Consider the following 144,179-nt stretch of genomic DNA (forward strand, 5'->3'; position numbering starts at 1 on the left):
CGGAGGGCTGCCGGTCGCCCGTTTTCCCTGGACCGCGCGGCTGAGGAAGGTCCCGGCGCCTCCGCCAATTTCCTCCCATTCGCGCCCGCGGCGACGCGACGGACCCCGAGCAGATGACGTCGCCGCCAACGTCCCGCCTCCTCACAGCAAGAGCCAATCAGCCCGCGAACCCACCCATCAATCCAACCCGACCCCAGCGTCTCATCCAATAGCGGCCTCACCGAATCAACCCTTGACTCGCGCAACTACTTGTCCTGGTGAATGTCTATTGCTGCTGGGTTTTGGGGTCCTTTGGGCTCATAACACCATAGTCTGGTGACGTACACGGACCTCCTTCCCACTCCATCCATTTTGGATCCCCACATGAAGAGGGAAACTGCTCTGGTAACTGCCAGGGCAGAGGTGTGTGAGATGGGCCTGGTGGGAGATGGGGGTTTGGAGATGGGCCTGGTGGGTGACAGGGGACAGTATTGGGGATGAACCCAGAGGATGGAGACCACCCCCGGAGCTCCTGTTCACCAATGGGTCACTCACCTTGGCCCACGGTCGTGCGTTGATCTGCGGGAATGTGAATTAGATGCAGTTGAGGTTCATCTCCCGGCTCTGCTCCCTGGTTGAGGTCCCCAACACCTGTTGGGACAGAAACCACTTTCACCACTGGCTCGGGGTGGAGCAACAGGAGGGTGACAAGGGGAGGGGATGCAATGTATGCGTACCAGGTCAGGGACATGGGACGAGCCCAAGAACTGGAGTGGTGGTGAAGGCTGAAATCTTAGGGGCATTTAAAAGGCTCACCAAGTGTCACAATTTCCCAATAACCGATCGGCTGCTTAGACTTTAAGAAAAGTCTTCAATGAAAATGAAATATCCTTGGAATTCTCTACCCTATTGAATGTGACTGTGCACCTGGCTGGAGGTATTTGGACATACTATATAAACCTTGCTAAGTACCAGTGCAGGTTGGAAACGTTCGACTTCCTTGGGGGTCAAATCAACAGGCACGGAACTAAACCCTGCTTGAAAAGGTAGAGGTTGTTCAGTGCTTCCCCAAACCCCACATAATGAAGGGGCTGCAAGAATTCACTGGTACCATTAATTTTTATCACCGATTGATACCGGTAGTGGCCCACATCATGCGGAGAAAGGTAAAAACATTACCTGGGACAATGAGGATTTGGAGGCATTCCAGAAGGCCAAGGACGCACTGGCCAACACAACCCTTGTGGTACACGCCAGGCCAGAGACACCCACCACTCTCACAGTAGATGCTTCCAGCACAGCAGTAGGGGGTGCACTGGAGCAATTCATCGAAGGGGAATGGCAGCCTCTGTCCTTCTTTAGCAGACATGAACTGAACTCAAATGCGGTGTCTTTGACTGAGAGCAATTGGTGCTGTACCTGGCAGTCAGGCACTTAAAGTATTTTTGGAAGGTAGACAATTCAGTGTCTTCATGGACTAGAAGCCATTAACTTTTGCCTTCCATAAAGTGTTGGACCTGTGGTCGGCCAAGCAGCAGCGACTCCTCTCATATGAGTCTGAGTTCACTACAGACATTCAACACATCGTGGGTGATGCACTGCCCCACCCCCGCAATCAAGTCTGACCAGGCCCTGTCCCAGTGAAAAGACTATTTAGCCCTCGGCAGGGGACAGCAGGATGACCCTGATATTCTTGCAAGCAAGACAGCAGTGTCCAGGCTCAGGCTGGAGGATGTTAACATCGACCCTGGTAAGTAGACGCTCCTCTGCGGCATTCCAATGGCAAATCCCACCTCATTGTGCCGACAGCATGGAGATGGCAGTTTTATGATGAGGTGCACAACCTGACGCACCCGGCCATCAGTACTGTCAAAATGGTGGTCAATAGGTTTGTCTTGCTGAGCCTTCAGAAACAGGTTGTCAGTGGGCCAAGGCCTGTACACTCTGTCAGATGACCAAAATGCAGACATACGTGAAGGCACCACCCCAGACATTCGAGCCAGCATCACATAGGTTCAGCCACATCTACAATGACATTGTGGGGTCACTTCCGGCCTCCCGCGGGATGAGTTACCTTCTCACCATGATTGACTGCTCCATGAGGTTCCCCGAGGCGGTCCAGCTGGCTGACACAACCACTTGTGTCCTCCATTAAATTGGAAGCGGTAATAAATATGAAGGAAAGTTTGATAATAAATAGTCTCCCTTGCAGTTGGGGTACAATGTATTTCTTAAGATCAGAGGAATCCTGGAGCCAAGACAAAGTGATCCTGTGTTTCCCAAGGATTTGATTGAGTTGTTGGGGTAGTTGAAAGTGAAAGGTCCGAAAGGTCTCCTGCTCCTTCCACTGCCTTTGTGTTCTGTCTTGCGATGCTGATTGGGTTCACCTGTGTGTTCGCTCAATCGCTCGCTGATTGGTTGCTTCAGTTGCGCGAGCCAATGGGCTGATTCGGTGAGGCTGCTATTTGATTGGACGCTGAAGTCGGGTTGGATTGATGGGCGGATTCGCAGGCTGATTGGCTTGTGCTGTGGGGAGGCGGGACGTTTGCGGCGGCATCGTCTGCTCAGGTTCCGTCGTGTCTCCGCTGGCCCAACGGGAAGAAGTTGGCGGCGGCGCCGGGATCCACAGCCGCGTGGTCCAGGGAAAACGGGCAACCAGCAGCCCGCTGGGCCATACCCGGGAGCGGCCGGTATCAGCGGGGTGTTTGGGTGAAACTGAGGCGTCGGTGCGAGGCCTGATGGTGTCGATAGGGCGAGGCTGGAGGCCGCGGTGTTACTTGCAGCGGGAGGGGGCGCGGAACGTGATTGGCAAGTCTAGTTGGCGCATGCTTGATGAGTTTGCGCATATCTTGCAGATACGCATGTGCCGATTGAGGGCCACGAAGTGAACTGTTTGCGCAAGCGCCAACTGACGTCTGGCGCATGCGTACAGATATTAAGATGGCTGCCCCAGCCAATGGACCCTGAGTCACAAAGTCAATCCGTACATTTTGGGTCTTTTGTGCCCTGTGTCTCTGTTCTCGTTTGTCAAATCATTTGATTTTAAAAATAGGCTCTAAGACTTCAGGGGTCCTCACACGCGGTCAAAACCCCAACTTGCGACCATCGTGGGCACCCTCCCAGGACGCGACCATTGTGGTACTACGGTCGCAGGTCGGTGAGGACCTGTCGGGGTCATTGGGTCGCTTTGGAAGAGATGGAAAACCAATTCGTTTTTCTTTGCTTCCCAATGCTCATAGAATGTGTCTGATTCCACCCGTTTTTCCTGTTGTTGTATCACATTCTTCATAAAGTTAGATGTTATTTTTTAAAGTTGTGTCACTTGAACAATAATGCTCCAATCCTTCTGATCTTGACGTACCATGTGTCTAAAATGTAATTTTTCTCAGTTACTTGTCCAAATGCCTTGAAAAATATAGGGACTTTGGTGTTATTTTGGCCACATTTCGAGTGTTTTCTGCAATTCTAGTTGCTGCATGACAAAAGGAGTTTATCAGGGGGTTGCTTGGGATAGAGCATTGGGTCTGAGGAGAGGATAGTTTGGATAGTTTTCTCTGGAGCATTGGAAGCTGAGTGATGACCTGGTTGAAATTTATCCAATTATTGTAGTCCTGGAGAAGGTAGATTTCTTCTTCCCCCTCCCCTGTGGGAGATGTAAAAATACTACGATGCCTATATTGAACATGAGAAGGGAAAAGGAGAGAAGTGAGGCAGGTTTTTGCACAGTGCGGTGGGAGTCTGGTCCACGCTGCCAGGATAGTGGTGAAATCACCACGATTTAAGAGGGTTTTGGTTGGGCACATGAACAATAGGGAATGGGTGATGTGTATGGACCATGTGCTGACAGATGGGATTAATTTAAATGAGCATCATGGTCACCACAGACATTGTTCACCAAATGTCCTATTCCTGGGCTGCTCTGTTGGGTGATGATTCATCTCTTTTCAAGGATTGTTGTCGATGGGCAGTAAACATTTCACAGAGGTCTATCTCCAATGAATGTATTTAGAACATTTCCATGAGTTAATTCCCTGTAGAAACAGCAGTTTATCATTCAAGCTGTGTAGCCACAGCAATAATGCAAAGTTGAAGGCCATCATTACTGAATCCATTTTAATCGGCCTTCACCTTGTACAATGTTCAGTTGAGACAACAAAATCAAAATGCAACTTTTAACCTCTAGGAAAGATGAGTAATCCTCTGTACCACAGAATTATTGCTGAAAAAATATTTGGAAAATTTTGTGAATTCAGCTTCCAAAAAGGTGATGAAAAGGAACCACAACATAATTTAAAAAAATTAAACCCAGAACATTTATTCGAAGATGTTAATGACCAGGTGAAATTAGTAATGAAGAAAGCGAATGCTATGTTGGCATTCATTTCAAGAGAAATATGTACAAGAGTAAAGAGGTGTTAATGAGGCTCTATGGGGCACAGGTGAGACCTCATTTTGAGTCTTGGTGCAGTTTTGGGCCCCCTATCTGAGAAAGGATGTAATGTTGTTGGGGAGGGTGCAGAGGAGAATGACGAGAATGATTCCCAGAATGCAAAATATAATGTATGAGGAGTGTTTGACAGCTCTTGGGTTATATTCATTGGGATATCGGAAATTAAAGAAGAAATCTCATGGAGACATTTTTTATTTTGAAAGGTTTAGATAGGGTGGATGCGGGTAAGATGTTTCCCTTGGTGGGTGAATCGATGACAAGAAAATTAGAGGTTATCCATCCAAAACAGAGATTGGGAAGAACTTCTTTTGCCAGAGGGTCATGGAGCTGTGGAACTTAATGCCTCATACAGTAGTGGAAGCCAGATCACTGGGAGTATTCAAACAAGAAATAGACAAGTATCTCGTTAGTGAGGGCATGAAGGGATATGGGGAAAAGGGTGGAAATTGGAAGGAGTGTAGAGTAGCTCAGTGTGTATTTATGGAGCAGGCTCAATGGGCCTGGTGGCATGGTTCTCCTCCTTTGTTTTGGGATCTTGTTCTCATTTGAGAGAGATTATCGAAGGCAACTGATAAAAATGGAAACATTCGAGGCAATTGTTGGAGTAGGTTATTTGTTTGCCATCTCTATGTAAAAGTTCAAAATTTTCTGTCAGTTTCGATCGGTGCCGGTCCCTCCAATCCTTGATGAACATAGTCTTTCTAATATGTCATGTGTTCTTTCAGCTACAAATGATTCTCTTATTCAAACATGGCCAGAGGTTACTCATGCTTCATTTTAGTCTTGCCATCTTTTTGGGTAGTTTTTCAGTTGTAAATGTGGCAAATTCCATTTTGGGAGTGAATTTCTTGTCACATTTTTCCATGATGTATTTGAAAAAACGTTGTGTGGACTGCAGCTCTTGAATGCAAGTGAGCTGCATTTGTTGTCCTTCCAATGCCACCTGCTGCCTGACAAACCTTCAACCTGATTCCTGCCCTTTCCAAGCCTTACTCGTGTTTTCCTTGCCTCATGACCCCATCGTAACGGTGTACAGACATGCAATAAGCCACCATATAAAGGCAGGGTCTGAGACGCAGGCTTCTAATACCCCCAGATTATCTTAAAATCGCAAGATTGGATTGGCAAGAGTTGGGCATATTCCACAGATCTGACAGCTGCTGGGCTTCACGGTTGCATATGGTTCTGAAAAAAACTAGGGATTGGCGGCCTTGCAGAGATGATCGTACCCTGAACAATTCCACCGTGCCTGACTGATACAATATTCCAAATTTACAAGACTTCTCAGCAAACCTCCACAGCAAATATGCATTTGCTAAAATAGATCTAGTACCTACTTACTATTAGATTCAATTTGAGTCTCCGGATGTCACGAAGACAGCAGTGATGCTCCCATTCAGCATTCAGTCTATGAAATGCAGCTCAGACATTCCAGTGGTTTATGGACCACTAATTCAATGGCCTTGGGTTTTTTTGGTGCTTGTGTTGATCGATCAGATCCTGGTTGTAAGTGTGGATGAAGAGGAGCACAAGAGCCACCTTATCTCATTGTTTTCAAGACCTGAGGAATGTGGCATCGTGATCAATCCCAGGAAAATGTTTCTGGTGCTTCTGATCTTGTATTTTTGGGACCTAGAGTTATGCAACATGGTATTTTGCCTGATGAATGGGAAATGCGTGAATTTTGAGAATTTCTTCCCGCCATTAAGGTTGGCCAGTTGTGATGGTTTTTAAGTTGGAGGAATTTTTATTGCTGTTCCCTGGTGAATGCCACAGCATCTCTATTACCTCTTGCTGAATGACTCAAAGGATCTGATGCCTGTTTCAAAAAGACCTTAACTTTGAAAGACGATGCCGTGTATGCTTTCCATGATGTGAACACTGTTCTTACAAAGGCCACTAAGCTTGTACATCAAATGCCCAAGGCCTTGCTCTCTTACCACAGATGCATCTGTCAGTGCTGTGGGACCAGTGTTCGAACAACGAGTCTGTGGGCAATTGGAAACTTTGACATTTTTTTTCCAGCCAAGTGGTCACCAGCTCAGGAAAATATAGTACATTTCAGCAAGAACTCTTAGCTATCTATCTCGCAGTGAAATATTTCAGTTTTTAAAAAAAATATATGTATAGTTTTGTATACAGTTCAATATAATTATAGAATCGTATCCAAATGAAACTTACAATTATGAAAATAGAATAAAAAAAATAAATGGTTGAACTGTATAGAAAAGTGAGAAGAGAAAAAAGTATAAAAGATAAAAAATACAGATCTAGGTGCAAAGCTACTGTGATAACTATTCCCTCCCAAAAGGAAAGGCAGGATATTAATAAAATAGTAGAATGAAACCAACATGATAAGTTTCAACCATTAAGATTAAAGAAAAGTGGTGGTGGGGTGGAGAAGTGAATACATTAGATATCCAAACCCATATCTAAATATGGTTTCCAAACTTTGAAGTATGTATCATACCCAGTTCGAATATTATAAGTCACCTTTGCTAAGGGAATACAATTTTGCATTTCCCCACAATCAATTTTAAGATGGGATTCAGATTTCCATGGAATTGTTATACAAATCCTGGTAACTGCCAATGCGACATAAAAATAATTAATTGTTCTTTGAGAAATTGAATTAGGCTTCCAAATCATATACATTTCCCAAAAGTAAAAGCTCAGGTGTTAATGGTAAACATTATGATAATTTGTTCCAAATACTTGCCCACATTTTTCCAAAATGATGTCACCTTGAGATATCTCCAGATATAATGTATAAATGTACCAGTTTATGTGCCAATCTAAAATATGAATTTGAAAAATTAGGAATAAATTAATTGTTGTAGCTTTAAATATAATTGATGAATAAAGTTATAATTAACTAATCTATCAAAAACAATAATTATTGTCCCAACAAACGTCAGACCAGCAAAAAGAGTCAATTTCAGTTCCCAAATCCAATTCCCATCCTTCTTTTGATTTATTCAAGTTTGGATTTGGAGATTCCTCTTGAAATAGTAGATACAATTTTGAAATAAATTTCTTTGTAATTCTCTCATGAATCCCATTTTCTAATTCGATATTTCAGTTTTTTATTGGAAGGTCATTCTTTGACCATTTGTACAGACCACCAGCCTCTTCTGCATACTGCAAGTAGAAGCACACATCTCTATTTGCCCAGAGAGATTCGGCATTTGGACTTCATCCTACAATTTTCATTGGACACACAGCACATCTGAGGAAAAGTGAATGCTGTGGCTGGTGCCCTATTCAGGCTTGACATTACATAAAACTACTGCCATCGATTTCAGTGCCATGGCTCATGCACGGCACACTGATGCCGATTTCATCCAGTGAAACCAGATCAACTCTGGTCTCCATTTTCAAGATGTGATGCTGGATGAATCAGGTGAAAAGTTGGTTTGTGATTTTTTTCCCCCAACAGAAAGGACGAGGCTGTTTGTGTGGGTGGCTATGAGGCAGGAGATTTTCTCTTCACAATCTATCTCTTCCTGGTAGAAGAGCATCAATCAAACTGGTTAAGGAACATCTTACCTGGCTTCGTGTTAAACAGAATGTTGGATTATGGGCAAGGACTTGCTTGCTAAGTCAACGCCCTAAAGTCTCCAGGCACATGAAATTCAAGCTGGGGGATTTTGTTGTTTTGGATTCCCATTTCCAGCACATGCACCTTGTGGCTTGGAAGGTCCACTTCCGCCATCTCGGCAATGTACTTCTCTGCTCACGGGTGAGGACAGGACTACCAGGTGGAAGGACGAAATTCCTATCATCGGCATCTCTGCAGAGACAATTGCTTGGGCTTTTGTGGATCATTGGATTCCATCTTTTGGTGTTCTGGGCACAATTACAACAGATCGAGGGTCTCAGTTCGAGTCAGCATTGGTCTGAGCTCTCACTGATCCTCTGGTCACTACCTGAATTACGGCTAAGCATTTCAGGCCAACAGCTTCTTTGAGCATTTTCATTGACGATCGAAAGCACCATTGACAGCAGGTGGCAAATCATCTACATGAAGCGAACGTTTGCCCATGGTTCTTCTTTGCGTGACTACAGCTCTGAGGGCAGATCATAGATGTTTAGTGGTAGAGCTAGTCTATGACTGTATGCTGACCTTGCCAGGTGAGTTTGTGAATCTGAGTCCAAACACAGTGCTCCATGAACAGGTCAGTTTTCTTGATTTTCTTTGAGAAAATGAGATAACTCTGATGTTCTCCTATGTGGCAGCATCTTCTGCAGTGGATGTGCCAAATGATTGTCAAGACTGTACTCGTGTGTTTCTTTGACATGATGTTGTTCGTAAACCACTTTAGCTCATTTACGATGGTTCTTTCCAGGTCTTATGACACCATTCATAGTGTTTTGTTATTGACAGGAATGGAAAAGGTAACACTGTTTCCAACAACAGGTTGAAGCCAGTGTATTTCGAATGTCCACATTCTGCATCAGGGCCAGAGCAAAAGGACCAGTCGTACCCCTGCATCGCCTGTCTTCCAGTATCATACGAGATCAGGTGAACTGTCAACCCTCCAGACCATTAGACTGGGGACAGTTCCATTCAGTCGCCTCCTTGCATGGCTCGGAGGCTGGAGGTGGTGGGGGGAAGGGGGCTGTCACGGTGATGCATCTGCCTGCTTTGGGAACGGTGCCATTTGCCGCTGATGATGTATTTGAAGCATCGCGCTGGAGGAATAGCCCATGTGTCCGAGTGTGTTAAACATCAGTGTATGGATGATGGATCTCCGATGCAGGAGGAGTAGAGAGAGAGGGTCAGGATTACAATGTGGCAATGAGCCAATGAGAAGGTCAAAGGGGTTTGGCTGGGTGGTCTTTCGGGAGTTGAAGAATGCAATGTTGTGTCTGAGGAGGATAAAGAAGGTCGACTCCATTGTCTTCTGGAAGAAACGAGTGAGGGTATTCTTTAATTGTTTGTATACGATGGTATATCAGTGCCATTACAAATCTAACCCTTCCCTACCTCACACTCATTACCCTCTTTTATTTTTCCATCCATGTATCTTAGAGTGTTTTGAATGTCCTTATTGTACCAGCCCCCACCTCCACCCCAGCAATGCATCCCAGACCCTCACTGCTCTGTAATTTTTTTAAAACTTGTTTAGATGATAAAATCAAAAGATGAATGAAGTTCTACTGCTTCATCTCGTGATCTCATCATCATTTCTTTGCAGATTATGTTTGTCTTAAATAGACACTATGAAGGAGAGGGGGAAGGGTGGATCCCTTATTATATCTGCTGTGCAAATACTGCGAGCTGCATTGTTACACCTCATAGCAACACATGTAACACCTCATCATCAGATTTTTAAGAATACCGGGGAATATTAATGATCTAAAATGCCCAAACTGGGGAAATAAGTCGAGATAAATGCCTCGTATTCCCAAATCGGAATGCACTTTGGAAGGCATCATTGGGTTTTTGTGACTTGCTCGTGAACCAGAACTTCTCTTACATGGGTTCTTGCTCCTAAGACCATTCTCTTGCTTCCATTTCAATGAAGTGGCTACTTTCCCTTCCTGGCTCCCATGTAAGCTCGCTCTGGCTTCTTTTGTACTGACTGTCATTATGTTGTTGCAAAGTATTGTCCATCCATCTTTTCTCAAAATCTGAACTAATCCGTACCAATTCACGAAATATTGATGCTCTCCATTTATTGACTTTCTTGATTTGAGTTTCTTCCTGTCCAACATGGTTCGACAGTGGATGGCACAATCGCAACTCTGTTGCGCTGCCAGTGATAGGGATGGGGTTCAAATCCTGCTCTCTCTATGAGGAGTTTCTATGTTCTCCCTGTGTGTGCATAGGTTTTCCCCAGGGTGGGGGAGGGGCCTCCAAATTTTTCCCACTGTTCAAAAAGTATGGGGGTGTTGAAGGTCAACTGGGAAGCACAGGCTTGTGGGCCTAAAGGGTCTGTTACTGTGTTGTATCTAATCTTAAAGTATCGCATTGACTCTGATATGTCACCAATGTAAATCTTGGTAGTAATGGTGTTCATGATTCTGCTTTGTCTTGATCTCTGCGGCTATTGGCCTCGTCTCTCATGTGAAACCCTATAACTTGGATGATTTTGAATTACCTAGTTGTAAGCAGTATATTTGAATGAATAGCTTTGCTAATTCCTCACCATGTTCATGTTTAAAGTCTATCTATCCTTGTCTGCCCAGGCTGGACTGGAAAATTGTAAATGTTACTCCACTCTTTAAGAAAGAAGAGGCAAAAGACTGTAAATTTTAGACCACATCTTCACATAAAAAAAATAATTATCACATAAATTATGTTATCTCTTCCAAACAAATACAAGTTTTCATTTTGCCAACGATTCATATTTAAATCCACATCATTTTTCCACGAAATAACAATACATTCCCCAACCAATGCTAATGCGAACCGAATAAACTCAATTTGAGATTTATCCATTCTTAAACCCATTGTTAAAGTTGTAATATACCCCATTTTTAAAAAAAGCAGTGGATCTAACATTAAAGTAGTCTCTAATAAATCCGCCTTAAACTCTTTAATTTTTATCCAAAAAGACTTATTTATCACACAACCAGACAGAATTGGAAAAAAAAAGTACCAATTTGAGTCCCACAATTAAAACATAAATCTGAATGACTAAATCCATATCTTTTTAACTTTTCTGGTGTTTAATTCAACTGATGTTGAAAATTGTAGTTCACCAAATTTAGTCACACTCTCTTCACACATAGTAGTCCATCCTTCTTGGGATAATTCTAAGGATAAATCTTTCTCCCATTTAAGCTTTGATTTATCTCAATCTAGATTACCCATTTTCTCTTGCAAAAAATAATACATTTCTGAAATAAATCAATTTCTGCCTCATTTACAATTAAATTTTAAATTTAGTTAACTTAGGCATGTTCGATTCCCGCCCAAAACTCTTCACTACTGGAGCATGTACTTGAAAATATGCAAGTAAAGAATTTAACGGTACCTCAATATTTTCCTGAAGCCAAACATAAGAAAAAATATCCCATCTTCAAAACAATCTGCTAACACTTGAACACCTTTCATCTGGCAAATCTTTAAATACTGAGATTACCCATAGAGAAGGATATGTATTTATCCTGATGTAATGGAATTTGTAATGAAACCTTATCTCCAGTTGCTATTGACAGATTTCTTTTATACCAAGTATCACATAAATGTCATCATACTGCCACATTATAATAATGCAAAAGACGAGGAGTCCATCTAAATATACATTGATGTATAATAGAATGAGAAATCTGTGCTAATAACACTTTAACCCAGTGTGGAGGTTGATTAACATCGAACATCCTATTAATAAATTTTAACTGATAATAAACTAATAATTTAATGAATAATTCTGAAAATGAGGCCATTGTCATCCCTAATGCATATTGCCATGTTAAATTTTGCAACAATACTCTAGCCAATGAACCTTTCTATAAAAATATTCTGATTGCTACATAACTCTTTAAAAAATATGTTTGGACACAAACATGGAATTGATTGAAAAAGATATTGAATTCAAGGAAAAATATTCATTTTTAATACAATTCACATGTGCCATTCATGTCAAAGGAAGATCTTTCCATTTAATTAAATCAGCTTGAATTTTATCAATAGAGAAACATAGTTAAACTTACACATAATCCACATCAACCATTACCTTTAAATATTTAATTTTCTTAGTCCATCTAAGCTGTGTAATCTGTTTACAAGCAGGATAATCTTCCTGTGTAATTGGTAATATGTTCCTCTTATCCCGATTAACCTTATAACCAGACATTTTTCCATATTGAACCAAACAGGTTTGTCGATGTCATAATGATTACTGAGGATTTGTTAAATATATTTGTACGTCATCTGCAAACAAATTAATCTTACGTTCCTCTTCATTTATTTTAATCCCACTAATTTTATCATTTTGTCTTATAGCTTGGGCTAGTGGTTCTATCACCAATGGTGACAAAGGACAACCTTGGCTTGTGGAGTGTGTTAAATTAAACGTATCTGAAATTTGTCCATTTGTCACCATACTCACCAAAGGCCTTTTATACAAGGCTTTAAAACAACAAGGTAAAAAAGTTCCAAACTTAAATCTTTCAAGTATTTTAAATAAAAAGTACCTTTCAACACGATCAAAGGCTCGATTAAACGTGTTAAATACTTCGCAAGTCTATTGGCCAATACCTTAGTTACTAACTTATAAACTACATTTAATAAAGATATTGGTCGATATGAGGCAACTTTCAATGGGGCTCTTTCTTTTTTGCAATAACTAAGTCTAGGTCTACAAAAGGATTCTGGAAATGCTTTTGCTCTTCTGTAGCTTATTTAAGAACATCCACCAAAACAGGAGACAAGACTTCATAAAATTCTTTATAAAACCCTCCTGTAAACCCATCTTCTCCAGGTGATATTCAATATCGCTTCTTCAATTTCTAAATCACTGAAAGGAACTTCCAATTCTGTCCTATCTTTATCGTCCAAAACTGATACGTTCAAACTACCTAAAAAAGACTCAACACGTTCCTCATCCTGACTTACTTCAAAAGGATATAAATTCTGGTAAAATGAGTGAAATTCATCATTCATTTCCTGAGGTTTAAAAGTAACTCCTGATTTATTTCTTATCACATTTATTGTCCTTGATGCCTGTTCAGTCTTTAATTGCCGAGCGAAAACCTTATGTTCTCTTTCTCCTAACTCATAATAACGCTATTTGGATCATTGTATTAATTTTTCATATTTATATGTTTGCATTATATTATAACAGATTCAACTGAATCAAAAAAGTCTTTTTATCCACAGTCGAATTTCGTTGGAATTCCTTCTCTCAAATTGTTATTTCCTTCTCCAAATTTTGCCTCTCTGCCAAATGCTGTGTCTTAATTCTTGCAGTATAATTGATTATCAGACTTCTTAAATAACCTTTTAAAACATCCCACAAAACAAATTTACTTTGTACTGAATATGTATTAATTTGCAAATAAGACTGAATATGGTCTTTGATATAACTTAGAAATTTTGGTTGCTTCAATAACATCCCATTAAACATTCACCGATAAGGGGTGTGTACATTATGCAAACCAGAACATGTGCAGGTGCACAATCCTTTATCCAGAACCCTTGGGGGGGGGGGGTCACTGTGTTCTGAATTTCAGATTTTTCTAGATTTCAGAAACCCAGATTTAAGCCCACCCAAATTGTGTTGCTGTATCCACCCCCAATCACTTCCAGTCATGCTGCCATTTTCCCCCCACCCCTCTCCCTCCTGCCTCGCACTGCCGTCTCTCTCCCTACTTGCTGGTGTTTGGAACTTTCCGGATTTTAGATGTCCAGATAAAGGATTGTGTACTTCTACTTAACAATGAGGAATGATCAGACAAAATCCTACTCTTATTCTCTGCATGTATAAATCTACCCTGTAATTGTACTAACATTAAGCAAAAGTCAATTCTCAAAAAAGGATAATGTCTGGGTGAATAAAGAGAAAAGTTATTCTGTCAGATTTAATTTCCTCCATATTTCTACCAAATTCAAATCTTTCATTGAGTCTAACATCCATTTTGCCATTTTGGTTCTTTGTACAGTTTTGGAAATTTATCGAACACACAATTAAAATCCCCACCAACCAAAATATTTTCATTAGCTTGACCCAGATTCAAAAAAGTTTCAGAAATAGCGTCTTCATCATTTTCATTGGGTGGATAAACATTCATCAAAGTCCATGCTTCAGCAACAAATTTACAATTCACCAACAGCTCTAGACCCAATGTGGCAGAGAATGATTCCAACTGAAACGGTATCTTCTTATGAACCAAAGTAGCAACACCTCGAGCTTTCAAATTAAATGAAGATGAAAAACATGTCCGACCCAATCTCTCTTCAATTTCATATGTTCTTTCTCAGACAAATGAGTTTCTTGCAAAAAGGCAACATCAACCTTCATTTTCTTTATTTATGCCAATATTCCCTTCCTTTTCATTGGATTATTAAGTCCTTTAACATTGAAGGTCACAAAATTTAAATGAGCCATAACTTAATTTCCTCCTGAGATTGACACTTCACACAGCAATTACAATTAGATATAAATTTTTTAAAAACCCAAACCCCCTTTCAAACAATAAGAAACCACTGTAAAAAAATGTAAACACCTAAGAGCCAAAGAGTCGGACCCCCCCTCTGTGGACCAGGTGCAGTCAATACCACAAGTGGCAGATGACTTTAGAAGTAGTAGAGTCAACCACCACCCCCCAACTGACCATTAAAACCCATCAGTCATCCCAGTGATAACACCCACATTGAGCTTGAGCTTCATCTTCAACATCATTCACCGATTCCTATTCCCTTCCCAATCTTATCCTCGGGCATTTTCCCCATCAATTCCTTCAAATCTGGGAAGGAATTTGCAAAAGATAATGCACCATAAGGACTCTCAAAACATTGAGACTGATCTCGCCCATAAATCACCTTAAATATAATCGGATACCAAAAAGTAAACTTATACCCTTTCTTCCACAGCACTGCTTTGACCAGATTAAACTCTTTCCATCACTTAATAATCTCCTGACTTAAATCAGCTTAAAATAAAACCCTATTGCCTTGATACATCGTAGGGCTTTGATCAAGGCGACTTTCTGATCCGCAAGCCACAATATAATTTCTCTATCCTGATATCACAAACATCTTAAAAGAACCGCTCTTGACATTTGACCCAGAAAAGGTTTTCTCCTTCACGCCCTATGAGCCCGATCTCAAAAGACTCGACTCCAAACATCTCTGGAATCCATTTCCAAAAATAATTTTACAGGATCTGAACCTTCAATATCTTCCGGCAGACCTCGCACTCCTCCTGACCCGCCGCCAGGCCAAACAACTTGAGGACATCTTGCATCACTGGATGCGCAGAGGATGTGGATGTTTCTTCCAGCTTCTCCCGAGTTCCACGTTGAGGATTCGGATCTATCTCTAACTGCTCCCGAGGTTCCTTCTGGAAGGTCAGCCTTGCTTCTTCTGCACTTTTTACAGGTTGAAAACCTAGGTTTTTTCTAAGTTGCTGGTAATGAAATGGTATTGTATGTACTTACCAGTACAGGCATGGGATGGCCCACCCTCCTGATGTCATCCTCTCCTCGACTCCTCCCTAAACTCCTCCACTGTGACCCGGCCATAAAGGTCGAGCCACCTCTTCCATCCCTTCACTTCCCTCATTTGGACCCGGGCCTGCAGTCTTGTGATTAATAAAGCCTATCGTTCCCCTCATTCTTTGTCTCTGTGATTATAGGGGCAACTGGCAGTGCCCAACACTGCTTTTTTCCTTTCTTCATTTCCAGAATCCTACTGTAGTAAATTACTGTTCAAAACATTGATAAAAATCAAAAAAGTCACTACAGTTCGAGTATTGAACAGTTTAGTCAGGGAGAGGTGTCTTCTCACGTCATTTTCCGATGCCATTCTTCCACGACAATCCCCTCTCCCCTCAGCTGACCCCTTGAACACCATCAAATCCGTGGACTCTAGGCAGCCCTGCAGCTGTCTTCCCTCCCGTGACCACCTTCTTGTTGTCCTGATCTAATAAGTGTTGTGAGCAATTTTAGCACCCATTTCTAAGAGAGGATGTGATGGCCCAGAGGTGATTTACAAAAATGATCCTGGGGATGAGAGGAATAATGTTGGAGGAGCATTTGATGGTTCTGGGTCTGGACTCGCCTGAGTTTAGAAGGATGAGGCAGGACCTTATTGAAATCTGATGAATAGTGAAAGGGCTGGATAGAGAGGATTTTGCCAGTCGTGGGACAGTTTAGGACCAGTGGGCACAACCTCAGAATAAAAGGATGTCTGCTTAAAACGGAGATGGAGAAACATTTTCATCAAGAAACTCCTCCTCCACACCCCCCCCCCCACCCCCCGGATCATATTCCACTTAATCCCTGTGCCAGAAGTGCTCTGTTAGTAAGGGATTACTTAATGTGGTATGTGATTGGAAAGAAAAAGTTTGAAAACCACTGTTTTAATTTTCTATTTACGTCATTGACTTGTTCTGTGCGTGGTTTCATAACTCCAGAGGAAATGGGCCACTGACAGTTTTTCTAAAGCAAAATATTTCCTTCACAATTGGGTCCACTGCAGTCTTTCTCAGCCTTTTTTCCCATTCATGTGCCACTTGAAGAAATCTCTTACTCATTTTTCGACACTCCAAGGAATAAAGTCCCAACCTGTTCAACCTTTCCCTGTAGATCAACTCCTGAAGAACTGGCAGCGTCTTAGTAAATCTTCTCTGCACTCTTTCAATCTTACTAATACCCTTCCTGTAGCTAGGTGACCAGAACTGCACACAATACTCCAAATGTGGCCTCACCAACATCTTATCCAACCTCACCATAACTTCCCAACTCTTATTTTCAATATGTTAATTAATGAAGGCCAAGATGACAAAAGCTGTCTTTAGAACCCTGTCGTCCTGTGACACCACTTTCATGGAATTATGTAACTATGTTTTATCTCTTGTTGCAGATTTGTATAACTTCTCTGTTCAATTTCATAATGTTGACTTCTGGACTATTTTATTGTGCCCCTTGATCTAGAAAGTTCTGGCAGAGCAAAACAATTTTGTTTTCTTTTCTCAAGTCAAATTTTGTCACATTGATCCAAAAACAAGTATTTTTACCATTCCTTCATTTCAGATTCTCTGCAGCTGTCGTATTGAACCTCACAGTGACGGCATTGTGTTTGTCTTGTTTATCCTTTCCCCCTCCATGCAGACAGATGTGTTGATCAAAGAGTGGACTCCACTCATCCAGCACCACTGCCATTTCTGCTGCTCGGGCTTTTCATCCCACGTATTCAATTTGTTATTTCCCCTCTTCTTTTTCTCAGCAAAGAGAATCAGGTTTATTTGATCATCTTTCTGAATCCCAGTGAAAGATTATCGACCTGAAGGTTTTAACTCCGATTATTTTTTCCAGTAGATGATCTGCTGAGTATTCTCAGCATCGAGTTTTTATTTTACTGCCTTGGTGTATTACTGAGTGCTTTGAATGGGAGAAGAAATATGGGTTGGGTTAAGTGGATATGTCAAGATCATGGAATGGGTTTAGAAAAATAGACGTAAAAGGGGAGGGCTCATGGAAATAGTTAATTCATCTTTTCGATTTTTGGAGTCTCCTGCCGGGAAGCTTGGGATACTCACGGGACTTAAATCAAATCCACTGGCAGCAAACTCTTAATGATGTCCCACCTTGTCCTGTGGAGCCCAGCACATATAACCATATGACAGTTTACAGCACGTAAACAGGCCATATCGGCCCTTCAAGTATATGCCAGTTCACATGAACAACTGCACTAGTTTTCCCCTCCAATACTCTGGCCATATCCCTCCAACCCCCTCATATCCATGTACACATCCAACCTCTTAAATGACAGAAAAGACCCTGCCGCAATTATCTCTTCTGGAAGATCATTCCATTCTGCCACCACTCTCTGAGTGAAGAAGCATCCTCTCACATTCCTCCTAAAATTTGCCCCTTACTTTGAAATCAGGCCCTCTTGTTCCAACCACCACTGCCCTCAGGGGAAAGAGTCTACTCACATCCAGTCTATCTATTCCTTTCATAATTTTGAATACCTCTATCATAACCCCCTTCATCCGTCTACGTTCCAATGAATAAAGTCGCTGTCTCCTTAATCTTTCTCTGTACTCTAGATGTTGTAAGCCACGTAACATTTTTGTAAATCTTTTCTGCACCCTCTCCACCTTATCTATTTCATTCCTATATTTGAAGAACAGAACTGAAAACAATTCTCCAAACCTGGCCTCACCAATGCCTTAAACAGTTGCAGCATCACTTTCCAGCTATACTCTAGTCTATGCTATGATTTATGAAGGCCAACAGACCATATCTCAGGTTAAGACCCACTGTCTTAACGTCCCTCATATGCAAGATTTTGCCTCCCATCTGCACAATTTCTGGGCTTTCTCCAAGGTTGATCTTGTCATGAGAAACCATCAGATCCCATCCATAAGGAAGATATTCCTAAAATGGTGATTATTATCCCTTCTGGGCTTTTTGAATGTCTTTGGATGCCTCTTGAGTTGCAGAATGCTGTTCAAACTTGCCAGCGGGTTATAGACACTTTGGGCAGAGATTTAGAGTTCCCTTACATCTACTTGGATAACATCTGGTAAAAACAATGGCATCACGAATATTCTGTCCAGACCGACTGAATATCATATTCAGTGTTACATTGATATTCCTGAATTAGCCTGTGTCCAGGCAATGGACCCCGATATTCAGGCAAACAGTACGGCCATTACTAACCTGGACATACAGCAGGGGGCAGCACAACTGGGTGGCCAACCTTACTTTGTGACATGTTTTTGGGCTACATTAGACCAATGTTTCCTGCATTTTGGAGGAAACACCTCATTGACCAGATACACAGCTTATCTCATCTGTCTATCAGAACATCTGTCATGCACATGTCAAATAAATATGTATAGCATGGACTGAGAAAAGGCATCATGCAATGGATTTGTACGACTATCTCCTGCCTCACTGCCAAAATTCAGTGCCACACTAAGGCACCTCTTCAACATTTACTGACAGTATGCAGGCAGTTGGAACATGTGCATGTGGACCTGCTTGGACCATTGCCAGAATCTCACAACATGAGATACATTCTAACAGTTGTAGAACATTTCACGTGCTGGCCAGAGGCCGTCCCGTTGCCATCCAGTGACACTGACAAAAGGGCCAGAGCAATCATCGTCAACTGGATGGCCAGATTTGGTTTTCCCACGTTAACTCAGTCCATGGAACACAATTCACCCACGTTCCCACCGGCAACTGAAGTCCACTTTTAAGGCCCGACTCACTGGTCCCAATTAGGTTGATGAGTTGCCATGCATTCTTTTGGGAATGCGCACAGCTTCAAAGCAAGATATATCTGCATTGTCCGCAGAGATGGTTTATGGTCTGGTCCTTACAGTTTCATGGGACATTCATTTTTCAACCAACTCTGATCTGAACATCCTTCAGCAGCTCGACATGGTATCGTGATCAGCAAAGCTCTTCCTACCAATTGGCTTGGATCCCCTTAACAGAATGTGCCCCACCACTCCTGGACGCTGATTTTATATTTGTGCGCAGACAGGACCCAGAGGTGCTGTTACAATGACCGTATGAGGGCTTTTTCTGCGTGGTGAAGAAGGATAGGTTTGAGTATACTTTGGACATTAGGGAACATTCACAGCTGTTTAGTTTGGACAGACACAACCCTGCCCATGTGGATCCCGCTTCACCCATTCAGTGCCACCAGCCCAGACAATGAGGGTGTCCACCTAAGGTGCATGCAGCTGGTGTTTTACTTTCTGGCGACGGTTCTGGGGGGGTGTAGCAGCTGTGTAGCGGGCCGAGAGGGCAAGGTTCTTTGGCGGGCACATGAAATCATAAGGCAGACAGCTGGGAACTCATCCATTTAATTGACCGCATGCACGTGGTGCTGCGTGCCGAGAAAGGGCACGTTGATCTGTGATTTCCCCTGCCGCAAGGTACGGGACACTCACAGGACTTAATTTAAACCTGTGGTCCCGTGGATCTGCAGCAAACTCTTAAATGATGTCGCACCTTGACCCATGGAGCCCGGGACACGCTGTAAATAGAAGAAACCTGTAAAGAATTAATAAAGCAGTCTTGTGTTGACTAACCTGGTATGTGTGTGTGTGTGTGTGTGTGTGTTGCTTTAGTAGCTCTATTGAAGTAGCTGCTACATATATAAATATTTGGGAGATTCTCGCACTTACAGGATACTTTTCAACCATCTCACAGCCTGTGGGAAGAAGCTATACCCCAGCTTATAAGTCCTGATTTTGATGATTGACGTGGTTAAAGATGCTGTTCACTAGTTCAAAATGATCTTTGCACTATTCCTTGAGTCCGATTTGAACAACACTCCTAGTGAATGTCATCTACAGAAAAAGGGAGACCCCAGTGATCCTCACCACTCTGCATTATTGCTGTCTGATGCTTTACAGCAACTAGATCATCCAATGGTGCAGCCAGACAGGAGACTCAACAGCGCTCCTGTAAAATCTCAGGATGAGAGCCATTGGCCTTGACCTCCTCAGCCTCCTTGGGAAGTGTAGACACTTCCTGACCGATAAGGAGGTGTGATTGTTTTGTGTATTAATACATGTGCTGTATCGATGGGAATTTTATGTGATTGTATTGTCTATTCTTGCTCTTTAACAATATTTACTGGATAGAAGTAGTCATTGTACTTTAGGATGTACAATCATGTACAGATTGTCCTTAAATAGCCATTTGGCCCAGATGTCTATTCAGTCCAAGAATACTTTCGATCTCTGGAATATTTTGAACAATAACACCATTCATTCTTAAACAAACATTGTTTTTAATTTTCTTTAAACAAAAAAAAACAGGATCAAACTTTAACTTATCACTATTAACAGCCTTCCATTACCGCCTTCTAATTTTAAGCGCAGGTGCATTTAATGTGCATAAAATTCTTTGACACAACTCCAAGTTCACCAGTGTCTATCAATTCTTATACTGTGCACAGAATTCAACATTTATGAATTTTTACCAAGCTCTGGTGCTTAAAAGTAAATATTTACCCTCCAGGAAGGTTCTTCTTGGTTTCAGAGAGGGATTTCCTGCTCATTGGACACACATAAACTGATTCCCTCTGATCAGCCACTTTGGTGTCTTGCCAAAGAAACTTGACCAATCAGGATATTCCAAATGATAACCTCTTCTGCAGGGCACCATTGATCTCCTTTTGTTTCCCTTATTTCAGGTAAAACATAATTTCTCGCCAGCCATTTCCTCTTGTATGGACAACAAAGTTTTTCAACAGGCTGAACTGAGAACTCACAACCCATCTTCAAAACAAGATGCCAGCTTGCCATCTCTATCTCTCTCTCTCTTTCTCTCTCTCTCATTCTTTTTAGAAAAAGCCTATTTGGTCTCTCCTCTCTGCTTGCAAAACCTTCTTAGAACAGCAAACTGGTACCAGCCAGATGACTGCACTGGACCCAAACTTCTGAGTCCATTCATCTGTTGCTTTAAAAACAATAATCCATTTACACCTGCTTTTGAAATTCTTTAGTAAAACAGTCTCCTTGTTTTGTCTTTGCAAAGGCTCTTGGTGCCAGAATGACTCACTCTCAGCAAAGCTCTTGCATTTTAAATAAGAGCTGTTTTGTGCAGTGTATGTGTTTGCTTGTGACCTAAACGACTCCTCCAATCCATCTCTTTCAAAAACATCTCTATATACAATGTAAAATATATAATCTGTCACAGGAGAGATGCAGCAGAGGAGTTGTGATAAAATCAATGGTGTCCTTCCAAAAAAAAAGTGGGAAGATGTATAATCTGGTGAGTGGAGTTTGTAATAGTTTGAAACTTGAACCTCTATCTCTATTTCAGGAGACAATTTACTGTCATGTAATTAAAAAGTGCCAGAAAAGTGAAAATTGCTTTTTTCCTGCTATAAGGCAGACAGACTCACCTCTGGCAGAAATTGCCTGAAAAGCCTCTTGCAGTCAGAGAAAGACTGAGTGCTTTCCCCCCCCCCCACCACCTCAAACCCTGGGCCAAGTCACTGAGGGTCTGTGGATTCTCTTTCAATGCTCACAGACCATCCAAGTCATTGGCAATGTGAGCTCCAGTTTTGAACCTCTGACATAATTAGGAACCATTTAGCACTCACTCGTATCCCAGGACTGATACCTGACACCCTTTTAGCCAGTTTAGACCCAGTCTCTAGCATTCCACAGCCTGGTGTGAGTTCCTTGACTGCTATGTCCAGAAGCCCGCAGCCTGCGTGGGTTCCTCTCTTGAAGTCACCAACAGGAGACTTCTTAGTTACAAATTAACTAAGAGGAGAATCTCACATGTCTAGAGGGATGGAAAGGGCATTATTACAAATTGAAGCCTTATATTTGAATATTCAGGTGCCAAATTTGCAAATGCATAGAATATATATTTCTCAAGCTATTTGTAATCTTTTTCCAAAGGAATACAACCTTGAATATTTGCATGTCATCTTGGAATCCCTAAAAATATATGTATATCTTATTTCCAAGTAAGTGCAATACATGTCCTCATCACCGCTAACGTTAATTTAACAAATTTCAATTGATATATTAATAGATTTAATTTGGGCCTTGTTCCTTCAATATTTCCTAATAAAAATAAGGTCAGATTCTGCGGAAAAACATCTCCTATAACTTGTTCCATTAATATTGTAATTCTCCCCAAAAAGATCTTGCATTAGGACAAAAATAAGTTTAATGCAAGAAAGTTGCGACATCTTCTCCACACCTAAAACATTGATCTGATAATTCTGATTTTATTCTATTCAATTTCACTGGTGAAAGAAGTAACTGAAGAAGAAAAACTAGTCGTGAATTCCTTCCTCACTGCTGCAGTGTGGAACTCTGGTCAATAGATCCAAAATGCTGTGTTGAAGTGAATTAATACAATTCCCCTGGATCACGTGATCTCTATTGCCAAATCAGCTTCCTGAGGAGCTTTTCAAATCCAACAGCCTGAGTCACCTGACTCCAGGTGCAGCTTTCAGATAAATTCCTTGCTGAAAACTGCTACATGACTGATGTAAAAACAATTATACTGAACTTATTTATATCTTGCATTGAGATCCTTATATGGATATATATATTTGCCAATCAATTACAATATTCAGATCCATTTCCCACCTTTGTCTCAACTTATGAACTTCTCATTTAAAAGTTCCTACTTGTAATAAAGAGGACATCATCAAATAATTTTTTTTTAACACTTCCTCATATAAGGAGTTCTATTTCAGTACAACATGGTTGGTCCTAACTTATCCTTCAAATATGCTCTTAGTTGGAAATAGCAAAAGAAATTGCGATAAGTTATATGATATTTATTTCTCAGTTGGTCAAATGACATTAATTGACCTCTTTCATAACAATCTTCAACATCTATAATCCCCTTACAAAACCAACTATCCAGAAATTGATGATCCTTTGAAAAAGATACGAGGAATTTGAATCAAAGCAATTCTGGGTGATATACATCCACTTGTCCGTGAACTACTCTTTGCAGATGATGCCGCTTTAATTGCCCATTCAGAGCCAGCTCTTCAGCACTTGACGTCCTGTTTTGTGGAAACTGCCAAAATGTTTGGCCTGGAAGTCAGCCTGAAGAAAACTGAGGTCCTCCATCAGCCAGCACCCCACCATGACTACCAGCCCCCCCCCACATCTCCATCGGGCACACAAAACTCAAAACGGTCAACCAGTTTACCTATCTCGGCTGCACCATTTCATCGAATGCAAGGATCAACAACGAGATAGACAACAGACTCACCAAGGCAAATAGCGCCTTTGGAAGACTACACAAAAGAGTCTGGAAAAACAACCAACTGAAAAACTTCACAAAGATTAGCGTATACAGAGCCGTTGTCATACCCACACTCCTGTTCGGCTCCGAATCATGGGTCCTCTAGCGGCATCACCTACGGCTCCTAGAACGCTTCTACCAGCGTTGTCTCCGCTCCATCCTTAACATTCATTGGAGCGACTTCATCCCTAACATCGAGGAACTCGAGATGGCAGAGGCCGACAGCATCGAATCCACGCTGTTGATGATCCAACTGCGCTGGGTAGGTCACGTCTCCAGAATGGAGGACCATCGCCTTCCAAAGATCGTGTTATATGGCGAGCTCTCCACTGGCCACCATGACAGAGGTGCACCAAAGAAGAGGTACAAGGACTGCCTAAAGAAATCTCTTGGTGCCTGCCACATTGACCACTGCCAGTGGGCTGATATCGCCGCAAAATGTGCATCTTGGCGCCTCACAGTTTGGCGGGCAGCAACCTCCTTTGAAGAAGACCGCAGAGCCCACCTTACTGACAAAACACAAAGGAGGAAAAACCCAACACCCAACCCCAACGAACCAATTTTCCCCTGCAACCGCTGCAACCATGTCTGCCTGTCCCGCATCGGACTTGTCAGCCACAAACGAGCCTGCAGCTGACGTGGACATTTACCCCTCCATAAATCTTTGTCCGCGAAGCCAAGCCAAAGAAAGAAAGACATCCACTTACACCAATTTCATAATTTATTTTATTCCATATATTAATCAAATGTTTCAAAAATTGTGTATCTTTATCACCAACCATTAATTTTGATTCCCACTTGTACATAAATTCTTCTGCTTTTCCCTCTCCTATTTTATTTGATTCTATTTTAACCCTTTCAAAAAAAGAAGCAAGAAATCTCATTTGAGCTGCTCCATAACAATTTTTAAAATGAGGAAGCTGCAGTCCTCTCAATGCGGAATTTGCATTGGGTTATTTGTAACATGGAATTCAATCGGAAATGGGTTCACGTGACATAAAACCACGATGCAGAATGTTTTCTAAGAATGGAATACAAGAGGAGGGTTCACTAGGTCTCCAGCAGGATATAGATCACAAGATATAGGAGCAGAAGTAGGCCCGTTGAGTCTGTTCCACCATTCTTCCACTCACCCCCACTGCCCAGCACTCTCCCCGTTACCCTTAATTCCTTGATGTATCAAATATCTGTTAATCTCTGGGTTTCACGACCCACTGACAAAATCAATTTTTCCACATTTGTTTTAAATTGACACCCTTTTATCCTGAAATTATGCTCTCCTGTCCTAGAATCCCCAACCATGGGAAACATCTTTGCCATATGTACTCTGTCCAAGCCTTCCAGCATTTGAAATGCCTCTGAGGTCCCCCTTACCTTTCTGTACTCCAACTAGTAGTCAAAGAGTCGACAATTCACTAACCCTTTCATTCCTGATATCATTCCAGTAAATCATCTCTGACCTTCTCCAACACCAGCACATCTTTTCTCAAATATGGCACCCAAAACTCTAATTCTGATTGAATGGAAAGGGAATTCTCCAATGACACAAACACAACGGTTACATGATATTATGTCTTGTTGATATTTACCACTCGGGAAGGTTCTTGTTGGTTTTCAGATAGAGGTGTGTTGTTCAGGGAAGCATTAGTGTTTTGGTGACTCAACGTACCAGCATCTGAAGTCTGTTATCTCTTCAGAAAAGCTTGATAGCTTACCCCACTTCTAATTCTAAGTGCACGTGTGTGTAATGTGTGTGTAAGTTCAGAAAGGTTTTTTGGTTCACAGTCCAATCTCACTTCTCATTCCTCCAAGTTCACTAGTTGCAGGCCATTCTTATACTGTGCACAGAATTCAACATATATAAAGTTCACCAGATTTGGTGCTAGAAAGGTAAATAATTACTGTTCAGGATGGTTCTTGTTGGTTTTCAGAGAGTGGTGTATTGTTCATGGAAGTATTAGGGTGTGTTTGACTCGACATACCAGCATCTGAAGTCTGTTATCTCTTCAGGAAAGCTCTGATAGCTTTAGCATGGAGCAGAGCTGAGCCACAACTTTGCAGGTATTTAAGGGAGTGTGTGGGCAGGGTTTGTTCTGGACCAACAATCTCACAAAATTACTCTGCTTGAAATCAAGATTCAAACCATATTGAGGAATACAACAGGAATTGTTCAACAAGAGCCTTGTGTTCCCTGAGGAGTTTTCTTTCAATAGTGGAAATTATTTTTTTTTAAAGGCCCATTAATCTTCCTGATACAGATCTTTGTATTTAACTTTCAGGTTGCTATCTGTTGTTAACTTGGAGGCCTTTAATGGGGTGTCTGGGTGGAATCTGCTTTAACCAAGCAGTTCGCTGGCAATTTTCCAGCTGTAGAATGCAGTGCAGTTGCTTGAAAGTTTAGCAAGTGGGATTATGATGTGAAACTGCAAGTCACAGCGTCATTTTTGTTTTTGAAAATGCCAATGTGTAAATTTTAACTGGTCTCCTTGGTTTGTTTAAATTTACAGAGGAGACGTTGGGTCAAGCTGAGAAGACAGAGTTGGATGCCCATTTGGCAAATCGGCTGGGCAAAGGAAAAAGCACAAAATGAGGTACTTAAAAAATAATGAAGGAGACTGAAGTGCCGTTGAACCAAACCCAGGTAAAGAATTTAATTTTGTGCAGCGTACTTAAGAGGCTAAACAATTTGGGCTTTTAGTGGTGACCTATTTAAATGAACAAATCTGATTAGAATTGAAGTTTATGGAATGTTTGGAAGTTGCCACAAAAAAATGGAGCATATAAATTAGATGTTGTAATTAAGATAAATGAACAATACAATGAGCCTGGTGTCACAGTATCTGCCTCGCTCTACCGTACATCACCGTTAAACCTTCTCCCCAATATGAACCTTATGTCAAAATATCTGACTCTGTTAATCGTACATCAACGTTAAACCTTCTCCCCACTGTGAACCTGGTGTCACGGTATATATCTCAATTTACAGTATATCACCGTTAAACCTTTTCCCCAACGTGAACCTGGTGTCACAGTATCTGCCTCAGTATACCGTACATCACCGTTAAACCTTCTCACTACTGTGAACTTGGTGTCACAGTATTGGTCTCAGTCTACCGTACATCACTGATAAACCTCCTACCCACTGTGCACCCGGTGTCACGGTATCCATCTCAATTTACCGTACATCACTGTTAAACGTTCTCCCCAATGTGAACATGGTGTCACAGTATCTAACACAGTTTATAGTAAATCACTGTTAAACCTTCTTACTACTGTGGAATCCATCTCACATTTTCTGCCTCAGTCTACCGTTCATAAACATTAAACCTTTTCCTCCTGTGAACCTAGTTAAAGTATCTGCCTCAGTTTAACGCACATCACCATTAAGCCTTCTTACTGCCCTGAACTCAGTGTCACAGAATATGCCAAATTCTACTGTACTTTACCGTTAAAACATCTCCCCACTCTGAACCTGGTGTCGCAGTATATCACACAGTTTATCGTACATGACTGTTAAACCTTGTTAATGTTGTGAACCCATTGTCTCAGTATCTCTTATCAGTCGACCATACATTATCGTTAAATCTTTACACATCTGTGAATGGGTGTCACTGTATCTGACACAGTTTATCGGACATTACTTTTCAATTTTCTCATTGCTGTGAACCCAGTGTCACAGTAACTGTCTCAGTCTACCGTACATCATCGTTGATCATTCTCCAACTGTAAACCTGGTGGCACAGTATCTGCCTCAGTCTTCCGTATATCACCATTAAACCTCCTCCCCACTGTGAACCTGGTGTCACTGTATCTGCCTCAGTCTACCATACATCCCCGTTAAACATTATCCACATTGTGCACCTGGTATCACTTTATCTACCTCAACATACCGTACATCATCATTAAACCTTATTCTCATGTGAGCCTGGTGTCACAGTATCTGCCGCAGTCTACAGTACATCACCGTTAAACATGATCCCCACTTTATTCCTGGTGTTAAATTATCTACCTCAACATACCATACATCACTGTTAAACCTTCTCCCTCTGTGATCCTGGTGCCACAGTATCTTACACAGTTCATAGTATATCACTGTTAAAACTTCTCACAAATGTGAATCCTACTATAAAATAATACTCCCCTTCTAAGTCTCGCTGTATTCGCATCCCACCTATTTTAAAAATTCCAATAAAAAGAGAAAAATCAATCCCAAAACAAACTAATCAAAAGTAGTAGCCCCCTAAATATCTGGGTGTGGTAAAGTCCACAAGTGGCAGGTGACTAAAGGACTCAGTGTCACCCACCCCCAGTCAGACTTTCACAAAGTACTGAAACAAACACATTCAACCCAATGATTCCAGTCCCACTGATTGTTCCAGATCTTCAATATCGAGAAGACTTTGCGTCAATTCAACTTTTTTCCCATTCTTTGCATATTTTTCAATCTTTCCATTTCCATTCCCATTGACCCTTCCCTTCGGTGACAATGGTGACGATCGCCCATTTCCTCGTACATCTGGCAATGAATTAGCAAATATTAAAGCATCTTGGTCATTTTCAAAAAACTGAGATTGAAAATTCCTGTAAAAATCTTTCAATACTGCCGCATAACGAAAAGCAAATTTATATCCTTTTCGCCACAATACTTCTTAGGCTGAATTAAATTCTCGGTCTCTTCTGATAATTTCTTGACTCAGATCTGCATTAAAAAAACCCTATTATTTTGAACCATCAGTGGATCCTGATTTTGCCGTGTTTTCTGCACCACCAATCGGAGGATCATCTCTCTGTCTTGATATTTAAAACAGCGAATCAAAACTGCTCATGGTAATTGGCCTGGAAACGGTTTCTTCCTTAAAGCTCTGTTCACTCGAGAATCAAAACTGCTCATGGTAATTGGCCTGGAAACGGTTTCTTCCTTAAAGCTCTGTTCACTCGATCTAATTCCAGTCCATCTGGAACGAATTACCTGCCCTAAACTTCTGGGATCCATTTCTTCAAAACCTTCACCGGATCCAAACCTTCCATATCTTCCGGAAGACCTACTATCTTAACATTATTTCTACGACTTTGGTTTTCTAATGAGTCAAACTTCTTCAATAATTCCTTCTTCTGAATCCCCCAATCTACAAAAGGATCTTCCACTATTTCCATTTTATCTCTATTATGCTCCACTTGACTCTTGCATTCAAGAAAGCCTCCTCAATCTTTTTAAAATGATCTTGCACAGTATCCACTGATCGTGTCCATCTCATAACATCACTCTTAACTACATTAATATCTTGCTTCATAAAAGTTATTTCTTCACACACAGTGTTCATTTTAGTTTTCATTTCTGAAAATCCTTGAGTCATATGATGAGTCATCTGCATTGATATATTTGCCATATCTTCCATGAGCTGAGCAATCCCTTCCAGAATTGGAAACACAGAATCCAGTCCAGGATCCATCACCTCCCGTTGAAGCCGACCGTCTTTTGCCTCAGTCCCCAGTTCTTCAAACTCAAATGAAGTTGAGCTCTCTTCTTACTCCAAAGCAGTAGGTCCTCTTCCAGTGCGGCTGCGGGTCTGGACACCCGACAACAGTATGCCTACCTCGTCAGCTGGCCATCACTCGGGCTCCCCCATAGCCCACACCTTCTCCAAAGGTTCGTGGACCCTCGGCGCATGGCGCATGCCTGGTAGGGCCACCCACCGCACAGGTGCGTCTTCCGACGCTACACTGCACACCCCCGGACCACCAGGCAATGCTGCAGGTACGCAGCTGGCCCGCCCTCGCGCCCGAGTTAACAAGCGTATGAGTTGAAACCGGCCGAACACATCGCTGAGCCTGCACCATCTTGTGATTGCACAAGATGGTGCCGGTGTAATACTAAGCCGGGCAGGAGTCTTCTGAGGCTTGGGGACTCCAGTCAATGACTCCGTTGCTTCAACTTGAACTTGGCCTCGATTCTTCAACACTTTTGTAAGGTAATTTCTTCTGTAACTGAGTTTTCGATTTTTTCATATTTGCAGCCATTTCGATCCTCCACTATTCCAAAGTCTATAATCACTTTTACAACTTTTAAAATTGAGCATTTAATAGTCTAACTGGGGAAGGGTGGAACCACACGTCTACCCTCTGTGCCATCTGACACAGTTTATAGTAAATCACTGTTAAACCTTCACATTACTCTGAATCCCGTCTCTTAGTTTCTGCCTCAGTCTACCTTTAATCAACATTAAATATTCTCCCCCTGTTAACTTGGTGTTAAAGTATCAGCCTAAGTTTACCACACATCACCATTAAACCTTCCCCCCAGTGTGAGACTGTTTTTACTGTATCTGCCATAGTTTATCGTAAATCACTATTATACCTTCTCACTACTGTGAACTTGGTGTTACAGAGTCTGCCAAAGACTACCAGACATCATCAGTAAACTTTCTCCCCAATGTGAGCCTGGTGTTATTGTATCTGCCACAATTGATTGTACATCACCGTTAAACATTCTCCCCCATGTGAACCTGGTGTCACTATGTTCACCAAAGGTTATCGTACATCTCTGTTAAACATTTTCCCCGCTATGAACCCAGTGTCACAGTAACTGCCTCAGTTTCCCATACATCACCAATAAAGCTTTTTTTTTCCTACTCTGAGCCCAGTATCAACATATCTACGTAGTCTCCCGTACATCACCATTAACCTCCTCCCCATTGTGTACCAGATTTCACAGTATCTGCCACAGTTTATTGTACATCATTTTAAAACCTTCTCACTACTGTAAACCAGGAGTCATATAATCTGCCTTATTCTACCGCACATCTCTGTTAACCCTTCTCAATACTATGAACACGGTGTCACAGTATCTGCCAAAGTCGACTATACATCACCGTTAAACATTCTCCCCACGTTGACCCATTTTTCACTGTTTTTCTCACCATTTATCGTACATCACAGTTCAACTTTCTCCCCACTGTAAACTTGGAGTCACAGTATATTCCTTCTCTGATATACCTTCTCCTCATTGTGAAAGCGGTGTCACCGTATCTGCGTCAGTCTTCCGTACATCACCATAAACTTCTCCCCAATGTGAACTTGGTGTCACTTTATCTGACACAGTTAATATGACATCACCATAAAACCTTGTTCCAACTGTGTACCTGGTATCACGGTATCTACCACAGCTTATCATGCATTACTGTTAAACCTTCTCACTACTGTGAACTTGATGTCACAGTATCTGCCAAACTCTACCGTATATCACTGTTAAATAATCTCCCCATTGTGAACCTCGTGTCACAGTATCTGACACAGTTTATTGTACATTACTGTTAAACCTGCCGGATAAGCTCCAGATAGTGAAAGAGGAGTTCTCGCATCTGCAGGAACTGGGGCCTCGCCGCTCCATCTGGTCCACAGCCTCCGGTGGCTGGCGCCCCTGCAGAGATTAGCGATGGCTTAATGACACGACAGTATCTGACCGTTACCCCATTCCTCTCATTTAGGATTTTACAGCCAATCTGCATGGCGCAAGGTTATTCTCCAAGGTTAATCTGGTGTGCGTGTGTCATCAAATCCCATTGTAGCCTGAGGACATCCCCAAAACGGCTATCATCATCCCCTTCGGCTTGTTCGAATTTCTACGCATGCCTTTCGAGCTCAAAAACATCACCCAGACTTTCCAGCACCTCATGAATATGGTGCGCAGGGATTTGAATTTCATGTTCATTTATCTGGATGACATTCTTGTCGCTAGCAGAGACTGGGCACAAATCAAGTCTCACCTGCACTGGCCGAATTTGGCCTAACAATCAACCTGGTCAAATGCCAGTTCCGGAAAGAGTCCATGCAGTTTCTGGCCCACATCATCATGGCCGAAGGAGCTACACCAGCTGCTATAAAGGTCACTGCAATCAGAGATTTTCCATGCCCGGACAACCTCAAGGGGCTACAAGAGTTCGCAGGTATGGTCAACTTCTATAACCGATTCATTCCAGGAGCTGCACACATCATGCAGCCACTCTTCGCCAAGGACAAGATACTCGCCTGGACTCCAGGGCATTCAAAGCCACGAAGGTTGCCCTCGTGAAGGCTACCCTGCTCCTCCACCCACGTACCGACCTTCCTATGGTGCTCTCCATCGATGCCTCTGCCATTGCCATTGGTGCTGTCTTGGAGCAGCAGGTTAATGGACAGTGGAAACCACTGGAATTCTTTAGCCAACTTCTTCATCTGCCAGACCGCAAGTATAATGCTTTCAACTGTGAGTTGCTGGGCATGTACCTTGCTGTGCCTCATTTTCGCTATTTCTTGGAGGGGAGGCCTTTCACAATTTATACTGACCACAAACCCCTCACTCAGGCTCTCGCTATAGCTGGAGATCCCTGGTCGGCCCACTTACACCGTCACCTGTCCTTTGTATCGGAGTTCACCATCCACATTCAGCACAAGGCAGGGAAAGACAATGTGGTCACTGAAGCATTCTCCCAACCGGCCATTTGCTCGCTGATACCCAGCCTAGACTACGACCAGCTTGGCCCGCATCAGAAGTCCGATGAGGAGATGCAGGCCTTCAGGACAGCCATCATGGGCCTACAGTTCCAGATCCTCCTGAATCCTCTCAGTGATGAGCACCCTGCGACCACTGGTTCCACAGCAGTGGCGCAGGCAAGTCTTCACCAGATCCATGACATTTTCCACCCTTCCATCAGGTCCAAGGTTAATATGGTGGCAGAACACTTCGTCTTGCACGGGCTTCGAAAGCAGATTGTGGATTGGGCCAGAACCTGCACCCTTTGCCAGATTTCCAAGATACACAGCCACACCAGAATGCCCATGCAGGATTTTGAACACGTCCGAGAATGTTTCAGCCACATACATGTGGACATTGCCAGCCCCTTACCCGTTTCCTAAAGTAACTGCTACCTTTTCACAGTAGTAGACTGCACCACTCATTGGCCTGAGGTGATCCCAATGCCAGATGCCTCCACGGACTCCTGCTCCCAAGCACTTTTGACCGGTTGGGTTACCTGGTTCGGTGTCCCGGCCCACCTCACCAGCGAATATGGCACGCAGTTCACCTCTGCACTCTGGGCACAGCTCATCAATAGACTGGGAAATGAACTGCATCACACAACGGCCTATCACCAACTTGCGAATGGACTGGTCGAACGATTGCATTGCCACCTTAAGTCGGCACTTATGGCCTGCCTCACCGGCCGCAACTCGGTGGATGAGCTGCCTTGGGTACTCCTGGGAATCCGCTTGACACCCAAAGAAGACCTGAAGATATCATCTGCTGATCTGGTCTACGGTAAACCACTAGCCCTCCCTGGTGAGTTATCAATGCATCTCACAACCTGCAACGGTCACCTCACGGTTTACTTCTCTGCCTCCAGGCCCAGTTGGACTCCTTCACACTCCCACCACTGCCCAGACATGGCACACAAGCCTTTACATCCTCATTGAGCTGTATTTCGCAGAGTATGTTTTTATCAGATGAGGCCCTTCCACAGCACTCCTTCAAAGACCATATGAAGGGCCGTACAGAGTCATCCAGCATTCGGGATCAACCTTCACACCAGACGTCAGTGGTAAGAGGGAACTGTTTACTGTGGACAGATTAAACACAGCACACCTCGACCCCAACGAGCCAGTGGTCGCGGCTCAACCCAAGAAGCGATGCCGCCCGGCAAAAAAGGCCATTGGTGCCGGTTCTGGGGGGGCTGTGTGGCGGCAAGCCAAGAGGCAGGCGATCCAGCCCCTCATGTCACGCACGTGGCGGGGCAGCCAGCCAAAATGGCGCTGTCGGGGTTTTCTCCCTGACCTCGGCATCAGACTCAGAAGCCCGCAACCTGCGTCCTAAGTGACCCCCCAGCGACGTCAGGGCCCCCGGTGTGCTTCTCAGCCAGGTCCGGGCTGGGAGCATAAGACCAGCCAGGCAGACCTGAATAAAGGAGTTTTTGCTCACTGAACTCAACCCGTCTGGTTGTGAGGTCATTCAGTAACAGAGTAGCCGCCGCTACAGTAGTATCTTAGTTTATTTTCCTTTCTTTTCTTTTTTATATGTTATCAACATATATTTGTAAACACTGTAACATTGTGATTTGATATTAATTGTTATAATATTTGATTAAAAGGAGGCTGGTCCAAAAAAGGCATAAAAAAGATTTTAATATGGGGACAGGAATAAAAGAAAAACAGAGGGTACTGGTGTGAGGGAGGGAAGGGTAATATTGTTGTGGGGTAGGTTCAGATGGGTCAGCTGAAGGGACTCGACCAATCGATCCATAATTTGTCCAGCATCTTGCTGCCATGTAGTGGTGAACCAGGGTGTTGCCTGATGGGGACACGGTCCTCTGAGCTCTGCACAGATAGATTGTGCTTTTCTCTAAAACACACTTCTTCAGGTAAAGCAGAAGAAGTGGAAAGGCCCTAGTGTGAAGGGGTAGGGAGGGGGGTGATGGGAAGAGTTGGGACCCTCCAAAATCATTATGATCAGGCCTCGGAGACAGCATCTCTATCACTCGTATTTCTCTTCCCAGGAGAAGGAGCGATCTCAGAGACAAGACACGAGTCCAGAAGAACCTCGCATCCCAGCTGAACAGAGGACGGACAACATCATGATGGCTTGAATCTCTCCCCTTCTTCTCCCTCTGCCCTGCCAACCCCATTCCCTGCATCTTCCATGTCTCTTCACCCACTTGCCCCCCTTCTCCCCTACCCCTCCTCCATCCCAACCCCCTCCTGCTTACCTTCCCCTTCCCTCACACCTATGCCCTAACCCCAGCCCTCCTCCCTTCACCTCCCCTTCCCCCTCCCCCTTTCCCCTTCCTACCCTAACCTAGGGGAAGGAGTGGTAGGGGAAGGGGGTAGGAGAAAGGGGGTAATGGAAGTGGGTTGAGTAAGGGGTAGGCTTGGGGGTGTGGGTATGAGATAGAGGTAAGGGGTATGGTTTGGGGAAGGAGATAGGTGTAGGGGATAGGGGTAGGGTTTAGGCTTGGGTTGGGTGAGAGTCAGGGTTAGGGCCGGGATAGAGGTAACATCATGGTTAGGGTTAGGAGACATGGGCTAGGATTAGGTCTCGGTTTAGGGTTAGGTTTAGAGTTCGGGGAAGTGGGTTTGTATTAGGTTTAGGGGAAGGGGGTAGGAGTAGGAGGTAGAGGAGGGGTGAGGGTTTGGGTTATAGGAAGGTGGGTAGTATTAGGGTTGGGGTTAGGGGATGGGGTAGGGGTAGAGTTAGGGGATGTGGAGTAGTGATGGGGGTATCGGTAGTGTTAAGGTTAGGGTTTGTTAGGGGTTAGAGTTAGGAGTAGGGGTATGGGAAGGGGGAGGGGAACCGGGAGGCGAGCGGGGGAAGGAAATGGGGAGGGGAATGGGCAGGGGAATGGGGAGGGGAATGTAATGGAAGATTTAAACTGTGTTTTTTTTACTTTTGCAACCTTTGCTTCTGCAAGGCTGATAACCTGCTTGTGTTTTAGAATCAGCAGACTTAAGCTAAATTCCACCAAGGGGCCAGAGATGCAGTTATCTGACAAAAGGACATCTGTGTACCAAGAACATTTAATCTTCCTCCTTGTTTTGGAACAGACTGTCAGAGGCCTAGCCTTGATGCAAAATAACCATTGTATTCAAAGTGATAAGCTGAAAATTATGTTATTTGTTAGAAGCCTAACATGCTAGCTTGCTCGCTTATCTTTCTTACTGCGCTGGGAATAGATGCTTGGGTAAGCAGTTTTTGGGTAATATAAGCCATGGTCCCGCTGCTGAAGTTTGAGACTCTCCGAGAGGTGGCAACATCTTTCAGCAAGAAGAACTTCTAGGGTCCAGCTAACGTCCCAGTCGAGGGAGGTCGAGAAGCTGCTACCGGCGCCCGACAACCTAAGTGTGCAGTCATTGCCTTGCTTCGGCAGTTGGGACCAGTCCAGGCGTTGATAAGTATAATTGGGAAGGGCTTGCATAATTTAGTTTGAAATCAGCTTTTGAATTTGTAATAAACATTTGTTTAAACTGAACTACTCTCGGTGTGGGTGTTTATTTTCTTTCGGTAGCTCGAACACTGTGACCAATCTAAAATGAACAAAGTGAGAGGTACAAGTTGACCCAGGACAGGGAACAGGGTGGAGGAAAGGGGAGGTGAATGGAAGAAGGTATCTCTACCCCCTCCCTTCCTCACCCCTTCCCCTACATTATCCCTGCTTCTCCTCTCCTCCTTCTAGCAGAAGTGGGGCCTCATTCCGGCCAGAACCTCCCTGTAGTTTCAGAGCCTCGGTTTCAGGAAGTGCCTTCGATGCTCGCTGCTGGACAGACATCTTGTCTCTTGATTCATTCTGTACCATTATTATTAAATTAAAAAATGGTTGGGTTTTTGTAAGCTTGAACTCAAAAGGTGGTCCAGATAGACAACACAGAAACAAGCCCTTCAGCCCCTCTCTCCTGCTGGCTGAGCTGTTGTAATCAGTCCATATTCCTCTCCCCCTTTTCATTCTTTGCTCCCAGCCAGCTCATGTTGCCTTGTCAATCTCATGGCCTGTGGGAAGAAGCTGCCTGGCTGTCCTGCTTTTATTCCTCCATATCTCCTTCCTGATGGCAGGGGGACAAAGAGGCTATGTGCTCGATATCTATTTACAAATCCCATCCCTGCAAACAATCAGGGGTCCCTTGCCTTGAGGTGGCACCCATGTTGCCTCTCCCTCAGCACTCTCTCCTCAGAACATGACTGCACCCTCCTTCCCCTCCTCTGCCAAGTCTCAGTATCCCGCTGACAATTCCAGTCAGCTGCCATGTCTATACCCTGCCCCACCTAAACCGATGGATCGATCAGCACCTTCTCCCCTCAAGAGTTCGAGGAATCCACTCTCTCGCAATGTCCTGCTAATGAATGTCCTGCATTCTCCTTCCCCCTTGGTTTCCTCCTGTTATCAGGCACCTGGATGGACCCCACCCTGTTGAAACTACCCGTGTTCTCACTGATTTCTCTGCACCTCTGCCCTCCATCCAAAGGTCTTGGTTGTCTTGTGGGGCTGGTGGAGAACAAAGCACCAACTCAAGGAGATGGGGAGCAGTACAGAGACCCCCAGCTCCAGGAGATAGGGAGAACCACAGAGATGCCCAACTCTGTCAATTGAATAAATTCTGATCATCAGTTGCAAGGTGCAAGGAACTCTCGGTACTGCTGCACGTGGGGCAGGTGTGGCCCATCCCCATACCACCACCCTGGCAATTCCTAAAACAGATTTCCTATTCATGTGGGGGTCCAAAATGGATAGAGTCTAGAGAAGGACCATGTACATGTTCAATCAATGGGGGCAAGGGTATAACTAGCTTGGCCATCATTGTGTGTGGCTGTGTGTGGAACCAAAGTGCAAGGGCACCAAATGGCGCTATGTGCTGAGGTTCAGGTATTGCAAAAGAGTGGTCTGGCCCTGGTGCCGTTCAATGACCAGGTCAGCAGGACTTTGCCCCATCACCTTCCTAGGAATGTTTTCATAAACAAACACTTTTGACCACAAGGCTATCAGCCAGTGGTCAGCAGAGAATTGCTGACACAGAGACTCCAGGACTTGATGGGATACTGCGGGGTGGTCCACGGAGCAGAGCATCCAGAGACAGACATCCAGAACTGCTGGAAGACCAGAAACTCAGTAAAAGATGCTCTTCGGTCTGCCTGAAACCCAGATGAGAGTAGCAAACACTAGAAGGCATCTGGCAAAAGCAAACGGAGGAAGGATTAGGGCAATATCAGAGGTATTTCTTTTTACACAGAGTTGTGGGTGCCAGGAATGCCTTGCCAGGAGTGAAGGCCAAAACTTTAGGGGCATTTAAGGGGCTCTTATTCACATTGAGGGGCTGAGACCAAGGAATATATTCTCCAACAGCAGAGGGTGGCAGTAACCACAAGATATCAAGGTGGTGGCAAGGAAGCTAAACAGAGACCACCTAAGGCAACTGTTGGCCCGGCTGCAGGACTTTGGACTTACTATAAACCTTACTTAGTGCCAGTTCAGGCTGGATACGTTTGATTTCCTGGGGCATCAAATCAACAGGCACGGAACTAAGCCCCTGCTTGAAAAGGTAGAGGCTGTTCAGTGCTTACCCAAGCACACCATAATGAAGGGGCTGCAAGAATTCACCAGTACAATTAATTTTATAACCAATTCATACCAGTAGTGGCCCACATCATGCGGAGAAAGTTAAAGACATTACCTGGGACAATGAGGATTTGGAGGTGTTCCAGAGGGCCAAGGATGCACTGGCCAACACAACCCTTGTGGTACACACCAGGCCAGAGGCACCCACCACACTCACAGTAGATGCTTCCAGCACAGCAGTAGGGACAGCACTGGAACAATTCATTGAAGGGCAATGGCAGCCCCTGGCCTTCTTGAGCAGACACCTCTGGCCACCCGAACTCAACTACAGCACCTTTGGCTGAGATCAATCGGTGCTGTACCTGGCAGACTGAGGCAGGTAACCTGACCACAGCTTCACAGTGGGGAGAATGTTTCACGGAGATGTACGAAAAACTGTCACAAACACTGTGACACTGGGTTAACAGCAGTGAGAAGGTTTAACACTAATGTACGATAAACCGTGTAAGATATTGTGAAACCAGGTCCACAGTCGGGAGAAGGTTTAATGATAATGAGATAGATACTGAGACAATGGGTTCACAGCAGTGAAAAGGTTTAACAGTGATGTATCATTGACTGAGATAGATACTGTGAAACTGGGTAAACAGTGGGGAAGGATTTAGCGGTGATATATGGTAGACTGAGGTAAATATTGTGACACCGGGTTCACAGTTGGGAGAAGGTTTATCAGTGATGTAAGATAAACTGGGGCAGATACTGTGACACCAGGTTCACATTGGGGAGAATGTTCAACAGTAATGTACGATAAACTGTGTCAGATACTGTGACACCAGGTTCACATTGAGGAGAATGTTTAACAGTAATGTACGATAAACTGTGTCAGATATTGTGACACCAGGTTCACATTGAGGAGAATGTTTAACAGTAATGTACGATAAACTGTGTCAGATATTGTGACACCAGGTTCACATTGAGGAGAATGTTTAACAGTAATGTACGATAAACTGTGTCAGATACTGTGACACCAGGTTCACATTGAGGAGAATGTTTAACAGTAATGTTCGATAAACTGTGTCATATACTGTGACACCAGGTTCACATTGGGGAGAATGTTCAACAGTAATGTTCGATAAACTGTATCAGATACTGTGACACCAGGTTCACAATGGGAATAAGGTTTAACGGTGATGTAAAATAAAATGTGGCAGATACTGTGACACCAGGATCACAGTGGGGAGAATGTTTAACAGTAATGTACGATAAACTGTGTCAGATACTGTGACACCAGGTTCACAATTTGAATAAGATTTAACAGTAATGTAAAATAAACTGTGGCAGATACTGTGACACCAGGTTCACAGTGGGGAGAATGTTTAACAGTAATGTTCGATAAACTGTGTCATATACTGTGACACCAGGTACACATTGGGGAGAATGTTCAACAGTAATGTTCGATAAACTGTAGCAGATACTGTGACACCAGGTTCACAATTTGAATAAGATTTAACGGTGATGTAAAATAAACTGTGGCAGATACTGTGACACCAGGTTCACAATGGGAATAAGGTTTATCGGTGATATAAAATAAAATGTGGCAGGCAAAGTGACACCAGATTCACAGTGGAGAGAGGTTTAATACTGATGTATGGACGACTGAGATCCTTACTGTGACATTGGCTTCACAGCAGTGAGAAGGTTTAACAGTAATGTACGATAAACTGTGTCAGGTACTGTGACACCAGGTTCACAGTGGGGAGAATGTTTAATGAGATGTACGATAGAGGGAGGCAGATACTGTGACACCAGGCTCATTGTATTGTTCATTTATCTAATTTATATGCTCCATTTTTTTGTGGCAACTTCCAAACATTCCATAAACTTCTATTCTAATCAGATTTTGTTCATTTAAATAGGTCACCATTAAAAGCCCAAATCGTTTGGTCTCTTAAGTACACTGCACAAAATTAAATTTTTTACCTGGGTTTGGTTCAACGTCACTTCAGTCTGCTTCATTATTTTTTCAGCCCCTCGTTTTGTGCTTTCTGCTTTGCCCAGCCGATTCCCCTAATGAGCATCCAACTCTGTCTTCTCAGCTTGACCCAACGACTCCTCTGTAAACTTAAGCAAACCAAGGAGACCAAAGTTAAAATTTTCACATCTGCATTTTCAAAAACAAAAATGACGCTGTGACTTGCAGTTTCACATCATAATCCCACTTGCTAAACTTGCAAGCAACTGCAACACATCCTACAGCTGGAAAATTGCAAGTCAACTGCTTGGTTAAAGCAGGTTCCACCCAGTCACCCCATTAAAGGCCTCCAAGCTAACAACAGATAGCAACCTGAAAGTTAAATACAAAGATCTGTATCAGGAATATTATCGGGCTTTTTTAAAAAAAAATCATTTCCACTATTGAAAGAAAACACCTCAGGGAACACCAGGCTCTTGTTGAACAATTCCTGTTGTATTCCTCAAAATGGTTTGAATCTTGATTTCAAGCAGAGTCATTTGGTGAGATTGTGGGTCCAGAACAAACTCTGCCCACACACTCCCTTAACTACCTGCAAAGTCCTGGTTCAGGTCTGCTCCATGCTAAAGCTATCAGAACTTTTTTGAAGAGATAATGGAATTCAGATGCTGGTGCATTGAGTCAAAAACACCGTAATACTTCCCTGAACAACACACCTCTCTCCGAAAACCAAGAAGAACCTTCCTGAGTGGTAATCATTTACCTTTCGAGCACCAAAGCCTGGTGAACTTAATATACGTTCAATTCTGAGTATAAAATGGCCTGCAACAAGTGGACTTGGAGGAATGAGAAGTGAGATTGGACTGTGAACCAAAGAACTTTTCTGAACTTAAACACACGTGCACTTAGAATTAGAAGTGGGGTAAGTTAAGTAAATTAAGTTAAGTAGTAAAACAATGATAAGTTAAAATGTAAATCCGTGTTCATGTTTAAAAATAATTAAAATCAATTTTTGTTTCAGTAATCATTTGTTTTGGTGAATATCTATTGCTGGTTAGTTTTGGGATCCTCTGGTCTCGTAACACAGCACCAAGCTTCCGGTTATGATAATAGTCCAAAAAAGGGACCCGGCATCTTTTGCAAATTATTAATTGACTCTTCAATAATTTTTTGTAAATATCAACAAAACATAATATCATTTAACTGTTGTGTTTCTGTCGTTGGAGAATTCCCTTTCCATTCAATCAGAATTAGAATTTTGGCTGCCGTATTTGAGAAAAGATGTGTTGGTGTTGGAGAAGGTCAGAGATGATTTACTGGAATGATATCAGGAATGAAAGGGTTAGTGTATGAGGAGCAATTGTCGACTCTTCGACTGTACTAGTTGGAGTACAGAAGGATAAGGGGGACCTCAGAGGCATTTCAAATGCTGGAAGGCCTCGACAATTAAAAACAACATTTGTTAAACTATCGCTTTGTCTTGGTGATTTCCTATTGCTGCTAGGTTTTGGGGTCCTCTGGGCCTGTAAAAGTCCCAAGATGAGGTCTTCTACTCCAGGACACCCAAAATGTCTTATTTCTTCAATAAATGCAGTTTCCCCCATACTGACTTTGATAAAATCTGCACCCGTATCTCCAATTCTCTTTCTGCCCTTACCCCACCTCCTCTCCAGCCGAACAAGGACAGAATCCCTCAGGTTTCTCACTTACCACCCATCAGCTGCCACATCTGACACGTTAACCTTGAACACTTCCAACTTCAGCACCATCCTCTAACCTGCTCCACTCAGATCTTCTTTTCACAGGGGCACATCTTTCTGTGACTCCCTCGACGGCACTTTCCTCTCCACCCACCACCACCTGATGCACTTCCCATTGAAACCGCAGAAATTGCCAAACTTGTCCCTTCCTATCCTCTCACCTCCATCCAAGGCCACAATCAGACCTTCCAGTTGAGGCAGTGTTTCACATGCACCCCATCCAACTTAATCTCCTACATTTGGTTGACTCAGTTGACCTCGATATCAGCAAGACCAAATACAGACTGGGTGGCCATTTTGCTGAACACATGCACTCTGTGGATCTAAACTTGAGCCTCATGTGACCTACCATATCAATTCTCGAACCCTTCCAGCAACATGTCTGTTGGCCCCATCCTTCGCCAGGGTGAGGGTAAAATATCGTAAAGAAAACACATTATATTCCTCCTGGGCAGCCTTAAACTCTATAGCATGAACACGAAAGTTTCTAATTTTAAGCAGCGACTCACCTCTGACTGATTTCACTGTTTCCATCTCTTGATCCACTGCCCATTTGAATATAATCACTCCTTTAAGGTAGAAGAGTCGACATGGTGTTTTCCTCATATAGCTTGCCATTGAACAACTGGCAAAATTAAGCGGCAGTTATTGCAGAATGAATGGGGTTATTGATTAAAATCTGCCTGTGATTGAAAGTATTCTTGGACTGAATAGACATCTGGGACAAATGGCTATTTAAAGATAATCTGTACATGATTGTACATCCTAAAGTACAATGACTACTTCTATCCACTAAAGATTGTTAAAGAGCAAGAATAGACAATACAATCACGTAAAATTCCCATCCATACAGCACACATATTAATACACAAAACAATCACACCTCCTTATTTGTCAGGAAGTGCCTACACTTCCCAAGGAGACTGAGGAAGTCTAGGCCAACAGCTCTCATCTTGAGATTTTACAGGAGCACAGTTGAGTCTCCTGTCTGGCTGCATCATTGGATGGTCCAGTAGCTGTAAAGCATCAGACAGGAATGATGCAAAGTGTTCTGAGGATTACTGGGGTATCCTTTTCTTCTAACGATGACATTAGTGGGAGTGTTGTTCAAATAGGGCTCACGGAATTGTGCAAAGACCATGACCATGCAGTGCACAGCATCTTTAACCATGTCCATCATCAAAATCAGGACTGCCAGGCTGGGGAATAGCTTATTCCCACAGGGTGTGAGACGGATGAGAAGTATCTTGTAAGTGGGATAATCATCCAAAATATTTATATATGTAGCAGCTACTTTGATAGAGCTACTAAAGGAACACACATGCACCAGATTAGTCAACACAAGACTGCTTTATACAGACTTTACAGGCTTGTTTTATTTACAGCTTGTCCTGGGCTCCATGGGTCAAGGTGGGACATCATTATGAGTTTGCTGCCGATCCACGGGACCCTGTGAATGTTCTGCGCCTTCCGGCAGGAGAATCCACAGATCAGCATTCCATTCTTTGGCACGCAGCACCACGCGAGGTTTGTCAATTAAATGGATGTGTACCCAGCTCTCTGCCTTATGATTTCACGCACCCGCCAAAGAACCTTGCCCACTCGGCCCACTAGTAGACAGCTGCTACACCAACCCCCCATCCCCACCCAGAACCGTCGCCAGAAACTAAACCACCAGCTGCATGCACCTTAGGTGGACCCCCTCGCCGTCTGGGCTGGGGGCACTGAAGAGGTGAAGCAGGCTTGAGTCTGTCAACACTAAACAGCTGTGGATGCCCACCAATGTCCAAAGTATAAAGAACCCATCTATCTTCACCACGTGGAAAGGGCCCTCATACGGTCATTGTAACGGGACTCCTGGGATAAAAACAAAATCAGTATCCAGGAGTGGTGGGGGAAACATTCTGTTTAGGGGATCCAAGCCAGTGGTTAGGAAAAGGTTTGCTGATCGCGACACCATGTCGAAGCTACTGAAGGATGTTTGTGAAAGTCCAATGAAACTGTAAGGACCGTTCCATAAACCATCTCTTCGGACAATGCAGACCTATCTTCCTTTTGGAGCCATGCGCACTCCCAATAGAACCCAGGGCAACTCATCAACCTAATTGAGACCGGTGAGTTGGGCCTTAAGTGCGGACTTCAGTTGCCGGTGGAAACATTCCACAAAGCCGTTGGACCGTGGGTGAATTGTGTTCCGCGGTCTGAAGAAATGTGGGTCGGGAAACCAAATCTAGCCATCCAATTGACGATGAATGCTCTGGCCTTTGTCTCAGTGTCACTGGATGTCAAAGGGACGGCCACTGGCCAGCGTGCGAAACGTTCTACGACTGTTAGAATGTTTCTCATGTTGTGAGATACTGGCAATGGTCCAAGCAGGTGCACATGCACGTGTTCCAACCGCCTGCGTACCGCCGGGAAAGGTTGAAGAGGTGCCTTAGTGTGCCGCTGAATTTTGGCAGTCTGGCAGGAGATACATGTGCAGACCCATTGTGTGACACCTTTTTTCAGACCGTGCCATACATATTTATTTGACATGAGCTTGAAAGATGTTCTGATGGATGGATGAGACAAGCTGTGTATCTGGTCAAAAAGACGTTGACTCAAAGATGGTGGAATCACTGGTCGAGTGTAGCCCAAAGACATGTCACAAAGTAAGGTTGGCCACCCAGCTGTGTCGCCCCCTGCTGTATGTCCAGGTTAGTAATGGCCGTACTGTATTCCTGAACATCGGGGTCCATTGCCTGGACACTGGCTAATTCCGGAATATCAATGTCACCCTGAATATGATATACAGTCAATCTGGACAGAATATTCGGGATCCCATTGTTTTTACCAGAAATATAGAGCACATCCGTGGTAAATTCTGAAATATATGATAGTGACCCTGCTGTTTTGCCGACCATGGATCCATTATTTTGCTGAAGGCAAAAACGAGTGTCTGGTGGTCTGTGAACAGAGTGAAATGCCGACCCTCCAAAACTAATCAGAAGTGCCATGTGGCTTGATATAATGCACGATATTTCATCTCCAATGGCCAAAGATGTCAGGAAAAGAACACGAAGAGTTGGCAATGGCCATCGACGTACTACTCAAGAACCACACCCAGGGCCGTACTCGAGGCATCAGGACTAAATGTCAATGAAGTGTTGGAGTTAGGATGGGGGAAGCATTGCTGCATTGACTAAAGCATCTTTGGCATTGCAAACTCAACCTCTGCCTCTGTTGTCCAGGGATCATCCCTGTGCTTTGTAGTGAGGATTGGAAACCATGGTCGAAGAATGTCAGCAGCTGCTGGAATGAATCGGTGACAGAAGTTTTTCATGCCCAAGAATTTCTGCAGGCCCTGAACCGTGGTAGGTGTTGGAAAAGCACAGACTGCCTCTACCTTGATGGTTAAGGGAAAGACACCATTGACCATGATCTTGTGTCCCAGGAAGTCGATGGTGGACTTGCCAAATTGACATTTGCTATGGTTGATTGGAATTCCTGCAGCCATTGGAACAGACAGCCTAAATGCAGTTGGTTATATTCTGTTCAGTTTGACTGGATTTGAGGACGTCATCCAAGTAGATGGAAGTGAACTCTGCCCAAAGCATCTATAAGATGTTGGAAAGTTTGAGCGGCATTCTTCAGCCCAAATGGTATCTTTAAGAAATTCAAAAAGCCTGAAAGGGGTAACAATGTCATCCTTATAGACCAGGATCTGACGGTATCCCTTGACAAGATCAACTTTGGAGAAAACATGGAAAATGTGCAGATGGGCAGCGAAATCTTGCATATGAGGGAGAGGGTAATGGGACACACCCTGGTCTGTTTTGGAGGTGTTGAAATTAGGAGATAATGATGGGAAATTCATTGAGCAGGACAGCATACGCATCTTTGTGCGGGGTATGCATCCCGAGGTAGGAAATTCTCCCTTTGCTGCATACCAGTGGGTATGGTTTCAAAGTGGTGGAACGACCAATTTCCTCCACTTCACGTCTACTGGCAAATCATAGGACCTTCAAAAATTTGCACCCAAAATGACCTGTGCAACGGAAGACAATACGCAATTCCAACGGAATGTCACACCTCCTTTCCAAATCGTGACCTGTCCTTTGCTAAAGCAGGGAATTGTAGCCCCATTTGCTGCTTGAAGAGCCAGGTGTTGTTATTTATGTTTTTTTTTCAAAATAGGTTGGTTGGATATTTGCACTTACTAGCGTCGTCTTGAAGATACAATAGGCCAGTCAGTACTTGTGCCAGATGCTGAGGCCCCGACTGGCAGCCGGCCTTTTCATTTCCTGCCTTTTTTCTCTAATAGGTAAATGGCTTTTTATGGGCTTTTTTCCCCATTGGAGATGGTAAAAACACCATTCTTGGTGCCCATCAGTAGGTTGATCCTTCTTTGACGGAATTGCAGATATAGGAGGCTTGTAGGACACAGTAGATGGATCTACTGATCAAAGAGGCTGTTTGTGAGCAGACACTTGCGTTGGAGAATGATCGAGCCTGTCAGCCTCCCATGCTACATCATGGGGATGGCAGAAATCCATGTTAACGATTGGTATTGCGACACGACCTGGGAGTTTGGACAGGAATAGAGTCTCAAAAAGTAAACAATCAGAATGACCATCTGCTAATACGAGCATCTCATTCATTAGATCAGATGGATCCCTGTCACTCAGGCCCTCCATATTTAAAAGCTCATGTCTAGTCAATTCCAGGAGAAATAGGCAGAACCTGGTTTAACTGCAGCCGTGGTGGCGGCATCTGCTGTCGTTGTGTCCATGATCACTGGAGATTCAAGCTTCGGCTGAATCTTGCATTCGGGGGGTCACCATTTCTGGCAGCAACTTTGGTACAGCTACTAAAGTCATATACATACCCACGTTAGTCAACACAAGACTGCTTTATTCAAACTTTACAGACTTCTTTTATATACCGCATTACTTGTCAGGGAAGATATTACAGCGGTGCTCAGGGAAGAGACTGGAGGTCTCATCGAGGGAGGCAGTGTGGGTAAAACTAAAAAATAAGAAGGGTGAAGTTACTATTATAGGGGTATATTATGGGCCGCCAAATGGGAAGGGAGAACTTGAAGAGCAAATGTGCAAGGAATTAGCTGGAATGTGCAGTAGGAATAGGGTGGTGTTGGTTGGGGATTTCAATTCTCATAACATCAATTGGGAAACACAGTCAGTGGGAGGGCAGGATGGCTTAGAGTTCATACAAAGTGTTCAGGACTGCTTTTTGCAGCAGTATGTGGAGATGCCCATAAGAGGGGGGGCAATGTTCGATCTGTGGTTGGGGAATGAAATGGGGCAGGTGGCTGAGTGAGTGTTGGGGAGAACTTCAGATCTTGTGATCATGGGTCCATTAGCTTTTGTTTAATTATAGAAGGGGATAGGTCAGGTTCAAAGTCGAAGGTCTTCGAGTGGGGGAAGGCCGTATTTGAAGAAATGAGATGAGATTTGCAGAGAATTGTGTGGGCTGATTTTTTTGCCGGAAAGGATGTAGAGGAAAATTGGAGGGTATTAAAAGGTGAGATTTTGAGAGTACAGGATCATTATGTTCCAGTCTGGCCGAAAGGCAAGACCAAAAGTTCAAGGGTTTTCTTCGAGATAGTATGTACAAATATCTGGATAGTCAGGGATTGATCAGTAGCACCCAGCATGGGTTTGTGAAAGGAAATTCACGTTTGACAAACCTTGAGTTTTTTGAAGAGGTGACAAGAAAAATGGATAAAGGTAGGGCGGTTGACGTGATCTCTTTGGATCTTAGTTAGGCTTTTGATAAAGTTCCGCACGCAAGGTTAGTTAGAAAGGTTCAGTCACTAGGGATTAATACAGAGATAGTGAGATGGGTTGAGAGGTGGCTGTAAGATACACAGCAGAGAGTCAGGATGGAAGCCTGTGATGAGAGGTGTGCCTCAGGGATCGGTGCTGGGTCTCGTTGTTTATCATTTATATTCATGATTTGGATGAGGGGATGGTTAATTGGGTAAGCAAATATGCAGATGATACAAAAATAGGGGGAAAAATGGATAGTGAGGAAGGTTTTCTTGGATTACAGGATTTGGTTTGTTTGGAAAAGTGGACTGAAAGATGGCAGATGAAATTTAATGTTGACAAGTGTGAGCTGCTGCATTCCGGAAAAAAATAACCAAAATAAGATATATGCAGTTTAGGGGAGGGCGTTGAGGAATGCAGAGGAACAGAGGGATCTTGGAGTTATGGTACAGAGTTCATTGAAGGTGGATTCCCAGGTAGACAGGGTGGTTAAGAAGGCATATGGCAAACTGGCCTTCATCCATGTGTACATGGATATGAGAGGGTTGGAGGGATATGGATGGAGAGTGGTGGGGGGGAACTAGTGAGTTGTTCAAGTGAACCAGCGCGAACTCAAAGGGCCGATATGGCCTGTTTCCATGCTGTAAACTGTTAAATGGTTAAATGTGCCTGGTTCCATGAGACATGGTGAGACATCATTAAGAGTTTGCTATCGATCCATGGGACCAGCAGGTTTAAATTAAGCCCTGTGAATGTCCTGTATCTACCTGCAGGAAACTCCACAGATCAACATGCCATTCCTCGGCATGCAGCACCATGTGCGTGTGATCCATTAAGTGGGTGAGTACCCAGCTGTCTGTTTTATGGTTTTGCGCGACGTCGGAGAACCGTGTCAGCGACGGTTCACAATGTGGGCTGTGCGCCCTCTTGGCCCACTACATTTATTTATTTAGATTATTCATGTGGTCATTACGTGCTGCATATTGTGTGTTTTTGTGCAGACACCATGGTAGTTTTGTCGGGTTGCAGATGTACGACGAAGTGCATCACTCCATAGATTCACAGAACATTACAGCACCGATACAGGCCCTTTAGCTTTTCTAGTCTGTGCCAAACTCTTATTCTGCCTCGTCCCACTGACAAGCATCCAGTTCATCGCCCTCCATCCCCCTTGTATCCCAAATTCTTCAATGCTAACATTGAGCTCACATTTCCTCATGCAGCTGGCAGCTTGTTCCACTCTCCCACCACCTTGCGTAGAGAAGTTCCCACTCCTGTTTCCCCTAAACTTTTCCCCATTCATCCTTTGCCCATGTATTAACGACTTCTCCAAGAGGTGGAGTCTCAAGAAAACAACCTCTACCCTCAAGGACCCTCACCACCCAGGCCAGGCATTCTTCACCCTGCTATCACTAGGGAAACAGGTCCAGGAGCCTCAAGATGAACGCCCAATTGTACAAACGCAGCTTCTCTCCTTCTGCCATCAGATTTCTGAATGGACAAGGAACCACAGATACTCCCTCACTTACTCTTCATTTTGCACAAATGGATTTCTTTTTTTAAAATGTAATTTAGAACAATATTTGCCCCTATATTGCTGCTACAAAACGACAAATATTGTGACATATTCATCACAATAAATTTTTAATTCTGAACACTGCGCGTACATCAGAAAACAATCATAGCTCAAAAAACAATTTCAAAAGATGAATTAACTATTTCCATGCACCCTTCCCTTTTATGTCTATTTTTCTCAACCCACTCCATGATCGAGACATCTCCACTTAACCCAACCCACATTTCTTCTCCTATTCAAAGCACTCAGTAATACACCAAGGCAATAAAATAAAAACTCAATGCTGAAAATACTCAGCAGGTCATCTACTGTAAAAATAATTGGAGTTAAAACCTTCAGGTCGATAACCTTTCACTGGGATTCAGAAAGATGTTCAAATAAACCTGATTCTCTTTGCTGAGAAAAAGAAGAGGGGAAATAATAAATTGAATACGTGGGATCAAAAGCCCGAGCAGCAGAAATAGCAGTGGTGCTGGATGAGTGGATTCGACTCGTTGATCAACACATCTGTCTGGATGGAGGAGTAAAGGATAAACAAGACGAACATGATGTCGTCACTGTGAGGTACAATACGACAGCTGCAGAGAATCTGAAATGAAGGAATGGTGAAAATACTTGTTTTTGGATCAATGTGACAAAATTTGACCTGATAAAAGAAAACAAAATCGTTTTGCTCTGTCAGAATTCTCTAGATCAAGGGGCACAATAAAATAGTTCAGAAGCCAACATTACGAAATTGAACAGTGAAGTTAAAGAAATCGGCAGCAAGGGATAAAGCAGAGTTACATAATTCCCTGAAAATGGTAATAAATATGAAGGAAAGTTTGATAATAAATAGTCTCCCTTGCAGTTGGGGTACAATGTGTTTCTTGAGATCAGAGGAATCCTGGAGCCAGGACAAAGAGATCTTATGAAACCCAAGGATTTGATTGAGTTGTTGGGCTAGTTGGATGTGGAAGGGCTGAAGGGTCTCCTGCTCCCTCCACTGCCTCTGTTTTCTGTATTGCGATGCTGATTGGGTGCGCCTGTGTGTTTGCTCGCTCGCTGATTGGTTGCTTCAGTTGCGCAAGCCAATGGGTTGATTCGGTGTGTCCGCTATTGGATTGGACGCTGAAGTCAGGTTGGATTGATGGGCGAATTCATGGGCTGATTGGCTCTTGCTGTGAGGAGGCGGGATGTTGGCGGCGGCGTCGTCTGCTCGGAAGGAAGACAGGGTTCTAAAGACATCTTTTGTCATCTTGGCCTTTATTAATTAACATACTGAAAATAGGAGTTGGGAAGTTATGGTGAGGTTGTATAAGATGTTGGTGAGGCCACATTTGGAGTATTGTGTGCAGTTCTGGTCGCCTAGCTACAGGAAGGGTATTAGTAAGATTGAAAGAGTGCAGAGAAGATTTACTAGGAAGCTGCCAGGTCTTCAGGAGTTGAGCTATGGGAAAGGTTGAACAGGCTGGGAATTTATTCCTTGGAGTGTCGAAAAATGAGTAAGAGATTGCTTAAAGTGGAATAAGAATGGAAAAAAAGGCTGAGAAAGACTGCTGGAGACCCAATTGTGAAGGAAATATTTTGCTTGAGAAAAATTGTCATTGGTCTATTTCCTCTGGAGTTATGAAACCACGCACAGAACAAATCAATGAGATACGATTAAAAAAGTGGTTTTCAAACTTTCTTTCTACTCACATCCCACTTTAAATAATCCTTTACTAACAGAGCACTTCTGGCATAGGGATTAAGTAAAATATGAGCGGGGAAGGGAGGGTGGGGGGAGTTTGAAAATCACTTCTCTCGATGAAAAGGTTTCTCCATCTCCGTTCTAAGCAGACATCCTTTTATTCTGAGGTTGTGCCCACTGGTCCTAAACTCTCCCACTACTGGCAAAATCCTCTCTATCAAGCCCTTTCACTATTCGTAAGATTTCAATGAGGTCCTGCCTCATCCTTCTAAACTCGAGCAAGTTCAGGCCCAGAGCCATCAAATGCTTCTCAAACATTATTCCTCTCATCCCCAGGATCATTCTTGTAAACCACCTCTGGGCCATCACATCCTCTCTTAGAAATGGGGCCTAAAATTGATCATAACACTTACGAGACCAGGACAACCAGAAGGTGGTCGCGTGAGGTGAAGACAGCTGCAGGACTGCCTCAAGTCGTGTGTATTGAATGGTGTTTAAGAACTCAGCTGAGGAACTGAATGGCTGCACCAGGACCATTGAAAACTTTATCAAAACAGCTGTGGACGAGGGTGTCCCCACCAAATTGTTCAGGGGATTTTCTCAACCAGAAATCCTGGATGAACAACAATATCTGGAAACTGCTGAGAGCCAGATCACAGGCATTTGAGTTTGGAGATACAGATACACAAGGAGCCAATACGAACCATGGAAAGCCATCTCGCAGGTGGTGGAGATTCAGCATGAGAATGGAAACAACAAAGGATACCCATCAGCTGTGACAGGGGCCTAAATGTCATAAAGTGCTGCAAAAACAAATCTGGTGCAGTGGGAGGCGGCAAAGCCTCACTCCACATGAACTCAATGCCTTCTACACCTGATATGACCACTAGTACAGGGAAGAACCATCACAAATCACCCCTCCCCCACTACATCTCTTGATGATCTGCTGCTATCAGTAACCAAAGATGACAACATGGGTTGCCATCAGGATAGTGAATCAAAGGAAAGGATCAAGCCTGGATGGAGAACCCAGCAGAGGACTGATAACCTGTGTTGACCAACTGGCCATGGATATCTTCAACATCTCACTCCGACAGGGAGTGGCACCCACCTGTTTCAAATCGGCATCAAACATACCAGTTCCAAAGAGTGGGGTAACCTGCCTAAATGATGATTAATGAGTGACACTCACATCCAGTGATGAGGTGGATTGAGGGGATGGTGTTGAAGTACATCAACTCCTGTCCAAGGGGCGACATGGATCGATTCCAATTTACCAGACCTATGGCAGATGCCATCTTCACTGGCTCTGCCAAAACCCTGAAACACCCAGAAGACAAAGGTGAATCCATCAGAATGCTCTTTATTGACTAGAGTCTGGCATTCTATACCATTCTCCCATCAAAGCTGATGAGCAAACTCCAAAGTCCTGGGACTCCATAACATACTGTGCAATTGGATCCAGAATTTCTTCATCTCCAGACCCCAATTAGTGTGGATTGGCAAGAACAACTCTTCCAAAATCTCCATTAGCTCCCAAACTCCAGAGGGTTGCATATTTCACCCCTGCTCGACTTGCTTTACATCTACAGCTGCATGGCTTGGTATGACGACATCATCTACAAATTCTCTGACGATAGCACAGTCATGAGCTGCATGAGGAATGGCAACGAGTCAGCATTCAGGAGGGAGATTGAAAGCGGGGTTCAATCATGGACCAACAACAACCTCGCACTCAATGCCACCAAAACCAAGGAGATGATTGTCGACTGTTGGAAGAAAAAAGGATGGACATTGCCTGAATTGGAATGGTTTTGGTTTTAATACACACACACACACACACACACACACACACACACACACACACACACACACACACACACACACACACACACATATTTGTGCAGAGTGGAGTTAGAGTGAAGTAAAAAGTGTTGTTATTAATCTTTACCAATGAAAATTATTGTTTGAAGATGCCATTGTCCTGTGAATTATCATGGACCATTTTGTGCAAATATTAATCTTTAAAGTTACAATAGTTTATATATATTATCAAGTTATTTTGTGGGTTGGATTCAGGGTCCGCTCACAATCCTTTGAGATGCCAGAAGGCAAGCCATGTACGGAGATGAAACGTCTGCTCATTCTGCATCTGAAACCGAAAGAGGAAAACCTTCATGATGGTCCTTGAGATACTGGAGTGTTTGCTTTATTAAAAACGGAAGAATTTGTGTTGTCAGGAAAGACTGCTGATCAAATCGAGAGACCATCTGTTGATTATCTGTGTTCTTAAAATTGAAACTAAGTCAATAGAGTGCTGAGAGATGGCAGCTGTTCGAATAAGCGAGTTCTTGATTCAAGTACCTGCACAGACAGGCTGGAGTCCATTGGCTCATGATTCATACTTTTGAAGAGGTTGAATGGACTTCAAAGGCAGAAATGATGGCACGTGTCATGGGATGAGCCATTATGGAGAAACATTACAAATGAGAGGCAGAAGATGTTGTCCATGCTGTGGGGAAGAGAGGATTGAAGATACAGTCGTCAGAGAAGGTACAGTTACATCGTCTTCTCCTTTCACCAGGAGTAACAAGTGGATTTTGAAGGAGGAAGACCATTTCTAACCGTCTCTTTGAGATCAAGAGAGCAGCCTCGTTGTGACCATGGAAATGGCCACTTTTGATGAATATAGCCAAAGTAATCTTGCATTTGCAACATAACCATTTTTAAATGGTGACTTAGTTCAGCCCTTGACTGAGTTGATGAAATCTTGGTGGAAGAAAATAGCCACTCCACTGTCTCTTTGAAAGACAACAGATTCATCATGTGGAACAGATTCTGAAATCTCCCTGCAAGAGAGGAAAATAATCTCTCGCAAAGTAAGATTCAGAGCAATGATTTTTCATCCAAGAAATTCAGACGAGTTTGAAAGAGGACCGATGACGAGGTTTTGAAATCCTTCAGTTACTTTTGCCACAATTTAAAGAAATCGACATGGTGTGAAACGACTCAAATCCAGATACAACCCTTCACAAATTGAGCTCTTCCAGCTCCATTGGGTTCAACCAGCGAAAGATGAGGGGGTAAAGCCACAGGGTTAGAGAGAGTCAGCAGGTCAAACAGACATAGAGCAAAGAGAAAGAGACATCAAACACGTTGTGGGTTTGTCCCTTCATCAAGGAAAGATGAGGAAGAGAAGGTCAGAAATGGGACCATTAAATTGTGGGGGTGGAGGGCAGGAGGAAGCCAACACACACAGAGAGGGGACTTGGGTACCTGGGGCAAACAGGGGGGTTCCCTCCCCCGCCGGTCCGGCTCCCCCGCCGGCCCGGCTCCCCCGCCGGCCCGGCTCCCCCTCAGGCCCGGCTCCCCCGCCGGCCCGGCTCCCCCGCCGTCCCGGCTCCCCCGCCGGCCCCTCTCCCCCGCCTGCCCTTCTTCCCCTCCCCTCACCCTCCCCTGGCCCCGTCCCTCCCCTCCTTGACCTGCCCCGCCCCCTCCGGGCTCCGCCCCTCCCATCCCCCTCCCTCTCCCTCATCCCCCTCCCCTCCCCCTGCACCGACTCCTCGGCTCCACCCAAACACCGCGCCGGTACCGGCCACTCCCGGGTGGGGCACGGTGGACTGCGGGTCGCCTGCTTTCCCTGGACCGGGCGGCTGAGGAAGGTCCCGGCGCCGCCCCCAACTTCTTCCCTTTAGGCCCGAGGCGACGGACCCCGAGCAGACGACGCCGCCACCAACGTCCCGCCTCCTCACAGCAAGAGCCAATCAGCCCGCGAATCCGCCCATCAATCCAACCCGACTTCAGCGTCCAATCCAATAGCGGCCTCACCGAATCAACCCATTGGCTCGCGCAACTGAAGCAACCAATCAGCGAGCGAGCGAACACACAGGTGAACCCAATCAGCATCGCAAGACAGAAAACAGAGGCAGTGGAAGGAGCTGGAGACCTTTCGGCCCTTCCACTTTCAACTACCCCAACAACTCAATCAAATCCTTGGGAAACACAGGATCACTTTGTCTTGGCTCCAGGATTCCTCTGATCTCAAGAAATACATTGTACCCCAACTGCAAGGGAGACTATTTATTATCAAACTTTCCTTTATATTTATTATCGCTTCCAATTTAATGGAGGACACAAGTGGTTGTGTCAGACAGCTGGACCGCCTCGGGGAACCTCATGGAGCAGGCAATCATGGTGAGAAGGTAACTCATCCCGTGGGAGGCCGGTAGTGACCCTACAATGTCATTGTAGATGTGGCTGAACCTATGTGGTGCTGGCTCGAATGTCTGGGGTGGTGCCTTCACGTATGTCTGCATTTTGGTCATCTGGCAGAGTGTGCAGGCCTTGGCCCACTGACAACCTGTTTCTGGAGGCTCAGCAAGACCAACCGATTGACCACCATTTTGACAGTACTGATGGCCGGGTGCGTCAGGTTGTGCACCTCATCATAAAACTGCCATCTCCATGCTGTCGGCACGATGAGGTGGGGTTTGCCATTGGAATGTCGCAGAGGAGCGTCTACTTACCAGGGTCGATGTTAACATCCACCAGCCTGAGCCTGGACACTGCTGTCCTGCTTGCAAGGATCTCAGGGTCGTCCTGCTATCCCCTGCCGAGGGCTAAGTAGTCTATTCACTGGGACAGGGCCTTGATAGATTTGATTGCAGGGATGGGGCAGTGCGTCACCCATGATATGTTGAATGTCTGTAGTGAACTCAGACTCATAGGAGAGGAGTCGCTGCTGCTTGGCCGACCACAGGTCCAACACTTTATGGAAGGCAAAAGTTAATGGCTTCTGGTCCAGGAAGACACTGAATTGTCTACCTTCCAAAAATACCTTAAGTGCCTGACTGCCAGATACAGCACCAATTGCTCTCAGTCAAAGACGCTGTATTTGAGTTCAGTAGGCCAGAGGTATCTGCTAAAGAAGGACAGAGGCTGCCATTCCCCTTTGATGAATTGCTCCAGTGCACCCCCTACTGCTGTGCTGGAAGCATCTACTGAGAGAGTGGTGGGTATCTCTGGCCTGGCGTGTACCACAATAGTTGTGTTGGCCAGTGCGTCCTTGGCCTTCTGGAATGCCTCCAAATCCTCATTCTCCCAGGTAATGTCTTTACCTTTCTCCGCATGATGTGGGCCACGGGGGGCGTGGCAAGATGGCGTAAGGATCAGACGTGCCTTCCAGTTCTCTCCTGACTCTATCTTAATATTTTGTCTAGAAATGCCCGTTAAAATTCTTTAAAAGTTTAGATAACTTCAGTGTTGTTAATTTAACTTCTGATGGTACAATTGGTGAAAAAGAGCAAAAAAAACGACAACAGCTCATCAGAAAACTACATTTTCCAAAAGTTCAAGTTTTGGAGCCTACCTGTAGAAAAGACACCGGGACTCAGCGTGAAATGGATCCGAGGAGAGAGGTACAGTGTTCGGATGCAGAGCTCTATGTTACATCGGTAGAGACCCCTAAAGAGGGCGCCAAACAGACTTTAGAACAAAGTTACTCAGGTTTGCACATGCGTAGTAGCATCTGACGGCAATGTTATGAATGAACCGCTTGTAGTATCATCAGCTGAAGTATTACCAGCTGAAACACCGGCTGGGGAAAGGCATCTGTCAACTGTAGCGGTGGCGCTGCAAACTGCACCTTTTGAGATAAAAAGAACCTATGCAACTTGATGTACTGGGAGAAATTAATACATTCAGGACTGGGGAAAACCCCGGCCAGCGTCCTCCAGTCATTGCTGGAGAGGCTGTGGCTGGGGTTTCCACACGCAGCTATACTACAAGGAAGGCAACCAGAATGAAGGACGCAACATAAGAACCTTTGGTTATGCAGAAGAAGCAGGGATCTATTGAGCCAGAATCTCTTCCAATTGAAAAGATTCTTGTGAATCTTGAATCTAAATGATCTTAAACAACGCAGGGATTATCCAAGATTATGACTGAACTTGGTACTAGGTTTAATACTCTGGTGAAAATACATTCTCAACAGATGGATGAGTTTGGAGCTTTTAAGCTTGAAGTGAGAGATAAATTTAATTCGTGTGAAGAAGATAGAGACGAAATACGAGATCATGTTTCAGATGTGACCAAAATGGTCAAAGACTTACAAACTCAAAATAAAAATTTGGTGAAAAAGATTGATTATTTGGAAAACCAATCCAGACAGAACAATATAAAGATTATTGGTTTGCCGGAAGGAATGGAGGGACCAGACCCAAGAAAATTTTTTACTGAATGGATTCCGCAGGTGCTGGGTCAAGAACATTTCCTGGAAGGTATAATACTGGAACATGCTCACAGAGCCTTGCGTAGAAGACCTATTTCAGGTCAAAGTCCAAGACCTGTTTTGGTTTGTTGGTTGAATTATTACGACAGAGAAATAATTTTACGAGTGGCTATTAGAAATGCACAACAGAGAAAATCACCCTTGATGATTCAAAATAATCGAGTTTTCTTCAATGCGGATTTGAGTCAAGAAGTTATGTTCCAATGACGGGAATTCAATCCTGCTAAAGTGTTGTTGTGGAAGAAAGGTTATAAGGCAACCTTTAGATATCCAGCTGTTTTGAAGGTTTTTCAAGATGGTTGCCAACCAAAGTTCTTTGATTCTCCAAAGGAAGCTATAGCATTTGCTCAAGAGCTGCCAATTACTCGGTTTCAACAGAGACGTAGTCCGCCGCGAACTCTAAGGAGACAAGAGATGGAAGAAAAGAGCCGTGCTCCAAGAAGGAATGGTTGTAATGGTGACTCGGCAGTTGGAGCTGATTAAAAGAAGAGTTGTTCTTTTTTTTAATGTTTTTTTTTAAAAAAGGAATATTAAATAATGATGATGTTAGTTTAAGATGAAGTGAGAATTGGGGGAGAGAACTGGATGGGCACTATTTCCTGAAAGTCATCTGCTACGTGTGAGTTATCTCACACCCATTTTTTTTGGGAGTTACCGCATTGCGCGGTTTAGACGGCAGGGGTTATTTTTAACCTCCTACCTGTTTTTTTTTCCTTTTTTTGTATTATTAGATTAAAGAGTTAAGGGTTTTCTTTTGTGTTTAAAAAAAAAGCATAAGAAAGTATTTGATTGTTTAAAAAACTAAAAATTCATGTGGTTTTTTTTGTAAAGTTTATTCAGTAGATAAGGAATATTTGAAATTTAAATGTGAATGGGATGGATAAGTTTTTTTTAATATTTTTTCTTTTAACTTTAAGGTGAAAGGAGTGGTAATTCTGGTGTATATTATTTTGCTATTTTAGTTATAGAACGAAGGGAATAATGGTGAAAGTTATAAATTGAATTGTACAATTCTTAATGAGGCTTGAATTTTGTTTGTGGTTTATGCTCCATTTGTTGAAGATATAGATTTCATTGTAGATGTGTTTTTATTATTTGGATATCTGAATTTTAACGTAATGATTGGGGATATTTAAATGTGGTATTGGAGCTTTTATTGGATAATTATTCAAGGTTAAAATGGAAAAATGGTGGAAGAGTACCAAATTTGAATTGTACAATGTTTAATGAGGTTGGAATTTTGTTTTAAGATGGCGGTTTATGTGACTAATATGATGATAGATGTGAAGTTAGTTGATATTTGGTGAAGGTTTATCTCTATAGAGAAAGTATTTTTTTCATCTTTTTTTTCTCATGCTACAATTTTTTTTAAAGAATTGATTATTGTTTAAGAATTTTTGATAGACAATGTTACTAATTTTACTAAATGTTTATATTAAGTTTGAGTTAATTATATGTTTCATCTTAACTCTGTTAAATATAAGCATTTAAGTTTGATTTAAATATGTTTTTTAAGTCTGATATCTTAGTATTAATTACTTTTCTTTTTGTTAGTATTTTAATCGGTTATGTTTTTGTTTTTTTTTGTAAGTGGGTTTTTTTCTCACATATATTATTAGCTTTATTAATTTTTCACTCTTTATTTTGGGGGGGAAGGGGGGGTTGGACTAATTTGAGTTGGGTTATTAATGTGTAATAATTATTGGGGAGGGTATAGTTTATTTAGATTACTGATACTGTATTGTAATTTTATTATTTTGTTCATAATTTTTTTTAATGTAATTCTATATGTTATTCATGTTATAAAATCTTAAATCAAGTTTAAAAATAAAAAAATAATGTCGGCCACTACCGGTATGAATCGGTGATAAAAATTAATCGTACCAGTGAATTCTTGCAGCCCCTTCATTATGTGGGGTTTGAGGAAGCACTTAACAAACTCTACCTTTTCAAGCAGGGTTTAGTTCCGTGCCTGTTGATTTGACCCCCAAGGAAGGCGAACGTTTCCAACCTGAACTAGCACTTAGCAAGGTTTATATAGTAAGTCCAAATTCCCGCAGGCAGGCGCACAGTCACATTAGATGGTCTCTGTTTAGCTTCATTGCCACCACTTTGACATCTTGTGGTTACTGCCACCCTCTGCTGTTGGAGAATATCCTCCTTGGTCTCAGCCCCTCAATGTAACTAAGAACCCCTAAAATGCCCCTAATGTTTTGGCCTTCATCACTACTCCTGGCAAGGCATTCCTGACACCCACAACTCTGGGTAAAAGAAAATACCCCTGATATCTCCCCTAAATCTTCCTCCCTTTGCTTTGGACAGATGTCTTCTAGTGTTTGCTACTCCCATCTGGGTTTCAGGCAAACTGAAGGGCATCTTTCACCGAGTTTCTGGTTTTCCAGCAGTTCTGGATGTCTATCTCTGGATGCTCTGCTCCGTGGACCACCCCGCAGTATCCCATCTAGTCCTAGAGTCTCTGTGTCAGACATTCTCTGCTGACCACTGCCTGATGGCTTTGTGGTCAAATGTGTTTGTCTATGAAACCATTCCCAGGAAGGTGAAGGGGCAAAGTCCTGCTGACTGGAACATTGTGCAGCACCAGGGCCAGGCCAATCTTTCGCAACACCTGAGCCAGGTAGAACCTCAGCACAGAGCAGCATTTGGTGCCCTTGCACTTTGGTTGCAAGCACAGCCACACACAATTATGGCCATGCTGGTTACACCCTTGTCCCCATTGATTGACGACGTACACGGTCCTTCTCCAGACTCTATCCAGTTTGGACACCCACATAAATAGGAAATTTGTTTTGGGAATTGACAGGGTGGTGTGTGGGGATGGGCCAAACCTGGCCCACGTGCAACAGGACCGAAAGCTCCTTGCACATTGCACCTGATAATCAGGTTTTACCCGAATGACAGAGATGGGCATCTCTGTGGTTCTCCCTGTCTCCTGGACCTAGGGGTCTTTGTACTGCTCCCCATCTCCTTAAGTTGGTGCTTTGTTCTCCACCACCCCCACAAGAAATACAAGACCCCTGGATGGAGGGCAGAGGCGCAGAGAGATCAGTGAGAACACGGGTAGTTTCAACAGGGTGGGGTCCATCCAGGCGCCTGATAACAGGAGGAACCAAGTGGGAAGGAGGATGCAGGGCATTCGATAGCAGGACATTGCGAGAGAGTGGATTCCTCGAACTCTTGAGGGGAGAAGGCGCTGGTCGATCCATCGGTTTAGGTGGGGCAGGGTATAGACATGGCAGCTGACTGGAATTGTCAGCGGGTTACTGAGACCTGGGAAAGGAGGGGAAGGAGTGTGCAGTAGTGTTCTGAGAGTGCTGAGGGAGAGGCAACATGGGTGCCACCTCAAGGCAACGGTCCCCTGATTGTTTGCAGGGATGGGCTCTGTAAATAGACTCATAGATATCCAGCACGGAGCATCTTTGTCCCCCTGCCATCAGGAAGGAGATATGGAGGAATAAAAGCAGAGCAGCCAGGGAGGGAAATAGCTTCTTCCCACAGGCTGTGCGATTGACAAGGCAACATGAACTGGATGGCAGCTAAGAATGAAAAGAGTGAGAGGAATATGGACTGATTACAACAGCTCAGCTAGCAGGGGAGAGGGGCTGAAGGGACTGTTTCTGTTTTGTCTATCTGGACCAGCCTTTTGAGTTCAAGCTTTAAAAAACGCAATCATTTTTAAATTTAATATCAACGGTACAGAATGAATCAAGAGACAAGATGTCTGTCCAGCAGCAAGCGTCAAAGGCACTTCCTGAAACGGAGGCTCTGAAACCACAGGGAGGTTCTGGACGGAAAGAGGCCCAGCTTCTTCTGGAAGGAGGAGAGGAGAGGCACGGGAAATGCGGGGGAAGGGAAGGGGAGGGGAGGGGCTAGGGATGCCGTCCACCATTCACCTCCCCTTTCCTCTACCCCGTTCCCCTCCCCTTACCACTGCCCGTTCCCCTCCCACATCCCCTCCCCCTTCCCTTCCCCAGTTCCCGTCCCCCGCTCGCCTCCCCCATTCCCCTCCCCCTTCCCTTCCTCCTACTCCTAACCCTAACCCCTAACAAAATCCTAAAACTAACCTTAACACTACCGATACCCCCTACCACCACTCCACGTCCCCTAACTCTACCCCCACCCCGTCCACTAACCCTAACTTTATCCCTACGCCTATGCCGCCCCCTAACCCCAACCCTAATGCTACCCACCATCCCCTAACCCCAAACCTCACTCCTCCTCTACCCCCCTGCTCCTACCCCCTTCCCATATACCTAACACAAGCCCACTTCCCCGAACTATAAACCTAACCATAAACCAAGATATAGCCCTACCCCATGTCTCCTAACACTAACCCTAATGCTACCTCTACAATGCTCCTAACCCTAACCCTAACTCTACCCAACTTCCCCAACCCAAAACTAAACCCTACCCCTATCCCTTACAACCTACCCCCTTTCCATAACCCTACCTCCTACCCCTTCCCCATACCCGCACCCCCTACAACTACCCCCCCTAACCCTACCTCCTACCCCTTCCCCATACCCACACCCACTACAACTAGCCCCTACCCTATCCCTTACAACCTACCCACTTCCCCTAACCCTACCTCCTACCCCTTCCCCATATCTGCACCCCCTACCACTATCCCTACCCTATCCCTTACAACCTACCCACTTCCCCTAACCCTACCTCCTACCCCTTCCCCATCCCCGCAACCCCTACCACTACCCCCTACCCTACCCCTTACCACAACCCCTACCCTTACCCCCTTCCACTACCCCCTTTCTCCTACCCCCTTCCCCTCCCCCTCCTTCCCCTAGGTTAGGGGTAGGAAGGGGTAAGGGAAGGGGGAGGGGAAGGGGAGGAGGAGAAGGGGTGGGGAAGGGGGAGGGTTAGGGTAGGGGAAGGGGGAGGGGAAGGGGAGGGGGTAAGGGGAAGGGAAGGGGAGAGGGGAAGGGGGAGGTGAAGGGTGGAGGGCTGGGGTTAGGGCATAGGTGTGAGGGCAGGAGAAGGGGAAGGTGAGCGGGAGGGGGTTGGGATGGAGGAGGGGTAGAGGAGAAGAGGGGAAGTGGGTGAAGGGACATGGAAGAGGCAGGGAATGGGGTTGGCAGGGCCAGAGGGAGAAGAAGGGGAGGGGTTCAGGCCATGATGATGTTGTCCGTCCTCTGTTCAACTGGGATGCGAGGTTCTTCTGGACTTGTGTCTTGTCTCTGAGATCACTCCTTCTCCTGGGAAGAGAAATATGACTGATAGAGATACTGTCTCTGAGGCCTGATCACAATGACTTTGGAGGGTCCCAACTCTTCCCCCATCATCCCCCCTACCCCTGAACACTGGAGCCTTTCCCCTTCCTCTGCTTTACCTGAGGAAGTCTGTTTTTGTGAAAACCACAGTCTCTCTCTGCAGAGCTCAGAGCAACGTGTCTCCATCAGGCAACACCCTGGTTCTCCACGATATGGCAGCAAGATGCTAGACAAATCATGGATGGATCGGTCGAGACCGTTCAGCTGATCCATCTGAACCTACCCCACAACAATGTTACCCTCCGCTCCCTCACACCAGTACCCTCCATTTTTCTTTAATTCCTGTCCATATTGAAATCCTTTTCATGCCTTTTTTGGACCAGCCTCCGCTACTACCCCAGCAATGCATTCCAGCCACCCACTACATTCTGTGTGAATAAAATGTACCCCTCACGTCTTGCCTAAAATTCCCTCAGCTCACCTTATTTAGACGTCCTCTGGTATTCTCGCCCTAGGAATGCACACAATATTCCAAGTGTGGTCTGACTAGAATTTTATACATCTGCAATGTTACTTCTCAGTTCTTGAACTCAATACCCTGACTCCTGAAGGCCAGCACACAATACACCATCTTAAACTCCCTCTCAATTTGCACAGCAACCTTGAGTGATTTATGGAGCAGGATCGAAATATTTCTCTGTCCTGCACACTGTTCATTATCCTGCCATTAACCAAGTGCTCTGCCCACAAATTCTTGTAATCCATATTCAATAAAGATATTGGTCTATAAGAAGCTAATTTTAATGGGTCTCTAACCTTCTTTGGAATAACTGTTATTCGTGCCCTTGAAAATGGCTCTGGAAATAAACCTGGACCAGTTGCTTATTTAAGTACATCTGTATTTACAGGATTGAACTCCATCTGTCATTTCTCTGCAAACTGGATGACCTATGACAACCTTCTGCACTGTCTACAACATCTCTACCTCTGTGTCATCCACTGACGTACCCACCCTTCCACTCCCATCATCATTAATAAAAATCACAAAGAGCAGGGGTCCCAGAGCAGATCCCTTTGGAGATCCACTAGTCATTAATCCATCTACTACTACCGACTGTTTTCTGCAGACAAGCCAATTCTGAATCCACACAGCCAAGGCGCCATGGATCCCATGCCTCCGGACATTCTGAATGAGGCCACTGTGGGGACCTTGTTAAGCATCTTACTAAAATCCTCGTGCAGCACATACAGTCCTTGACCTTCATCTATTTCCTTTGACACCTCCTCGAAAAACTCAATTTGACTCGTGAAGCAGGACCTGGTCCTCACTAAACTATCCATGAGTTTCCCCAGCATGTTTGGGCATTGCCCTCGGCCCCAGCATCTGCAGACTTCCTTACCAGTGCCTCCGTTACCCCTTCCCAGAGCTTCCACATCCATTACAACATCAAGCATTGCTGCCCAGTACAGGCCCTTTGGCCCATAAAGGCTATACTGACCTTTGTCAATGTTCTCCATACCTTTACCTATACCACACCCATAGGAACATAGGAAGTGGGAACAGGAGTAGGACAAAAATGGCCCATCGAGCCTGCTCCACCATTCAATACGATCATGGCTGATCTAATTTATGACCTAACTCCACCTACCTGCCTTCTCGCCATATCCCCAAATTCCTCTATCATGTAAAAATTCTGTTCCCTTACATCCACATGCCCATCTCAGAGACTTTTAAATGTACCTATTCTACCAGCCACTACCACTTTCTCCGGTGACGCATTCAAACCACTCACAACTCTCTGCATAAAAAAAAATCTCCCCTCACCTGAAGCGGATGCTCTCTGGGATTTGCACCTGATACTTTCGGAAAATTTGCTGGCTGTTCATTCCATCTAAGCCCCCCACAATCTTATTTAGAATAAGTTATTAAGCTGTGGAAGGGGCAAGTTGGGAGAGGGAGGAGGGGAGAGAACTGGTGTGGGAGGGGTGAGAGCTGGTGCGGAGGGGACAAGGCCGTGTTGGGGAGAGGGATCAGGACCGCATTGAGGTGGTGAACGGGCAGACACTACCTGCCGAAATAAAGGAGCAATAAGAAGGCTATCTCGGGATCTGCCAGCATCTTCTGGGGCTTGATGTCTTAATGGCAAACCCCCTGAGGATGGATGTAGGCCAGGCTCTGCTACAGCTGGTACATGAACATCTGGCAACACAACGATATAACATGACCCACTCTGCCTCCACACTGGCCGGGTCTGGATCCTAAGGGTAAGGGGAGGTGGGTGAAGGGCCCCTCCCTGCCAATCAACATCCATCCTCATCATCCTCTCCACCCCTCTCCCCTCACTACGCTTTCTTTCCTCACCAATACCCATTGAGACCCTCATGCACCCTTCATCGATATCCAGTCCCCAGTGAGACTCAGCCAGTAAACTCCTTCATATCCTCCAACCCCACCATCCAAGCTTGCCCCAGTGGACAACTTGACCACCCAGACCCACAACCACCTTGATGTAGATCATGGGAATGGGCTGCTTGGCCTTGTTGAAGTGCTGGGCCATGCAGTGAACCGTCTCAGGAACATAGTCCAGACCCAGATTCAAATAAACCTCCTCTTTCTCTTGGACACAATACAAACATGTCAGCTGGATTTACCCTCCAACACCCAGCGCCTCTCCCAACAGGAGTGCCAGCCCCTCCTGCTCTCTGTAGGCCTGATGCCCCCAGTGCTCAACATAACGTGGCATGAATCCAAGGGCTCAGCGAGCAGAGCGTCAACAGGCCGTAGTGGACCCGTCCGCTGCCCCATCATTCGGCTTCTGGTGAGACTGCAGAAAATGGGCAGCTCTGACCGCCCTCCCTCGTGAAGCAAGGATTCGCCGGGAGAGAAAAACCATTGACGTTTCGAGATGAGAAATGTTTGCAGTCGGGTGTTGGCTGGGGTCGAACATGTGGAGGCTGAGTTGTTGGGAAAATTCAGAGCAGGCGTTGATTTGGAAGGGCACCAAAAGGTTCTGGGGAAGTGAGTTATGGGGGAAAATACATTCGTGAAATGATTTGTGGAAACAGACTGGAGGGGCTAAGTGGCCGAATTTGGCGACCTTGTCTTGTGGTCTTGGCTGCTGCTGTCTGGAGTTGAAATGGCAAGAGGTCATGAGTTAATGGGTGAGGAGCAGGGCAGCCAGCGTCAAAGAGTCGGCACTGGTCAGAGGGGCAGGATGGAGGCAACAGAGAGGCTGCAGCAAGACAGATCGATTGAAGGAATGGGGAAGGTAGCAGCAAATGATATGCATCAGAGTGGGGGTGGGGTGGGTGCAGGTGGATCTTACCTTGACTACAGTGGAGTAGAAGTTGAGAAGAGGGACGATGATGGTGTGATCCAACTTTCGCACGATATGCAGTTTGCGGTTCTATGGCGAGAGAGGAACATCAGCAAGGCTGGGCGATGGGTCGGGGCCCTGAGGGGCGACTTGTCCAAGTTGAGGGGGGAGGCGGGGAGGAGATTCGTCAAGAGGTCAGAGGTGGGGAACTCCTAGGGAGGCCGAAGTGGGGGACTTTTCGAGAGTCAGTGGGGGGGACTTTTCGTGTCGCTGGAGTGGGGACTCGTCAGGGGGTTCAATGAAGTATCATTTCAGTTTTTATGATTGTTTTCCCAGCTTCTACTAAACAATGAATTTGCAGAAAATCTCTGATATTTGCCAGGTGTGTGTGTGTGTGTGTGTGTGTGCGTGTGTGTGGGGGGGGGGTGGGGGGTTGTGTGTGGGGATGGGGGGACTGTTGTTGGTTTGTGTGACTTTCTCTGTTTCCAAACCCCATGGCTGCCTTGGTCTCTGTCAGATGCTCCTCTTTCCACCCACCCTTCAAAAATGTGTTTGGGGTGTTGTTTGTCAATTGGGTGTAATTCTGTGAAACGGGCTCATGTGTCGCAAGGGCCTGTGAACGTGATGTAGGCCTAAAGTTAAATATCAGGGTGTTCAATTTCCACACAACTGCTCCTCCCCCTCACCTTGAATCTCTTATCCTGCAAGATCTTCTTGATGGCAATCAGCTCTCCGGAGTCCACCAGCCTTGCCTGGTACACCACACCGAAAGATCCATTGTCGATGATTTTAACATCTGTGCAGGACACCACCTTGGGGACGTTGGGTCCATGACCCGGTGTGGCCACCTCTGTTGTGACCTTATTGCCATGTCCTCTGGGGCAGAAGCAGCAGCATTTACACACCCAGAGGGTACACAACAGGTCATTTATCCCAACCCAGCCTTGCTGTACAAGTTAGTCTCTACCCCTCCCTCTAACTCCCTTCTAAGGGTCACCTAAATGTCAGAATTGATCCTCTGGTGGTTCGTTCCAGCCTCTAAGTAGAAATATTGCCATCCCAGGTCCCTCTTTGATCACTCTCCTCAGACTGAGGCCAGTTCTGCAGACGTTCACTTTGTCTACAACCCTCCCTCCATGAGAGGATCGGGACATCCTTGACCTTCAGCACATCCCGGGGAGATGAACCACTCTGAACCCCACCACGGGTTTAGCAGAAGCCCTCCACATTCCCAGAAGCTCAGCAACACCGTGATCTTCCATGATGCAAGCGAGATCTCATCGCCTGAGGGAGCAGGTGGTGCGGAGAGAGCCTCACTCTTCACCGGTCAACTCTGCTAGGTCCGCCGCAGCAGAAACACTTTCTAGCACCTTGATCCAGGTCCACTGGGGGAAAGAATCCTATCCCGGTTGGGGGGGTGTGGGGGTGTATGCAAGGGTGGAAGGGATCTTGTAACCCGGGGGGGGGGGGGGGCGCGGGTAGAGGTGCGGTCCTGTCTCTCAGTGGACAGATCCCATTCCAGGTGGAGGGGGAGCTCTGTCCCATTTCTGTTGAAAGGTCTACCTTCCATCCCCCTCGCAACTTTTATTCTCAGACACCTCACACTCTCCCCTTCCCCGATTCCTCTACCACACTCTCATCCCCCACCCAACACCACCCCCATGGTTTCCCCAGTGCCTTCCATCCCCTCGCACCCCATCCCCCCAGCTCAACCCTATGTCCCCTACCTCTGATCCAATCTCCCTTGACATTAGCCTGTGGTGCAACCCCGTTCCTTCGTTCTCCCCTCCACTCCTACAGACCCCATCCCTGTATCCCCTCACATGCCATTGTTCTCCCCTCCCCAGTCCCCTCCAGCTGCCTCATAAAGTGCCCTGCACTCAGGATGGGGAGAGGGGATTAAATGCAGCCTCCATTCTCTCCGCCCACTCTGGGTGAAGGATGGTGCCAGAGGAGGCTCTGTCCCAGTAGGGGAGCCTGTAACAGGCTCTTTATCTCACCCATGGGCGCAGGGTGCTTCCAAACACAACCCTGTTGATCAGAGGGTCTCTGAGATGAGACAGTGTCCTACTCCGACATGCAGGCCAGAATCCCCTTCCAGGAGAGTCATCTTTCTCGTGTTGCTGTGCCATGGCACGACTCAGCTATGGCTGCCCCATGCAGTGACATCATCACCCCCTCTGTGTCATCATCTCCCCCCTCTGTGACACCTCCCCTCTCTGTGACACCACTAGTGTAATGGGCAGGGACATCCAACCATTTAAATCCTCCTCAATTTCCCCAAGCAAGGGGAGAATAATTGATCTGGTCTAAATTACTCGTTGTTATCTATTCTAACTCCTAGATATTTGATTCCATTTTGCCTCCACATTTGTTGACTATTTTCTTGACATTGGCTCTAATCCCCCTTCCTAAGTGACATGATTTTGCACATATCCCAAAAGAACTTATACCCAGAGATCTCCCCATAGTCCTCCAGGGTGGAGCACAACTTGGGCAATGAGTGTGTCAGGTCTGTCAGATTTATCAGAACAACTTCTGCAAATAAATTGATTTCATGCTCTTCCTGGCCTATACTGAAACCTTTAATGTCTGGATCCTGGCAAATGGCCGCGGCTAATCGCTCCATGGCCAGTACAAACTCACTCACTGGGGGTGTGGGGGAGGGGGTGTCTCACCTTGATTGGCATGCCTGTTGACTACCTCTGTCCCTCTCATCTCGACATCAGTGGCTCAGGTTGGGGGAGTCTGCGCTGCCTCCTGCAGTGCACAGCAGCACTGCTGGACCACCTTTATCTCCTTATTTTCCTGGGCCCTCTCTAAATCTTTCCTTTCTATGATCTCACATTGGTTTCTCAGGAGAAATACTGGCAGCCAAAAGGCACCCTCTGGTTCCCCTTAGATTTTGGGAACCCCGACTTCTTGAAGTGGGACAACACGTGGTGACCTATTTTCTAAAGATGTGGATCCAGGAGCTTGGACCAGTCTACCAGTTTGCCGTGGTCCGCCAGCATGCTTGCCAAGCTCCCCAACCCTGCACTCTCGTCAGTAGACACGCAGATCTTGTTCTCCCTGCCTGCACTTGATTTCCTGCCCCGATCCAAAGCATCTCCACTGCAGCTGTGTTCAGTCGGAGCTCGAAGGACCCTGCTCACTGCACCAATTATTATGTGTGTGAAACTGATTCAAGGAGTCCCAAGGGTGACGAATTTGAACACAGTTGTCTTTTATTGACACATGTAGTGCAGTCGCATGAGGAGTTAAAGACACACACAGAGAGAAACTCGCCGGGTTAATCGATACACTTGCAACCACTCGTGGATAGAAGACTTGACAATCAACTTGTCACATCTTTCTCTCTCTTTGGCTTGGCTTCACAGACGAAGATTTATGGAGGGGTAAATGTCCATGTCAGCTGCAGGCTCGTTTGTGGCTGACAAGTCCGATGCGGGACAGGCAGACACGGTTGCAGTGGTTGCAGGGGAAAATTGGTTGGTTGGGGTTGGGTGTTGGGTTTTTCCTCCTTTGTCTTTTGTCAGTGAGGTGGGCTCTGGTCTTCTTCAAAGGAGGTTGCTGCCCGCCGAACTGTGAGGCACCAAGATGCACGGTTTGAGGCGATATCAGCCCACTGGCGGTGGTCAATATGGCAGGCACCAAGAGATTTCTTTAGGCAGTCCTTGTACCTCTTCTTTGGTGCACCTCTGTAACGGTGGCCAGTGGAGAGCTCACCATATAACATGATCTTGGGAAGGCGATGGTCCTCCATTCTGGAGACGTGACCTACCCAGCGCAGTTGGATCTTCAGCAGAATGGATTCGATGCTGTCGGCCTCTGCCATCTCGAGTACTTCGATGTTAAGGATGAAGTCACTCCAATGAATGTTGAGGATGGAGCGGAGACAACACTGGTGAAAGCGTCCTAGGAGCCGTAGGTGATGCCGGTAGAGGACCCATGATTCAGAGCCGAACAGGAGTGTGGGTATGACAACGGCTCTCTATACGCTAATCTTTGTGAGGTTTTTCAGTTTGTTGTTTTTCCAGACTCTTTTGTGTAGTCTTCCAAAGGTGTTATTTGCCTTGGCGAGTCTGTTGTCTATCTCGTTGTCGATCCTTGCATCCGATGAAATGGTGCAGCCAAGATAGGTAAACTGGTTGACCGTTTTGAGTTTTGTGTGCCCGATGGAGATGTGGTAGTCATGGTGGGGAGCTGGCTGATGGAGGACCTCAGTTTTCTTCAGGCTGACTTCCAGGCCAAACATTTTGGCAGTTTCCGCAAAACAGGACATCAAGCGCTGAAGAGCTGGCTCTGAATGGGCAACTAAAGCGGCATCATTCCTCAACATGGTTATCCAACTGCACGAAAACCAACAAGGTCGGGTCAGATACAGCAATGAGCTCTCTGAACACTTCTCCGTTAACAATGGCGTGAAGCAAGGCTGCGTTCTCGCACTAACCCTCTTTTCAATCTTCTTCAGCATGATGCTAAACCAAGCCATGAAAGACCTCAACAATGAAGACGCTGTTTACATCCGGTACTGCACGGACGGCAGTCTCTTCAATCTGAGACGCCTGCAAGCTCACACCAAGACACAAGAGCAACTTGTCCATGAACTACTCTTTCCAGACGATGCCGAACTTGTCACATACGATACCTTGAACAGGTCATTCATTCACTCATTCATCTTGGATGCCTGTGGGTGGTAGGGGATATGCAGGTGGCCGCAAATACTTGGTACTACCTATCGGATGTTACCCGTTAGGGTATTCCACATATGGAGCACGCTTAAATGGTGCTTGGTCGGCCCGCTGGCAGGACATCCGAGTATGTGCTGAACATCATGAGAACATATCACTTTTTTTGGCAGGGGAGAGGCCTGATATAGTCAATTTATCAGACTTGGCCAGCACCCGAACCCCGGCGAATGCGGCCCTTGGTTTTACTTGCTGACAAATAGGGCATTTGGCCATCACAGTTCTTGCAACATCATGAGACCCCCAGATCCTCTGTCCATCATAGTGCCCCCATATGCCCACATTTATGATGCACCAATGCTGCCAAGGCTCCGGGGTCACTCTTCTTGGGGAAAATAGTGGCAGAGCATATTTGAGCAGCTCAGTCCACAGAGGCATCACGTCAGCTTCAGCGGTTTTCCTGGAGGTGTGTCCATCCACGTGGTGGACCCTGACTATTCTTTTGTTGTTCCACCTCTCAGAAGATCTGCCAGTGCTGTTGTCCTCAGAGCAGGCAGCCATGGATCTTCCTCCCTGTCTCCTGCCGCCGACCCAGCCCAGAAATCCTGTGGCACTGATTGGAAAAGAGGCTCCTGGGCCCGCCTGGTTGTCCCTTTTCAGATCAGTGCCACAGCTGCTACTTGGACAGTTGGCTCTCCCCTCCATTACATCCTCTTGTGTCAGTACTTTATCTGTGGTGGGCTGGAGCGCTGCCACCATACACCGCTGTTTTCCGCACCTCCACCAGCCGGAGCCGTCAGTAAACCAAGCTTTTTCCTGGTGTCCATCATCGAGGGTGTTGAATGGTTTGTCCCAGGCCATGGTGCCAGGCTCTTCTCTGGGTCATTCAGGTGGGAGGCTGTCACTTTCGGGCAGGAATGATCTGTTCTTGCAAGTGGCTCAGCCCTTTGCCCCGGCCTCTGTGCGGTCTGCCTTGTACCACTTCTTCAGTCTGCTGTGAGTGGCATTCGCAGATTTAACCCATCATATGATGGTGAGGTGTGCCTGGAGTGTGACTGTCTCTGCTGCCATCTGGTTCTCTGTGGTGAGCAGGCGAGCATCTGACACTCAAATGGGGAGTCGTGGGAGGCAGCTTCCAGAAAGCAATTGAACCAGAAGCTGTGTGGGACTCGGCGACCTTGCCTCTTTTGCTCGAGTCTCCACTAGGCCATTGTCTTCATGGCAGAGACGTCATTCAAAGGGTCTTCCAGTCTTGAGGGGTTGGGGGGTGCTTGTGGTCAGTGGCAGTGGTGTTCAACCGTGTTTTGCCATTAAGCCGTTTGTTGTTCAGGTCATCAATGAAACGTAGAGTTGTTTTTTCTGGGCAACAGATGGAGGGGCAGGGTGAGATGGGGAATATGTTGGCACCAGTAACCCAAAACACCCACAAAACTTTGTGCCTCAACTTGTTGGTGGGCACCGCAATGAGGATTTTGCTTTGAGCAACCATTGATATTTCTCTGCTGCCTGGATTCTCAGGAAAAGGACTGTTGGACTAGGACTCTGGACCTTTTCCAGGTGGTGCCTCCCTGGTGCCAGTGTCTAGGGTGTTGCTGCTGGTGTCCAAGACATCCTAAAGTGGGCCAGAGGTTGTGGTACATGGAGATAGCAATGAAATAGATAGGAAGAGGGAAGGGTTCCTGAAAAGTGGGTCCAGGGCGTTTGGTGAGAGCTGAAAAGAAATGCACAAAGGGAGTCATGTTGGGATGACTGTCTGGACCATGCGACAGTGAGAGCAGGAACAGAATGAGGTGGAGGATGAAGGTGTGGCCTGAAGGTGCGGGTTAAGAGCTCCTTGAGGGCATCCTATTTGCCTTGCTCGGGAGGCTGATGTCGGAAGTCGATGAGCCTTGCTGCCATGTCCTGATGAGCAAGATCATCATGGAGGAGTAATGGGTGTCATCAGCGGTGATCTCTTGGAGGTGAACTGGTCCTCGGCCTGTTTTCTGAAACCCACGTGTGGCTGCGACATCCAGAATGTTGACAGCTTCAACCAAACCATCTGAAGAGCCGCCTTGACCGTGATCTTCACGTCCAACTGAAGGGCTGGGTCCTGCTGAGGTCACCACTCTAGTAGGCGCGCTCCCGCAAACTCTGGAAAGAATGACATGCACCCAAGAAGTGGAAATGGAAGATAAGTTGCTTGAACAGGCAACTCCAGCCTCGGGTTGGAAGGCGATCCTCCCGTTGCTCATTGTTTCCCACCATGTGGGTTATCCCCTGGGATGAAGGGCATTGGCCCCAACGGGGTCTGCGCTGTCAGTGTGTTTGTCAGCTCTCTAGTGTAGTGGCTCGTGTCTCGGTTAACAGGCCACTCCAACTTGATATGTCAGAATAAAATGGAGCCCATATTTACCAAGGGTGGGTGTGGAAATTTACATGAAACCCTGACACTCCCTTTCACCTGAAGGCATCCGTTTATTCAATTTACTTTAAAGTAACAGACACTTCTGTTGAGGAGAGAAGGGGGAGGGGGTAGGATATTGGGGAAGGGGGTGGGGGGTGGTTTCTTTATTCTTTCTTTTATAGATGCCACACATTAGAAGAGCATTATTATTAATTGTGTGAATTTGTTGTGGTTTTAAGTTTATAAATATTTTTTTAAAATATTTTTTTGTGGGTGGCAGATAGGATCATGGGGACTCTCTCCCCCCCAACCCACCCACCCCAAATATCAATGGGATAAACCGGGTTCATTGTCAACGTCGTCGAGGATCCCTTCCACCTGCCCACAGCATTTGGCAGCTCGTCTCGTCAGGAAAGAGGTTGAGGAATATCGGAGCCAGTAGCACCAGGCCCAGAAACAGATTCTTCCTGCGAGCAGTGAGGATGGAGAATGATGGATGACCGGCTCAAAGACTCCATGACTCTGCTATTGATTAAACAGAATTTATTTCTTTTTTGGGAGGGACTGCACGTGTATCATTTGTCTCTCTGTGCGTAGGTCCGGTTGTGTGTTTGCAGAGGTTTCCACCATGAACACAGTTTCCTCGGGTTAAATTTGAACGGGTACAGAGGAGCTTTCCTGGATTGGAGAATGTATCTCATGAAACAAAGTTGACTGAGTTCGGGCTTTTCTCTTTTTCACCCCAAAATTAATTTTATTCTAAAATTATTGACCAAGAGGACAACTGTTCCATGTCTTTTCTCATCCTCGTGTTGCATGCCTATACTCCCTTCACTGCACACGTTCTCTCTTTAGCATCATTCCACCACTTTGACACCTTGTGGTTACTCCATGCACTCTGTGGTTGAAGGGGTTCCCCTTAGTCTCCGCCCCTCAAGACCCGGAGGATTAGAGTCCTTCCCGACAGTGCCCTCGTGTTGGCTGCACAAAGCCTCAGTGCATCTCTCAGCAACCTGGAATAGGCCGGTGGGCAGCGTTCCCTCACCCACATCTCCATGTGCTAAAAGACCAGCAGGTTAATGTCGAACAGTTATGCCCTTTGGACCTCGATGTTGTGCTGACCTATCAATTCCAAGCAAAATAAAAACTGGACCCGTCCTCCTTCATATCCCTCCATTCTTGCAATGGAGGGAGTGCAGAGGCGATTCACCAGGCTGATACCTGGAATGGCAGGAATGACTTATGAGGAAAGATTGTGCAAATTGGGATTGTACTCCCTGGAGTTTAGAAGATTGAGAGTGGATCTCATAGAGACATATAAAATTCTGGCAGGACTGGACAGAATGGATGCAGATGGGATGTTTCCAAGGATGGGAAAATCCAGAACCCGGGGCCATGGTTTGAGGATAATAGGCAAACCATTTAGGACCGAGATGAGGAGGAATTTCTTTACACATCACCCATTCCCTCTTGTTCATGTGCCCAACCAAATGCCTCTTAAATCGTGGCGATTTCACCACTATCCTGGCAGCGTGGGCCAGACCCCCACCACACTGTGCAAAAACCTGCCTCACTTCTCTCCTTTTCCCCTCTCATGTTCAATATAGGCATCAAAGTATTTTTACATCTCCCACGGGGGTGGGGGGGGAGTGTGGAAATAAGAAATCTACCTTCTCCAGGACTACAATAATTGGATAAATTTCAACCAGGTCATCACTCAGCTTCCAATGCTCCAGAGAAAACTATCCAAACTATCCTCTCCTCAGAGCCAATGCTCTAACCCAAGCAACCCCCGATAAACTCCTTTTGTCATGCAGCAACTAGAATTGCAGAAAACACTCAAAATGTGGCCAAAATAACACCAAAGTCCCTATATTTTTCAAGGCATTTGGACAAGTAACTGAGAAAAATTACATTTTAGACACATGGTATGTCAAGATCAGAAGGATTGGAGCATTATTGTTCAAGTGACACAACTTTAAAAAATAACATCTAACTTTATGAAGAATGTGATACAACAACAGGAAAAACGGGTGGAATCAGACACATTCTATGAGCATTGGGAAGCAAAGAAAAACGAATTGGTTTTCCATCTCTTCCAAAGCGACCCAATGACCCCGACAGGTCCTCACCGACCTGCGACCGTAGTACCACAATGGTCGCGTCCTGGGAGGGTGCCCACGATGGTCGCAAGTCGGGGTTTTGACCGCGTGTGAGGACCCCTGAAGTCTTAGAGCCTATTTTTAAAATCAAATGATTTGACAAACGAGAACAGAGACACAGGGCACAAAAGACCCAAAATGTACGGATTGACTTTGTGACTCAGGGTCCATTGGCTGGGGCAGCCATCTTAATTTCTGTACGCATGCGCCAGACGTCAGTTGGCGCTTGCGCAAACAGTTCGCTTCGTGGCCCTCAATCGGCACATGCGTATCTGCAAGATATGCGCGAACTCACCACGCATGCGCCAACTAGACTTGCCAATCACGTTCCCGCGCCCCCTCCCGCTGCAAGTAACCCCGCGGCCTCCAGCCTCGCCCAGCCGACGCCATCAGGCCTCGCACCGACGCCTCGGCTTCACCCAAACACCCCGCCGGTACCGGCCGCTCCCGGGTATGGCCCAGCGGGCTGCTGGTAGCCCGTTTACCCTGGACCATGCGGCTGTGGATCCCGGCGCCGCCGCCAACTTTTCCCGTTGGGCCAGCGGGGACGCGACGGACCCTGAGCAGACGATGCCGCCGCCAACGTCCCGCCTCCCCACAGCACGAGCCAATCAGCCCGCGAATCCGCCCATCAATCCAACCCGACTTCAGCGTCCAATCAAATAGCGGTCTCACCCAATCAGCCCATTGGCTCGCAAAACTGAATCAACCAATCAGCGAGCGATCGAGCGAACACACAGGTGAACCCAATCTGCATCGCAAGACAGAAAACAAAGGCAGTGGAAGGAGCAGGAGACCTTTCGGCCCTTCCACTTTCAACTACCCCAACAACTCAATCAAATCTTTGGGAAACACAGGATCACTTTGTCTTGGCTCCAGGATTCCTCTGATCTTAAGAAATACATTGTACCCCAACTGCAAGGGAGACTATTTATTATCAAACTTTCCTTTATATTTATTACTGCTTCCAATTTAATGGAGGACACAAGTGGTTGTGTCAACCAGCTGGACGGCCTCGGGGAACCTCATGGAGCAGGTAATTATGCTGAGAAGGTAACTCATCCCTTGGGAGGCCGGTAGTGACCCTACAATGTCATTGTAGATGTGGCTGAACCTATGTGGTGCTGGCTCGAATGTCTGGGGTGGTGCCTTCATGTATGTCTGCATTTTGGTCATCTGGCAAAGTGTACAGGCCTTGGCCCACTGACAACCTGTTTCTGAAGGCTCAGCAAGACAAACCTATTGACCACCATTTTGACAGTACTGATGGCCGGGTGCGTCAGGTTGTGCACCTCATCATAAAACTGCCATCTCCATGCTGTCGGCAGGATGAGGTGGGGTTTGCCATTGGAATGCCGCAGAGGAGCGTCTACTTACCAGGGTCGATGTTAACATCCTCCAGCCTGAGCCTGGACACTGCTGTCTTGCTTGCAAGGATCTCAGGGTCGTACTGCCGTCCCCTGCCGAGGGCTAAGTAGTCTATTCACTGGGACAGGGCCTGGTCAGACTTGATTGCGGGGGTGGGGCAGTGCGTCACCCACGATGTGTTGAATGTCTGTAGTGAACTCAGACTCATATGAGAGGAGTCGCTGCTGCTTGGCCAACCACAGGTCCAACACTTTATGGAAGGCAAAAGTTAATGGCTTCTAGTCCATGAAGACACTGAATTGTTTACCTTCCAAAAATACTTTAAGTGCCTGACTGCCAGGTACAGCACCAATTGCTCTCAGTCAAACACACTGTATTTGAGTTCAGGTGGCCAGAGGTGTCTGCTAAAGAAGGACAGAGGCTGCCATTCCCCTTCGATGAATTGCTCCAGTGCACCCTCTACTGCTGTGCTGGAAGCATCTACTGTGAGAGTGGTGGGTGTCTCTGGCCTGGCGTGTACCACAAGGGTTGTGTTGGCCAGTGCGTCCTTGGCCTTCTGGAACGCCTCCAAATCCTCATTGTCCCAGGTAATGTCTTTACCTTTCTCCGAATGATGTGGGCCACTACCGGTATGAATCGGTGATAAAAATTAATGGTACCAGTGAATTCTTGCAGCCCCTTCATTATGCGGGGTTTGGGGAAGCACTGAACATCCTCTACCTTTTCAAGCAGGATTTAGTTCCGTGCCTGTTGATTTGACCCCCAAGGAAGTCGAACGTTTCCAACCTGCACTGGCACTTAGCAAGGTTTATATAGTATGTCCAAATACCTCCAGCCAGGTGCACAGTCACATTCAATAGGGTAGAGAATTCCAAATATTTAATTTTCATTGAAGACATTTCTTAAAGTCTAAGCAGCCGATTGGTTATTGGGAAATTGTGACACTTGGTGAGCCTTTTAAATGCCCCTAAGATTTCAGCCTTCACCACCACTCCAGTTCTTGGGCTCGTCCCATGTCCCTGACCTGGTACGCATACATTGCATCCCCTCCCCTTGTCACCCTCCTGTTGCTCCACCCCGAGCCAGTGGTGAAAGTGGTTTCTGTCCCAACAGGTGTTGGGGACCTCAACCAGGGAGCAGACCCGGGAGATGAACCTCAACTGCATCTAATTCACATTCCCGCAGATCAACGCACGACCGTGGGCCAAGGTGAGTGACCCATTGGTGAACCGGAGCTCCGGGGGTGGTCTCCATCCTCTGGGTTCATCCCCAATACTGTCCCCTGTCACCTACCAGGCCCATCTCCAAACCCCCATCTCCCACCAGGCCCATCTCACACACCTCTGCCCTGGCTGGAGCAGTTTCCCTCTTCATGTGGGGGTCCAAAATGGATGGAGTGGGAAGGAGGTCCATGTACGTCACCAGACTATGGTGTTATGAGCCCAAAGGACCCCAAAACCCAGCAGCAATAGACATTCACCAGGACAAGTAGTTGCGCGAGTCAAGGGTTGATTCGGTGAGGCCGCTATTGGAGGAGACGCTGGGGTCGGGTTGGATTGATGGGTGGGTTCGCGGGCTGATTGGCTCTTGCTGTGAGGAGGCGGGACGTTGGCGGCGACGTCGTCTGCTCGGGGTCCGTCGCGTCGCCGCGGGCGCGAATGGGAGGAAGTTGGCGGAGGCGCCGGAACCTTCCTCAGCCGCGCGGTCCAGGGAAAACGGGCGACGAGCAGCCCGCTGGGCCCCACCCGGGAGTGGCCGGTACCGGCGGGGTGTTTGGGTGGAGCCGAGGCGTCGGTGCGAGGCCTGATGGCGCCGACAGGGCGAGGCCGGAGGCCGTGGGGTAACTGGCAGCGGGAAGGGGCGGGGGAGGGGCAAGAAGAAGTTTTGGAAGTCTGGTTGGCGCATGCGCGGTGGATTCGCGACTTGGAGTTGGGTTTGCGCATGTGCGGCTGATACGCACGTGCCGACTGACGGGCCACTCAGCAAAGCCACAAGTCGCGCATGCGCACTGAAATTAAGATGGCTTCCCCAACCGATGGACCCTGAGAAACTGAATCACAAAGTCAATCCGCACATTTTGGGTTTTACGTGTCCTGTGTCTCTGTTCACCTTTGAAAATCATTTGATTTTAAAAATAGGCTCTAAGACTTCAGGGTTCCTCGCACGGGGGCAAAACTCCGACGCGACCATTGTGGTATCTGACTGAACTTTTGAGTTCCATTGCGGTCGCAAGTCGGGAAGGACTTGGGGTCATTGGGTCGCTTAGGAAGGGATGGAAAACCAATCCATTTTTTTTTGCTTCCAAATGTTCATAGAATGTGTCTGATTCCATCCGTTGTTCCTGTTGTAGTATCACATTCTTCATAAAGTTAGATGATATTATTTTAAAAGTTGTGTCTTTTGAACAATAATGCTCCAATCCTTCTGATCCTGGCATACCATGTGTTTAAAATGTAATGTTTCTCAGTTACCTGTCCGAATAGCTTAAAAATATAGGTACTTTGGTGTTAAAAATACAGGGTAAATATTTCACCAATCCTTTTGAATTTATGATCTCTGGGATTTCTGGACATGTTTTCTATTTAGGTTAGTGTATCATGCAGACCTGTTTGGTTGCAGCAAGTAAGAAGTTATCGCCTTGTAGCATCCGCTGTGGCAGCGCTACCAAATAAAGAGACATCCACCCAAGGTGAGAGTAAACCAAAGACTGGCTTTACTGTTTTAAATTCCCCATGTGTGCTCGCTGGCCCACCCACTTCTGGTGACGTACTCCCTGACTTCCAGCTTTACGTCATTGTGTCATGGCGTCACTCTCCAACTGTCTGCCTCTACGTGGAAGTGTAGGGCTCCTCAGCCCATACATGGTGCTAGGTGCGGGCTCCTTCTTGGCAGTGAAGGGGAGTCCGTGCCATCTTGGACTATCCGAGTGTTGCAGAGATTTGGCCTCTTTTTGCTCACCTGGTCTCTTGGCATGCTACAATCTCAGTGTTTATAAGCGGGAAATTCTTTCAATGTTTCATTCAACTTTATTACAAAATTCTTCCTAGATTATCTGTGTACCATTGAAGGTTATGGGTTTTCTTGAACAGGGATCATGATTTTACTCATAATTTGGTGAGCCAATGGATGGGACATTTTTTGCTCATGCCCCATGAGAATCGAAATAAAAATGTAGTGACAAAATTAGGAAGGTTTGTTGACCCTTCTTTTTAAGCAGGATGTCATGATGATGTTCATCTTGCATATGATGTGTCAGTTCTTAATGGCAGCTGCCATATTGGCATTGTAAGGAGAGATGGGAAATGGGTCAGGTCCTTGGTGGTCCCAGTAATGCAACGTAGAAAGATGTCATGGGGCTGAATGTGGTTTAGGGAGGGAGAGGGTAGAGTATTAATTTTTAAGAAACGTATGTTGCCAGCCACCTATCAATATTTTTTGTCAAATAGAAACTCCTGCTGGTAGAACCCATTTCCTACTTTGAACATTCCCAATGTCATTATCCAAGCAGATATTGTTCAATCTCACTTCTCCTTCTTCCAAGTTATCTGGATGCAGGCAATTCTTCTGCTGTGCACAGAATTGAACGTTTCTAAATTTCACCAGGTTTTGGTGCTCAAAAGGTAAATGTTTCCCGCTCAGAAGGTTCTTGTAGGGTTTTTAAAGATTTGTTGTTCCAGGATTTCCACAACTGAGGTACCTTCATTAGTCATCTCAATATCTGGATGATGAAACTTGCCCCATCAGGATTTTCCAGATGGTAACTTATTTTTGCAAGCTACTACATAGTTCTATTCCTCTTATTCCAAACAACAGGAGTTCTTTCTTCTGCTCAAGCTGTTGTTAGATAAACAAAACCCACGTGTGACTTTCCTCTAAGCACCCTGCAGAAAAGTACTTGTAGCCATCCTGGCTCCATTTCCAAACAATGGTCATTCATTTTATGACATCAGTTCGACTAACACCAACTTGTGAATGTGAATAACTTTCTCCAGAGATCTTCAATATTTCTTCAGTCTTTCAAATAAAATGTTTTATAATGTATGTTTGTGTATGTATGTAACCTACTCTAAATCTTACCAAAATCCCAAATATTACCAAATTCTCCAAATATATTTATCCATTACAATATCGCGTAAGGTGCATTTAAGAGACTCTAAGACAGGTTTACATGGGTGAAAGAAAAACAGGGTTGTAGCGGACGCAATGCCACCGTCAGTTCACAGACTTACCTGACACGTCACAGGCTAACAGTGCTGGGCACCAAAGTACAGTGAGTGGATCAGATGAAGCCCCTGCCTAAAGGCACGGGGAACAAATGGCTGGTAGCTTTAACCTGCTGGTCCTCTGGACCAGGTGTTCACTAATGTTCTCATTGAGAGGCAGGGAATAAAAGGTCTGTATGTCTGCAATAAACCAGTCTTGAGTTGACTACCTTTGTATGTGTTTTCCTTTATTTAGTAGCATCTACCGCAGTAGCTGCTACAGGGTTTTTTTTTTGTTAATAATATCAAGATCAACAAAACATCGTGGGCCAAAGGGCTTGTACTGGGCTGTAATATTCTGTTATTTCTGTTATTGCTTGATTTGAATATCTGTTGTAAACACTGTGAGACTTCAATAATGTAGCAAATTTGGACAGCAACATTGCAGTCAGAAATTTGTATCTCCTGGTTGACTTGAGTTTTTTACCTTTTTACACAATGCTTTATAGTTCTGGTCAGTAAGAAAATAAATATTGTGCATGTTGAATATGTCATTATGTCTGAAAGTAACACTGGAAAAGAGTCATTAACACCAAGGTAAATAGCACCCTGTAGTGGGTGGTGCAGTTTCCTGATGGGCACAAGTTATCCCTCAGTGGCTACAGTGATGTGAAACTGTGGGTAAATTATTTTGATTTATACATGGCAAAATTAGCTGTTGTTTGTTCCAATTTCAGGTAGATGAGGTTGCAAAGAGGGTAAGGATAGAAAATAGTTGGGGAACAAAACTGGGGCTTGCATTTGATGGTGTGAAAGTCAAAATGGAAACTCAGAATAAGGCTAATCTGATTAAGCAAGCCACTGGCTCTTATACTTCCACCAGAAGTGAATTGAATTTTGAGGCATTTACGGTGGGTAATTTCAAAGTCTGTTGATTGTAAGAATAAATTAAGAGACCTTTTGCCCCTGGCTGTGCTGAAAGATTGTTTTGTTTATTAACTAAATCTTTCTGAGAGGGAGAATAGACTGAAGCTACTTTACTACTCGTTGTTGATGAATCTTGCAGTAGGATCTTTCAACTAATTACAGACTCCTAATTCCTCCCCCTCCTCGGTCATTTTCTCCTGCAATCTACATCATTTACCACCATCGAGGGATTCTCATGCAGGGTAAAGTTTCAAAATCACCTCCTCCAACCATGTCTGTTCTCTCTGTGGCAGGAAACCCAATGCAGAGTAAATGACAGATTGGCTGAGCACCTCCAATTTGATCACAATGGCCATCTTGGCTCATGGTCACAAGCTGTTTTAAGTTCCATTCCATTCCCACACTGACCTTTGTCTTCTGCCTCCTCCATTGTCAGGGTGAGATCAAATCCAGAGGAACCATCTCTTATTGCATTTGTGACTCGATAGTATGCATATGGAATTTTCCAAAATCATGTAACCTGTCCACCACCTCCCCCCTCCACAGGTTTCACTCTCTCTCCTGCTGATTCGCCCACTTCCCCTCGTATTCTCCCTTCCAAACCGATAACTTTTAAATGTGGGCAGAGAAATGGCAGATGGAGTTTAATCTGGACAAGTGCCTTGCTCTTCGAGAGGACTTGTCATACTGTTGCAAAGAGGGATCTTGGGGTACAAGCGTGAGCTCCTTGAAAGTGGCAACACAAGTGTAGGGTGTTAAAGAAAGTATTCTTCATTGAGCAGGGCATTAAGTATTAAATGTGATTAGGCCACATTTTGAATGTTTTCTGCAATTCTAGTTGCTGCAGCTCAGACGGCAAAGTCCTCCTCAGCGACAAGATCTCCATCCTCAACCGATGGTCAGAACACTTCCAATCTCTTTTCAGTGCCAACCGCTCAGTCCAAGATTCCGCCCTGCTCCAGCTCCCTCAACAGCCCCTAAGGCTAGAGCTGGAAGAGGTCCTCACCCTGGATAAGACATATAAGGCAATCGAACAACTGAAAAGTGGCAAAGCAGCAGGTATGGATGGAATCCCCCCAGAGGTCTGGAAGGCTGGCGGCAAAACTCTGCATGCCAAACTGCATGAGTTTTTCAAGCTTTGTTGGGACCAAGGAAAACTGCCTCAGGATCTTCGTGATGCCACCATCATCACCCTGTACAAAAACAAAGGCGAGAAATCAGACTGCTCAAACTACAGGGGAATCACGTTGCTCTCCATTGCAGGCAAAATCTTCGCTAGGATTCTACTAAATAGAATAATACCTAGTGTCGCCGAGAATATTCTCCCAGAATCACAGTGCGGCTTTCGCACAAACAGAGGAACTACTGACATGGTCTTTGCCCTCAGACAGCTCCAAGAAAAGTGCAGAGAACAAAACAAAGGACTCTACATCACCTTTGTTGACCTCACCAAAGCCTTCGACACCGTGAGCAGGAAAGGGCTTTGGCAAATACTAGAGCGCATCGGATGTCCCCCAAAGTTCCTCAACATGATTATCCAACTGCACGAAAACCAACAAGGTCGGGTCAGATACAGCAATGAGCTCTCTGAACCCTTCTCCATTAACAATGGCGTGAAGCAAGGCTGTGTTCTCGCACCAACCCTCTTTTCAATCTTCTTCAGCATGATGCTGAATCAAGCAATGAAAGACCCCAACAATGAAGACGCTGTTTACATCCGGTACCGCACGGATGGCAGTCTCTTCAATCTGAGGCGCCTGCAAGCTCACACCAAGTCACAAGAGAAACTTGTCCGTGAACTACTCTTTGCAGACGATGCCGCTTTAGTTGCCCATTCAGAGCCAGCTCTTCAGCGCTTGACATCCTGCTTTGCGGAAACTGCCAAAATGTTTGGCCTGGAAGTCAGCCTAAAGAAAACTGAGGTCCTCCATCAGCCAGCTCCCCACCATGACTACCAGCCCCCCCACATCTCCATCGGGCACACAAAACTCAAAACGGTCAACCAGTTTACCTATCTCGGCTGCACCATTTCATCAGATGCAAGGATCGACAATGAGATAGACAACAGACTCGCCAAGGCAAATAGCGCCTTTGGAAGACTACACAAAAGAGTCTGGAAAAACAACCAACTGAAAAACCTCACAAAGATAAGCGTATACAGAGCCGTTGTCATACCCACACTCCTGTTCGGCTCCGAATCATGGGTCCTCTACCGGCATCACCTACGGCTCCTAGAACGCTTCCACCAGCGTTGTCTCCGCACAATCCTCAACATCCATTGGAGCGCTTTCATCCCTAACGTCGAAGTACTCATGATGGCAGAGGTCGACAGCATCGAGTCCACGCTGCTGAAGATCCAGCTGCGCTGGATGGGTCGCGTCTCCAGAATGGAGGACCATCGCCTTCCCAAGATCGTGTTATATGGCGAGCTCTCCACTGGCCACTGTGACAGAGATGCACCAAAGAAAAGGTACAAGGACTGCCTAAAGAAATCTCTTGGTGCCTGCCACATTGACCACCGCCAGTGGGCTGATATCGCCTCAAACCGTGCATCTTGGCGCCTCACAGTTTGGCGGGCAGCAACCTCCTTTGAAGAAGACTGCAGAGCCCACCTCACTGACAAAAGGCAAAGGAGGAAAAACCCAACACCCAACCCCAACCAACCAATTTTCCCCTTCAGCCGCTGCAACCGTGTCTGGTTGTCCTGCATCGGATTTATCAGCCACAAACGAGCCTGCAGCTGACCTGGACTTTTACCCCCTCCATAAATCTTCGTCCGCGAAGCCAAGCCAAAGAAAGAAGAAGTTGCTGCATGACAAAAGGAATTCATCTGGGGTTTGCTTGGGATAGAGCATTGGGTCTGAGGAGAAGTTGGACAAATTTGGATACTTTTCTTTGGAGCATTGGAGGCTGAGAGATGACCTGGTTGAAATTTATCCAATTATTGTAGTCCTGAAGAAGATAGATTTCTTTTTTCCCAGCCCCCGTGGGAGATGTAAAAATACTACGATCCTTATATTGAACATGAGAGGGGAAAAGGAGACAAGTGAGGCAGGGTTTTGCACAATGCGGTGGGGGTCTGGCCCACATGGCCAGGATAGTGGTGAAATCACCACGATTTAAGAGGCATGTAGTTGGGCACATGAACAAGAGGGAATGGATGATGTGTATGGACCATGTGCTGACACATGGGATTAATTTCAATGAGCATCATGGTCACCACAGATATTGTTCACCAAATGGCCTATTCCTGGGCTGCTCTGTTGGGTGATGATTCATCTCTTTTCAAGGATTGTTGCCGATGGGCAATATACTTTTCACAGAGGTCTATCTCCAATTCATGTATTTAGAACGTTTCCATGAGTTAATTCCCTGGAGAAACACCAGTTTGTCATTCAAGCCACAGCAAAAATGCAAAGTTTGAAGGCCATCATTACTGAATCCATTTTAATCAGCCTTCACCTTGTACAATGTTCAGTTGAGACAACAAAATCAAAATGCAACTTTTAACCTCTAAGAAAGATGAGTAATCCTCTGTACCACAGAATTATTGCTGAAAAAATATTTGGAAAATTTTGTGAATTCAGCTTCCAAAGAGGTGATGAAAAGGAACCACAACATGATTTAAAAAATTTAAACCCAGAATATTTATTAGAAGATGTTTATCACAATAAACATGTTCATGTTCAGTAATGATCGATTCTGGAATGGCATGTGGCAGTAATAAAAGGAATGCAGGATAGATATATTCCAAGGAAAAAGAAATTAATGATTTGGATTGTGGTTTAAATGGTTTTGTGGCCAAATTTGTGGAGGTCACCAAGATAGGGGACAGAGTAGGAAGTGGAGAAACCGTAAAGTTGCAGAAGAATATAAACAGATTAGGAAACTGGGCAAAATGATGGCAGATAAGATTTAACACCAAGAAATTTACTGTTGTACATTTTGGCAGTGAAAATAAACAGGAAGCATACTATTTGGATGGGATGAAAATTCAGACCTTGGATGTGCAAAGGGACCTGGGTGTCCTTGTGCAAGGAAGCCTAAAAGTTAATGACCAGGTGAAATTGGTCATGAAGAAAGCGAATGCTATGATGGCATTCATTTCAAGAGGAATGGTGTACAAGAGTAAAGAGGTGTTGATGAGGCTCTATGGGGCACCGGTGAGACCTCATTTCAAGTACTGTGTGCAGTTTTGGGCCCCCTATCTGAGAAAGGATGTGATGTTGTTGGAGAGGGTGCAGAGGAGAATGACTAGGATGATTCCCAAAATGCAAAGGATAACGTACAAGGAGTGTTCGACAGCTCTTGGGTTGTATTCATTGGAGTAGAGGAAGTTAAAGAAGAAATCTCATGGAGGGATTTTGTGCATTGAAAGGTTTAGATAGGGTGGATGCGGGTAAGATGGTTCCCTTGGTGGGTGAATCGAGGACAAGAAAATTAGAGGTTATCCTTTAAAACAGAGATTAGGAAGAACTTGTTTCGCCAGAAGGTCGTGGATCTGTGGAACCGCTGCTACATACAGTAGTGGAAGCCAGATCACTGAGTATTAAAACAAGAAATAGTTTTGTGTCAGTTTACGGAGCAGATTCGATGGGCCTGGTGGCCTGGTTCTGTTCCTTTGTCTGTGATCTTGTTCTCATTTGGGAGAGATTATTGAAGGCAACGGAGAAAAATGGAACAATTCAGGCAGTTGTTAGAATAGGTTATTAGTTTGGCATCTCTGTGTAAAACTCCAAAACTATCTGTGACTCTGGAGCGGTGCCTGTCCCTCCAACACCTGAGGAACATAGATTTGCTAATATGTCATGTGTTCATTCAGCTACAAATGATTCTCTTATTCAAATATGCCCAGAGGTCACTCGCATTTCATTTCAGCTTCACATCGTTTTGGGTGGGTTTTCTGTTGTAAATGTGGCCAGTTCCACTTTGGGAGAGAATTTCTTGTCACATTTTTCAGTGATGTATTTGACAAAATGCCGTTGTGTGGACTGCAGCTCTTGAATGCAAGTGAGCTACATTTATTGTCCTTCCAATGCCATCTGCTGCCTGACAAGCCTTCAACCTGGCTCCTGCCCTTTCCAAGCCTTCCTCAAGTCTTTTCCTCGCCTCGTGTCCCCATCATAATGGTGTGCAGACATGCAATAAGCCACCATATAAAGGCAGGGTCTATGAGACGCAGGCTTATAATACCCCGGATTATCTTAAAATCTCAAAATTGGAATGGCAAGAATTGTGCCTAGCCCACAGATCTGACAGCTGCTGGGCTTCACGATTGTATGTGGTTCTGAACAAACTAGAGATTGGCAGCCTTGCAGAGATGATCGTCCCCTGAACAATTCCACCATGCCTGACTGATACAATATTCCAAATTTACAAGACTTCTCAGCAAACCTCCATGGCAAATCTGCATTTGCCAAAATAGATCTAGAACGTGCTTACTATTAGATTCCATTTGAGTCTTTGGATGTCACAAAGACAAAGATGCGCCCGTTCGGCATGTTTGTGTTTCTGAGAAAACCATTCGGTCTATGGAATGCAGCTCAGAAATTCCAGTGGTTCATGGACCACGAACTCACTGTCCATGGGTTTGTTTGGTGCTTGTGTTGATTGAGGAGATTCTGGTTGTAAGTGTGGATGAAGTGGAGCACAAGAGCCACCTTATCTCATTGTTTCTAAGGCTTGAGGAATGTGGTACCGTGATCAATCCCTGGAAAATGTTTCTGGTGTTTCTGATCTTGTATGTTTGGGAGCTAGCGTTATGCAACATGGTATTTTGCCTGATGAATGGAAAGTGCGTGAAATTTGAGAATTTCCTCCCTCTGTTACGTTTGGCCAGTTGTGATGGTTTTGAGGTATGAGGAATTTTTATTGCTGTTTCCTGCTGAATGCCACTACACCTCTTGCTGAACGACTCAAAGGATCTGATCTCTGCTTCAAAAAGACATTATCTTTGGGAGACCATCCTATTTATGCTTTCCATGATGTGAACACTGTTCTGACAAATGTCACTAAGGTTGTACATCAAATGCCCAAGATCTTGCTCTCTTACCACAGATGCATCTGTCAGTGCTGTGGGAGCAGTGTTCGAACAACGAGTCTGTGGGAAATTGGAACCTCCGGTGTTTTTTTTCAGCCAAGCGGTCACCGGCTCAGGCAAAGTATAGTACATTTGGGCAAGAACTCTTAGCTATCTATCGCGCAGTGAAACATTTAAGTTTTTTTTAAAATTTATAGTTTTGTATACAGTACAATATAATACCAGAATCGTATCCAAATGATACATTGATCAAAATAGAATAACAAATAAATGGTTGTACTGTCCATAAAAGTGAGAAGAGAAGAAAAGTATAATGAAAAAAAAAACAGATCTAGGTTCAAAGCTCCTGTGATAACTATTCCCTCCCAAAAGGAAAGGCAGGACATTTATAAAATATTAGAATTAAACCAACATGATAAGGTTCAACCATTAAGATTAATGAAAAGTGGTGGTGGGGTGGAGAAGTAAATACATTAGATATCCAAACCCATATCTATATATGGTTTCCATATTTTGAATAATGTATCATACCCAGTTAATATTATACGTCACCTTTGCTAAGGGAATACAATTTTGCATTTCCTCCCCACAATCAATTTTAAGATGGGATTCAGATTTCCATGGAATTGCTATACATCTCCTGGCCACTGTCAATGCAACTTATAAAAATAATTAATTGTTCTTTGAGAAATTGAATTCGGCTTCCAAATCATATACATTTCCCAAAAGTAAATGCTCAGGTGTTGATGGTAAACATTATTATAATTTGTTCCAAAAACTTGCCCACATCTTTCCAAAATGATGTCACCTTGAGACATGACCAGAAAGAATGTATAAACGTACCAATTTCTGTGCCACATCTAAGACATAAATTTGAAAAAATTGCAATAAATTAATTGATATGGCATTAAATATAATTGAGGAATAAATTTGTAATTAACTAATCTATTAAAAACATTAATTACTGTCTCAACAAATGTCAGACAAGCAAAAAGGGTCAATTTCAGTTCCCAAATGCAATTCCCATCTTTCTTTTGATTTATTCAAGTCTGGGTTTGGAATTTCCTCTTGAAATATTAGATACAATTTTGAAACAAATTTATTTGTAATTCTCTCATGAATCCAAATTTCCAATTCAGTATTTCAGCTTTTTATTGGAAGGTCATTCTTACACAATTTGTACAGACCACCAGCCTCTTCTGCATACTGAAAGTAGAAGCACACATCTCTATTTGCGCAGAGAGATTTGGCACTTGGGAGTTCATCCTACAATTTTCATCGGACACACAGCATATCTGAGGAAAAGCGAATGCTGTGGCTGGTGCCCTATCCAGGCGCGACATTACATCCAACAATTGCCATCGATTTCAGTGCCATGGCTCATGCACGGCACACTGATGCTGATTTCATCAGGTGAAACCAGATCAACTCTGGTCTCCATCTTCAAGATGTGACCCTGGATGAATCGGGTGAAAAGTTGGCCTGTGATTTTTTTTCCCCCAACAGGAAGGACTCTGCCGTTTGTGTGGCAGGTATGAGGCAGGAGATTTTCTCTTCACAATCTATCTCTTCCTGGTCGAAGAGCATCAATCAAACTGGTTAAGGAAGATTTTATCTGGTTTCATGTTGAACAGAATGTTGGATTATGGGCAAGGACTCGCTTGCTGGTTCAACGCCCTAAAGTCTCCAGGCACATGAAATTCAAGCTGGGGGATTTTGTTGTTTTGGATTCCCATTTCCAGCACGTGCACCTTGTGCTTGGAAGGTCCACTTCCGCCATCTCGACAATGTACTTATCTGCTCACGGGTTAGGACTGGACGACCAGGTGGAAGGATGAAATTCCTAACATCGGCATCTCTGCAGAGACAATTGCTTGGGCTTTTGTGGATCATTGGATTCCATCTTTAGATGTTCTGGGCACTATTACAACAGATCAAAGGTTTCAGTTCAAGTCAGCATTGGTCCGAACTCTCATTGATCCTCTGGGCACGACCTGAATTATTGCTAAGCATTTCAGGGCCAACAGCTTCTTTGAGCATTTTCATTGACAATTGAAAGCAGTTGCCGATGCATCTACATGAAGCAAACGTTTGGCCATGGTTCTCCTTCGACTGCCTACTGCTGTTAAGGCAGATCATGGATGTTTAGTGGTAGAGCTTGTCAATGGCTGTATGCTGACCTTGCCAGGTGAGTTTGTGAATCTGTGTCCAGGCATAGTGCTCCATGAACAGGTTAGTTATCTTGATTGTCTTCAAGAAAATGATTTGGCAGAGAATGATTCCAACTGAAACGGTATCTTCTTATGAACCAAAGTAGCAACACCTCGAGCTTTCGAATTAAATGGAGATGAAAAACATGTCCGACCCAATCTCTTTTCAATTTCATATGTTCTTTCTCAGACAAATGAGTTTCTTGCAAAAAAGCAAGATCAACCGTCATTTTCTTTATATATGCCAATATTCACTTTCTTTCAATCGGATTATTGTCCTTTAACATTAAAGATCACAAAATTGAAATGAGCCAAAACTTAATTTCCTCCTGAGATTGACACTTAACACAGCAATTACAATTATCTATCTATAAAAAAACCCAAACCCTTCTTTTCAAAGAAGAAAATCCTGTAAAAAAACCTACGAGTATAAGAGTCGGATCCCCCTCTGTGGACCAGGTGCAGCTAATACCACAAGTGGCAGATGACTTTAGAAGTAGTCGAGTCAACCACCACCCCCCAACTGAACATTAAAACCCATCAGTCATCCCAGTGATAACACCCACATTGAGCTTGAGCTTCATCTTCAACATCACTCACCAATTCTGATTCCAACTTCTTTTCCCCATACCCATCCCAATTTTATCCTCTGATATTTTCCCCATTGATTCCTTCAAATCTGGGAAGGAATTCACAAAAGTTAATGCACCATAAGGACTCTCAAAACATTGAGACAGATCTGGCCCATAAAGTAAAGTAAACTTATACCCTTTCTTCCACAGAACTGCTTTGGCCAGATTAATCTCTTTCCATCACTTAATAATCTCCTGACTTAAATCAGCATAAAATAAAACCCTATTGCCTTGAACCATCGTAGGGCTTTGATCAAGGCGAGCTTTCTGAACCGCAAGCCGCAAAATCATTTCTCTATCCTGATATTGCAAACATCTTAAAAGAACCGCTCTTGGCATTTGACCCGGAAAAGATTTTCTCCTTAACGCCCTCTGAGCCCGATCTAAAAAAACTCAACTCCCAACATCTCTGGAATCCATTTCCAAAAATAATTTTACAGGATCTGAATCTTCAATATCTTCCAGCAGACCAACTATCTTAATATTATTATGACAACTTTGATTTTCCAACAAATCAATGTTTTGTAACAAATCTCTCTTCTGGACATCCCAGCCTGTAAATAAATCCTCAATATGATCCATTCTCTCTGCATAATGGTCCACACGGTCCTTACAGTCATTAAAAACTTCTTCTATCCTCTTAAATTGATCTTGTCCAGTGTCCACTGCTGTTAAACTCTTATTAATATCAACTTCAATAGATGTAATTTCTTCACACATACCAGCCATTTTTTTCCTTCATACCAGCAAATTGATCATTAAAAGTTTCAAAACCTTAGTTCACAGAAGACATCGTATTTTCATTTTGATGGATCAGTTCTGTAGAGGGGCCTTGAAGTCTGGGGAAGGTATCTGGTGAAACAACAGCTTTCATTGGAGAAGGAGATGTTCTTCAAGCCTTAGGCCTCCCTTCATTGAGTCCAACTGCAGCAAGTAGTAATTCTTGCTCTTCTTCTTCTTGAACCTCTAAGTTGTCCTCCTCCACCTCTTCTCTTCCACATCATACCTGGCAGCCGGACTGTAGATCGGATCCAGAATTTCCTGCAAGTGAGAACATCTCCAGATGCTCCGCTGCAAACAGGCAGTCCCCTTCCCGGTATCTAGAGCTCGCATTCGGGCATTCACCCCCCACTCTCCTTAGTCAAGCCCGGCTCATGTCGAATTCCTTACTTGCGCTCCTCCTGGCCTGGCCAAAAGTCTTGGCACCATCTTTCATCTCCGGATGGCAGAGGTTGCAGACATTTCTTCCAGCTGCTCCCGACTTGCATGTTGAGGATTCAGATCCATGTCTAACTTGTCCTGAGGTTCCTTCTGGAAGGTCGTCCTTGCTTCTTCTGCACTTTTCACAGGTTGACAACCTAGGTTTTTTCGAAGTTACTTGTAATGAAATGGTATTGTATGTACTGACCAGTACAGGCACGGGCTGGCACCACCCCCCCCCCCCCCACCGATTACAAGCTCTCCTGGATCCTCCCTGGACTCCTCCCCTGTGATCCAGGCCTTCACTTCCCTCACTTGGACGCGGGCCTGCAGTCTTGTGTGTAATAAAGCCTATCGTTCCCCTCAGTCTTTGTCTCTGTGATAATTGGGGCAACTGATCGTGCCCAACACTGTTTTTTTTCTTTCTTCATTTCCAGAATTCTACAGTAGAAAATTATTGTTCAAAACATTGATAAAGTCAAACAAGACATAACAGTTCGAGTATTGAACAGTTCAGTCAGGGAGAGGTGTCTTCGAACTTCTTTTTCCTACGCCATCTTGCCACAAGACCCCCGCCCCCCCCACCTCAGCTGACTCCTTGAACACCATCCAATCCATGGACTCTAGGCAGACCTACAGCTGTCTTCCCTCCCGTGACCACCTTCTGGTTGTCCTGCTCTCGTAAGGGTTGTGAGCAATTTTAGGCCCCATTTCTAAGAGAGGATGTGATGGTCCAGAGGTGGTTTACAAGAATGACCCTGGGGATGAGAGAAATAATGTTTGAGGAGCATTTGAAGGCTCTGGGCCCGTACTCGCCCGAGTTTATAAGGATGAGGCAGGACCTCATTGAAATCTGATGAATAGTGAAAGGGCTGGATAGAGAGGATTTTGCCAGTAGTGGGAGAGTTTAGGATCAGTGGGCACAACCTCAGAATAAAAGGATGTCTGCTTAAAACGGAGATTGAGAAATCTTTTCATCTAGAGCAGTGATTTTCAAACTCCTCCTCCACACCCCCACCCCCCTGGATCATATTCCACTTAATCCCTTTGCCAGAAGTGCTCTGTTAGTAAGGAATTACTTAATGAGCTATGTGATTGGGAAAAAAAGTTTGAAAACCACTGTTTTAATCGTATGACATTGACTTGTTCTGTGCGTGGTTTCATAACTCGAGAGGAAATGGGCCAATGACAATTTATCTCAAGCAAAATCTTTCCTTCACAATTGGCTCCACTGCAGTCTTTCTCAGCCTTTTTTCCCATTCATATAACACTTTAAGCAATCTCTTACTCATTTTTCGACACTCCAAGGAATAAAGCCCCAACCTGTTCAACCTTTCCCTGCAGCTCAACTCCTGAAGACCTGGCAGCGTCCAAGTAAATCTTCTCTGCACTCTATCAATCTTACTAATACCCTTCCTGTAGCTAGGTGACCAGAACTGCACACAATACTCCAAATTTGGCCTCACCAACATCTTATACAACCTCACCATAAGTTCCCAACTCCTATTTTTAACATTTTAATTAATGAAGGCCAAGATGACAAAAGCTGTCTTTAGAACCCTGTCTTCCTGTGACACCACTTTCATGGAATTATGTAACTGTGTTTTATCTCTTGCTACCAATTTCTATAACTTCGCTGTTCAATTTCATATCGTTGGCTTTTGGATTATTTTATTGTGTCCCTTGATCTAGAGAGTTCTGGCAGAGCAAAGGAATTTTGTTTTCTTTTGTCAGGTCAAATTTTGTCACATTGATCCAAAAACAAGTATTTTCTCCATTCCTTCATTTCAGATTCTCTTCAGCTGTCGTATTGAACCTCACAGTGACGGCATCATGTTTGTCTTGTTTATCCTTTATCCCTCCATCCAGACAGATGTGTTGATCAACGAGTCGACTTCACTCATCCAGCAGCCAATTCTGCTGCTTGGGCTTTTCATCCCACTTATTCAGTTTGTTATCTCTCCTCTTCTTTTTCTCAAAAAGAGAATCAGGTTTGTTTGATCATCTTTTTGAATCCCAGTGAAAGGTTATCAACCTGAAGGTTTTAAAGCCGATTATTTTTCCAGTAGATGGCTTGCCGAGTATTTCCAGCATTGAATTTTTATTTTACTGCCTTGGTGTATTACTGAGTGCTTTAAATAGTAGAAGAAATGTGGGTTGGGTTAAGTGGAGATGATTATGGAGTGGATTTAGAAAAATAGACATAAAAGGGAAGGGAGCATGGAAATAGTTAATTCATCTTTTCAAATTGTTTTTTGAGCTATGATTGTTTTCTGATGTACGCGCAGTGTTCAGAATTAAAAATTTATTGTGATGAACATGTCACAAAATTTGTCATTTTGTTGCAACAATATAGGTGCAAATATTGCTATAAATTACATTTTTAAAAAAGAAATCTATTTGTGCAAAATGAAGAGTAAGTGAGGGAGTGACTGTGGTTCCTTGTCCATTCAGAAATCTGATGGAAGAGGGGGAGAAGCTGTGTTTGTACCATTGGGTGTTCGTCTTCAGGCTCCTGGACCTGTTTCCCTGGTGATAGCAGGGTGAAGAAAGCCTGGCCTGGGTGGTGAGGGTCCTTGAGGATAGAGGTTGTTTTCTTCAGACTCCGCCTCTTGGAAAAGTCCTTAATACGTGGGCCAAGGATGAAAGAGGAAAAGTTTAGTTGAAACATGAGGGGGAACTTCTCCACACAAGGTGGTGGGAGAATGGAACAAGCTGCCAGCTGCATGAGGAAATATGAGCTCAATGTTAGCATTGAAGAATTTGGACAAGTTCAGGGATACGAGGGGAATGGAGGTCTCTGGACTGGATTCTCGTCACTGAGACAAGGCAGAATAAGAGTTGTTCAGTGGGCGCACGAAAACATAAGACAGACAGCTGTGTTCTCAACCATTTAATGGACTGCACTTGGTGCAGTGTGCCAAGGAATGGCACGTCGATCTGTGGAGACTCCTGCTGGAGAGTGTGGGATGCTCACGGGGCTTAATTTAAACCTGCCGGTAGCAAACACTTCATTATGTCCCACCTTGTCTCGTGGAGCCCGGCACATATAACCATATGACAATTTACAGCACGGAAACAGGCCATATCAGCCTTTCGAGTCCATGCCATTTCACATGAACCACTCCACTCCCTAACCATTCCCCAGCCCCATCCCACACTCTGCCCATATCCTCCAACCCCCTCATATCCATATACACATCCAACAATCTCTTCAATGACAGAAAGGACCCTGCCACAACTATCTCTTCTGGAAGATCATTCCATTCTGCCACCACTCTCTGAGTGAAGAAACATCCTCTAACATTTCTCCTGAAGTTTTACCCCCTTACCCTTAAGTCATGCCCTCTTGTTCCAGCCTCCCCTGCCCTCAGTGGCAAGAGTCTACTCATGTCTTGCCTATCTATTCCCTTCATAATTTTAAATACCTCTATCATAACCCCCTTCAATTGTCCACATTCCAATGAATAAAGTCGCTGTCTCCTTCATCTTCCTCTGTACCCTAGGCAACATTTTTGTAAATCTTCTCTGCACATGGCTTCACCAATGCCTTAAACAGCTATACTCTAGTTTATGCTATGATTTATGAAGGCCAGCATGTCACATGCCTTCTTAACTACCGTGTCTACATGGGAAACCACCTTCAAGGAAATCTGTACCATAACTCAGGATCCCTCTGTTCCTCTGCCTTCCTCGATGCCCATCCCTGAACTGCATATGTCATATTAAGATTATTTTTTCTGGAATGCAGCACCTCATACTTGTCAACATTAAATTCCATCTGCCATCTTTCAGTCCACTTTTCCAAACAAACCAAATCCTGTAATCCAAGAAAACCTTCCTCACATTCCACCAGTCCCCCTATTTTTGTATCGTCTGCCTATTTGATTACCCAGTTAACCACCCCCTCATTCAAATCATGAAAATAAATGATAAACATCAGGGGACCCAGCACCAATCCCTGAGTCACACCGCTCGTCACAGGCTTCTATCCTCACAGACAGTTGTCCACCATGACTCTCTGCTGTCTGTTTTACAGCCACCTCTGAACCATCTCACTATCTATTAATCCCTAGTCACTGAACCTTCCTAACTAACTTTACATGCGGAACCTTATCAAAAGCCTTACTAAAATTCAAATAGATATCGTCAGCCGCCCTACCTTCAGCCACTTGCCTTGTCACCTCTTCAAAACATTCAACAAGATTCATTAAAATGATTTTCTCTTCATAAACCCATGCTGGGTGCCCCTGATCATTCCCTGCCTATCCAGATATTTGTACATACTATCTCTGAGAATACCCTCCATAACTTTTACCACCACCAAAGTAAAACTTACTGGCCGATAATTATTTGGCCTGCACCTTCTGCTTTTTTTAAATAGTGGAACAACATTTGCAACCCTCCAATCCCGCGACACCACACCCTTCTCCAGTGATGTTTGAAACATCACTGTCAGAGCCCCGGCTATTTGCTCCCTGACCTCCCTTAATGTCCTGGGGAAAATCCCATCAGGACCAGGAGACATCCAACGCTATTGACCCGAGAAGCTCCAAATTCCTCTCTTTACTAATCCCTATCCTTTCCATAACTAAGCCATTCACCTCATTTATCTCACATAGTCCAGTGTCCCTTTTGCTCGTGAATACAGAAAAGAAAAAAAATTGTTCAATATCTCCCCCATCTCATACAGCTTCTCACTTACACATAGTCCACCGTTCCCATTTTCCAGTGGACGTACTCTATCCTTAACCCTCTTTGTACTGTTCTCGTATCTGTAAAAACCCGAAGGACTCACTTTCACCTTATTAGCTATGGATACTTCATACCTTCTTTTTCCCTTTCTAATTTCCCTCTTGAGGTTCTTTCTTCAATATAAGTAAGGATCATAAATCTCATCAATCTTTTGTTTCTTATATTGAGCATGGGACTCCCTCTTATCCCGAATCATTCATAATTTTTCTAGAAATCCACAGCTCCCTTGAACTTCTTACATTTCAGCCGATATGGAACAAAATGATCCTGTACTCTCAAAATCTCACCTTTAAATACCCTCCAATTTTCCTCTTCATCATTTCCGGCTAAAAGATCAGCCCACACAACTCTGCAAATCTCTTCTCATTTCTTCAAATCTGGCCTTCCCCCACTCGAAGACCTTCGACTTCAGACATGACCTATCCCTTTCCATAATTAAGCTAAATCTAATTAACCCATGATCACTGGATCTGAAGTTCTTCCCAATGCTCACCTCCGCCACCTGCCCCATTTCATTCCCTAACCACAGATCAAACACTGCCCCCCATCTCGTGGGCATCTCCACATACTGCTGCAAAAAGCAGTCCTGAACACGTTGTCTAAACTCTAAGCCATGCTGACCTCTCACTGACTGTGTTTCCCAATCGATGTTAGGACTTCACTTGCCTCCTTTCCAGACCAATCAACCAAGGATGAAACTTAGTTTTGTCTTGTGTCATAATGGCAGAGGACATGAAATTCTGGTACATAGTAGGTGCATTGGATGCTGCTAAAGCATGTCGTAGAAGAGAATTTGTTGCTAATCCCCTGGCAGAAAACCAGTACACGAGGCGTCGCGCAATTTGTCTGCACATGTACCTCATGCCAGACTGCCAAAATTCAACGGCACACTAAGGCACTTCTTCAACCTTTCCCGGTGGTACACACGCGGTTGGAACATGTGCATGTGGATCTGCTCGGACCATTGCCAAAATCTCAAAACATGAGATACATTCTAACAGTCGTAGAACGTTTCACACGCTGGCCAGAGGCCATCTCGTTTCCATCTAGTGACACTGAGACAAGGGCCATAGCATTCATCATTAATTGGATGGCTAGATTTGGTTTCCTGACCCACATTGCATCAGACCACGCACCACAATTCACCCACAGTCCAACGGCCTTGTGGAACGTTTCCATTGGCAACTGAAGGCCCTACTCACCGGACACAATATAATCGATGAATTGCCATGGGTTCTATTGGGAGTGTGCACGGCTCCAAAGGAAGATGTCTGCATTGTCCGCAGAGATGGTTTATGGTACGGTCCTTACAGTTTCATGGGACATTCATTTCACACCAACTCTGACCTGAACGTCCTTCAGCAGCTTCGACATGGTGTTGTGATCAGCAAATCTTTTCCTACCCACTGGCATGGTTCCCCTAAACAGAATGTGCCCCCAAAACTCCTGGACACTGATTATATTTTTGTGCACAGACAGGTCCCAGGAGCGCCATTACAATGACCGTATGAGAGCCCTTTCCGCGTGATGAAGAAGGATGGGGTTGTGTATACTTTGGACATTGGGGGGCATTCACAGCTGTTTAGTGTGGACAGATGCAAGCCTGCCCATGTGGATCCCACTTCACCCTTTCAGTTCCCCCAGCACAGATGATGAGGGGGTCCACCTAAGGTCGATGCAGCTGGGGCTTTAGTTTCTGGTGACAGTTCTGGTGGGGGGGGGGTCGGGTAGCAGCTGTGTAGCGGGCTGAGTGGGGATGGTTCTTTGGTGGGCGCGTGAAAGCATAAGACAGACAGCTGTCTATTTAATGGACCACACGCACGTGGTGCTGCGTGTCAAGGAACGACACGTTGATCTGTGGATTCTCCTGACAGAAGGTGCGAGACACTCACAGGGCTTAATTTAAACCTGTGGTTCCGTGGATCAGTAGCAAACTCATAATGATGTCCCATCTTCTCCCATGGAGCCCGGGACACACGGTAAATAAAAGAAGCCTGCAAAGACTGAATAAAGCAGTCTTGTGTTGACTACATATATAAATATTTAGGGTAACTATCCCATTTACAGGATACTTTTCATCCATCTCACAGCCTGTGAGAAGAAGCTATTCCCCAGCCTGGCAGTCCTGATTTTGATGATGGATGTGGTGAAAGATGCTGTGCACTGGATGGAAATGGTCTTTTTACAATTCCTTGAGCCCTATTTGAACAACACTCCCAGTAAATGTCATCTGCAGAAGAAAGTGAGACCCCAGTGATCCTCACAATTCTGCATCATTCCTGTCTGATGCTTTACAGCTACTGGAGCGTCCAATGACTTAGCCAGACAGGAGACTCAACTGCGCTCCTGTAAAATCTCAGGAAGCATAAATCCAAATGAGTAAATCCATATTTTTTTAACTTTTCTGGTGTTTAATACAACTGAAGTAGAAAATTATAGTTCACCAAATGTAGTCACACTATCTTCACACATAGTAGTCCATTCTTCTTGGGATAATTCTAAGGATAAATCTTTCTCCCATTTAATATTTTATTTATCTAAATCCAGTTTGCCCATTTTCTCTTGCAACAAAGAATACATTTCTGAAATAAATCCCTTTTTTCCCCATTTACAATTACTTTTTTAAATTTAGTTAACTTAGGTATCTTCAATTCCCACCCAAAATACTTCAGTACTGGAGCACATACTTGAAAATATGCAAGCAAAGAATTTAACAGTACCACAATTTTTTTCCCCAAGCCTATCAAAAGAAAGAGTTGTCCCATTTCAAAACAATCTGCTAACACTTGAATACCTTTCATTTGGCAAATCTTTAAATACTAAAATTATTCATCGAGAAGAATATGAACTTGACATGGAATTTGAAATGAAACCTTATCTCCAGTTTCTGTTGCCAGATTTCTTTTATACCAAACATCACATAAATGTCATAATAGTGGGAAATTATAATAATGCAAAAGATGAGGAGTCCATCTAAATATACATTGATGTATAGTAGAATGAGAAATCTGTGCTAATTTCACTTTATCCAGGCGAGGAGGTTGATTAATTTTGAACATCATATTCATAAATTTTAACTGATAATTAATTAATAATTTAACAAATAATTCTGAAAATGAGGCCATTGTAGTCCCTAATGCATATTTCCATGTCAATTTTTGCAATAATACTCTAGCCAAAGTACCTTTCTATAAAAATATTCTGATGGCTGCATAACTCTTTAAAAAATATCTTTGGAAGCGAACATGGAATTGATTGAAAAAGATATTGAATACAAGGAAAAATGTTCACTTCAACACAATTCACACGTGCCATTCGTGTCAAAGGAAGATTTTTCCATTTAATTAAATCAGCTTTAATTTTATCAATAGAGAAACATAGTTCAGCTTACACAAATGTTGATAATCCGCATCAACCATTACCTCTAAATATTAAATTTTCTTCGTCCATCTAAGCTGTGTAATCTGTTTACAAGCAGGATAATCTTCCTCTGTAATTGGTAATATGTTCCTCTTATCCCGATTAACCTGATAACCAGACATTTCTCCATATTGAACCAAACAGGTTTGCAGATGTCATAACAATTACTGAGGATTTGTTAAATATATTACTACGTCATCTGCAAACAAATGAATCTTATATTCTCTTCATTTATTTTAATCCCAATAATTTTATCGTTTTGCCTTTTTGCTTGGGCTAGCAGTTCTATCACCAATGGTGACAAAGGACCACCTTGCTTAGTCATTGATTGATTCAAACAATATCTTTATCCATTAATCAAAGTCACAGTTGAACAATATTTTCAGAAGAAAATCTATTCTTAATAAAACCTGCTGGATCAACATGTATTAAACGTGATAAATACTTTGCAAGTCTATTAGCTACTATCTTATAATCTACATTTAATAAAGATATTGTTCGATATGAGGCAACTTTCAATGGGGCTCTTCCTTTTTTGCAATAACTAATTCTAGCTCTAGAAAAGAATTCTGGAAATGCTTTTGCTCTTCTGTAGATTGTTTAAGAACATCCATCAAAACAGGAGACAAGACTTCATAAAATTCTTTATAAAACCCTCCTGTAAACCCATCTTCTCCAGGTGATATTCAATATCGCTTCTTCAATTTCAAAATCATTGAAAAGAACTTCCAATTCTGTCCTATCTTTATCGTCCAAAACCGATAACTCCAAACTACCTAAAAAAGACTCAACACGTTCCTCATCCTGACTTACATCAAAAGAATATAAATTCTGGGAAAATGAGTGAAATTCATCATTCATTTCCTGAGGTTTATTATCTCATCGCATTTATTGTCCTTGATGCCTGTTCAGTCTTTAATTGCCGAGCGAAAACCTTATGCGCTCTTTCTCCTTACTCATAGTAACGCTATTTGGATCATTGTATTAATTTTTCATATTTATATGTTTGCATTATATTATAACAGTTTGAACTGAATCAAAAAACTATTTTTATCCACAGTCAAATTTCATTGGAATTGCTTTTCCAACATTGTTATATCCTTCTCCAAATGTTGGCTCTCCGCCAAATACTGTGTCTTAATTCTTGCAGTATAATTGATTATCACACCTCTTCAATAAGCGTTTGAAGCATCCCACAAAACAAATTTACTTTGGACTGAATATGTATTAATTGGCAAATAAGTCTGAATATGGTCTTTGATATAACTTACAAACTTTGGTTGCTTCAATAACATCCCATTAAACCTTCACCGATAAGGGTCTCTACATTATGCAAACCAGAACATGTGCAGGTGCACAATCCTTTATCCAGAACCCTTTGTGGGGGGGGGTGGGTCACTGTGTTCTGTATTTCAGATTTTTCTGGATTTTGGAAAGCCAGATTTAAGCCCACCCAAATTATGCTGCTGTATCCACCCCCACTCCCTTTCAGTCACACTGCCATTTTCCCCCCACCCCTCGCCCGCCTGACTCGCACTCCCATCTCTCTCCCCACTTGCTCATGTTTGGTAAAAGGATTGTGTACTTCTACTTAACAATGAGGAATGATCAGACAATTCCTACTCTTATACTCTGCATGTATAAATCTACCCTGTAATTGTGCTGACATTAAGCAAAAGTCGATTCTCAAAAAAGGATCATGTCTAGGTGAATAAAAATAAAAGACTTTTTCTGTCAGAATTAACTCCCTCCACATTTCCACCAAATTCAAATCTTTCATTGAGTCTTACATCCATTTAGCTATTTTGGTTCTTTGTACAGTTTTTGGAAATGTATCCAACACACAATTAAAATCCCCACCAACCAAAATATTTTCATTAGCTTGACCCAGATTCCAAAAAGTTTCAGAAATCGCGTCTTCATTATTTTCATTGGGTGGATAAACATTCATCAAAGTCCATGCTTCAGCAAAAATTTTACAATTCACCAACAGCTCTCTACCCAATGTGGCAGAGAATGATTCCAACTGAAACGGTATCTTCTTCTGAACCAAAGTTGCAACTCACCTCTAGCTTTCGAATTAAATGAAGATGCAAAAACATGTCCTACCCAATCTCTCATCAATTTCATATGTTCTTTCTCAGACAAACGAGTTTCTTGCAAAAAGGCAACATCAACCGTCATTTTCTTTATATATGCCAATATTCACTTCCTTTTCATCTGATTATTAAGTCCTTTAACATTGAAGGTCACAAAATTTAAGTGAGCCATAACTTAATTTCCTCTTGAGATTGGCACTTCACAGAGCAATTACATATTTTAAAAATCCTAACCCACCCCCCCCTTTCAAACAATAAGAAACCCCTGTAAACAATGTAAAAATCTACAAGTACAAAAGTCGGACCCCCCTCTGTGGACCAGCTGCAGTTAATGCCACAAGTGGCAGTTGGCTTTAGAAGTAGCAGAGACGACCATCACCCCCCAACCGAACATTAAAACCCATCCGTCATCCCAGTGATAACACCCACATTGAGCATGAGCTTCATCTTCAACATCACTCACCAATTCTGATTCCAATTCTTTTCCCTGTTCCCTTCCCAATTTTAACATCGGGCATTTTCCCCATCAATTCCTTCAAATCTGGGAAGGAATTTGCAAAAGATAATGCACCATAAGGACTCTCAAAACATTGAGACTGATCTGGCCCATAATTCACCTTAAATATCGTCGGACACCGAAAAGTAAACTTATACCCTTTCTTCCACAGCACTGCTTTGACCAGATTATACTCTTTCTGTCACTTAATAATCTCCTGACTTAAATCAGCATAAAATAAAACCCTATTGCCTTGAACCATCATAGGGCTTTGATCAAGGCGAGCTTTCTGAACTGCAAGCCGCAATATAATTTCTCTATCCTGATATCACAAACATCTTAAAAGAACTGCTCTTGACATTTGACCCAGAAAAGGTTTTCTCCTTCACACCCTATGAGCCCTATCTAAAAAGACTCGACTCCCAACATCTCTGGAATCCATTTCCAGAAATAATTTTACAGGATCTGAACCATCAATATCTTCCGGCAGACCAACTATCTTAATATTATTACGACAACTTTGATTTTCTAACGAATCAATGTTTTTTAACAAATCTCTCTTCTGGACATCCAAGCCTGTAAACAAATCCTCAATATGATCCATTCTCTCTGCATAATGGCCCACACGGTCCTTACAGTCAATAAAAATGTCTTCTATCTTCTTAAATTGATCTTGTCCAGTGTCCACTGCTGTTAACCTCTTATTAATATCAACTTGAATAAATGTAATTTCTTCACACATACCAGCCATTATTTCCTTTATAGCAGCAAATTGATCATTTAAAGTTTCAAAATTTAAGGTCATAGAAGACATAATCTTTTCATTTGGTTGGATCAGTTCTATAGACATGAAGTTGACTTCCATCCCTGTTGCAGGGGCCTTGAAGACTGGGGAAGGTGTCTGTGGTTAAACAACAGCTTTCATTGGAGAAGGAGATGTTCTTAAAGCTTAAGGCCTTCCTTCAGTGAGTCCAACTGCAGCAAATAGTCATTCTTGCTCTTCTTCTTCTCGAATTTCTGAGTTGTCCTCCTCCACCTCATACCTGGCAGCCCTACTGCAGATTTCCTGCATGTGAGAACATCCATCCATGCTGAGAAGCTCAGTAGCACCAGAGGAGCATCTTCAGATGGGCCGCTGCATACAGTCAGTCGCCTTCCCGCGAACTCGCGCTCACATTCGAGCACCCACCCCCCTGCTCTCCTTAGTCAAGCCAGGCTTGGGTCGGATTCCACGCTCACTCTCCTGGCCCACCCCCAGGCCAAAGATCTTGGTGATATCTTGCGTCTCTGGAGGCGCAGAGGATGCAGACATTTCTTCCAGCTTCTCTTGGGTTCCACGTTGAGGATTTGGATCTATCTCTAACTGCTCCTGAGGTTCCTTCTGGAAGGTCGGCCTTGCTTCTTCTGCACTTTTCACAGGTTGAAAACCTAGGTTTTTTTCTAAGTTGCTGGTAATGAAATGGTATTGTATGAACTGACCAGTATAGGCATGGGCTGGCCCACCCTCCTGATGACATCCTCTCCGAGACTCCTCCCTGGACTCCTCCCCTGTGACCCAGGCCATAAAGGTCGAGCCACCTCTTCCATCCCTTCACTTACCTAGCTTGCACGCGGGCCTGCAGTCTTGTATGTAATAAAGCCTATCGCTCCCCTTAGTCTTTGTCTTTTTGATTTTTAGGGCAACTGTCAGTGCCCAACACTGCTGTTTTCCTTTCTTCATTTCCAGAATCCTACAGTAGTAAATTAATGTTCAAAACATTGATAAAGTCAAAAAATTCACTACAGTTCGAGTATTGAATAGTTCAGTCAGGGAGAGGTGTCTTCTCACGTCATTTTCTGATGCCATCTTTCCACGACCCCCCACCCCACCTCCCCTCAGCTGACTCCTTGAACACCATCCAATCCACAAACTCTAGGCAGGCCTGCAGCTGTATTCCCTCACGTGACCACCTTCTGGTTGTCCTGATCTCGTAAGTGTTGTGAGCAATTTTAGGCCCCATTTCTAATAGAGGATGTGATGGGCCAGAGGTGGTTTACAAGAATGATCCTGGGGATGAGCGGAATAATGTTTGCGGAGCATTTGATGGTTCTGGGCCTATACTCGCCTGAGTTTAGAATAAGGAGGCAGGACCTCATTGAAATCTGATGAATAGTGAAAGGGCTGGATAGAGAGGATTTGGCCAGTAGTGGGAGAGTTTAGGACCAGTGGGCACAACCTTAGAATAAAAGGATGACTGCTTAAAACTGAAATGGAGAAACATTTTCATCTCGAGCAGTGATTTTCAAACTCCTCCTCCACACCCCCACCCCCCGGATCATATTCCACTTAATCCCTGTGCCAGAAGTGCTCTGTTAGTAAGGGATTACTTAAGGTGGAATGTGATTGGAAAGAAAAAGTTTGAAAACCACTCTTTTAATTGTACGTCATTGACTTGTTCTGTGCGCGGTTTCATATCTCCAGAGGAAATGGGCCAATGACAATTTTTCTCAGGCAAAATATTTCCTTCACAATTGGGTCCACTGCAGTCTTTCTCAGCCTTTATTCTCATTCATATTCCACTTTAAGCAATCTCTTACACATTTTTCGACACTCCAAGGAATAAAGTCCCAACCTGTTCAACCTTTCCCTGTAGCTCAACTCCTGAAGATCTGGCAGCTTCTTAGTAAATCTTCTCTGCACTCTTTCAATCTAACTAATACCCTTCCTGTAGCTAGGAATTATTTTTTTTATATAAAGAAAAATCCGATTATTTTTCCAGTAGATGACCCGCTGAGTATTTCCAGCATTGAGTTTTTATTTTACTGCCTTGGTGTATTACTGAGTGATTTGAATGGGAGAAGAAATGTGGGTTGGGTTAAGTAAAGATGTCTAGATTATGGAATGGATTTAGAAAAATAGACGTAAAAGTGGAGGGTTCATGGAAATAGTTAATTCATCTTTTCGAATTTTGGAGTCTCCTGCCGAAAAGCATGGGATAATCGCGGGGCTTAATTCAAACCTGCCGGCAGCAAATTCTTAATGATGTCCCACCTTGTCCCGTGGAGCCCAGCACATATAACCATAGAACAGTTTACAGCACGGAAACAGGCCACGTCGGCCCTTCGAGTCTGTGCCAGTTCACATGAACAACTCCACTATTTTTCCCCTCAACACTCTGGCCATATCCCTCCAACCCCCTCATGTCCATGTACACATCCAACCTTCACTTAAATGACAGAAAGGACCCTGCCGCAATGATCCCTTCTGGAAGATCATTCCATTCTGCCACCACTCTCTGAGTGAAGAAACATCCTCTAACATTCCTCCTAAAGTTTTGCACCCTTACCTTGAACTCATGCCCTCTTGTTCCAACCTCCCCTGCCCTCAGGGGAAAGAGTCTACTCTCGTCTAGTCTATCTATTCCTTTCATAATTTTGACTACCTCTATCATAACTTCATTCATCCATCTACGTTCCAATGAATAAAGTCACTGTCTCCTTAATCTTTATCTGTACTCGAGATGTTGTAAGCCACGTAACATTTTTGTAAATCCTTTCTGCACCCTCTCCACCTTATCTATTTCATTCCTATATTTGGAGACCGGAACTGAAAACAATTCTCTAAACCTGGCCTCACCAATGCCTTAAACAGTTGCAGCATCACTTTCCAGCTATACTCTAGTCTATGCTATGATTTATGAAGCCCAGCGGACCATATCTCTGGTTAAGACCCACTGTCTTAACGTCCCTCATATGCAAGATTTTGCCTCCCATCTGCACAATTTCTGTGCTTTCTCCAAGGTTGATCTTGTCATGAGATACCATCAGATCCCATCCACAAGGAAGACATTCCTAAAACGGTGATTATTACCCCTTCTGGTCTTTTTGAATGTCTTAGGATGCCACTTGAGTTGAAGAATGGTGTTCAAACCTGCCAGCGGGTTATAGACAGTTTGGGCAGAGATTTAGAGTTCCCTACGATCTACTTGGATAACATCTGGTAAAAACAATGGCATCACGAATATGCTGTCCAGACCGACTATATATCATATTCAGGGTGACATTGATATTTCTGAATTAGCCAGTGTCCAGGCAATGGACCCCGATGTTCAGGCATACAGTACGGCCATTACTAACCTGGACATACAGCAGAGGGCAGCACAACTGGGTGGCCAACCTTACGTTGTGACATGTCTTTGGGCTACATTAGACCAATGTTTCCTGCATCTTGGAGGAAACACCTTATTGACCAGATACACAGCTTATCTCATCCATCCATCAGAACATCTGTCAAGCTCATGTCAAATAAATATGTATAGCATGGACTGAGAAAATGCGTTGTGCAATGGGTTTGCACATGTACCTCCTGCAAGACTGCCAAAATTCAGTGCCACACTAAGGCACCTCTTCAACATTTCCCGACGGAATGCAGACAGTTGGAACACGTGCATGTAGACCTGCTTGGACCATTGCCAGAATCTGAAAACATGAGATACATTCTAACAGTTGTAGAACATTTCACGTGCTGGCCAGAGGCCGTCCCGTTGCCATCCAGTGACACTGAGACAAGGGCCAGAGCATTCATCGTCAACTGGATGGCTAGATTTGGTTTTCCCACATTAATTCCGTCCGCGGAAAACAATTCACCCACGTTCCCACTGGCAACTGAAGTCCACTTTTAAGGCCTGACTCACTGGTCCCAATTAGGTTGATGAGTTGCCATGCGTTCTTTTGGAGTGCACACAGCTCAAAAGTAAGATATGTCTGTGTTGTCCGCAGAGATGGTTTATGGTCTGGTCCTAACAGTTTCATGGGACATTCATTTCACAACCAACTCTGATCTGAATATCCTTCGGCAGCTTCGACATGGTATCACGATCAGCAAAGCTTTTCCTACCCACTGGCTTTGATCCCCTTAACAGAATGTGCCCCACAACTCCTGGACGCTGATTTTGTTTTTGTGCACAGACAGTACACAGGAGTGTTGTTACAACGACCGTATGAGAGCCTTTTCTGCGTGGTGAAGAAGGATGGATTTGAGTATACTTTTGACATTGGGGGACATTCGCAGCTGTTTAGTTTGGACAGACATAAGCCTGCCCATGTGGAATCCGCTTCACCCATTCAGTGCCCCCATCCCAAAAGATGAGGGTGTCCACCTAAGTTGCATGCAGCTGGTGTTTTTCTTTCTGGCGACGGTTCTGGGGGTGTAGCAGCTGTGAAGCGGGCCGACTGGGCAAGGTTCTTTGGTGGGCACATGAAATCATAAGGCAGACAGCTGGGTACTCATCCATTTAATTGACCGCATGCACGTGGTGCTGTGTGCCGAGGAACGGCACGTTGATCTGTGATTTCCCCTGCTGGAAGGTGCGGGACACTCAAAGGGCTTACTTTAAACCTGTGGTCCCGTGGATCTGCAGCTAACTCATAATGATGTCCCATCTTGACCCATAGAGCCCGGGACATGCTGTAAATAGAAGAAGCCTGTAAAGACTGAATAAAGCAGTCTTGTGTTGACTAACCTGGTATGTGTGTGTGTGTGTGTGTGTGTGTGTGTGTGTGTGTCTGTTGCTTTTCATAGCTCTATCGAAGTAGCCACTACATATATTAATATTTGGGAGGATTATCACACTTACAGGATACTTTTCATCCATCTAACAGCCTGTGGGAAGAAGCTATTCCCCAGCCTGTAAGACCTCTTTTTGATGATGTACGTGGTTAAAGATGCTGTTCACTAGATCAAAATGGTCTTTGCACTATTCCTTGAGCGCAATTTGAACAACACTCCCAGTAAATGTCATCTACAGAAAAAGGGAGAGCCCAGTGATCCTCACAACTCTGCATCATTCCTGTCTGATGCTTAACAGCAACTAGATCATCCAATGGTGCAACCAGACAGGAGACTCAACTGCGCTCCTGTAAAATCTCAGGATGAGAGCCGTTGGCCTTGACCTCCTCAGCCTCCTTGGGAAGTGTAGGCACTTCATGACCAATGAGGAGGTGTGATTGTTTTGTGTATTAATACGTGTGCTGTATGGATGGGAATTTTATGTGATTGTATTGTCTATTCTTGCTCTTTAACAATCTTTAATGGATAGAAGTAGTCATTGTACTTTAGGATGTACAATCATGTACAGATTGTCCTTAAATAGCCATTTGGCCCAGATGTCTATTCAGTCCAAGAATACTTTCGATCACAGGCAGATTTTGAACAATAACACCATTCATTCTAAAACAAACATTGGTTTTAATTTTCTTTAAACAGAAAAACAAACAGGATCAAACTTTAACTTATCACTATTAATTTAACAGCCTTCCATTACCGCCTTCTAATTTTAAGTGCAGGTGTATTTAATGTGCATAAAGTTCTTTGACACAACTCCAAGTTCACCGGCATCTATCAATTCTTATACTGTGCACAGAATTCAACATTTATGAATTTTCACCAAGCTCTGGTGCTAAGAAGTAAATGTGTACCCTCCAGGAAGGTTTTTGTTGGTTTCAGAGAGGGATTTCATGCACATTGGACACACATAAAGTGATTCCCTCTGATCAGCCACTTTGGTGTCTTGCCAAAGAAACTTGACCCATCAGGGTTTTCCAAATGATAACCTCTTCTGCAGGTCACAATTGATTTCCTTTTGTTTCCCTTATTTCAGGTGAAACATCATTTCTAGCCAGCCATTTCCTCTTGTATGGACAACAAAGTTTTTCAACAGGCTGAACTGAGAACTCACAACCAGTCTTCAAAACAAGATGCCAGCTTGCCATCTCTCTCTCTCTCTCTCTCTCTCTCTCTCTCTCTCTCTCTCTTTTTTAGAAAAAGCCTATTTGGTCTCTCCTCTCTGCTTGCAAAACCACATGACCTTCTTAGAACAGCAAACTGGAACCAGCCAGATACTGCACCAGACCCAAATTACTGAGTCCATTCATCTGTTGCTTTAAAAACAATAATCTATTTACACCTGCTTTTGAAATTCTTTAGCAAAACAGCCTCCTTGTTTTATCTTTGCAAAGGCTATCGGCGCCTGAATGACTCACTCTCAGCAAAGCTCTTGCGTTTTAAATAAGATCTGTTTTGTGAAGTGTATGTGTTTGTTTGTGACCTAAACGACTCCTCCAATCCATCTCTTTCAAAAACATCTCTATATACAATGTAAAATATATAATCTGTCACAGGACAGAAGCAGCAGAAGAGCTGTGATAAAATCAATGGTGTCCTTGCAAAAAAAAAAGTGGGAAGAGGTATAATCCAGTTGGCTCTGGTGAGTGTAGTTTGTAATAGTTTGAAACTTGAACCTCTCTCTCTATTTCAGGAGACAATTTACTGTCATGTAATTAAAAAGTGTCATATCACACAAAATTGCTTTTTTCCTGCTGTCAGACAGACAGACTCACATCTGGCAGAAATTGACTGAAATGCCTCTTACGGTCAGAGAAAGACTGAGTGCTACCCACCACCCCCACCACCCCAAACCCTGGGCCAAGTCACTGAGGGTCTGTGGATTGTCTTTCAATGCTCACAGACCAATCCAAGTCATTGGCAATGTGAGCTCCAGTTTTGAACATCTGACATAATTAGGAACCATTTAGCACTCACTCGTATCCCAGGTCTGATACCTGACACCCTTTTAGCCAGTTTTGACCCAGTCTCTAGCAATCTACAGCCTGTTGTGAGTTCCTTGACTGCTTTGTCCAGAAGCCCGCAGCCTGCGTGGGTTCCTCTCCTCAAGTCACCAACAGCCTGCCACCTATGTGGGTCCTTCAGCTGCAAAACCCCTCACTGGTCTGCTTCCTTGGACACTGACCCGTGGATTGAATCCTCTGCTTCTGAGATGTTGGTGGGGTGTGGTCTTTATGTTTTCTGGTGCTCTGCATTAGTCGTCCGCTTCCCCAGAGTTCACGGTGGTGAGGAAATCTAACAAATCTAAATTTAAAAAATGTAACTAAGAGGAGAATCTCACATGTCTAGAGGGATGGAAAGGGAATTATTACAAATTGAAGCCTGATATTTGAATATTCAGGTGCCAAATTTGCAAAAGCATATTTCTCAAGCTATATGTAATTTTTTCCAAAGGAATACAAGTTTGAATTTTTGCATGTCATCTTGCCATCCCTAAAAATATATATATATCTGATTTCCAAGTAAGTGCAATACATGTCCTCATCACTGCTAATGTTAATTTAACAAATTTCCATTGATATATTAATAGATTTAATTTGGGCCTTGTTCCTTCAATATTTTGTAATAAAGATAAGGTCAGATTCTGCTGGAAAACATCTCCTGTAACTTGTTCCAAAAAATTTGTAATTCTCCCCAAAAAGATCTCACATTAGGACAAAGCTAAGTTGAATGCAAGAAAGTTGCGACATCTTCACCACACCTAAAACATTGATCTGATAATTCTGATTTTATTCTAATCAATTTCATTGGTGTAAGAAGTCACTGTAGAAGAAAAACTAGTTGTGAATTCCTTCCTCACTGCTGCAGTGTGGAACTCTGGTCAATAGTTCCAGACTGCTGAGTTGAAGTGAATTAATACAACTCCCCTGGATCATGTGATCTCTTTTGCCAAATCAGCTTCCTGAGGAGCTTTTCAAATCCAACAGCCTGAGTCACCTGACTCCAGGTGCAGCTTTCAGATAAAATCCTTGCTGACATCTGCTACATGACTGATGTAAAAACAATTATACTGAATTAATTTATGGATCTCCCCATATTTGCCAATCAATTAAATTATTCAGATCCATTTCCCACCTTTGTCTCAACTTATGAACTCCTCATTTAAAAGTTCCTACTTGTAATAAAGAGGATATCATCAAATAATTTATTTTTAACAATTCCTCTTATAAGGAATTTCTATTTCAGTACAACATGGTTGGTCCTAACTTATCCTTCAAATATGCTCTTAGTTGGAAAGAGCAAAAAAGATTGTGATGAGTTATACGATATTTATTTCTCAGTTGCTCAAATGACATTAATTGTCCCCTTTCATAACAATCTTCAACATTTATAATCCCCTTACGAAACCCGCTATCCAGAAATTGATGATCCTTTAAAAAAGATATGAGGATTTTGAATCAAAGCCATTCTGGGTGATGTACATCCATTTACACCAATTTCATCATTTATTTTATTCCATATATTAATCAAATGTTTCAACAATTGTGTATCTTTATCACCAACCATTAATTTCGATTCCCACTTGTATATAAATTCTTCTGCTTTTCCCTCTCCTATTTTATTTGATTCTATTTTAACCCTTTCAAAAAAAGAAGCAAGAAATCTCATTTGAGCTGCTCCATAACAATTTTTAAAATGAATAAGATGCAGTCCTCTCAATGCAGAATTTGCATTGGGTTACTTGTAACATGGGATTCAATTGGAAATGGGTTCACGTGACATAAACCCACAATGCAGAATGCTTTCTAAGAAGGGAATACAAGAGGAGGGTTGTCTAGGTCTCCAGCAGGATATAGATCACAAGATATAGGAGCAGAAGTAGGCCCGTCGAGTCTGTTCCACCATTCTTCCACTCACCCCCACTCCCCAGCTTTCTCCCCATAACCCTTGATTCCTTGACTAATCAAATACCTGTCAATCTCTGCCTTAAATACACCCAATGATCTCACATGGGTTTCACGACCACTGACAAAATCAATTTTTCCACATTTGTTTTAAATTGACACCCTTTTATCCTGAAATTATGCTCTCCTGTCCTAGAATCCCCTACCATGGGAAACATCTTTGCCATATGTAATCTGCCCAAGCCTTCCAGCATTTGAAATGCCTCTGAGGACCCTCTTATCCTTCTGTACTCCAACTAGTACAGTCGAAGAGTCGACAATTGTTCCTCATATACTCACCCTTTCATTCCTGATATCATTCCAGTAAATCATCTCTGACCTTCTCCAACTCCAGCACATCTTTTCTCAAATTCGGTACCCAAAACTCTAATTCTGATTGAATGGAAAGCGAATTCTCCAACGACACAAACACAACAGTTAAATGATATTATGTCTTGTTAATATTTACAAAAATTATAGAAGAGTCAATTAATAACTTTCAACAGATGCTGGGACCCATTTATGGACCATTGTCATAACCTAAAGCATTAGGGTTGTTCTGAAGCTTGGTGCTGTGTTACGAGTCCAGAGGATCCCAAAACCCAGCAGCAATAGATATTCACCAAGACAAATGGTGACTTAAACAAAAGCTGATTTTAATTATCTTTCAAGATGAAAATGGAATAACACTTTAACTTATCACTATTTTATTACTTTAACTGACTTTACCCAACTTTCCCCCCATCTAATTCTAAGTGCACGTGTGTGTAAGTTCAGAAAAGTTCTTTGGTTCACAGTCCAATCTCACTTCTCATTAATCCAAGTTCACTGGTTGCAGGCCATTCTTCTACTGTGCACAGAATTTATCAAATATAATGTTCACAGGTTTGGTGCTCGAAAGGTAAATAATTACTGTTCAGGAAGGTTCTTGTTGGTTTTCAGAGAGAGGTGTGTTGTTCAGGGAAGTATTAGGGTGTTTGTGACTCAACGTATCAGCATCTGAAGTCTGTTATCTCTTCGGAAAAGCTCTGATCGCTTTAGCGTGGAGCAGAGCTGAACCAGGACTTTGCAGGTATTTAAGGGAGTGTGTGGGCAGGGTTTGTTCTGGACCAACAATCTCACCAAATGACTCTGCTTGAAATCAAGATTCAAATCATTTTGAGGAATACAACAGGAATTGTTCAACAAGAGCCTGGTGTTCCCTGAGGAGTTTTCTTTCAATAGTGGAAATGATTTATTTAAAAACCCCATTAATCTTCCTGATGCAGATCTTTGTATTTAACTTTCAGGTTGCTATCTGTTGTTAACTTGGAGGCCTTTAATCAGGTGACTGGGTGGAATCTTTGCTTTAACCAAGCAGTTCGCTTGCAATTTTCCAGCTGTAGGATGCAGTGCAGTTGCTTGCAAGTTTAGCAAGTGGGATTATGATGTGAAACAGCAAATCACAGCGTCATTTTTGTGTTTGAAAATGCCAATGTGAAAATTTTAACTTTGGTCTCCTTGGTTTGCTTAAGTTAACAGAGGAGACGTTGGGTCAAGCTGAGAAGACAGAGGTTGGATGCCCATTTGGAGAATCAACTGGGGAAAGAAGAAAGCACAAAACGAGGGTCTGAAAAAATAATGAAGCAGACTGAAGTGCTGTTGAACCAAACCCAGGTAAAGAATTTAATTTTGTACAGCATACTTAAGAGACCAAATGATTTGGGTTTTTAATCATGGGTCCTCTACCGGCACCACCTACGGCTCCTAGAACGCTTCCACCAGCGTTGTCTCCGCTCCATCCTCAACATCCATTGGAGCGCTTACATCCCTAATGTCGAAGTACTCGAGATGGCAGAGGTCGACAGCATCGAGTCCATGCTGCTGAAGATCCAGCTGCGCTGGATGGGTCACGTCTCCAGAATGGAGGACCATCGCCTTCCCAAGATCGTGTTATATGGCGAGCTCTCCACTGGCCACCGTGACAGAGGTGCACCAAAGAAAAGGTACAAGGACTGCCTAAAGAAATCTCTTGGTGCCTGCCACATTGACCACTGCCAGTGGGCTGATAACGCCTCAAACCGTGCATCTTGGCGCCTCACAGTTTGGCGGGCAGCAACCTCCTTTGAAGAAGACCGCAGAGCCCACCTCACTGACAAAAGGCAAAGGAGGAAAAACCCAACACCCAACCCCAACCAACCAATTTTCCCTTGCAACCGCTGCAATCGTGTCTGCCTGTCCCGCATCGGACTTGTCAGCCACAAACGAGCCTGCAGCTGACGTGGACTTTTTACCCCCTCCATAAATCTTCGTCCGCGAAGCCAAGCCAAAGAAGAAGAAATGAACAAAATCTGATTAGAATAGAAGTTTATGGAATGTTTGGAAGTTGCCACAAAAAAATGGAGATATAAATTAAATGTTGTAATTAAGATAAATGAACAATACAATGAGCCTGGTGTCTCAGTATCTGCCTCCCTTGACTGAACATCACCGTTAAACCTTCTCCCCAATATGAACCTGATGTCAAAGTATCTGACACAGTTAATCGTACATCAATATTAAACCTTCGCACGAATTTGAATCCTGTCTCAAAGTTTCTGCCTCAGTCTATCGTACATCAACGAAAAACTTTCTCCCCCCCCCACCCGTGATCCTGGTGTAATAGAATCTGCCTCAGTCTACCGTCCATCACCGTTAAACCTTCTCCCCACTGTGAACCTGGTGTCATGGTAGATATCTCAATATACAGTATATCACCGTTAAACCTTCTCCCCAATGTGAACCTGGTGTCACAGTATCTGCCTCAGTCTACCGGACATCACCGTTACACCTTCTCACTACTATGAACTTGGTGTCACAGCATTGGACTCAGTCTAACATACATCACTGATAAACCTCCTCCCCACTGTGCACCCTGTGACACAGTATCTGATGCAGTTCATGGGTATATCACTGTTAAACCTTCTCACAAATGTGAATCCTACTATAAAATAATACTCCCCTTCTAAGTCTCTCTGTATTCTAATCCCCACCTATTTTAAAATTCCAAAAAAAAGAGAAAAATCAATCCCAAAACAAGCTACTCAAAAGTAGTAGCCCCCTAAAAATCTGGGTGTGGTGAAGTGCACAAGTGGCAGGTGACTAAAGGACTCTGTGTCACCCACCCCCAGTCAGACTTTCACAAAGTCCTGAAACAAAAACATTCAACCCAGTGATTCCAGTCCCACTGATTGTTCCGGATCTTCAATATCGAGAAGACTGCGTCAATTCAACTTTTTTCCCATTCTTTCCATATTTTCCAATCTTCCCATTTCCATTCCCATTGACCCTTCCCTTCGGTGACAATGGTGACGATCGCCCATTTCCTCGTCCATCTGGCAATGAATTAGCAAATAATAAAGCATCGTGGTCATTCTCAAAAAACTGAGATTGAAAATTCCCATAAAAATCTTTCAATACTGCCGCATGACGAAAAGCAAATTTATATCCCTTTCGCCACAGTACTTCTTAGGCTGAATTAAATTCTCGGTCTCTTCTGATAATTTCTTGACTCAGATCTGCATTAAAAAAACCCTATTATTTTGAACCATCAGTGGAGCCTGATTTTGCCGTGTTTTCTGCACCACCAATCGGAGGATCATCTCTCTGTCTTGATATTTAAAACAGCGAATCAAAACTGCTCGTGGTAATTGGCCTGGAAATGGTTTCTTCCTTAACGCTCTGTTCGCTCGATCTAATTCCAGTTCATCTGGAACGAATTACCTGCCCTACACTTCTGGGATCCATTTCTTCAAAACCTTCACCAGATCCGAACCTTGCATATCTTCCGGAAGACCTACTATCTTAACATTATTTCTACGACTTTGGTTTTCTAATGAGCCAAACTTCTTCAATAATTCCTTCTTCTGAATCCCCCAATCTACAAAAGGATCTTACACTATTTCCATTTTTTCTCTATTACACTCCATTTGACTCTTGCATTCAAGAAAGCCTCCTCAATCTTTTTAAAATGATCTTGCACAGTATCCACTGATCGTGTCCATCTCGTAACATCACTCTTAACTACATTAATATTTTGCTTCATAAAAGTTATTTCTTCACACACAGTGTTCATTTTAGATTTCATTTCTGAAAATCCTTGAGTCATCTGATGAGTCATCTGCATTGATATATTTGACATATCTTCCATGAGCTGAGCAATCCCTTCCAGAATAGGAAACACAGAATCCAGTCCAGGATCCATCACCTCCATTTGAGGCTGACGGCTCTCTTCTTCCTCCAAAGCAGTAAGTCCTCTTCCAGTATGGTTGCGGGTCTGGTCACCCGACAACAGCGTGCCGACCTCATCAGCTCACTGTCGCTCAGGCTCCCCCACAGCCCACATCGTCTCCAAAGGTTCGTGGACCCTCAACACACTTTGCATGCCCAGTAGGGCACCGACTGCGCAGGTGCATCTTCTGATGCTACATTGCACTCCCCCGGACCACCAGGCAATGCTGCAGGATCACGGGCCTGTCCTCGCTCAGCTGGCCCACACTCACGCCTGTGTTCATGAGCGCACGAGTCGAAACTGCCAAAATCATCGCTGAGCTGGTGCCATCTTGCGATTGCAGAAGCCGGGCAGGAGTCCTCTGAGACTTGGGGACTCCAGTCGATGACTCCGTTGCTTCAACTTGAACTCGGCCTCAATTCTTCAACACATTTGTAAGGTAATTTCTTCTGAAACTGAGTTTTCGATTTTTTCACATTTGCAGCCATTTCAATCATCCACTATTTCAGTTTTTTTTATCAGTATTTTAAATCACTTTTACAACTTTTAAAATCGAGCATTTAATAGTCTAACTGGGGAAGGGTGGAACCACCCATCTACCCTCTGTGCCATCTTGTCACAGTATCTGACACAGTTTATAGTAAATCACTGTTAAACCTTCACATTACTGTGAATGCTGTCTCTCAGTTTCTGCCTCAGTCTACCATTCATCAATGTTAAACCTTCTCCCCCTGTTAACCTAGTGTTAAAGTATCAGCCTAAGTTTACCACACATCACCATTAAACTTTATCCCCATTGTGAGACTGGTTTTACTGTATCTGCCAAAGTTTACCGTACATCACCAGTAAACCTTCTCCTCAATGTGAGCCTGGTGTTACTCTATCTGCCACAGTTTAGTGTACATCACCATTAACCTCCTCCCCACTGTGAACCAGGTTTCACAGAATCTGCCACATTTATTGTACATCATTTTTAAACCTTCTCACTACTGTAAACCTGGAGTCACAGAATCTGCCTTATTCTTCCATACATCTCTGTTAAACTTTCTCAGTACTGTGAACACGGTGTCACAGTATCTGCCAAAGTCGACTGTACATCACCATTAAAATTCTCCCCACATTGACCCATTTTTCACTGTTTTTGCCACCATTTATTGTACATCACAGTATATTCCACAGTTTATTGTACATCAGTGATATACCTTCTCCTCATTGTGAATGTAGTGTCACCATATCTGCATCAGTCTTCTGTACATCACCATAAACTTCTCCCCAATGTGAACCTGGTGTCACTTGATATGCCACAGTTAAGATTACATCACTGTAAAACCTTCTTCCAACTGTGTACCTGGTATCACAGTATCTACCACAGCTTATCGTGCATTACTGTTAAACCTTCTCGCTACTGTGAACTCGGTGTCACAGTATCTGCCAATGTCTACCGTATATCACCGTTAAATATTCTCCAAACTGTGAACCTTTTGTCACAGTGTCTGCTCAGTTTATCGTACATTACTGTTAAACCCGCTGGATAAGCTCCAGAGAGCGAAAGAGGAGTTCTCACATCTGCAGGAACTGGGGATCATTCATCGCTCCAACAGTCCTTGGGCTCGCCACTCCACCTGGTCCCAAAAGCCTCCAGTGGCTAGTGCCGCTGCAGAGATTTTCGACGGCTTAATGACACGACAGTACCTGACCGTTACCCCATCCCTCACTTTCAGGACTTTACGGCCAATCTGCATGGCATGAGAGTATTCTCCAAGGTCGATCTGGTGCAAATCCTGTTGCACCCCGAGGATATCCCCAAAGCAGCTATCATCAACCCCTTCGTCTTGTTCGAATTTTTATGCATGCCTTTCAGGCTCAAGAACACCACCCAGACCTTCCAGCACCTCATGGATACGGTGCACAGTGATTTGAATTTCGCGTTCATTTATCTGGATGACATTCTTGTCACCAGCAGAGACTGGGCACAACACAAGTCTCAACTGCACACCCTCTACTCCCGACTGGCCGAATTCGGCCTAATGGTCAGGCCGGCCAAATACCAGTTTTGTGCAGAAGAAAATTTGGATGGGATGAAACTAATCCAGAATCCATCGCACAAGATTGGAGAAATTGGATTGAGCATCTTCAAATACTTGGAAGTTTTGAAGTTAACAGACTTTGGAGTGGCCACATTTGCTCAGTTACACCATTTTTCTGATGTAAGTGAAGATGGTTTTGATCCTGTCAGTTAGAGTCCTGTGAAATAACCAAGTGCGAGGACATGGTGGATTTATAATGGGAAAAGCCAGAGTGGCTCCATTAAAGTCAGTCACCAGACCTTGAATGGAATTGACTACTGCTACTATGGCGAGCAAAATGGACGCTATGTTAAGAAGAGAATTACAGATGGAGTTAGCAGATCCTGTGTTTTGGACTGATAGAACATCAGTGCTTAAATACATTAATAATGAAATCATGAGGTTTCATCTCTTTGTGACTGACAAAGAGAATGAAAACCTGGACAACAACAAATGGCAGATTTACCACAGGACAGAGTTTCACCTGATGAATTCCCATTTACATCCGTGGAAGTTGATTATTTTGGTCCTTTGCAAGTAAAGTGAGGACGAAGTGTTGAAAAATGATATGAAGTTATTTTCACATGTTTGACTATGAGAGCAATTCATATTGAAGTAGCGTCATTGCTTGATACAGACTCTTTTATTAATGTTCTTTGGCGTTTTATTCCTAGACGTGGTCAAGTAAAAGAATTATGTTCTGATAATGGATCTAACTTTAAAGGAGCTTATCGAGAATTATGAAAAGTTATTCAAAATTGGAATCAACATCAAATTCATGATACATTACTTCAGAAAGAAGTTAATTGGATATTTAATCCACCCATAGTTATGGGTGTGGTACGGGTAAGGGTTAGTTGGTTGTGGAGAACGTTTACAAAGGTCTGTTCTGGGCAGTACTGGGCAGCAATGCTTAATGTTGTAATGGATGCGGAAGCTCTGGGAAGGGGTAAGGGAGGGACTGGCCAGGAAGTCTGCTGATGCTGGGGCCGAGGGCAATGCACAAACATGCTGGGGAAACTCATGGATAGTTTTGTGAGGAGCAGGTCCTGCTTCACGAGTCAAATTGAGTATTTCGAGGAGGTGTCAAAGGAAATAGATGAAGGTCAAGGTCTGTATGCACTGCACGTGGATTTTAGTAAGGTGCTTGACGAGGTCCTCACAGTGGCCTCATTTAGAACGTCAGGAGGCATGGGATCCATGGAGCCTTGGCTGTATGGATTCAGAATTGGCTTGTCTGCAGAAAACAGAGGGTAGTAGTAGATGGAACAATGACTAGTGGCTCTCAAAAGGGATCTGCTCTGGGACCCCTGCTCTTTGTGATTTTTATGAATGATGATGGGAGTGGAAGGGTAGGTACGTCAGGGGCTGACACAGAGGTAGAGATGTTGTAGACAGTGTAGAAGGTTGTCATAGGTCATCTAGTTTGGAGAGAAGTGACAGATGGAGTTCAATCCTGTAAATCCAGATATACTTAAACAAGCAACTGGTACAGGTTAATTTCCAGAGTCATTTTCAAGGGCACGAATAACAGTTATTCCAAAGAAGATTGGAGACCCATTAAAAGTAGCTTCATATAGACCAATTTCTTTATTGAATGCGGATTACAAGAACGTGAGGGCAGAGAACTTGGTTAGTGACAGGATTATGAACAGTGTGCAGGACAGAGAAATATTTAGATCCTGCTACATAAATCGCTCAATGTTGCTGTGAAAATTGAGAGGGAGTTTAAGATGGTGTATTGTGTGCTGGCCTTCAGGAGTCAGGGGATTGAGTTCAAGAACTGAGAGGTAATGTTGCAGATGTATAAAATTCGAGTCAGACCACACTTGGAATATTGTGTGCGAGAATACCAGAGGGCGTCTAAATAAGGTGAGAGGAGGGAACTTTAGGCAAGATGTGAGGGGTACATTTTATTCACACAGAAAGTAGTGGGTGCCTGGAATGCATTGCCAGGGGTAGTAGCAGAGGCTGGTCCATAAAAGGCATGAAAATGATTTTAATATGGGGACAGGTATAAAAGAAAAACAGAAGGTACTGGTGTGAGGGAGGGAAGGGTAATATCGTTGTGGGGTAGGTTCATATGGGTTAGCTGAAGGGATTCGACCAATCCATCCATGATTTGTCCAGCATCTTGCTGTCATGTCGTGGTGAACCAGGGTGTTGCCTGATGGAGACACGGTGCTCTGAGTTTTGCAGAGATAGATCGTGCTTTTCTCCAAAACACACTTCCTCAGGTAAAGCAGAGGAAGGGGAAAGGCCCTAATATGCAGGGGTAGGGAGGGGGGTGATGGGGGAAGAGTTGGGACCCTCCAAAGTCATCGTGATCAGGCATCGCAGACAGCATCTCTATCACCCATATTTCTCTTCCCAGGTGAAGGAGCGATCTCAGAGACAAGACACGAGTCCAGAAGAACCTCGCATCCCATCTGAACAGAGGTCGGACAACATCATGATGTCCTGAATCCCTCCCCTTCTTCTCCCCCTGGCCCTGCCAACCCCATTCCCTGCACCTCCCATGTCCCTTCACCCACTTCCCCCCACTTCTCCTCTACCCCTCCTCAATCCCAACCCCCTCCCGCTCACCTTGCCCTTCCCTCACACCTATGCCCTAACCCCAGCCCTCCTCCACCTCCCTTTCCCCCTCCCCTTTCCCCTTCCAACCTTAACCTAGGGGAAGGAGGGGTAGGAGAAGAGGGTAGGAGAAAGGGGGTATGGAAGGGGGTAAGGGTAGGAGTAAGGGGTAGGGTTGCGGGTGTGGGTATGGGTGAGGGGTATGGTTAGGGGAAGGGGATAGGTGTAGGGGATAGGTGTAGGGGATAGGTGTAGGGGATAGGGGTAGTGTTTAGGTTTGGGTTGGGGAAGGTGGGTAGAGTTAGAGTTAGAGAGGGCTGGGATAGAGGTAGCATTATGGTTAGGGTTAGGAGACATGGGCTCAGATTAGGTCTAGGTTTAGGGTGAGGTTTAGAGTTCGGGGATGTGGGTTTGTGTTGGGTTTAGGGGAAGGGGGTAGGAGTAGGAGGTAGAGGTGGGGTTAGGGTTAGGGTTAGGAGAAGGTGGGTTGGATTAGGGTTGGGGTTAGGGGACGGCATAGGGGTAGAGATAGAGTTAGGGGACGTGGAGTAGTGATAGGGGGTATCGGTAGTGTTAAGGTTAGGGTTTGTTAGGGGTTAGGGTTAAGAGTAGGGGAATGGGAAGGGGGAGGGGAATGGGGAGGAGAATGTAATGGAAGATTTAAACCGTGTTTTATCCTTTTGCAGACTTTGCTTCTGCAAGGCTGAGAACCTGCTTGTTTTTTACAATCAGCAGACATAAGCTAAATTCTACCAAGGGGTCAGAGATGCAGTTATCTGACAAAAGGGCATCTGTGTACCAAGAACATTTAATCTTCCTGCTTGTTTTGGTCACAGACTGTCAGAGGCCTAGCCTTGATGCAAAATAACCATTGTATTCAAATTGATAAGCTGAAAATTATGTTATTCAAACGAAGCCTAATATGCTAGCTTCCTCGCTTATCTTTCTTACTGTGCTGGGAATTGGTGCTTGGGTAAGCAGTTTTTGGGTAATATAAGCCATGGTCCCGCTGCTGAAGTTTGAGACTCTCTGAGAGGTGGCAACATCTGTCAGCAAGAAGAAGAATTTCTGGAGTCCAGCTAACGTCCCAGTCGAGGGACGTGGAGAAGCTGCTACCGGTGCCCGACAACCTACTACAAGTGTGCAGTCGTTGCCTCGCTTCGGCAGTTGGGACCAGTCCAGGCATTGATAAATATAATTGGGAAGGGTTTGCATATTGTAGTTTGAAATCAGCTTTTGAATTTGTAATGAACCTTTGTATAAACTGAACTGCTCTCGGTGTGTGTGGGTGTCTATTTTCTTTCGGTAGCTCAAACACTGTGACCAATCTCAAATGAACAAAGTGAGAAGTACAAGTTTACGCAGGACATGGAACGGGGTGGAGGAAAAAGGATGTGAACGGAGGAAGCCAACCCTACCCCCTCCCCTCCCCACCCCTTCCCCCACATTATCGCTGCTTATTTTCTCCTCCATCTAGCAGAAGTCGGGCCTCATTCCGGCCAGAACCTCCCGTGGTTTCAGAGCCTCCGTTTCAGGAAGTGCCTTAGACGTTCGCTGCTGGACAGACATCTTGTCTCTTGATTCATTCTGTACCGTTATTATTAAATTAAAAAATGGTTGAGTTTTTTAAAGCTAGAATGCAAAAGGCTGGTCCAGATAGACAACACAGAATAAGGCCCATCGGCCCCTCTCTCCTGCTGGCTGAGTTGTAATCAGTTCATATTCCTCTCCCCATTTTCATTCTTTGCTCCCATCCAGTTCATGTTGCCTTGTCAATCTCATGGCCTGTGGGAAGAAGCTGCCTGGCTGTCCTGCTTTTATTCCATATCTCCTTCCTGATGGCAGGGGGACAAAGATGCTCTGTGCTGGATATCTGAGTCTATTTACAAATCCCATCCCTGCAAACAATCAGGGGTCCCTTGCCTTGAGGTTCCACCCATGTTACCTCTCGCTCAGCACTCTCTCGTCAGAACACTACTGCACCCTCCTTTCCCTCCTCTCCCAAGTCTCAGTATCCCACTGACAATTCCAGACAGCTGCCATATCTATACCCTGGCCCACCTCAACCAATGGATCGATCAGGACCTTCTCCCCTCAAGAGTTCCAGGAATCCACTCTCGCAATGTCTTGCAAATGAATGTCCTGCATTCTCCTTCCCCCTTGGTTTCCTCCTGTTATCAGGTACCTGCATGGACCCCACCCTGTTGAAACTACCCGTGTTCTCACTGATCTCTCTGCACCTCTACCCTCCATCCAAGGGTCTTGGTTGTCTTGTGGGGCTAGTGGAGAACAAAGCACCAACTCAAGGAGATGTGGAGCAGTACAGAGACCCCCAGCTCCAGGAGACAGGGAGAACCACAAAGATGCTCAACTCTGTCAATCGGATAAAACCTGATCATCAGTTGCAAGGTGCAAGGAACTCTCAGTACTGCTGCACGTGGGGCAGGTGTGGCCCATCCCTACACCTCCACCCTGGCAATTCTCAAAACAGTTTTCCTATTCTTGTGGGGGTCCATGTACGTGGTCAATCAATGGGGGCAAGGGTGTTACAAGCATGGCCATCATTGTGTGTGGCTGTGCATGGAACCAAAGTGCAAGGGCACCAAATGGCGCTATGTGCTGAGGTTCTACCTGGCTGAGGTGTTGCGAAAGATTGGTCTGGCCCTGGTGCCACTCAATGTCCCAGTCAGCAGGGCTTTGCCCCATCACCTTCCTGGGAATGGTTTCATAAACAAACACATTTGACCACAAAGCCATCAGCCAGTGGTCAGCAGAGAATTGCTGACACAGAGACTCTAGGCTTGATGGGATACTGTGGGGTGGTCCACTGAGCAGAGCATCCAGAGACATCCAGGAAGTGTTCCAGAGGGCCAAGGACTCACTGCCCAACACCATCCTTCTGGTACATGCCAGGCTAGAGACACCTACCACTCTCACAGTAGATGCTTCCAGCACAGCAGTAGGGGGCGCACTGGAGCAATTCATTGAAGGGCAATGGCAGCCTCTGGCCTTCTTGAGCAGACACCTCTGGCCACACGAACTCATCTACAGCACCTATGGCTGAGAGCAATCGGTGCTGTATCTGGCAGACTGATGCAGGTAACCTGACCTCAGCTTCACCGTGGGGAAAATGTTTCACGGAGATGTACGAAAAACTGTCACAAACACTGTGACACTGGGTTAACAGCAGGGAGAAGGTTTAACACTAATGTACGATAAACTGTGTAAGATATTGTGAAACCAGGTTCACAGTCGGGAGAAGGTTTAATGATAATGAGATAGATACTGAGACAATGGGTTCACAGCAGTGAAAAGGTTTAACTGTGATGTACGATAAACTTTGGCAGACGCAGTGACAAATGGTTCACATTGGGGAGAACGTTTAACTTAATGTACGGTAGATATGGCAGATATTGTGACAACAAGTTCACAGTAGTGAGAAGGTTTAACGGAGATGTACGGTGGACTGTGATGGATACTGTGAAACCAGGTGCACATTAGTGAGACGGTTTAATAGTGAGGTTCAATGAACTGTGGCAGGTACTGTAACACCGGGTTCACAGTATGGAGGAGGTGTAAAGGTGACACGTGATACATTGGTGCAGATACAGAGACACAGATTTAACAGTGGGGAGAAGGTTTAACGCTGATGTATGGTTGACTGAGATAAATACTGTGAAACTGGGTAAGGAGAGGATTTAGCGGTGATATATGGTAGACTGAGGTAGATATTGTGACACCGGGTTCACAGTCGGGAGAAGGTTTATCAGTGATGTAAGATAAACTGGGGCAGATCCTGTGACACCAGGTTCACAGTGGGAAAGAGGTTTAATGGTGATACATGATTCAATGTTGCAGATACAGTGATACCGGTTTCACAGTAGGTAGAAGGTTAATGTACAGTAGAATTAGGCAGATTCTGTGACAGTGGGTTCACATTAGGGAGAAGGTTTAACAGTGATTTTCAGTAGATTGAGGCTGATACTATGACACAGGGTTCACAGTAGTGAGAAGGTTTAACAGTGATGTCCGGTAAATGTTGGCAGATACCATGAAAATGAGTTCACCGAAGTGAGGTTTAATATTGATGTACGATTAACTCTGGCTGATACTGTGACACCAGGTTATCAGTTGGGAGAAGGTTTAATGGTGATGTACAGCAGACTGAGGCAGACACAGTTACACCGAGTTCTCAGTGGGGAGAAGGTTTATCAGTGATGTATGATAAACTGTGGCAGAAAATCTGACAACAGGTTTCCAGTGGAGATAAGGTTTATCAGTGATGTATGATAAACTGTGGCAGAAAATCTGACAACAGGTTTCCAGTGGGGATAAGTTTTACGGTGATATAAGATAAACTGTGGCAAATACTGAGACACAAAGTTAACGGAGGTGATAATGTTTAACAGCACTGTACAGCAGACTGAGGAAGATACTGCTACACTGGGTTCACAGTGGGGAGAAAGTTTAACGGAGATATACGGAGGAATGAGGAAGATACTGTGTGACCGAGTTCACAGCAGTAGTTAGGAGGTTTAACAGAGATGTACAATAAACTACAGCAGATGGTGTGGCATCAGGTCAACAGTGGGGAAAAGGTTTCATGATGATGTATGTTATAATGTGGCAAACACTGTGACAATGGATTCAGAGTTGAGAGATAGATCAATGGTGATGTATGGTAGACTGAGACAGATAATTTGACACCAGGTTCACAGTGGGAAGGAGGTTTAACAGTGATACACGATTCAATGTTGCAGATACAGTGATACCTGTTTCACAGTAGTGAGAATGTTCAATACTGATGTCCAATAAACTGTGTCAGATACTGTGACATCAGTTTCACACTGGGGAGAAGGTTTAATGTTGTTGTCCAGTGGGCTGAGACAGATACTGAAATGCATGTCCTTCAATCCAAAAAGCAGAGTGACAGGTAGATGAGCTTAGAGCCTGGATTGGCACTTGGAATTATGATGTGGGGGCTTATAGTGAGACCTGGTTACGGGAGGGACAGGACTGGCAACTCAATATTCCAGAATACAAATGTTTTAGATGTGATAGAACAGGGGGTAAAAAAGGGGGAGGAGTTGCTCTGCTTGTGAAGGAGGACATTACTGCCGTGAGGTAGCAGGATGGTTTGGAGGGATCGTCCAGTGAGGCAGTTTGGGTGGAATTGAGGGGTGGAGGAGGCATGAGGGCACTAATAGGAGTGTATTATAGACCACCAAATGGGCCAAGAAGATTGGAGGAACAAATTTGTAAGGAGATAGCATATATGTGTAATAAACATAAGGTAGTGATCATGGGAGATTTTAACTTCCCTCACATTGATTGGGATACCCATACAGTAAGAGGGCTGGAAGGGCTAGAGTTTGTCAAATGTGTACAAGATAGTTTTCTTAATCAATACGTAGAGGAACTGACTCAGGACGGTGTAATACTGGATCTCCTGTTAGAGTACGAGATAGGTCAGGTGTCTGAGGTTAATGTTGGAGAACAAATTGAGTCTAGTGATCACAACTCTATTAATTTTAGGGTAGTTTTAGGGAAGAGCAAAGAAGGGCCTAAAGTTGAGGTTCTGGATTGGAGAAAAGCAAATTTCGAAGGAATAAGAATGGATTTGGGGAGTATTGAGTGGGACATGATTTTTTCAGGAAAGGATGTAAATGAAAAATGGAGAATATTCAAAGAAGAAATGTTGAGAGTACAGAGTAGATGTGTCCCAGTGAGGATCAAAGGAAAGGCTGGAAGTCATAGGGAGCCCTTGGTTTTAGAGGAATATTAGAAATTTGGTTAGGAGAAAGAGGGAGGTGTACAAGAGGTATAAACAACAGGGTGATGAGAAATTGAAAGAGGACTACAAGGAGTGTAGAAAAAATCTTAAGAAAGAAATAGGAAAGGCCGAAAAGAGACACAAAGAGGCTTTGGCAGGCAGAGTAAAAATAAATCGAAAGGGTTTCTATAGGTACATTAAAATAGTGAGGGATAGAATTGGACCCCTTTAGATAGGGAGGGTAGGCTATGTGAGAAGTCAGAGGAGAAGGGGGAAATTTTAAATGATTTCTTTTCCTCAGTATTCACTAGGGAAAAAAATATTGTACCAGTTGAAGTAAAGAAAAATAGTGGAGAGGTCATGAATCATATAAGGATAACCGAGGAGGTAGTGATGGCAGTGTTAAAAAAGATAATGGTGGAGAAATCTCTGGGTCCAGACAAAGTATTCCCAAGGACACTCAGGGAGGCAAGTGTACAGATAGTGGGGCCATTAACAGAGATATTTAGGATGTCACTGGTCATGGGGGTAATGCCAGAGGATTGGAGGGTGGGTGGCTCATGTTGTTCCGCTGTTTAAGAAAGAGTCCAAATGTAAACCTGGAAATTATAGACCCGTGAGTCTGACGTCTGTGTTGGGTAATTTAATGGTAAGTGTTCTGAGGGATGGCATTTACAAATATTTGGAAGAACATGGATTGATAGGGAGTAATCAGCATGGTTTTGTCAGGGGTAGATCATGCTTAACAAACCTTAAAGTGTTTTTCTAGGGGGGGGGTTACAAAAAAGATTGATGAAGGGAAGACTGTGGATGTTGTCTATTTAGACTTTAGTAAAGCTTTTGACAAAGTTTCCCATAGGAGGTTAGGTAAAAAGGTAGAGGCATTAGGTATAAATAAGGAGGTAGTGAAATGGATTCAGCAATGGTTAGATGGGAGGTGTCAGAGAGTAGTGGTAGAAAATTGTTTGTCAAATTGGGGGCCGGTGACTAGTGGAGTTCCTCAGGGATCGGTCCTGGGTCCACTGTTGTTTGTTATACATATTAACGATCTGCAAGAAGGGGTGGTGAATTGGATAAGTAAGTTTGCAGATGATACAAAGATTGGTGGTATTGTGGACAGTGAGGAAGATTACCATAGCTTAAAAAGAGATATAGGAAAGCTAGAGGAGTGAGCTGAGAAATGGGTGATGGAATTTAATACCGATAAGTGTGAAGTGTTGCATTTTGGAAAGGCAAATCTAAATAGGTCATATACATTGAATGGTAGACAATTGAGGAGAGCAGAGCAACAAAGGGATTTGGGAGTTATGGTAAATAGTAGCCTCAAAGTTGATACTCGGGTAGATAGAGTGGTGAAGAATGCATTTGGAATGTTGGCCTTCATAAATCGGAGTATTGAATTCAAGAGTTGGGATGTTATGATGAAATTGTACAAAGCATTGGTGAGGCCAAGTTTGGAGTACTGTGTGCAGTTTTGGTCACCAAATTATAGGAAGGATTTAAACAAAATAGAGAGAGTGCAGAGAAGGTTCACGAGAATGTTGACAGGATGTCAGGGTTTGAGTTACAGAGAAAGGTTGAGCAGCCTGGGCCTTTTTTCTCCGGAGTGTTGAAGATTGAGGGGGGATTTGATGGAGGTGTTCAAGATTTTAAAAGGGACAGAGTCAACGTGATTAGGCTTTTTCAATTAAGAGTGGGGGATATTCAAACCAGAGTCCATGGTTTGAGTTGAATGGGGAAAATTATATGGGGAATATGAGGGGGAAATTTCTTTACGCAAAGGGTGGTTGGGATGTGGAATAAGCTTTCAGCGGAGGTGGTTTTAAAATTTTTTTATTTATTTTTCATACTATAAACCACATTGATCAAGATACATACATTTTCCTTTTCAAATATATACAGTGTCATTTTCTCCCCCCCCTCCCTCTTCCCTTCCCACCCTCCCTACCTGCCCTCCCATTCATTCAAAGCTCAGAATCCAAGATACATCAAACCCGCCAAACAATGTTGTCACTCAACAAAAACAAACAAAAAATTCCACTGAGTCAGTTCTTTTCATTTTCTTCTCCTTCTGTCATTTTAGGTGGTAGATGTCCCCAGTAGGTTTTCTCTATTATGTTTCATGTATGGCTCCCATATTTGTTCAAATATTGTAATATTATTTCTTAAATTATATGTTATTTTTTCTAATGGAATACATTTATTCATTTCTATATACCATTGTTGTATTCTCAAGTTATCTTCTAATTTCCAGGCTGACATAATACATTTTTTTGCTACGGCTAGGGCTATCCTAACAAATCTTTTTTGTGCACCATCCAAATCAAGTCAAAATTCTTGTTTTTTATGTTACTTAGGAGGAAGATCTGTGGGTTTTTTGGTATATTGCTTTTTGTGATTTTATTTAATATCTGGTTTAGATCTTCCCAAAAATTTTTCACTTTTTCACATGTCCAGATTGCATGAATTGTTGTTCCCATTTCCTTTTTACAGCGAAAACATCTGTCAGATACTGTTGGATCCCATTTATTTAACTTTTGAGGTGTAATGTATAGCCTGTGTATCCAGTTATGTTGTATCACACGTAATCTCGTATTTATTGTATTTCTCATAGTTCCTGAGCATAACTTCAGCGGAGGTGGTTGAAGCAGGGACGTTATTTACATTTAAGGAAAGACTGGATGATGACATGGAGGGGAGAGGATTGGAGGGTATGGACCAGGTGCTGGTCAGTGGAACTAGGAGGGTGGGGATTTGTTCCGGCATGGACTAGTAGGGCCACACTGGCCTGTTCTGTGCTTTATATGGTTGTATAGCAATGAGAGTTTTAACAGTGTTGGATGATAAAATGTGTCAGAAAATGTTTCATGAGGTTCACAGTGGGGGGAAGCTTTATTGGTGATGTACAGTGCATGGAGACAGATGTTATGACACCCAGTTCACAGTGGGGAGGTTTATCAGTGATGTATAATAAACTCTGGCATAAACTGTTATAATGAATTCACAGAGGGGAGAAGTTTTAAGTGTGATGTTCGGGAGACTCAGACGGATACTGTGAAACCAGGTTCACATTAGTGAGAAGGTTTAACAGTCAGGTTCAATTAACTGTGGCAAGTATTGTGACACCAGGTTCACAGTGCGGAAGAGGTTTAAAGGTTGCAGATACAGAGACACAGAGTAAAAAGTGGGGAGAAATTTTAATGGTGATTTTCGAGAGACTGAGGCAGATATTATTTCACTGGGTTCACAGTAGGGAGAAGGTTTAATGGTGATGTATGGTTGGCTGAGGTAGATACTGTGACACCAGGTTCACACTGGAGAGGAGGTTCATCAGAGATGTACAATTAACTGTGGCAGATCATGTAACACCAGGTTCACAGCAATGAGAAAGTTTATCAGTGATGTACAATAAACTGTGGTGGATAATGTGACACCAGGTTCACAGTGGGGAGAATGTTTAACAGTAGATTGAGGCAGGATATCAGACACCAGATCACAGTACTGAGATGGTTTAACGGTGAGGTACAGCAGACTGAGGCAGATACTGTGACACCGGGTTCCCAGCAGCAGTGAGAGGTTTAACATTGATGAACAATATAGCAGATGCTGTGGCACTAGGTTAACAGTGGAGAGAAGTTTTAATGGTGATATACTGTAGACTGATGCAGATACGGTGACACTGGGTTTGTAGTGGGCAGAAGTTTTGTCAGTGATGTTCAATAGAGTAAGGCAGATTCTTTGATACCAGATTAACAGTTTTGAGAATGTTTAACAGTGTACGATAAATTTTGTCAGATGCCGTGAAACCAGGTTCACAATGGGAAAAGAGTTAATTGAGATATACGGGAGATATACAATAGACTGAGGCAGATACTGTGACGCCGTGTTCACAGTGAGGAGAATGTTTAACGATGATGTATGGTAAATTGAGGTAGATACCATGACTCCAGGTGCACAGTAGGGATAAGTTTTAAAAGTGATGTACGGTAGACTGAGGCAGATACTATGAGATCATGTTCACAGTGGGGCAAGGTTTAACTGTGATGTACGATAAACACTGGCAGAAACTTTGACAAATGGTTCACATTGGGGAGAAGGTTTAATGGTGATGTATGGTAAATTGAGATAGATACTGTGACACCAGGTGCACAATGGGAAATAAGGTATAACAGTGATGTACGGTAGACTGAGGCAAATACTGTGACACTGTGTTCACAGTGGGGAGAAGATTTAATGATGATATACAGTAAATTGAGGTAGATACCATGACTCTAGGTGTACAGCACGGAGAAGGTTTAATGGTGATGTACGATAAACTGTGGTAGGTACAGTAAAACCGGCCTCACAGTGGGGGAAAAGTTTACTGGTGATGTACGAGAAACTGAGGCAAATGCTGTGACAGTGGGGAGAACATTTAACAGTTCTGTATGATAAACTGTGGCAGAGAAAGTGACACTGTTTTCACTGTTGGGAGAATGTTTCATGGTGACGTACGATAGACGTACGCAGATACTCTGACACCAGCTTCACAGGGGGGAGAATTTTTATCAGGGATGTACGGTGGACTGAGATAGATACTGAGACAATGGGTTCACGGGAGTGAAAATGTTTAACATTAATGTACGATAAACTGTGTCAGATACTGTGTCACCAGGTTCACCGTGGGGAGAATCTTTAACGAGATGTACAATAAACTCTGGCAGATTCTGTGACGCTGAGTTCACAGTGTGGAGAACGTTTAATGGTGATGTACAGTAGACTGGGACAGAAACTGTGACACCAGGTTCAGGGCAGTGAGAATGTTTAACAGTGATGTATAAAAAAACTCTGGCATATACAGGATCACAGTGGAGAGTATGTTTAATGGTGATATATGGGAGTCTGAGGCAGATACTGTTACATCAGGTTCGCAGTGGAGGGAAAGTCTATGGGTGATGTAAGGTCTATTGAGGCAGGTATTGTGACTCCAGGTTCACAGTGGGGAGAAGGTTTAAGTGTCCTGTACGGGAGACTGAGGCAGATACTGTGACACCGTGTTCAAAGTGGGGAGAATGTTTAACATTGATGTAGGATAAATTGTGGCAGATCGGGTGACACCAGTTTCTCAGTTGAGAGAAGGTTTTATGGTGATGTTCGGTAGACTGAGGCATATACTGTGACACTGTGTTCACAGTAGGGAGTTGTGTCAGTGATGTACGATAAACTGTGGTAGATACTGTGGACACCAGGTTCACAGTGGGTTGAAGCTTGAACGGTGATGTATGGAGGTGTGACAAGGATAATGTGACACCGTTTTACATTAGTGAGAAGGTTTAACAGTCAGGTTCAATGAACTGTGGCAGGTACTGTAACACCCGGTTTACAGTACTGAGAAGGTTTATAAGTGATGTACGATAAACTGTGGCAGAAATTGTGAAACCAGGTTCACAGTGGGAAGAATGTTAAAAAGTGATGCATATAACACTATTGCAGATACATTTACACCAGGTTCACAGTAGGGAGGAGATTTAAGGGTGATGTATGGGAGACTGAGGTAGATGCTGTAACACCAGGTTTACAGTGGGGAGAAGGTTAAAAGATGATGGACGGTAGACTGAGGCAAATACTATTACACCAGGTTCACAGGGGGGAGAAAGTTTAACGTTGATGTCCGATAGACAGAGACAGAAACTATGAGACAGGATTCAGATTCGTGAGAAGGTTTAACAGTCAGGTTCAATGAACTGTGGCAGGTACTGTGACACCAGGTTTACAGAACTGAGAAGGTTTAAAAGTGAGGTACATTAAACTGTGGCAGATACTGTGAAACCGGGTTCAGTGTGGGAAGAATGCTGAAGGTGATGTACAGTTAACTTTGACAGATACTGCTGACACCGGAATCAGTGCAGTGAAAAAGTGATGTACAATAAATTCTGGCCTATACTGTGACATCAGGTTCATATTGGGGAGAAGGTTTAACGGTGATATATGGTAGAGGGAGGCAGATACTGTGATACCAGGCTCATTGTATTGTTCATTATCTTAATTACAACATCTAATTTATATCTCCATTTTTTTGTGGCAACTTCCAAACATTGCATAAACTTCTATTCTAGACAGATTTTGTTCATTTAAATAGGTCACCACAAAAAGCCCAAATCGTTTGGTCTCTTAAGTACACTGCACAAAATTAAATTTTTACTTGGGTTTAGTTCAACGGCACTTCAGTCTGCTTCATTATTTTTTCAGTCCCTCGTTTTGTGTTTTCTGCTATGCCCAGCCGTTTCGCCAAATAGGCATCCAACCTCTGTCTTCTCAGCTTGACCCAACATCTCCTCTGTAAACTTAAGCAAACCAAGGAGATCAAAGATAAAATTTTCACATTTGCATTTTCAAAAACAAAAATGGTGCTGTGATTTGCAGTTTCACATCATAAGTCCACTTGCTAAACTTGCAAGCAACTGCATCGCATCCTACAGCTGGAAAATTGCAAGAGAACTACTTGGTTAAAGCAAAGATTCCACCCAGCCACCCCATTAAAGGTCTCCAAGTTAACAACAGAGAGCAACCTGAAAGTTAAATACAAAGATCTCTATCAGGAAGATTAATGGGCTTTTTAAAAAAAATCATTTCCACTATTGAAAGAAAACTCCTCAGGGAACACCAGGCTCTTGTTGAACAATTTCTGTTGTATTCCTCAAAATGGTTTGAATCTTGATTTCAAGCAGTGTCATTTGGTTAGATTGTTGGTCTAGAACAAACCCTGCCCACACACTCCCTTAAATACCTGCAAAGTCCTGGTTCAGCTCTGCTGCATGCTAAAGCTCTCAGAGCTTTTCTGAAGAGATAGCGGACTTCAGATGCTGGTACGTTGAGTCACAAAAACACTAATGCTTCCCTGAACAACACACCTCTCTCTGAAAACCAACAAAAACCTTCCCGAGTGGTAATCATTCACCTTTTGAGCACCAAAATCTGGTGAACTTGATATATGTTAAATTCTGTGCACAGTATAAGAATGGCCTGCAAACAGTGGACTTGGAGGAATTAGAAGTGAGATTGGACTGTGAACCAAAGAACTTTTCTGAACTTACACACACATTACACACACGTGCACTTTGAATTAGAAGGGGGGTAAGTTAGATAAAGTAAGTTAAAGTAGTAAAATAGTGATAAGTTAAAGTCTTATCTGTTTTCATGTTTAAAGATAATTAAAATCAGCTTTTGTTTAAGTAACCATTTGTCTTGGTGAATATTTATTGCTGCTGGGTTTTGGGATCCTCTGGTCTCGTAACACAGCACCAAGCTTCAGAACAACCCCCATTCTTTAGGTTATAATAATATTCCATTAATGGGTCCCGGCATCTTTTCAAAGTTATTAATTGACTCTTCAATAATTTTTGTAAATATCAACAAGACATAATATCATTTCACTGTTGTGTCTGTATCGTAGGAGAATTCCCTTTCCGTTCGATCAGAATTAGAGTTTTGGGTGCTGTATTTGAGAAAAGATGTGCTGGTGTTGGAGAAGGTCCAACATTAGTGAGAAGGTTTAACAGTCAGGTTCAATGAACTGTGGCAGGTACTGTGACACCAGGTTTACAGTACTGAGAAGGTTTAAAAGTGATGTACGATAAACTGTGGCAGATACTGTGAAACTGAGTTCAGTGTGGGAAGAATGCTGAAGGTGATGTACAGTTAACTTTGAAAGATACTGCTGACACCGGAATCAGTGCAGTGAAAAAGTTTAACAGTGATGTACAATAAATTCTGGCCTATACTGTGGTGAGTGTATGAGGAACAATTGTCGACTCTTTGACTGTACTAGTTGGAGTACAGAAGGATAAGGGAGACCTCAGAGGCATTTCAAATGCTGGAAGGCTTGGACAGAGTACATATGGCAAAGATGTTTCCCATGGTAGGAGATTCTAGAACAAGGGACATAATTTCAGAATAAAAGGGTGTCAATTTAAAACGGATGTGGAAAAATTGATTTTGTCAGTGGGTCGTGAACCTGTGGAACTGAGGTCATTGGGTGTATTTAAAGCAGAGATTGACAGGTAGTTGATTAGTCAAGGAATCACGGGTAATGGGGAGAGAGCTGGGCAGTGGGGGTGAGTGGAAGAATGGTGGAACAGACTCAATATGCCTACTTTTCCCCTATATCTTGTAATCTATATCCTGCGAAAGACCTAGACAACCCTCCTCTTGTATTCCATTTTCAGAAAACAGTCTGCATCATGAGTTTACGTCACGTGAACCCATTTCTGATTGAATCCCATATTACATGTGACACAAAACAAATTCTGCATTCAGAGGATTGCAGCTTCCTCATTTTAAAAATTGTTATCGAGCAGCTCAAATGAGATTTCTTGCTTCTTTTTGTGAAAGGGGAAAAATTGCCTTTAAAATGTATAAAATAGGAGAGAGAAAAGCAGAAGAATTTTTATACAAGTGGGAATTGAAATTAATGGTTGGTAATAAAGATACACCATTGTTGAAACATTTGATTAATATATGGAATAAAATAATTGATGAAATTGGTGGAAGTGGATGTACATCACCCAGAATGGCTTTGATTCGAAATCCTCGTCTCTTTTTCAAAGGATCATCAATTTCTGGATAGCTGGTTTCGTAAGAGGATTATAAATGTTGAAGATTGTTATGAAAGGGGTCAATTCATGTTATTTGAGCAACTGAGAAATAAATATCGTATAACTCATTGCAATCTTTTTTGCTATTTCCAACTAATAGCATATTTGAAGGATAAGTTAGAACCAACCATGTTGTACTGAAATAGAAATTCCTTATAAAGAGGAATTGTTAAAAAGTTTACTTCTGTGATGTCCTCTTGATTACAAGTAGGAACTTTTAAATGAGGAGTTCATAAGTCGAGACAAACGTGGGAAATGTATCTGAATATTGTAATTGATTGGCAAATATTGGCAGATCCATACAAGTTTCTCAATGTATGATACCAATTAGTTCAGCATAATTGTTTTTACATCAGTCATGTAGCAGATGTCAGCAAGGATTTTATCTGAAAGCTGCACCTGGAGTCAGGTGACTCATGCAGTTGGATTTGAAAAGCTCGACAGGAAGCTGATTTGGCAACAGAGATCATTTGATCCAGGGGAGTTGTATTAATTCACTTCAACTCAGCAGTCTGGAACTATTGACCAGAGTTCCACACTGCAGCAGTGAGGAAGGAATTTACAACTCGTTTTTCTTCTACAGTTACTTCTTCCACCAGAGAAATTGAATAGAATAAAATCAGAATTATCAGATCGATGTTTGAAGTGTGGTGAAGATGTAGCAACTTTATTGCATTCAACTTAGCTTTGTCCTAATGTGAGATCTTTTTGGGGAGAATTACAAATTTTTTGGAACAAGTTACAGAGTTGTTTATCCGCAAAATCCAACTCTATTTTTATTAGGAAATATTGAAGGAATAAGGCCCAAATTAAAACTAGTAATATATCAATTGAAATTTGTTAAATTAGCATTAGCAGGGATGTGGAAATGTATTGAACTTACTCGGAAATCAGATAAATTTTTAGGGATGCCAAGATGACATGCAAAATTTCAAAATTGTCTTCCTTTAGAAAAAATTACATATAGCTTGAGAAATATATACTCTATCCTTTTGCAAATTTGGCACATGAATATTCAAATATTAGGCTTCAATTTGTAATAATGCCCTTTCCATCCCTCCAGACATGTGAGATTCTCCTCTAAGATGTAAAATTTTTAATTAGGTGTGTTAGATTTTCTCGCCACCGCGAACTCTGTGGAAATAGAGGACTAGCACAGGGCACAAGAAAACATCAACATCTGAGAAGCAGAGGATTCAATACAGTGACCATGGAAGCAGACCAGTGAGGGGTTCTGCAGCTGAAGGACCCACATAGGTGACAGGCTGTTGGTAAATTGAGGAAAGGAATCTACGCAGGCTGTGGGCTTCTGGACAAAGAAGTCAAGGAACTTACACCACGCTGTGGATTGCTAAATACTGGTTGGAAATTGGCTAAAAGGGTGTCAGGTATCAGACCTGGGATAAGAGTGGGTCCTAATGGGTTCCTAATCATGTCAGAGGTTCAAAAGTGGAGCTCACATTGCCAATGACTTGGATTGGTCTGTGAGCATTGAAAGACAATCCACAGACCATCAGTGACTTGGCCCAGGATTCAGGATGGTGGAGGGGGGGAGCAGGAGAGTATGAATTTTTTTTGCTTCCTTCTCTGACCGCAAGAGGCATTTCAGGCAACTTCTGTCAATGGCGAATCTGTCTGTCTTACAGCAGGAAATCAAATCAATTTTGTATCATATGATACTTTTTAATTACATGACAGTAAATTGTCTCCTAAAATAGAGAGAGAGGTTCAAGTTTCAAACTATTACAAACTCCACTCACCAGAGCCAACTGGATTATACCTCTTCCCATGTTTTTTTTTGCAAGGACACCATTGATTTTATCACAACTCCTCTGCTGCATCTGTCCTGTGACAGATTATATATTTTATATTGTATGTAAATACGTTTTTGATGGACGGATTGTAGGAGTCATGTAGGTCACAAACAAACACTAACAATTCGCAAAACATCTCTTACTTAAAATGCAAGAGCTTTGCTGAGAGTGAGTCATTCAGGCGCCGAGAGCCTTTGCAAAAACAAAACAAGGAGACTGTTTTGCTAAATAATTTCAAAAGCAGGTGTAAATGGATTATTGTTTTTAAAGCAACAGATAAATGGACTCAGAAGTTTTCTGTTCTAAGAAGGTCATGTGCTTTTGCAAGCAGAGAAGAGTCACCAAATAGGCTTTTTTCTAAAAGATAAAGATGCAAACTGGCATCTTGTTGAAACCCGATTTTGAAGACGGGTTGTGAGTTCTCAGTTCAGCCTGTTGAAAAACCTTGTTCTACATACAAGAGGAAATGGCTGGCTAGAAATGGTGTTTCAACTGAAACAAAAGGAACTCAATGGTGTCCTGCAGAAGAGGTTATTATTTGGAAAACCCTGATAGTGAAAGTTTCTTTGGCAAGTCACCAAAGTGACTGATCAGAGGGAATCAGTTTTGTGTGTCCAATGAACAAGAAATCCCTCTCTGAAACCAACAAGGGCCTTCCTGGAGGGTAAACATTTACTTTTAAGCACCAGATCTTGGTGAAAAGTCATAAATGTTGAATTCTGTGCATAGCATAAGAATTGATAGACACCAGTGAATTTGTAGGAGTGTCAAAGCACTTTATACACTTTAAATACACCTGCATTTAGAATTAGGAGTTACATTAATAGTGATAAGTTTAAGGTTGATTGTTTTTTTGTTTAAAAAAAATAAAAATTTCATTTGTTTAAGTATCCATTTGTCTTGGTGATTTTCTATTGCTGCGAGGTTTTGGGGTCCTCTGGGCCTGTAACAGTCCCAAGATGAGGTCTTCTACTCCAGGACACCCAAAATGTCTTGTTTCTTCAATAAATGCAGATTCCCCCTTACTGTCATTGAAAAAGCCTGCACCTATATCTCCAATTCTCTTTCTGCCCTTACCCCACCTCCTCTTCGGCACTACAAGGACAGAATCTCACAGGTTTCTCACTTACTACCCAACAGCTGCCACATCTGACACATTATCTTTTAACACTTCCAACTTCAGCACCATCCTCTAACCTGCAACATCTAACCTGCTCCACTCATATCCTCTTTTCACAGGTGCACGTCTTTCTGTGACTCCCTCGACGGCACTACCCTCTCCACCCACCACCACCTGATGCACTCCCCATTGGAACTACAGAAATTGCCAAACTTGTCCCTACATCTCCTCTCACCTCCATCCAAGGCCACAATCAGACCTTCCAGTTGAGGCAGAGTTTCACATGAACCCCATCCATCCTAATTTCCTACATTTGGACGACTCAGTTGACCTCGATATCTGCAAGATCAAATACAGACTGGGTGAACACTCTGCTAAACACCTGGGCTCTGTGGATCTGTGAACACAAATGTTTCTAATTTAAGTCGCCACTCACCTCTGTCTGATTTCACTGTTTCCATCTCTTGATCTATTGCCCATTTCAATATATTTACTCCTTGAAGGCAGAAGACTTGACAGTGGTGTTTTCTCCATATAGTTTACCTTTGAACAACTGGCAAAATTAAGTGGCAGTTGTTGCAGAATGAATGAGGTTATTGTTCAAAATCTGCCTGTGATCGAACGTATTCTTGGACTGAATAGACATCTGGGCCAAATGGCTATTTAAAGACAATCTGTACATGATTGTACATCCTAAAGTACAATGACTACTTCTATCCACTAAAGATTGTTAAAGAGCAAGAATAGTCAATACAATCACATAAAATTCTTATCCACACAGCACACGTATTACTACACCAAACAATCACTCCTCCTTATTGGTCAGGAAGGGCCTACACTTCCCAAGGAGGCTGAGGAGGTCAAGGCCAACGCCTCTCATCCTGAGATTTTACAGGAGCGCAGTTGAGTCTCCTGTCTGGCTACACCTTTGGATGGTCTAGTAGCTGTAAAGCATCAGTCAGGAATGATGCAAAGAGTTGTGAGGATCACTGGGGTGTCCCTTCCTTCTGTAGATGACATTTACTGGGAGTGTTGTTCAAATAGGGCTCAAGGAACAGTAAAAAGACCATTTCCGTGCAGTGTACAGCATCTTTAACCACGTCCATCATCAAAATCAGGACTGCCAGGCTGGGGAATAGCTTCTTCCCACAGGCTGTGAGATGGATGAAAAGTATCCTGTAAGTGCGATAATCACCCCAAATATTTATGTATTTAGCGGCTACTTCGATAGAGCTACTAAAGCAACACACACACACACACACACACACACACACACACACACACCACACACACACCAGGCTAGTCAACACAAGACTGCTTTATTCAGACTTTACAGGCTTCTTTAATTTACTGCATGTCCCGGGCTCCATGGGTCAAGGTGGAACATCATTATGAGTTTGCTGCCAATCCACAGGACCACAGGTTTAAATTAAGCCCTGAGAGTGTCCCACGCCTTTCAGCAGGAGAATCCATAGATCAATGTGCCATTCCTCAGCACACAGCACCACGCGTGGTCAGTCAATTAAATGAATGAGTTCCCAGCTGTCTGTCTTATGAATTCACGCACCTGCCAAAGAACCTTGCCCACTCGGCCCACAAGACAACTGCTACATCCCCCCCCCCCCCCAGAACCGTCACCAGAAACTAACCCGCTGTCTTGCTGACCATGGATCCGTTATTTTGCTGAAGGCAAAAACGAGTGGCTGGTGGTCTGTGAACACAGTGAAATGCCGACTCTCCAAAACAAATCAGAAGTGCCGTGTGCCTTGATACAATGCACGATATTTCATCTCCAATGGCCATCAATGTCGGCTAAAGAATGTGAGATGTTGGCAATGGCCTTCGATGTACTGTTTTGGAGGTATTGAAATTCGGAGAGATAATACCGGGAAATTCATTGAGCAGGACAGCGTAGGCATCTTTGTGCAGGGTCTGGACCCCGAGATGGGAAACTCTCCCTTTGCTGCAGACTAGTGGGTATGTTTGAAAAGTGGTAGCATGAACCAATTTCCTCCAATTCACGTCTACTAGCAAGTCATGGGACTTTAAAAAATTTGCACCCATAATGGGTTGTGCAATGGAAGCCAATACGCAATTCCAATGGAATGTCACACCTCCTATCCCAAACATGACCCGTCATGTGCCAAAGCAGGGAATTATCATCCCATTTGCTGTTTGAAGAGCCAGGTATTGTTATTGATGTGGTTTATATTTCAAAATAGGTTGGGTGGGAGCAAACGGACCTCAGCACTTGTGTCTACAAGAAACGTGTCGTCTTGAAGATAAAATAGGCCCGTTCTTGTACCAGCTGCCGAGGCCAATAATAGAAGCTGGTTTTTCGTTTCCTGCCTTTCTTCTGTAATAGGTACGTGGCAGGACACATTTATGGGCATTTTTCCCACAATGGCGATGGTAAAAACACCATTTTTGCCGCTCGTCAGCGTCTTCATCCTTCTTTGACTGAACTGCTCTTCGAGGGAGGCAGTGTGGGTAAAACTAAAATATAAGAAGGGTGAGGTTATTATTATAAGGGTATATTATAGGCCGCCAAATGGGAAGAGGGAACTAGAAGAGCAAATGTGCAAGGAAGTAGCTGAGATGCCCAATAGGAATAGGCTTGGGGAAAAAGAGACCCCCATTCAAAGTTGTCTCATATCGACCAATTTATTTTTTAAATGTAGATTATAAGATAGTAGCTAATAGACTTGCAAAGTATTTGACACGTTTAATACGTTGATCTAGCAGGTTTCATTAAGAATAGATTTTCTTCTGAAAATATTGCTTGACTGTTGACGTTGTTTGAATCAATCAGTGATAGTGGTATTAGATGCGGAAAAAGCCTTTGATCAAGTTGAAAGGTACTTTTTATTTAAAATATTTGAAAGGTTTAAGTTTGGACCTTTTTTACCTTTTTTGGGTTAAAGCCTTGTATAAAAATCCTTTGGCGAGTATGGTGACGAATGGACAAATTTCAGATATGTTTAATTTAACACGCTCCACAAGGCAATGTTGTCCTTTGTCGACATTGGTGATAGAACCGGTAGCCCAGGCTAAAAGATAAAATGATAAAATTAGTGGGATTAAAATAAATGAAGAGGAATGTAAGATTCATTTGTTTGCAGATGATGTACCAATATATTTAACAAATCCTCAGCAATCATTATGACATCTGCAAACCTGTTTGGTACAATATGGAAAAATGTCTGCTTATAAGGTTAATTGGGATAAGAGGTACATATTATCAATTACAGAGGAAGATTATACTGCTGGTAAACAGATTACACAGCTTAGATGGACTAAGAAAATTAAATATTTATGGCTATTGTTTGATGCGTCTTATCAATATTTGTGTACGTTGAACTATGTTTTACTAAAGACAAAAATTAAAGCTGATTTAATTAAATGAAAAGGTCTTCCTCTGACATAAATGACACATGTGAATTGTGTTAAAATGAATATTTTTCCTTGTATTCATATCTTTTTCAATCAATTCTATGTTCACTTCCAAACATATTTTTTTAAAGAGTTATGCAGCAATCAGAATATTTTTATAGAAAAGTATATTGACTAGAGTATTATTGCAAACATTGACAGGAAAATATGCTTTCGAGACTACAATGGTCTCATTTTCAGAATTATTTATTAAACTATTAGTTAATTATCAGTTAAAATTTATTAATATGATGTTAGATGTTAATCAATCTCCTCGCTGGGCTAAAGAGGCATTTGCACAGATTTCTCATTCTATTATACATCAATGTATATTTTGATGGACTCCTCATCCTTTGCATTATTATAATGTGCCAGTATTATGACGCTTAAGTGATATTTGGAATAAAAGAAATCAGGAAATAGGAACTGGAGATAAGGTTTCATTATAAATTCCATTATATCAGGATAAATTCATATCCTTCTTGATGAATAATCTCAATATTTAAAGATTTGCCATTTGAAAGGTATTCAAGTGTTTGCAGATTGTTTTGAAGATGGGATATTTCTTTCTTTTGATAGGCTTGAGGAAAATTTGAGGTACCATTAAATTCTTTCTTTGCATATTTTAAAGTATGTGCTCCAGTAGTGAAGAATTTTTGGCAGGAATTGAAGATGCCTAAGTTAACTAAATTTAAAAATGTAATTGTAAATGGGGCAGAAAGGGATTTATTTCAGAAATGTATTCTTTGTTGCAAGAGAAAATGGCTAAACTGGATTTAGATAAATCAAAGATTTAACCTTAAAATTATCTGAGGAAGGATGGACTACTATGTGTGAAGATAGTGTGACTAAATTTGGTGGACTATAATTTTCAACATCAGCTGTATTAAAAGCCGCAAAAGTTAAATAGATATGGATTTAGTCATTCAGATTTGTGTATTCATTGTGGGACTCAAATTGGTACTTTTTTTTTCAATTCTGTCTGGTTGTGTGATAAAGTAAGTCTTTTTGGAGAAAAAAATTAAAGAGTTTAAGGCGGATTTATGAGAGACTACTTTAATGTTAGATCCACTGCTTTTTTTAAATAGTGTATATTACAACTTTAACAATGGGTTTAAGAATGGATAAATCTCAAATTGAATTTATTCGGTTCTCATTAGTATTGGCTAGTGAATGTATTGTTATTACGTGGATAAATTATGTGGATTTAAATATGAATCGTTGGCATAAAGAAAGCTTGTATTTGTTTGGAAAAGATAACATAATTTTCATAATAATTTTTTTTATGTGAAGACATGGTCTAAAATTTACAGTCTTTTGCCTCTCTTCCTTCTTAAAGAGTGGAGTAACATTTACAATTTCCCAGTGCAGACTTGGCAGACAAGGATAGATGGACTTTAAACATGAACATGGTGAGTAATTAGTGAAGCTATTCATTCAGATATACTCCTCACAACAAGGTAATTCCAAAACACACAAGTTATAGGGTTCCACATGAGAGGCGAGGCCAATAGCCGCAGTGATCAAGACAAAGCAGAATCATACACACCATTACTACCAAGATTTACATTAGTAACATATCAGAGTCAATGCGATACTTTAAGATGAGTTACAGCACAGTAACAGACCCTTTAGGCCCACAAGCCTGTGCCTCCCAATTCACCTTCAACCACCCCCCCATACTTTTTGAACAGTGGGAAAAATCCAGAGCCCCCCCCACCCAACGATGGAAGTGCTCAAAAGGCTGTTAGCCTGAAATACTTAGCCGTAATTCATGTAGTGCCCAGAGGCTCTGTGAGAACTCAAACCAATGCTGACTCGAACTGAACCCCTCAATCTGTTGTAATAGTGCCCAGAACACCAAAAAATGGAATCCAATGATCCATGAAAGCCCAAACAATTGTCTCTGCAGAGATGCCGATGATAGGAATTCCATCCTGCCACCTGGTTGTCCTGTCCTCAAACGTGATCAGATAAGTACATTGCCGAGATGACGGAAGTGGACCTTCCAAGCCACAAGGTGCACATGCTGGACATGGGAATCCAAAACAACAAATTCCCCCAGCTTGAATTTCATGTGCCTGGAGACTTTCGGGCGTTGATCCAGCAAGTGAGTCCTTGCCCATAATCCAACATTCTGTTTAACATGAAGCCAGGTAAGATGTTCCTTAACCAGTTTGATTGATGCTCTTCTACCAGGAAGAGATAGATTGTGAAGAGAAATCTCCTGCCTCATAGCCGCCCACACAAATGGCATAGTCCTTTCTGTTGGGGAAAAAAAATCACAGACCAACTCTTCACCCAATTCATCCAGGGTCACATCTTGAAGAAGGAGACTAGAGTTGATCTGGTTTCACAGGATGAAATCGGGATCAGTGTGCCGTGCATGAACCATGGCAGTGAAATCAATGGCAGTAGTTGAATGTAATGTCACACCTGGATAGGGCACCAGCCACAGCATTCGCCTTTACTCAGATGTGTTGTGTGTCCAATGAAAATTGTAGGATGAAGTCCAAGTGCTGAATCTCTCTGGGCAAGTGGAGATGTGTGCTTCTACTTGCAGTATGCAAAAGAGGCTGGTGGTCTGTACAAATGGTCAAAGGATGACCTTCCAATAAAAAGTTGAAATATTGATTTGGAGATTGGGATTCATGAGGGAATTACAAATAAACTTATTTCCAAATTGTATCTTCTACTTCAAGAGGTATCTCCAAATCCAGACTTGAATAAATAAAAAGATGGAAATTGGATTTGACAACTGAAATTGACCCATTTTGCTGGTCTGACATTTGTTGGGACAGTAATTAATGTTTTCAATAGATAAGTTAATTATAAACTTATTCATC

General features: G+C 43.7%; 1 long non-coding RNA gene across 1 annotated transcript; it reads left to right on the forward strand.

Moving 5' to 3' along the window:
* The first annotated feature begins 77,261 nt into the window (after positions 1–77,261).
* LOC138750596 (uncharacterized) lies at positions 77,262–120,657 on the forward strand. Its single transcript, XR_011349400.1, has 3 exons — positions 77,262–77,354; positions 113,187–113,328; positions 120,362–120,657. It is a non-coding gene; the product is annotated as an uncharacterized lncRNA (long non-coding RNA).
* Positions 120,658–144,179: the final 23,522 nt, after the last annotated feature.

This window comes from Narcine bancroftii, unplaced genomic scaffold (assembly GCF_036971445.1).
Source record: "Narcine bancroftii isolate sNarBan1 unplaced genomic scaffold, sNarBan1.hap1 Scaffold_185, whole genome shotgun sequence".
NCBI classification, from domain to species: Eukaryota; Metazoa; Chordata; class Chondrichthyes; order Torpediniformes; family Narcinidae; genus Narcine; species Narcine bancroftii.